Raw genomic sequence first — 121,896 nt, forward strand, 5'->3', positions numbered from 1 at the left:
ACTCACAAGCCAGGTAACTATGTCACTTCTCGTTGTCACCATCAGCTGACAGGACTGGGTTGTGGGGACTCTGCCCAGGAAGCATGAATAGTCCCTCAGGGACACAGAACTGAGATACCACACTCAGAGCTTAGAGGCCTGCATGCCGAGGGCTCAGCGGAGGCAGGATGGTGGGGAAGGGACACCAGGGACAAGGCCCCAGTTCTCGATCTGGTTCTATCACTCACTCTTGGAGAAAAGTACTTTTTGTATTACTGGGCCTCACATTCTTTCTCTTTACAACAAGAGAGTTGAAAGTTGAACAGATGCTCTATTGGGACTTTTCTAGCTGTGACATCTAAGGATACAATAAAATGAAAGATGGATACCTACACTTATGCATGGATGAATGTGATCTCCCTGAGGCAAAGTCCAGCTTGCTGTCCCCAAAGTCACCTTTATATCCCCAGACCCAGAACAGGATCTAGAACACAGCAGGAGCCCAAAGAAAGGGGAATGAATGAATAAGTAGGCGGATTCATAGATACATGTGTTTTACCCTTTCTCCTCTTTATTTTAAACATCTCCTCTTCATTTTGAACACCATCTTACTGGAACTTCCCTGGTGGTCCAGTGGTTAAGACTCCATGCTTCCACAGCAGCGGGCGTGGGTTCAATCCCTGGCTGGGGAACTAAGATCCCTCATGCCTTGGGGTGCGGCCAAAAATTGAAAACAAAAAAACCCCACCATCTTACTACTTTCTCACATTGAGTTCTTCCTTTATGATTTTTGGCATTTAAAACGCACTTCCTGGGCTTCCCTGGTGGCACAGTGGTTAAGAATCTGCCTGCCAATGCAGGGGACACGGGTTCGAGCTCTGGTCTGGGAGGATCCCACATGCTGCGGAGCAACTGGGCCCGTGAGCCACAATTACTGAGCCTGCGCTCTAGAGCCCACGAACCACAACTACTGAAGCCTGCACCTCTAGAGCCTGTGCTCTCAACAAGAGAAGCCACCGCAATAAGAAGCCCACGCACTGCAACGAAGAGCAGCCCCCACTCGCCATAGCTAGAGAAAGCCTGCACACAGCAACAAAGACCCAACACAGCCAAAAATAAGTAAATAACTAAATAAATTTATAAAAATTTAAAAAATAAAATAAAATGAAACGCACTTCCTGTCTGGTCCTTTACTCAATAATTCTGGAGTCCCAAGTTCTAGGGTGTCTGCTCACTCTCCTTCGTGACAGATGGCTTCCTCTTATGTTTTCTAAGTTGGGGCTGTGAACTCAGCTTCAACAGGGCCTTAGTGGGAATGCAGGTGACTAGTTCCAGGGTGTCTCTCTAGAGAGCGTCTGTGTTTGCTCCTGCCAAGGACGCTTCAGGGGAGTAACCAACCCTGGACCACATTATTCGTTCATTTTATTTGGGCTTCCGAGACTATGCAAATGGTGTAAATTTGAACCCCAAATTTAAATGAGGGCACACCTTTGGTTATGAATTCTCAGGGAAGACTTTCTATTGCCTCTAGATCTCAGGGTGAGACCCACGAGGTTCTTTTGTGCTTTATGGGCTGATGGAAAGACTTTTTTTTTTCCTAGTCTGCTTTTCCACTGAGGGTGTCACCCTTTAAGGGGCTGAGCTGAATATTAGGGTCTCAGTTTTCAACGCCCCAGGTAAGGCCTCCAAAATCTCGGTGGATATAAAACCCAAACCCTTCATTTTGCTAAGATCTACAACTGCCCATGAGCTCCCCTAGCTTTGGTTTTCAATTTCCTCTTTGTGTGTGGCTCCAGGGATTCCCCCTTAGTTTCTTGAAACCCAGCTGCGCTTTGTAAAGGATGTTTGCTTGATTTTATGTAGCATTTCTAGATGTTTCACAGCAGGGATGTGCTTGTCAGGTTATACCATTCAAAATATCACAAAAAACAGATGATTTCCTCTATAACCAAGTTCAAATCTTTGCAGCCAAACTTCTGGAAAGAGCTGTCTGTCCTAGCAGTCTACATTTTCTCGTCTTCCCATCACTCTGCAACCTGCCACAGGCTTCTATACACTTCCAGCAGTCTCTAGGAACTGCTTTCCCCCAAATCATGACCTACACATTTTAATCAAAGGATACCGCTCAGCCTCCTGTGGGCATTAGACGTTTTGATTCTTTTTTTTTTTTTTTTTAACTTTTTGGCCACACCACGCAGCATGTGGGATCTTAGTTCCCGACCAGGGATTGAACCCACGGCCCCTGCAGTGGAAGCACAGAGTTTTAACCACTGGGCCACCAGGGAAGTCCTGATTCCCTTTTTGACATGTTCTCTTCCCTTGGCTTCTGTGACTCCACGTACATCTGATTTCCCTTCCCTCTGTCTGCCATCTTCTCTGATTCTTTTGCTCTCTGCCTTCTTCAGCTTTTGCTTTCCCTCGACACAGTCTTCCTGGGCAATCCCACTGACACCCATAGCTTCAGCTCCTGGCCTCCCTGATGATCCCCAAGTCTCTGCCTCTGACTGTGGCAGATATGGTCCTCCTACAGACATCCTGCCATTATTCTAAAGTAATAGTACCAGTGGGAGAGAAAACAAGATGATTAACTAAAAGATTATTTCAGGGACTTCCCTGGTGGCGTAGTGGTTAAGAATCCGCCTGCCAATGCAGGCGACATGGGTTCAAGCCCTGGTCTGGGAAGATCCCACATGCCGCGGAGCATCTAAGCCTGTGTGCCACAACTACTGAGCCTGCGCTCTAGAGCCCGCGTGCTACAACTACTGAAGCCCATGCACCCGTGCTCTGCAACAAGAGAAGCCACCACAATGAGAAGCCGCTGTACCTCAATGAAGAGAAGCCCCCGCTCGTCACAACTAGAGAAAGCTCGCGCACAGCAACGAAGACCCCAACGCAGCCAAAAATAAATAAATAAATAAACTTATTTAAAAAAAGAAAAAGATTATCTCAGAACCTCTCCACAGTCATCCTTGATTAGAGTCAGTATTTACCCCAGTATTAAAACACGCCCCCCCCAAAAAAAAACAACCACAGGGGTCATGAATTCACATGCAGAAATAGGCCAAGTCAGAGATATAGGTGAAGAGTGATGTGGACCAGGGGACAGAGGTGAGAAAAGACTTCACACCTGTCTGTAAGGGCAGCTGCCCCTCGGCTCCACCAATCATGTCCATCCTTCTGATTTTCCAGCAGAAGCTAGAAATTTGGTTTTTAGGTAAAATCAACCAAAATGTTAAGACCACTTTATATATATGTATATGAATCTATCAACCTATAAAATCCAATGAAATCAGCCTGTGGGCCACATGTGGCTCAGGAAACACTGGTCGGAGATCTCTTCTAAACAAACTTGAGGGATTTTCCTGGTGATCCAATGGGTAGGATTCCGCACTCCCAATGCAGGGGGCCTGGGTTCGATCCCTGGTCGGGACACTAGATCCTGCATGCTGCAACTAAGAGTCCGCATGCTGCAACCATGAGCCCGCATACCGCAAGGAAGATCCTGTGTGCTGCAACTAAGACCTGGCGCAGCCTAAATAAATAAATATTTTAAAAACCCAAAAAACAAAAAACCAAACTTGAACAAGTGCCTGGGAAGGTCCCTGAAATGGGTGTGGAGGGTCCCTCTTTGTGTTGGCCTTTGGTGGTTGGAGATGGGATGGCCTGCTCTCAGATGATCTTAAATCAGGGTTTTCCCCACCTTCACGCTGTTGACATTTGAGCCAGATAATTCTTTGTGCTCCTGTACATTGTGGGATATTTAGCAGCATTTCCGGCCTGTAGCAACTAGGTGCCAGTTGCATCCCCCTAGTTGTGAAGGGATGTTTCCAGGCATTGCCAAATGTCACCTGGGGTGGGGGCGGGGAGGGGGACAAAACCCTCTGATGCTTCTAAGTGAAGCATTTTAATCAATTAACACACCGGCCCACAGAGCTTGCAGCCTGTCCAGGGACAGGGCTGCTGGGGACCTAGAACCACTCAGCTGCCAAGTAGAACAATGTGGGCCTCCTCTTACTAATTTTCAGTGGCACCAAAAAAGGATTAAGATGAAGAGACAAGACAACCAGCCTTGGAGGAAACAAATAAATAAGATAATACACCAGGAAACCGGCAGAGGCTTCTAGGAAGGCAGTGCATCATAATGTCTTTTGTAATTGGAAATTCTAATATAATTTGGAAATTGCAAATTTGATTGCCCAAATGAAAAAGTTCCTTCTAAATCAAAGGAAGGTGTGGGAGGAAAAAGTTTTTAAACATCTCTCAGGAGGTAGAGGAAAATGACAAAGAAATGGAAAATAGGTAAGCAACATTAAGAGATAAAGGATCAATTCATTCAATATTTACGTAATAGAAGTTCCAGAAAGAGAGAACAGAGAAAACGGAGGGGAGGAAATAACGAAAGATTCTATGCAATGGAGAGAAGTATTTCAGGCAAAAAAAAGAGGTCTGTGAGGTGGCTCTCACCTGCCTCACACCGTCACCACCTGAGGAGCATTAAGGAACAGGGACGCCACCAAGACTCCCCTTCACGCCAAGTGGAGGAACAGGGACTGGGTTTACCCTTCTGCCTGAAACAACCTCCACTGCCACCACCAAACCAGACAAAATACATGGAACAACAGTTTTCAAAACACTGAACACCAAGCAATGAAAGACAGTCGTGAAAACAACGAAGTCTCAGAGGGAAAGGAAAACAAAGGAGGGAGTTCCCTGGGGGCCTAGTGGTTGAAATCTGGCACCATCACTGCCATGGCCCGGGTCCAATCGCTGGTCAGGGAACTGAGATCCGGCAAGGTATGCAGCACAGCCAAAATATAAAAAAGAAAGAGAGAGAGAGAGAGGGAAGGAGGGAGGGAGGGAGGGAGGAAGGAAAGGGGACTTGTCCTTTTAAGATTGTCCAGCTTACTGCTTGAGAGAGTTTCCAAACTGCAGGCTCGGAGAAGAGAGAACCCCAAGATCTGCTGAGGGTCCCTCTCGCGTATTATCCAGCAAAGAACTGATCAACACACATGTGTGAGAAAACCACCTGAGGCCAAGAGAAGAGCCATGTGAAAGGACTAAGGCAGCAGTGCCCAGGGCCTCACACAAAGCCAGGGCCTCTTCCCAGCAGCCAGACTGGAAAATGTCACAAGGCCTTGGGCAGTGCACTTGGGAAGGTCTTGGCTTAGTAGTAGAAAATAATCCACTAGACTGAGCACTGCTTTGGACCTGCCTAACAAATCATACAGATTACAAAACTATCTGGTGCTGAGCAAGGTGAAATTCACCACATCCGGCAAGCAATAATTAACGAGTGAAAACACAGGAGAGGATCAATGAACTGTCAGAGAAGATGTATGGACCTTTTTTGGTTCTGTTTTAATTATCGTACCCAGAGCATCGCTGGATTGCTGCCTCAGATAGGTCACTGAAGCAGTTCTTTTGCATCTTCTATCTTTCCCCTGACGTACTTTTCATCCATTGGAATGAATTAGATTGGAATTTTAAAATGCAAGACTTAGTCTAGCCATTGAAATCTTCCATGCATTTGGGTAATTACTATACCAATAATACAAAAATACGTTAGTACAGACCTTTACCTAAAAAGCTGCCAAATCTCAATGAATTCCCCTTCTGGCTTCTAATATTCTGAGAAAACAAAGCAAATCATGCAAAAAATAAAAATAAGATATTTTTGGTTCTTGGTGAGATTACAGTTAAGGGGCCTTCATTGTTTGTTTTTTTTTTTAATGTGGGAAGCATGATTTTTATCCAGCCTTTAAGAAACCAGCATTGTTCTTTATATACTGATGTAGTATTCCAAAAGAGAATCTTTCCTTTGGTTAAAAAGCAGCCAAATATCAAGAAACAAGTGACTTATGGGATGGTTCTTTGTTGGTGCTAAGTCTTCGAAAAATTCTAGCTCAAGAGCTGGGAGAAGAAATAGGTTACCCAGTGACCCACCAAACTAGAGGTATACGTGAGGATCTCTGCCTCTGGTCATTTTCTAAGTGTGCTATACTAGGTCCAGAGATCCAAAGAGCCCTACCTACCTGAATAAAGAAAGCCCACATTATCTGGAGTAAATCTGATGTGCACAGCGAGATGTTATTCACAGCTTCACGATCAGATTCTCTTCAGATCTTTGTAGTCTGGTTTTACAAGCTGAGTTACTTAGGGCCTCAGAAAGCAGGTCTTAAAAGCAGTTACTTACTAACTGCCAAAATGTTCTGTTCCTCAGGAAGTGATTAGAGCAAAGTACGGAGGTACTGAAACATTTATGGAGTTTTACCTACTGTATTGTCTTGAAGGGCTAGCGATAAATTAGTATACATGTCAACACCGCATAATAGCACAGTGGGATTTTTCAAAGGTCCAAAGTTGAATTTTTTTCAGATGTAGTGTGGTTTGCTAATAATGTCTTGCCATTTTTAAATGCTTTCAGCTTTCACTGGCCTTGGCTCACTAAAGCTCGTGCCCATTGAGTTCACTGACTCTGCCAACCCAGTCTGACCTCTTGTCTTCCCTGACCCTCTAGACTGAGTACCCCAGTAGGTGGGTGGGTGGAGGGGTGGGAAGGGGGATGGGTGGATGCAAGGCGGGGGTGGATGGGCAGGAGGATAGGTGGAAGAGGGGTGGGCAGGTGGGTAAATGTTAGCAGGAGGGTGAGGGTGGGGGGTGGATGGGTTGGTGAGTGAATGAGTCTTGGTCATCTCCGGAGTACACAGGGCCTTGAAGTCACTGAGGTACCCTGGGCGGTTGGATGGGGATCTGATGAGGAGATGAAGCTGGAAAAGTGGGTGGAAGATGAGACTGCTGCCCACCCCTCCTCAGCTTTCCTTCTTGAGCAGATGCTATACAGTATTCATAGCCTCCTTGGCTAATATCTTTGGAACCTGGAAGGAAGATGGAATCAGAGGAGATTGGAAGGTGGTGTGACTGAAGTGTCCTCTGGTGGTCATAGGGGGTTTCACGGTATTCTTAGGTATTTTTTTCATTGTCTGTTCTCCCCTCCCCACTCCACACCCCCAGGCTCCCACAGAGCCCCACTAGAATATAAACTCCATGAGGACAGGGCTTTTTCACTGTTTACTCATTGTTGTATATCCAGTGTCTAGAATAGTGCCTGGCACATAGTAGGCATTCAACAAATACTTATTTTTGAATCCTGCTCCACCATTTTATTGATCTATGACGCTGAGCAGCATTCTTAACTTCATAAAGCTTCAGTTTCCTCATGAGTAAAATGGAGACGCTAACATCCCTGCCCCCACCAGCATTAACTGAGAAAGAGACCTACACGTGCTGAGCAAGAGCCCTCGGTCAAATGTGTGTTCCCTTCTCACCCACCAGCTGGCGGTGATGATGTGTTACATGCTGACTTGATTTGCACCTGATTTGATGGGCACATTTGCTCTAGTGGGCATGGGCTTTATACTGCATGTGGGGCAGCCTGGGGAAATCGTCCAAGCCTAGTCCCAGGCAGGTTAGGCAAGAAGGAAGTGTAGCCAGATAGACACCAGGTGAAATGTGAGATTCCTCTTATGCCACTCACCCCGTCTCCCCACCCTCACAGCCACACCCAACTCTTCCCACTGCGCTGAACCCATCAGGCTCCATCTGCCCTCTGAGCTTTTGCAGATGCTGTTTCCCTTGCCTACCTTCCCTTCTTGCCAACCCATTGCCATGACCCACATTCAAGGCCTCTGAGTGGCTGCATTAGCCTCCTCTTGGTCTGCCTGCAGCCACCCTGGCCCCCTCAAATAGATCTCCCTGCAAATATGCTTATCTCACTTTCCAGCTTCAATCTGACTGTTCTCAGGACAGAGTCCATTTTGTGGTCTGGACCCAGCCCAGCATCTAGCCATCTCGCCTCTCCTGATCCCAGTTTCAAATCTTACACCAAACAAACCTAGCCATTTCCCACTTCTGAACCTTTGCCCACACAGTCTCCTCTGCCTGGAAATCCATCCCCTGCAAGGAGGGCATGGATTGCTTTTGCCTGCCCAGGATCCATTTTCTTTTCCACTGGTGAGGGAATCCCCACCCAGGGCTCAAATCTGGGATCTTCCTGTAGGGCTGGTTCATTTCTGTGATCAAGGGTGAGCTGGAGCTTGCTTTTTCATTTTTTAATTGGGATGCTGTGGGTGCAGCCTGCATTCTCCAGTTGGCTACCTGGGCCCCTATGTCTTATTCCAGCCTCCCCCATCTGTCACATCTGCTTGGGTCCTAGAGGCATTTGAGTTTGAGATTCCTGGTACACATCTCCCTTCTGCCTCTACTAGGCTCTGATTCCCTCCTGGATCCCAAGGGTTTTGCCTTTCAGTTCCCTGCTCTTCCTGGGTGCCCACTTCCCTGTCCTGTCCTGACACCCAGAAGTGCCCCTAGTTCTCTGAAGGTTCAGTTAATTCCCCTTCAGATCTGAGGAGCTGAGACTCAGAGATCTAAATTCCCTGGAGAAGGGAAAGCTGCCTAGCTGAGCGTGTCCATGTCTTCCCTGCAGAAAGGACAGGAGGGCTCCGGGGTGGAGGTGTGTATTACAGAGCACAGGTACTGCCCCAGGTGGTATCTCGGGGCTGTGTCCTGTGAGAATGGCCCCTTCAGTTCAGGACATCACCAAACATAGTGTCCACTTCTGCCCAACGTTGTTGTGGGTTTTTTGTTTGTTTGTTTTGTTTTTGGCTGCACCCAGGGATTGAACCCAGGCCCTCAGCAGTGAAAGCACAGAGTCCAGGGAACTCCTCAGCATATGTTTGGTGCTTGAAGGGTGAAGGTCTTTGTCGGTCTGGAGCTTTCACATCTGAGGTAGCTCATCTGCCCCTGGCCCATCGCTGGTCTCCAAGGTTGAGAAAGGAGCAAAGGGGTAGAATAGCTCCCTCAAGGCAGACTGGCACCCCCAGACTTCCCCTGAAGAAGGAACCTCTGTGGATGAGACCCATTTTTCTCTCCTCCTGGCAAAGGGCGGAGGAGAGAGTAGGTTCTGGGAGGGGAGAGGCAGCTCCAGACTGGAGCCTTTCCAGGAGGAGTCACCTTGGGGACCACCTTCACCCTTGGGAGCCCTCATACTCTGGTTCCTCCCAGATCCACCCAGAAGGGTTGGAGAGAGGCGAACCCTAGGCTTGAGGTGAGGGTAGGAGGGGCCACACAGGTGGGCAAGACCTCAGGGGGGTGGGGGTGTGTATGCATATTTGGGGGACTGGATTTAGACCCACTGCTTAGACTTCTGAGTCCTGACTCAACATGGAAGGAAGTTTGACGTCTGAACACGGACCCCCACCACCCTCCCTTACCCCCTAACTGACCTTGGCTCTGGCCCCAGCTGCTCTGTACCTCTCCCAACTAATGATATCCCCATGGAACCAAATCCTAAAGGGCCTTCAGCACCCAATGGGGGTTTCATTTTGGGAGGGATGCGTGGTGGAGTCTGCTTGGGACCCCAGGAGTGAGGAATAAGCAGGTTTCTCACCTCCAACCAAAAAGGTGGTAACAGCAGCCACAGGCAAGAGGTGAAATACTTAGTAACCAGTACAACATGGGCATCAACCAAGTGTAATGCTCCAGCTGAACGTCAAACCTGGTATCACATATCCTCAAATATAAGATGCCATTGATTGTAAAACACACATACTATTACTCAAAAAGAAAATTGTCAAACCAGTGCTTTCTTATCACTTACAATTTCTATTTTATACTTGTTGAAATAGTTCTTTTGGACTTATTTCCACATAGATCGTTATCATGTTGGATCTACAAGCCACAGGCACAGGCCACAATGGCTACGTGACAACCGATGCCTGGCTGACAGTGACCATTAGACACCCTTGATTACACCATTTTTTCCCACACACCAAATATGACTTCAGTGTGTGGGGGAAAAAAAGTGCTTCTTAGAACAGAAGAATGATGGTAATTTCTTTTTTTTTAAATAACTTTATTTATTTTATTTATTTATTTTTGGCTACTTTGGTTCTTTGTTGCTGTGCGCAGCTTTCTCTAGTTGCGGCGAGCGGGGGCTACTCTTCGTTGCGGTGCACAGGCTTCTAATTGCGGTGGCTTCTATTGCTGTGGAGCACGGGCTCTAGGCATGCGGGCTTCAGTAGTTGTGGCATGTGGGCTCAGTAGTTGTGCCTCGCAGACTCTAGAGCACAGGCTCAGTAGTTGTGGCGCACGGGTTTAGTTGCCCCGCGGGATGTGGGACCAGGACTCAAACCTGTGTCCCCTGCATTGGCAGGTGGATTCTTAACCACTGTGCCACCAGGGGAGCTCAATAATGGTAATTTCCAACATTTACTAAGCACTCACTCTGCGTTAATTATCATCCAAAGAAATCCATAAGGTTGGCTAGACCCATTTTACAGATTAGGAAACTGAGGTGAGCAGAGGTGAAGTCAGTCCTTCGAGGTCCCACAAGCAGTACGTGACAGAGTGGGACTTTAGCCCAGGCTAACTCGAGAGTGTTCTGTTGGCCACTGGACTTAAAGAAGTGAAATCGTGAGTGTCGCATGAAACCGTGTTATCCCACTGCCAGTGTAGCTTCCTTGGCTTTAGGAGCGGCGGGCGTAGGGCACTGGAGTGGCCCCTTCGGCAAACAGCTTGAGGGAGAAATCGAGGGCCGGGGCAGCCTGGGTCAGCATCCCCAAAGAGATGACATCGATATGGGGCCCACAGAACTGAGGGAGGCTGTCCAGCGTGATGCCCCCGCTCGCCTCCACGCCCACGTTCGGGAACCGGGCCTTCAGCGCCGCGGCCGTGGGGTGCAGTTCCTGCGGGACACAAGCCAGCGAGAGGTGAAAGCCCCCACCCCAGCCCCTTCCCCTTCCCCTTCGCAGGAAGCAGACGCCGCCTCACCTCAGGCCTGAAGTTGTCCAGCAAGACGAGGTCTGCTCCTGCCTCGGCCGCCTCCACAGCCTCCTGCAGGCTGCTGCACTCGACCTCCACCTTCAGGGAGAAGTCGGCCGCCTGCCGGGCCCCCCTCACCGCCTGTCAGGTGGCAAGGGTGAGAGTGAGAACGGGTGGCACCCGGCCCTGGGCAAGTGAGCTGGGACTGGCATTCGAAAGGCTCCAGCTGGATAATGAGCTTGGGGTTAATGAGGAAACCAGGCATCGAAATGGCTTCTCGCATATTAGGTGAGACCACGTGAAATTACCACTTTTGTGGGTTAAGAAAATGGCCGAATTCAGCACTATTTGGCATTTGCACCTGAGTTCAATTGACTCAGAATATTAAGACTGGAAAGGATCTTCAAGAACATTTTCACAGACGGGGAGCAGGTCCAGGGAGTTAGAGTGACCTGCCCAACACTGGGTTCCCAATAGTTCGTCCTTTTCCCTTGAATATCATACCGACCAGCAGAAGAACGCTGGTGAAGAAGCAAGTCCAACCCTTCATTTTACAGATGGAACCACTGAGGGGTCAAGGAGTCCTGCATGCCCCAACTCCCAGGCCGTCACTATTTGCCAGGGAGTGGTTGGGGGTCCCTGGTAGAAGGGAAGGGCAATGCTGGCGGGGTGGCTGGAGCAGGGCCAGGGCAGGGGCTCAGCTGGACAGACAGACACCTTTTCCACACCACCAGCTGCCATGACGTGGTTGTCCTTCACCATCACCAGCCCTCCCAAGTCGTAGCGGTGGGAGGCGGCCCCGCCCACTAGGAGCCCATACTTCTCCACCAGCCGGAAGCCTGGCGTCGTCTTCCTCGTGCCTGCCACGTGCCCGGCCCAGCCTGTCCCCCTGGCGGTCTCCACAGCAGCAGCGGCAGCGCTGGCAACTCCACTGCAGCGGGCCAGCATATTAAGGGCCACCCGCTCCCCCAGCAGCAGGCAGTGGGCAGGGCCCCGGACCTCGGCCACCTTGGCCACAGGCACCAGCTTTGATCCCTCGGGGAGGAACCAGGAGACCTGGCAGTTGACTTGGGCAAAGATGGCATCAAAGAAGGGCCTCCCAGCCAGCACCCCAGGGGACTTGGCCCACAGCACTGCCTGTGAGGGGGCTGCCCCCGTGACCAAGGCCATGTGGTTGAGGCCTGGGCAGTCCTCTCGGAGCCAGCTTTCTGCCAAGGCGGCCAGAGTGGCAGGGGGCAGCAGGAGCGCCAGGCCTGGGAGGGAAAGAAAGAGAGCAGTGTTACATTTTGGCTGCCTTTCTGGTAGTCAGGGGTGATTGTCAAAATACCTAACAACAGGCTGAATTGGGCACTAGCCAATCAGGGTGAAGACCTGGGGGTTCCAGGAGAGGGGCTGAGGCACTGGGTGGGCCTTGTGAGCTGAACAAGGTTGTCAGATTGACCAAATAAAAATACAGGACACCTAGTTAAATTTAAATTTCTGACAAACATCAAAGATTTTTAGTATAAATATATTCTAGGCTATATTTAGAACATACTTATTAAAAATTATCTGTCAGTTATCAGAAATTCAAATTTAACCGAGTGCCTTGTATTTTATCTGCTAAACCTAGTGCTAGACCAACAGCTATTCACCAGTGGAAGAGAAATGCAGCCACCTAAAAGCCACTCTGGGCTTCCCTGATGTCGCAGTGGTTAAGAATCCGCCTGCCAATGCAGGGGACACGGGTTCGAGCCCTGGTCCGGGAAGATCCCACATGCCACAGAGCAACTAAGCCCGCGCGCCACAACTACTGAGCCTGCGCTCTAGAGCCCACGAGCCACAACTACTGAGCCCGCGCACCACAACTACTGAAGCCTGCGCGCCTAGAGAGCATGCTCTGCAACAAAAGAAGCCACCGCAATGAGAAGCCTGCGCACCACAACGAAGAGTAGCCCCTGCTCACCACAACTAGAGAAAGCCTGCACGCAGCAAGGAAGACCCGATGCAGCCGATACATACATACATACATAAAATTTATTTTTAAAAAATTAAAAATAAATTAAAAAAAAAAGCCACTCTGTTGCCTTTCCGTCTGCCTTGCATAGAAGGATCGGTTATTTACTAGCTGAAGCCCCCAGGAGACTGTGAGCTGTGTGTCTTTCCCACCCCTGCCTTCTCTATAGCACCAAGAATTTTAAAGCTGGAAGTTCAGCTTTTTACAGATGTGGAGACTGAGGACCAGAGAAGAAAGGCAAGTCAGCTGAGGTCGCACAGCATATTGACAGCAGAGCGAGACTGGCCAGGCCTTGTGGCCATGGCCATCTGTTCCTCCACCTTTGCCCTCTAGCTTGAAAACCTCTCCTTCACCTGATGTTTCAAAAAACTGTCATCTCTCTAGAGATGGGGTTGTATAAGGAGGAAAGAGCGCAGGGAAATTGGGTTTGAGCCCCTGCTCTGCGAGACAGAGCTTCAGGAGTGTGGGTGAGCCCTTTGCCTGTAAAATAAGTGTTAAGGACAAGGTGGTCTCTGAGGTCCTTCCCGCAGGCGTGCCACGTTGATGGGCCGCTGCCTCTGTTGAAATGAATGGGGTGACCGCATAGGCCGAGTTCAGGCGCAGTGCAACATCGCCATCTGTCGGCCAAGAGAAGACCTGCAGTCTCGTGGGCGGCGCCATAGGTGGCCTTCGCTGCCCGGGGGAGGGGGAGACAATTCGATAACATGTGAAGGGGGATTATTTAGTTTTGTTTTGTTTCCCCCACTTTTGCTCCAAGCTGAAGTTGAGGCCAGACATTCTGGCTTGCTCTACTCTCAGAAGGAGGGGCCCGTCTTGTCCAGCCCTTCTTCCCCAAAGACAAGCACCTGTCCCCCACCAGCAGCCACAGACCTCAGTTATCGCACCTGACCCTCCTTCCCCAAGTTCTCGCCCACAGCTGCCCCACGTGGTTTTCATTCGCACTCAGAGCCAGCTGTGGGTCAAATGCTGGGAACAAAGTCGGTGATAGGGAGAAAAATATAGTCCCTGCCTCCACCGTTCGCGGTCCCGCCGGGCAAAAAACCAGTGAACAGCAGAGATGGATGCAAAGGCCCCCACTCCATTCAGACCAGGTGCCGTGATGTTTGCTTTTTTTTTTTTTTAATTTTTATTGGAGTATAGTTGATTCACACGTTGTGTGAGTTTCAGGTGTACAGCAAAGTGAATCAGTTATACATATACATATATCCACTCTTTTTTTTTTTTTAGATTCACTGTTTGCTTTTAAAGTGAATTTGAATCCTTGGACTGGTGAGTATTGGATAAACAAACTGTGATGCATGTATACAATGGAATTCTACTCGGCAATAAAAAAAAAAGGAACCAACTACTGGTATACCCAATAGGCACACATCTCAAATGTATTATTCTAAGAAGCCAGATTCAAAAGGTGACATGCTATTTGTGTCCATCTATATGACTATATTCTGGGAAAGGAAAAAAAAAAAAAAAGATAGCAACAGAGAACAGACCAGTGGCTGCCTGAGGGTGGGGGAGGGGCTGGCCACAAAGGGGGCAGCACCAAGTTTTGGGATGTGATTGAACAAGTCTAGATCTTGTCTGTGATGGTGGCTATAACACTGATGCATTTGTCAAGACTCATAGAGCTTTACACAGAAAAGGGTGAATTTTACTGTCTGTGGTTATACCTCATTAAACCTGACTTTAAAATCAAACCATAAAAAAGGAAATTTAAGCGGATCACTCTCCTGCTTAAAGCCTCACTTTCATTGTATTAGCGCCAGCTCTCTTGACTTCTTTCCATTTTTCATTGATTCTTTGGACAAATCCTTGTTGAGCCCCTGCTCTGTGCCAGGTCTTCATTTCTAGGTGACAGAGAGAGCAGCTCTTTCTTTTAGCTTTCAGGCCTTCGCTTATGCTGTTCCAAGGCTGAGCCTTCTCCTAGAAGTCCCTTTCCTCACCTTCACCCCAAACTGCCCCTTCACCTCTCACTCAACTTCAGACCTTCTCTTAGATATCACTTCCTCAGCCGGGGGCTCTCACAGACCCCCTAAATCAGGTCACATGCTCACGCAGCTCCTTGTTCATCCCCCAATGTCATCCTCTGCTGGTGTTTTCTGTCTGGGGCCAAAATGTCCACTGAGTTTTCTGCTGTATCCCAAGTGCCTAGTACGCTGACCCAGGCAAACGTGCTGCTTGTATGGGTCAACGGTCAGATATTGGCAATTTCATATTGTTTAGTTTAATACTAAGTGTTTGATGATAGTTCTCTGAGCAGAGAGGCCGCACTGTGGAATCACAGCCCAGACTCTGGGGCCACTCGGCCTGGGTTCCAATACTGCCTCTGTCACTTTTAGCTAAGTGATCTTGGACAAGAGACTCAACCTTTCGGGGGCCTTCGTTGTCCCAACTGTAACGGGGATAATAACACTGATCACCTCATAGGCTTGTTATGAAAATTAAGGGAGTTAATATTTGCAAAGCCTTCAGGAACATTGTAGGTGTGTTTGCTGGCGAGATGACTGAAGCATTTACCAAGAGTCGTGGGAGCAAAGAGGAAGAAATGACTAAATGTCCCTGGGGAAGGGGGACGTTTTAGTGGCCTTGAAGGATGAGTAATGTTTGCCAGGCAGGGGTAGGGGGCTGGGGAGGAGGGAGGGCAAGGCGTTTCGGACTGAAAGAGCAAGAGTTCAAGGTTCAAAAGCAAGAAAATAGAGCGAGGAGGTGACGGGGTGCTGAGTAGGATTCATGGGAGGAATGTCTTGGGCCTGAGGCCAGAGTGAAAAAGGGACTAAACCAATTACCTGAGGAATTTGGACGGAGCCTGGGAGCCATCACAGAATTTTAAATGAGGGAATGATATGATTATGATTTTGTTCTAGAAAGGTCACTTCAGCCACCAAATGGAGATGGGCTGGGAGGCAAAAGGAGGCTGGGGCGATTGGCCAGACAGAAACTGATGAAGCCCCGAATTGGGGCAGTAACCAAAGGAAGAGCAAGCAGGGGCAAATGGGAGAGTTGTTTCCAAGGTAGAATCTACTGGAATTGGCAGCTAATAAGATGTAGAACCCTGGGGTTTCCGTCCTGGGTAGCTGAAAACTGACATAAGGAATTGTTCAGGGTAGGCTGGGGTGGAGGAGGGGTTCGGCAGCAATCAGCAACCCGCACGGGCTGTGCCCCTATGATGGCCAGTCAAAGGCACCTCAGCTCCCTGACGCTCTCTCATTTGGAACTCACCACAGAGGCTCATTCCCATTTTACAGGTACAGAAACTGGATCTCCAGGAGGGTCAGAGCGTATGACAGAGTGGCAGAGCTGGGGAAAAAGAACGACTTTGGGGGAATTTCCCGGAGGTCCAGTGGTTAGGACTCTGCGCTTCCACTGCCAGGGGCGCAGGTTCGATCCCTAGTCGGGGAACTAAGATCCTGCAAGCCACGCAGTGTGGCCAATAAATAAACAAATAAACAGAATGCCTTTGGTCTTACAGATGTTAAGGTCGAGATGCCATCAGGAAACGTGGGTGGCTGTGCACAGAGGACAGGTAGAAGAATGTTCTGGAGTTCAGAGGAGATTTGGGGGTGAGGAATGGGGAATTTGGAGCCACCAGGGTGTGCAGATGGTCACTGAGTGGGTAAGATCACCAGGGCAGGGTGAAAGAGGAGGGCTGTGGGAAACGCCAGGATTTGAAGGACACACAGAGGCGTGGCTGTCAAAAACAGAAGTCCCAACAGGAGGAAGTGGATGTCTGGAAGGAGAAGAGGGTTGCAAGTAGGGTGTGAGCAGAAGCAAAGCAGAAGAAAGGCTGAGAGAAAAAAAAGGAGAAGAAGAAGAAAGAAGGCTGAGAGTGAGCATTGCACTTAGCCCCTGGGAGGGCTTTGCCAGGGCAGTCTTAAGGCCTTGTGGTAGGGGCAGAAGTCACATTGTCATGGTCAAGGAACAGACAGGAGGTGAGGAAGTAGGAGAGGGGTATGGACAACTCCTTTCAGCAGAAGTTGAGAAAGCAGGGCCCCCCTGGCCTGGGCTGCACATTGGAATCACCTGGGGAGCTTTTTGAACTCTGCTGCTCGGGTCCATTCCAGATCAACTGAATCAGAATCTTTCTGGGGTGGTTCCCATGCATCCAGGTTTTGGAAATGCTCCACCTGGGATTCAGATGCACAGAAAGGTTAACAACCAATGCTCATACAAGACCATATGTTGTATCCCTCCCTTTATATGAAACATCCAGAAAAGGCAAATTAAGAGAGACAGACATCAGAATAGTGGCGGTCTGGGGCTGGAAATTAAATGACGTGGGATCTTATTGGGGTGATGGAAATGGTCTATGATGATGGTGGCATAACTCAGTAAATTTACTAAAGAGCTTTGAATTGTCCACTTGAACAAATGAACAAGAACCAATGCTCTGCCAAAAGGCAGGAAACTATTTTGCAACCCTAATAACCCAATGAATCCAGGTATTGGATCAAAAGCCAACATCAGAAGAAAGACAACCAGATACTGGGCGCTCCTGATAGAACGTCCCCCGACCTATGCAATACTCTTGCCAAAACAGCTGAACCGGAGTCAGATCAGACTTCTAGATGCAACCACCAATTACAAGAAAACCAGAAGACAGAGGAACATGTTAAACTATACCACGGGGATACAACCATAGGAAACTCTCCAGAAGATAACCTAATTTCTTCAACACATACATTGCAAGGAAAACAAAAGATTAAAAGAGTCGAAAACGCATACTAACCAGTCACAGTGTATGGATCTTATTTGGATACTACTTCAAACAAACAAATTGAAACCAAATTAGAACTTCTATGAAACAATTGAAAATCTGAATGCTGACTGGGTATTTGGTAACATTAAGGAAATTTTTTTTGAAGTGGGTTATGGTTGTGATTAAAAGAAAAGTCCTGGGCCTTCCCTGGTGGCACAGTGGTTAAGAATCCGCCTGCCAATGCAGGGGACACGGGTTCGAGCCCTGGTCTGGGAAGATCCCACATGCCGCGGAGCAACTAAGCCCGTGCGCCACAACTACTGAGCCTGTGCTCTAGAGCCCACGAGCCACAACTACTGAAGCCCAAGCGCCTAGAGCCCGTGCTACACAACAAAGAGAAGCCACCACAATGAGAAGCCCGCGCACCGCAACGAAGAGTAGCCCCAGCTCGCCGCAACTAGAGAAAGCCCATGCACAGCGATGAAGACCCAACGCAGCCAAAAATTAATTAATTAATTAATTAATTAATTATTTAAAAGGCCTTATCTTTTAAAAATAATAAAATACTGAGGTTTATGTATGAAAGACTCGACAGCTGGTTTTACTTTAAGGTAATCTTGGAAGGTAGAAATTAGAAAGGGTATGGGGACATCCCTGACAGTCCAGTGGTTAAGAATCCATGCTTCCACTTCAGGGGGCACAGGTTCGATCCCTGGTTGAGGAACTAAGATCCCGCATGCCGTGTGGCGCAGCCAAAAAAAAAAAGAAAAGAAAAAAAAGGGTATGGATGGGACTGGCTTGGCCAGAAGTTGGTGGTTGTTGAAGCTGGACGATGGGTACATGAGGATTCATCATACTTTTCTGTCTATTTTTGTGTGTGTTTGAAATTCTCTATAATAAAACAGTAAAATAAATAGATAAATAAGAAAAGGAGAGAGAGGGCCCTCACTTAAGATGGGGTCAAGGAAAGTTGTTTTGTTTTGTTTTGTTTTTTTCGGCCGCACTGCGTGCCATTCGGGATCTTAGTTCCCTGAAGAGGGATCGAACCCACGCCCCCTGCATTGGAAACACGGAGTCTTAACCACTGGACCACCAGGGAAGTCCCAAGGAAAGTTTTTTTAGGATGAATAGAGCAGTGATTCTCAACCTTGACTACACATGGAATTATCTGGAGAGCCTTGCCAAATGCAATGTCTGGGTCCCACCCACAGAGATTCTGATATAACTGGTCTGGAATGTGGTAATTTAATTCTAATTTGTAGCAGAGTTGAGAGCTTCTGAACCGCAGGAAGAGAATAATAGCTACCATACACTGGTGCCTACCAGATGCCGGGCACTTGCGATATATGCAATGTCACAAATCCTACCTGCCCTTCTTCATGGTAAAGGCCATTTGTAGGCAGAGAACCTAAGCTCAGAAATGCAAAGGGAAATTACCTAAACAGCAGAGCTAGAAAATGGGACTTCCCTGGCGGTCCAGTGGTTAGGACTTTGTGCTTTCCCTGCAGGGGGGCACGGGTTCGATCCCTGGTCGGGAAACTGAGATCCCACAGGCCATGCAGCGAGGCAAACAAACAAACAAACAAACAAGCAAAAAAACCCATTCAAAACATTAAAGAAAAAGAAAAGAAAATGATCGAAGTGGACCCTGGTCTTCCCTGTCCACACACAGAGGTGGTTTTAGAACCACACAGCCTTCACCCAGGGGTTACTCTCTTGCCCACTTATGCAAGATCAGCTGTTCTGATCGCCTAGTGTAAATGCAGAATGTTCGTGAAAAATAAATACATCTGGTTTTCTTTAGGCCCCAACTCTCTTGTGCATTTCCAACAAAAGGGATTCCTGTGGGTAGCTTTGAAAATAAGGGCTCTCCTAATTAGCTGCTGTGGCGAAAGGAACTGCAGAGAGGAGTGGGGCTGCTTTTGCAGCTGCCTGAGGAGAAGCGGCTGCCTGTCCCCTTTTTATTCTTGCCGTTGTTATACGTAAATATTCTCTCAAGATGCCTGGACTTCAGAGATTATAGTGTTACCCTGTGGGGTGTAACCTTGATCTCTCAAGGCAATCCTTTCTTAATTGGTTATTCCAGAATTTTATTAAAATTGGTGCCTCTGTTTTTGAAGGGATCCAAAGCATCTGGGGAAATTTCCTGCATTTGTCTCTTTACAAATAATGTAAAAAGATATAGACAAACTGACTCTGGCAGAATATTTGAAGAATTTTTCCCCCACTGGCACTTGTGCCGTTCTTGTCTGGATTGTTGACTGACTTTTACTGTGTTTCTATATTGCCCTAACCGGCCAGTGGCTCTGTACCGGGAGAGACTGGGCCAGAATCAGAACTTCCATCCCTGCATCTTTCCTTCAGTCATTTAATAAACACTTATTCATGCCTTTGATGGACGGGCACAAAGTCAGGGTCTGCAAATGCACCTAAAACAAATATCACAAGTTTTTTTTCTTAGTTTGATGTGTAACCACGTGTAACCATGTGGCCTGTGCTTGCAGCAACAGTGATGTTGTATGAGGCTGACAAAGTGTTCCAGCTAAAACCAAGTAATGATTGTTTTCCCCAATTTACAGGAAAAAAAATTAAATAGATAGACATCAGTTTTAAAGGTTTTGCCTTTATAAGTTTTTCTTAAAACTCTGGTGCCTGCTACCACTTGTCTATAGTAGAATCTGGAGTGACATCATGTGTAATAATAATAACAGCTAACACTTTTATGGTCCTTCCCAAGCACTGTTCCAAACATATTCTATATAGTAACACATTTAATCCTCACAACCACCCTCATAAGGTAGGTACCATTATTATCTCCATTTTACAGATAAGGAAACTGAGGCACTGAAGAAGCAAGTAATTTGCCCAAAGTTCACACAGCTGGGAAGTGTGGAGGCAGGATCATAAGCCTAGGCGGGCTGGCCCCAGAGTCCCCTCATGTACCCAACCTCACCACGCTGAGCGCAAAATTATACTTAAAATTATTATATATTTATTATATCACTATTCACAGAGTTCTACAAGCCACACCCAAGAATCCAGGGCTCTGTCCCTGGTGTAGTAGTAACAGCCTGGGTTGGGGGTTCAGAAATGCCTGGTTTGAATCCCGGCTCCATCACCTACATGCTGGGTGACCTTAGGCAATTTCCTAACCTCTCTGAGAGTCAGTTTCATGAGGAGGTCACAGGGCTACAACGAGGAGGGAATGGGCGATTCACATCAAGTGCCTGAGCCAATGCCCAGCCAGATGCCTTTGAACCCAGGTGTCTGACTCCCGGCAATTTTGTTCTCCCATCTATTTATTTGTTGATCCATTTGGCAAACACCAGAGGGAGACAGAGGCTGGTTAGCACCCCAGCTTCCAGATAAATGTTCTTTCCTTTTCCCCTTCTCTCCCTAGAGAGGAGAAATGACCTCCAAATAGAGCCAGATGTGATTGCCCGTCACACAAGTGGTAAAATGATCTACAGGGTTTCAGAGCAAGGAGAGATGACCTGTCCTTAAGACACAAGAGCAGTAAGAGAAGGCTGAGGAAGGTTGGCTCTGAGAATAGGCTGGCATTGGCCAGGTGAGAGGAAGGCCCCCCCAAGCAGAGAGAATGGGAGAGAGCAAAGGCCCAGCAGTGGGAGGCCTGGGGTATATGTAGGTGAAGTTGCACGTGGAGGGTAGTGAGAGAGAGGGCTGAGTGGTAGGACGGGGCCAGACTGAGCAGGCCTTGAATGATAGGAAACCGTTAGGGTCTCGTTCAATAAACCATGGAAAATCCGCAAGACTTTTGATCAGAAGTCACTTGATCAAAAATGCACTTGTGAGTTTAAATACTTAAGTTGTGCCTAGGGTTTTTGAAAGATGTAAGTTGCAAGGCTGTTGCAACAGCCTGGACTAGGAAGCAGTGAGTCAGGGTAAAATGTAAGGGAAGGGTATCTGTAAGGGGACGGCTCCGTGCACACCATGCCCCCAGACCTGGCCCCGCCCCCTCACACCTTGGCCACCAGCCTGCCATCTGCTTCTGCCCCAACTCTGTCCTCGTCCCTCCTTTGCCCCATGTCCCCAGCCTTTGCCTCACCCCCTGACTCGACTACTCCCCCCTGGTTTAATTCCCGCAGGTCAGTGATCCCAGAGCCAACACTTCTGGCTTGGCCCAGAGTTAAACATCAGTGTCATCACGTGTGTGAAGGCCGCCAGGCAGAGGAAGGCTCCCTCAGAGGGAGGTGGGAACAGAAAGACGTGGAGGTAAATCCATAGGATGCAGCAACTGTCTGGATATTGGGGTTCAAGGGAGAGTGAGCTGTCAAAGGTGACCCTGAGGTTTCCAGTCTGAGTAGGAGGCTGGTGAGGCACGAACGGAAACGGAACTGGTGTAGGGGAGGACTTTGATTTTGACACGCCAGGGACATGTCCCCAAAATGGAACTGGAACCTGGGGCAGGCTCAGAACTGGAGAGACGGACTGGAGAGATGGATGTGACTCCAGCGTAACTACTGAGTGATTTCTGTGCCAGGCGCTTGACGTGTATGATCTCATTTCATCCTCACCACAACCCAAGGGAAGACACTGCTTTCACTTGATCAATGAGGAAACCGAGGCACAGCGAGGCTAAGCATCTTGTCTGAGGTCACACAACTAGCAGGTGGCAGGGATGGGACTTGAACCCAGGCTCTGACTCTGAGATCATTTCTAAACCAAAAAGTAGTCTGGACCCCCAAAAGCTGGTTCCACGGCCAAGCCAGAGGGGCCGGGTATGGGGCCAGCAGAAGCCCTAGACCAGGGGAGGAAGGTCAGAGCTGGGGAAGGAGAAGCCCGGGGAGGGGAATGTGAAACTGCAGGGAGCCCTCCATGCTCATGTCATTTCCCGCCCGCATCCCCAACCTGGTGAGCAGGGAACTATTATTGTCATTTTGCAGATATAGCAGTACAAGGAAATGAGGCTCTGAGACATCAGGTGACTTGCTCAAGGACACACAGTCTGTTCCTGGTGGAGCCGAGATTCAAACAGGAGGCTTTTGACTCCAGAGCCTGGCCGTATCATCCTGCATCCAGCCTCCTTCACAGTGTCACTCCCCACAGGCACAGGAATCACAGGAATCACAGGACTCAGGCTCCCTTCCCCCACCCCACGGCGGATGGGACAGGACTTTGCCTCACTCCTCCAGAGTTGCTAGTGAGGGGCAAAGTCCAGAGCTGCTCCAGGTCCAGCCTCCCACTGCCCGGCCCCTTCAGCCCCCAGGAGACGTGGCCTACTCCAGGCCACCCCTGAATTTCCTGGGGCTCAAGCCCCTTTCTTCCCCAGAGCTCACTTGGAGACCTGTCATAGAAGGATAAAGAAGAGTGAGAAGAGGTCTTTGCAGGGCAGAAAGGAGTGCTTGGGTTCAGAGAGGTTGGAGGGAGATGGGGGAGGGGTGAGAGAGTAGTTAGAGACCAGTGAAGACTTGGTCTTGGGGAAGGCGGGGGATGGGGACGGAGATAAGATGGGATGGGTGATGGGCAGGAGAGGGGCAGATGGTGACGTAGGGATACAGGGGAGAGAGGGCTGGGAGGCTTCTTTACCTTCGGGGTCCATGACAGCCTGGAGCTGGCCGACTGGTGTGTCCACTGCTCGATCTAGTGTTTGGAGAGGCCGGAGACTGGGAGAGGGAGTGGGGCGGGAGGGGGAGGGGGAGGGGCCGGTCTGACCAGCCCTGACCGGCCCTGCCCTGGTTCTCTGGGGCTCCCTCTGGCCTCCAGGACACTCAGTCACATAACTCAGAAGTCCTCTCCTCTCTGAGCCACGGCCCTGTTCTCTCCACTCACCCAGCCTCCTTGACCCTGCCCCAGGGTGTGCTCCCTGTGATGGCTGGAGAGCGTTTTTGATGGTGCACTGGGGAAATCCTACTTCCATTCTTTTTTATCTCAAATACCTCTTTACCTTTTTCTGCACCTCCATTTCCTTAGCTGTAAAATGGGATAATACCAATCTCATGGCTTCAACTGAGAATCAAGTGAAAAAACTCTGCGGGTGACACAGAGTAGAAACTCAACAAATAGCCACTTTCCTTCTCTTCCTTCTTCCCAAGGTACTTTAAGGGCCCTGAGCAGATCAGAGCCGGGCTTCTGAACAAGAAAACCAGGAAACTGCCAATTATTGTACTGGGACTTCAGGCAAGTTCCTGTCCCAGAAGTGCTGGGAACTCCATTTCTTCATCAGAACCACTTGCTAAAGTCTCTGGGACCACTGATTGCCAAACACTGGCCTCTTCCCAGCCTTCTCCCATTTCTGCCTCTGCAGCATGTGACCCTGCCAGGACTTGGACTTGGGTGAGGCAAGCAAGGGTCCTGGGGCACAAAACTGAAGAAGGCCTCACTCTCAAGCTCCATTTTGCACCTCACTGCCTTGCTTGCCTCACTCTAGTCCAGGTCAGCTCCTGACAGCCCTTCTCCAAACTGTTTCTCCCTTTTTCCCCCCAGACGTCATTTTCTCCTGGTTTCTCTCCTAAAGGCTCTTTTCTGTTTCCTGCAGGTCCTTCTTCCTACAGGCAGCCCTCAAACTGTGGTGTCCCCTCAGTGTGGCGGGACTGTTCCTCTTTTCCTCTTGGGCACAAGCTAAACTACATTTCCCAGCCTCCTGTGCATGGAGGCCACCATATGACTGAATTCTGTCCAATGGAATGTGAGCAAAAGTGATGCGTGTCACTCTAGTCTTCCCATGATCCTCCCTGGGAATGACAGAGCCACAAGATGGAAGGCGTCTGGGTCCCTGAATGACCTCATGGAAAGTCACCCTCCAAATGCCAACATTAAATTGTTACATAAGCAAGGAAAAAGCTTCTCTTGAGTTCTACCCCTGAGAATTGGGGGTTGTTTGTTACAGCAGTTAGCCTGCCCTGACTAACACATGAAGATTCTCTCCACAGCTCTCTCCTTTTCTCATTCTGCACAGTTTATGCATTTATCCACCAATGCCGTTATTTAAATTGCTATCTAACATCAGATGAGTCCTTAATCTATATCTCCAGCTCTGACTTCCCTTGCAACTTCCAGGCCTCTACTTCTAACACCCCTCATGGGGAGTTCCCTGGTTGTCGAGCGGCTGGGATTCAGCGTTTTCACTGCTGTGGCCCGGATTCAATCCCTGGTCGGGGAACTAAGATCCTGCAAAGCGCGCGGTACGGCCAAAATATAAATAAATAAATAAATAAATACTCATGTTTTCCCCCCAAACTGCTCATCTCTTTGCATTTCCACATAGTGATGTCAGCATCTCCTCCCTTTTCCAAGATAGAAACTTTAAGAGTCTAACCTCATTCTTCCCCCATCACCTCAACAGTCAATTAGTTCTAAAAATCTTATTCTCTGAATAAATATATTTCAAACCTGACCTCTTCTTTCACCTTAGGCCAGACTCCCACTCTATCTAACTTGAACTAGACTAATGCTCCCACCTCAGGTCCCACTGCCTTCAGGCCATGCTCCTGGATGCCAGTTTCATTCAAAGGACAGATCTGACCTTGCCATGGTTTACTTGAAAACCATTGTTTGCTCATTCATTAATCCATATACCCCTCCATTCAGTAAACACATATTAGGTAGACATGCCAGGCTCTGGCCTCTGGAGCCACAAAGATGACAAGTGGACTTGAAGGGGCTACACTCTAATGAATGGGGCACACCTTCACATGATTACAGTCTAGTTGTTCGTACTGTCACGCGAGGTGCTGTAAGAGTGGAGGAGAAATACTCTATCTGTTTGGGATGGAGGCAGCAAGGGCGGCTTCGCAAAGGCAGTGACATTTGAGCTACATCTTGATGGTTGAGAGGAGTTTGGTGGGAAGTCAAGATGTGTGTGTGGTTGGACAGGACGGGGGTGGGCAGGCTTCTGGCAGAGCATGCGCAAACGCAGGAGTGAGTATGTGGCCCTTTCCATGGCCGGCAGCTTTGGGGATCTGGGGCATGGTCCGGCTAGGCTGTCCTGAAGCCACTAGCTGGGCAGGCAGATGCTAAGCACCCCAGGGGGCTAAGGCACACAGGCACCCATTGGCAACTCATTGCTGGGGGCATGTAGATGGTCTCCAAATTACCCCGGGTTTTCTGATGGCTAATGGCTCGACCCCCAACCTCCCCAGAACAGGAGCAGAAATACGAATGCAGAGGAAAATGAGGCGTAAATGTCTATTTTCAGAAATGAAATGTCCTCAGAACCATGCTTTGAGGCCCTTTTCCTGTCTGCAAAAGTGAATTACATTAATAGACTTCTCAAGACCATCCCCATCCAAATCCTTCTTCCATCTGGAGTTTGCACTGAATGACAAAGCTGTATTTGTAACCGTGATCATAATGTGCACTCTTGAAAATAAAATAGAAACATGCATTTTAAAATATAAGATGAAGAATAATACACTGTATATGGTTGTGTGTGAGAGAAAATCCTGTTATTTAAGAAACTAGAATGTGCTGGTAGTTTTGCAAAAGAAGAAAAATGTTATTTTACTGTCAGGACAAAATTAGTATTTTCAATATTTTATTATTTATTTATTTTGGCAGGGGGGTGCAGGTTCGATCCCTGGTCGGGGAACTAAGACCCCTTGTGCCTGTGTGGCACATCCAAGAAAGAAAAAGAAAAGGCGCCCAGGCTTGTGTGGTGAAGGCTGGATTTCCACCCCAGCTCGCCCAGGCATGGGTGGCAGAACTCCGGGCGGATCCGTGGCCACTTTCCGCCCCTTCTCTCCTCATCCCTCCTCCACACGCCCATGAACTGACCCACATGGGGGCCCTTTCCCAGCCTCTGGTGTCCCCTCCAATCCAAACCACCTGGCAGTGACACTCTCATGGAGTCCCGTGGCCTCTCCTTTTGTAGGTGAATGCGTCTGCTCTTATCCACTGCTCCTCTGACTCAACAACTTCCTCTTTGCAAATTTCCTCTTTGCCCTGGGGAAATACCAACGACCTCTGGTCCATGCGGCGCCCTGGGCTCTGGCCTGGGCTGGTCTCAGAGACAGCACAGTTGGGTCTTGTCCCCTCCTCTCCATCCCAGAGCCACAGGGATGCCCCTGGTTCTGGAGGCCTGTCACAGCTCACTCTCTCACTGACCCTCCTTGGAGAATGGAAGAGGGGATACAGACAAACACATTAAACTTGTAACAGCATCAGCAAGACCTGGGACTCTCGTGTGTGTGCTGGGGAGCGGGGGTTGGAGGGGGTGGGGGAGTGGGGAGGGCTTTGAGGAAGGGACATAGCGGCTGAGCTGAAGAACCACACTTGGTCACACATGCAGTCTTTCTGTCAAGCCCTGCTGCAGACGGAATTAAATCTTCCACCTCCACCCCATCGGAGCAAAGACGAGGGCGCCTATGTTCTCAGCACCTCCTGAGGGCGGCAATTCCTCAGCCTCTGCAGCCCTTCCTGCCCCCTCCCTCACGCCATCTGTACTTGCCACTGCCCTTCACAAGCATCACCAAGTCCTCGCCTCTTGCACACAAACTGCATGCATGAGTGGACCCACGCAGATGCTGAGACTTCTAAGAACTACATCTGCCCAGAAACTCTTCTCACCTCTGCTCTTGGAAGGAGAAACAGCTGAAGCCTCTGGCTGCCTCGGTCCAGAGTTGGGGGAGAATGTGGTGGCTGGGACCGTGGGCCAGCCTAGGGTCCAGGGACCGTCTCAGACGCACCTGAGAGCACAGCTGGGTGACACCACCCAGCCCATGCTCCAGGCTAGCCCAGCACAGAGCACTGGGGCCTGGAGTTAAAGGCAGTTCATGGGCTGAGCCGGTAGGACTGTCCTAATCCATGGGGCCAAATGTACTTTCCAGAGTAATCCTAAAGTGGGAGTTTGCTGGGTTGCTATTTCCTTCTTCTTCCCAGACTCTGGTATTCCTGGGGAATCCTCTGAGAAATCATAAGTCAAGGAAGTTTGGCCTTTACGGAGACTCAGCAGCTGGTTTCAAGGACAGAAATGTGGAGAAAATGTGATGGGGAGAAGTAGGGGTTGATGAGGAAAGTTCGTTCATTCTATGTACAAGGGTTCAGTGGGTGTCAGCCCTGATCTACGCGCGGGGTGTGGGTACTGCGTGGGCTGCTGGCTGGAAGAGCTGCATGAGGATTCAGGGTGAAGATGCTGGGTGAAAATCCAAAGGGTGCCGGGTGAAAATGCTGGGTGATGATGAGGCTGGACGTGATGACAGGAGGGAAGGTGATGAAAGCAGGAACGATTCTGAACTCCAGTCTTATTATTCTCAAACGTTAAGGGGCCTCCACATCTCTCTCTTCTGGTCCATCAGAAGCAGAGGTCTCCACTGCCTCATCCTTGCTGCCCACCAGTGGCTCTTCCTCGCCCTTTAGGCTGGGGGCTGGCCCAGGCTTTAGCTCCTCCAGCGCCACGGAGCCCTGGCGAGACTTCCGTCTACCAAAGAAAGTGGTAAGTGTGGGCCGCTGGCCAGACCCCTCCCCCTGGGGGACCCCAGAGTCATTGTTACCCCCAGACGCTCCCTCTGTTATTGTCGTGGCCTCCTCATGAGACACCTGGGCTACCCCAGCCCAGGCATTTGCCACCCCGTTGTGTTTTCCACTCCTGCTTAGTGTCAGTACTCCTGTCTTCCGCTTCTGCCGCTGGCGCCACAGCAGGAGTAGTGCCACGAGGGCAGTGACCACCAGCAGGGCCACAAGCACAGCTACCAGCAAGGTGCCATTTGTCCCCCAACCTGAATTTGGGGAGGACCTACTGCTTATGTTTGTGGAGGACGTTGGGCTGGATATTTTTACACCAAAGATGGGGGAGCCACTGGTCCCCCTGGGGGTCTTCAGAGAGGTAGTTGCCATGGTGACAGGAAGTCCACTGGTCTCCTTGGAGGTCTTTAGAGAGCTAGTTTCCATGATGACAGGGGGTCTGCTGGTCACATTGGAGGTCTTCAGAGAGCTAATTGCAATGGTGACAGGGGGTCCACTGGTCCCATCAGAGGTCTCCAGAGAGCTAGTTGCTGTGGTGACAGGGGGTCCACTGCTCCCACTGGAGGTCTCCAGAGGGCTAGTTGCCATGGTTTCACCAGTCGTAGTGTGGAATCCTGTAGATTTCATTACTGGGACAGCAGGTATACTGGTTGCATTAGAGATTTCCAGGGGCATTGATAATTTTTTGGCCGAATCTTTCTGGGAGATTATTGACTCATTTACAGGAGGGCCCCTGCTGGCAGCAATGGAAGTCCCAGGAGAGGAAGCCTCATTGGCTGTATAGGGAGTTGAGGAAGGCGGGAAGATCTTGTGCTCAGTGCTGTCATCTGTCTTAGGGACCTCGGTTGTTGCAAAATTAGATGTCATTGAGTTGAATTTTGTGGTCTCATAGATATTTGAGACCAAAGAAACAGAGGACGCTGTGGGTTCCAACCTCTGCAAAGTAACTGGGCCATCCAGAGACTCTGAGCTCATGTTTTGGGCCCAGACGCTCCCACAGAGGAGGAGAAGCAGGATCATTTCCAAAGCAACAGGCATGAGCAGGAGTTGGGACCTGAGGGTGGGGAAGTGGAAGAAATAGAATACATAAGGAGCTGGGGGCAGTGGGGAGGACCTAGCCAGGCCCTCCCCTCCTGCCCACTTCCCTGACAACTGCCGGGCCGAACTCTGCGGTTCAACGGCTTTTTCCACCCTTGCTTTTACTAGTATCAGAAATAACAACACGCTGGCAGCTCCCCCATTGAATCTATCCCATAGGCCCCCTCGGGCGTTGGCAGCCCCCGCTCCAGCAATAGCCACCCCCTCCTGGCCCGCGCTGACCCTATTCAGCCCCAATGGTTCCTCATCCTCTTTTCCCATTATCTATCAAGGTCTTCTCAAGCCAGAGGCACATTCCCAGGTCCACTGAAGCCGCTGCCCCACCAAGCCACACCACTTACCAGCTCAGTGGATAAGGGCACAGGGCTGGGACCAGGCTGCTCCAACTCCTGAAGCTGAGGCAAGACTGGTGGAGGGGCCCCAAGGGGAAAGGAAGTGGCCCTGGCTCCACCCACCCCAGCATCCTGCCCCACCCGCCCTGCTCCTACATTGCCGTGTGATGAGAGAGGCATCACTCACTCTTTCAGGGTCTGAGATGATGACCGGGGCTCTGGGGTCTCAGCTGAAGCAGGTGGGGATGGTGGGCGGGGTCTGGAATGGGGATTCCCAGGTCTCCTCTGGAAAATGGGATGGCAAGCCGTGAAGCTGGGATAGGGATATGTGTCAGAGCAGGGGTGGTGGAAATGCATGCTTGAGAACCAGGGGGTGCGGAGGAGGAGATGGGAGGGGAAGGTGGTTTCCTTTGCCTTTGTGGTCCCCAAGCTGTTAGGCCAGCACCCAAGGCTAACACTTCTTCTGCCCCAAGAGCTCCCAGGAAGTACCAGGGCAAGAGGAAGCCCTCGACTCTGGCTGGGGCAGTGGAAGCCTTTGCAGGCTGCGTGAAATCCCTGGTGGGCTCTTGACTTCTCAAGAAGCTTGCAGGGGGAGGTCACTACAATGGCCCCCAGTCATGGACTGCCCCACTAAATCAAGGTTGTTATTAAGCACCGTATATGCTATGATCCTATTTTTGCAGAAGACTTACAAAAATGTGGGAATCTACATGGAAGGCAGTCTGAAAAGGTATTCATTGAGGTATTAACAAGTTTCACTGGGTTGGTATGAGTAGAGAGTTCTTTACTTTCTTCTTTGGGTGGTTGATGTTTTCTTACTTTCCTTTAATTTGTAAGCTTTGACTCTCAGTATGTGTACGGTTTTTTGCCTTTCTTTTTTTAAAAAAAAAAATCAAAACTGATTTTTATGTTGTAAAAGTAATAATGCGTGTACATGATAGATGATTGAAACAGGCCAATGTCAGGGCCTGGGATTGTACCCCACTCACAAGCTAACGAGTTAGTCTGACAAAGACGTGAGACTCCTGGGTCACAGACATAGGAATCCACTACTCATTGCTCAGCAAACAGCAGGAGCACCGTCTGCTTCAGTTCCACTTGCCCCCCTGAGTCCCACAGGGGTGACAACAGAGAGGCTTGCCGCGCAGCTGAGGAACACTGAGCTTGGAGAATTTCCTTCTTTTCGAGTAGGTGGTAAGCAAGCTTGCTCTTTATCCTGAAGGGAGACATTACTTCATCCCTCAGCGTTACTCACTGCAGACAACCTTGAGAAACGGCCTGGATGTAGAGCGGCCAGGACCTTGTATTGCTGGCATATCAGCAAGACTGTGCAGGGAAGCTCGGGGCTGGGGTGGATTGCCTCTCCCACCAGGCAGCAGTGTATAAAGTGAAAAAGCTCCGTACCGACACCACCAGATAGACCCTGGTAACAGGGTATATATGCATATACACATGTATTTTTTATAGTATTATTATACATAATGTTCCTTGCTTTTCTTTTTTTTACTGAACAGAAGGAAGGAAGGAAGGAAAACATTTCATTGTCAGACATTAGGTTGTCTCAACATTTTGCTGTTGCAAACAGAAAAGTAGGAATAATTGGCTGCAAAGTAATTGGAGGTTAAAATTTTTTTTTTAATTAAAAAGAAGATCAACAAAAATGTTTGTAAGACTGCATATAGGACTTCCCTGGTGGCGCAGTGGTTACGAATCCACCTGTCAATGCAGGGGACATGGGTTCGAGCCCTGGTCCGGGAAGATCCCACATGCTGCAGAGCAATAAAGCCCGTGTGCCACAACTACTGAAGCCGGCACACCTAGAGCCCATGCTCCGCAACAAGAGAAGCCACCGCAATGAGAAGCCCATGCACCACAACGAAGAGTAGGCCCCACTCGCCACAACTAGAGAAAGCCCGCGTGCAACAATGAAGACCCAACACAGCCAAAGATAAATAAATTAAATAAATAAATAAATAAAGAGACTGTATATAGATTCCCAATTTCTCAACCTTTAAAAAAAAAATCACTGAAGCAAAACACATTGTTGACAAAATTGTCATTTCAACCAAATTGCTGCTGACAAAGTTGTACATTCCCTGGGCTCAATGTTGGGCTCCAGTTCTGGGGAGAGTGGAGAGGATGTGGACGGGTCCAGGCTCTAGCCCAGAGTGCTCAAGAAACAGTCTAACCAGCACAGAATGTAGACCCTGGGGTAGAGGGAGAGATGATGAAAACGTGAACAAGGGGTGGTCACTGTCCTCAAGACATCCCAGAAGAACAATACTTAGAAAACTCTATAGTAGCAGTTGGCCAAGTACAGAAAAAAAGATTCTCTGTGCATGATTCCAGCCATTCCTCACGGCAAGCCCATTTTACAGGTGAGGAAGTCAAGGTACAGAGAGGTTAAGTAATGTGCCCTAGGCATTTAGAATGGGCCAGGCTGGAGTGCCCAGCACATTGCATTCACATAGCACTCACTCTTCACAACAACCCTGTGAGATTCATATCATTACCCTACCTATACAGGAGAAGAAACTGAGAAAAAACAGTTAAGAGACTTGCTGAGGCTCATACAACCAGCAATTGCTAGAGATGAGCTTCAAAACCATGTTGGTCTAAGGGATCGAGGCCAAGGATAAGGATCTCCCAGGTAGTACCACAAGCTGATACTTAATAACTATGATGTATTTAGAGACATGCTTGTGTATAAATAATGCAAATAATAGAATACTTGCTACAATAGGGGCAAGATTCAGCCTGAGGGAGTGTCTAAGAAGACTTCAGAGAAGCAATGTCTTAAAAAGCTAAAGGGTATCTGGTCGCTTCTCTTTCTCTTATAGCCTACATCTCATCTGTAAATTCTGCTGTTTCTACCTTCAAAATGGGGCCATGCTTGACAGCCAAATCTTGGTTTCTAAAAACCACTCTCCTTGGAAAGGAACCAAGGCTCTTTGGAAAATGGCTGATTCCAGGGCTGGAGCAGGGAAAGAACAAGATAAACCTGAAGAGGTATCATGTTCCCTGATTTCACACTATACTACAAAGCTACAGTAATCAAAACAGTATGGTACTGGCATAAAAACAGACACATAGATCAATGGAACAGAATAGAGAGCCCAGAAACAAACGCACACTTATATGGTAAATTAATCTATGACAAACGAGTCAAGAATATACAGTAGGGAAAAGACAGCCTCTTCAATAAATGGTGTTGGGAAAACTGTACAACTACATACAAAAGAAACAAACTGGACTACTTTCTCGCACCATATACAAAAGTAAACTCAAAATTGATTAAAGACTTGAATGTAAGACCTGAAACCATAAAGCTCCTGGAATAAAACATAGGTGATAAGCTCCTTGACATTGGTCTTGACAATAACTTTTTAGATTTGACACCAAAAGCAAAAATAATAAGTGGGACTACATCAAACTAGAAAGCTTCTTTTTTTTTTTTTTTTGTTAAACAAATTTATTTATTTTATTGATTTATTTTTGTCTGTGTTGGGTCTTCGTTGCTGCGCCCAGGCTTTCTCTAGTTGTGGCGAGCGGGGGCTACTCTTCATTGCAGTGCAAAGGCTTCTCATCACGCTGGCTTCCCTCATTGTGGAGCACGGGCTCTAGGCACACAGGCTTCAGTAGTTGCGGCATGCAGGCTCAGTAGTTGCAGCTCACGGGCTCTAGAGCTCAGGCTCAGTAGTTGTGGTGCATGGGCTTAGTTGCTCCGCGGCAAGTGGGATCTTCCCGGACCAGGGATCGAACCCATATTCCCTGCATTGGCAGGTGGATTCTCAACCACTGTGCCACCAGGGAAGCCCCCAAACTAGAAAGCTTCTGCACAAAGGAAACCATCAACAAAATGAAAAGGCAACCTGCAGAATGGGAGAAAATATTTGCAAATCATATCTGATAAGGAATTAACATCCAAAATATGTAAAGAGTTCATACAACTCAATAACAACAAAAAAAAATCTGATTTAAAATAGGCAGAGGACCCAAATATACATTTTTTTCAAAGAAGACATACAGATGGTCAACAGACACATGAAAAGATGTTTAACATCACTAATCAAATCAAAACTGCAATGAGGGGACTTCCCTGGTGGCTCAGTGGTTAAGAATCCGCCTGCCAATGCAGGGGACACGGGTTTGATCCCTGGTCTGGGAAGATCCCACATGCCGCAGAGCAACTAAGCCCATCCACCACAACTACTGAGCCTGTGCTCAAGAACCCATGAGCCACAACTACTGAGCCCACGTGCTACAACTACTGAAGCCCATGTGCCTAGAGCCGGTGCTCTGCAACAAGAGAATCCACTGCAATGAGAAGACTGCGCACCACAATGAAGAGTAGCCCCCACTTGCTGCAGCTAGAGAAAGCCTGTGTGCAGCAACGAAGACCTAACACAGCCAAAAAAAAAAAGAAAAGAAAGAAAAGATATGTGCACCCCTATATTCATTGCAGCATTATTTACAATAACCAAGATATGTAAGCAACCTAAGTGTCATACAATGGAATATTACTCAGCCATAAGAAAAGAATGAAATCTTGCCATTGTGGCAACATGGATGGACCTAGTGGGTATTACATTTAGTGAAATAAGTCAGACAGAGAAAGACAAATAACACATTATTTCACTTATATGTGGAATCTAAAAAACAAAACAAATGAACAAACATAACAAAACAGAAACAGACTCATAGATACAGAGAACAAATTGGTAGTTGCCAGAGGGGTGGGGGGTGCATGAAATAGGTGAGGGAGATTAAGAGGTACAAACTTCCAGTTACAAAAATCAAAGAGTCATGGGGAATATAGTCAATAACATTGTAATAACTTTGTATGGTAACAGATGGTAACTAGACTTATCATGTTGATAAATTTTGTATTGTATAGAAATATAAAATCACTATGTTGTGCATCTGGGACTAACAGTGTTGTAGGTCAATTATACTTCAATAAATAAATAAGCAGGGGGAAGAAAAGAAGAGCCTGGAACATCTCGTTGCATCAGAAAAGTAAGGCAGTGCTCAAAGAATGATGGAAATATGTCAAAGGACAAAGAACCAGCTTGAAGGAGTTCCTGATGGCCAAGGCAGGGACACTTTGAGCATCAGAATGAATAACGGCTGTGATCAACTAAAGCATTGAATAAAAAAAGAACCCATGAGTTCGTACTGATTCTGAAAATGTTAGAGAGAGACACAGAGTGAAGGAGGAAGGGAGGGGGTGGAAGGGAGGAAGGAGTGTAGGGAAAGTTCTTCTACAATTGGAAACCTAACATATAATTGTAGAGGAATGTAGAGTTTAAAAATGAACAATTTACAATCACCATAATAATAATGGATTCAGGTAAGAATGGATGTTTAAAACCATTGGGTAGGACTTCGCGCTCCCAATGCAGGAGGCCTGGGTTTGATCCCTGGTCAGGGAACGAGATCCCGCGTGCTGCAACTAAGACCTGGCGCAGCCAAATTAAAAAAAACAACAACAACATTGGGTGAAATTGGGGCAGAGAGGTGTGGGGTGCATATAGGATATTTTAATAGTCTTAAAGTCTTTCCCCACACGCTGTGTATTCATCACCAAGGAAAAGTAGCAACTTTATGGTGGAGAAAACTAACAGACACCATCTTAAATCAAGTGATGAAAGTTCATATCACCAGTGATGGGGCAACCCAACAACAGGAGGCTTCAGATATGATATGCACTGAGAAGGAGCCAACATCACTTCTGTCCTAGCAAAAAATGCAAAACAGTCTAATAGTTAAGAAATATTAGGCAGATCCAAATAGAAGGACATTTTACAAAACAACTGGCCCATACTCTTCAAAAATGTCAGTGTCAGGAAGAACAAAGAAAGCCTGGGACATTCTTCCACATCTTAAAAGAGTAAAGAGACATGATAATTAAATGCAATATGGGGGACTTCCCTGGTGGCGCAGTGGTTAAGAATCCGCCTGACAATGCAGGGGAGCAGGGTTCAAGCCCTGGTCCGGGAAGATACCACATGCCGAGGAGCAACTAAACCCGTTCGCCACAACTACTGAGCCTGCGCTCTAGAGCCCCTGCACCACAACTACTGAAGCCCACGTGCCTAGAGCCTGTGCTCTGCAAAAAGAGAAGCCACCGCAATGAGAAGCCTGCACACTGCAAGGAAGAGTAGCCCCGCTCGCCGCAACTAGAGAAAGCCTGGGCGCAGCAACGAAGACCCAACGCAGCCAAATAAATAAATAAATAAAAGACTTGACCTTTAAAAAATAAATAAATAAATAATAAATAAATAAATAAATGCAATATGGGATCCTGGATTGCATCCTGGATTGGAAAAAAAGATGCTATAAAGGACACCATAGGGATAACTGGCAAAATTCGAATAGACTGTAGAGTAGATAACAGTGTTGAATTAACATTAACTTTCCTGATTTTGATAAGTATGTTATGATTATATTCCTAGTTTGCAGGAAATACATGTTTGAAGAATGTAGGAGTGATGGTGCATAATGCAGCAAGTTCCTCTTAAATGTTTCACACACACAATAATAACAATAAAAAATTTAAAAATTGGAAGAGAAAACGCATATGTGGCAAAATAATATGAAGTGAGGGGGCTTCCAGGTTGATGAACACACAGATGCAGGAGAGATGGGGGGGCGGGGAGCGTGGAAGCTCCGCCCCTTTTCCCCAGACCTTGCCTTATACATCTCTTCCATCTCACTGTTCCTGCGTTATATACTTTTATAACAAACCGGTAATCTAATATATCTTAACATTTTCCTGAGCCACCATTTCCCTCTATTTATTTAGCACCTGACCTGATATTTGAGAAGCACTCAACTTTGAAATGAAAAAGCAAGAATGCATATCTTGCAGATCTCAGATCTCTCCTCAGGTGCTCATAAAAGAAGAGAAAAAAAGGTTTCTAGTTAGTGGTCTTTAACAAAAACGCTGAATGGGGTCATATATTTCCCCAAAGTCAGGAACAAAGAGGACCCAGGCAAAGCTTCTGAGAACTACAGAGTTTTAAAGATGTATCCAGATGCCGTACTGAAAATGTAATTCCATCACCCGTCTATTATGTGCTCGGGCATCTAACTAAAGGGCATGTTTAAAAAAAAAAAATGGTGAAGCCATGTGAAGGGTCTATGGGTATTAACTGTATTGTTCTTGTGACTTTTCTGTGTTTGAAATTTCTCAAAATAAAGGAACATACTGGGAATTCCCTGGCGGTCCAGTGGTTAGGACTCTGCACTTTCACTGCCAAGGGCGCGGGTTCCATCCCTGGTCAGGGAACTGAGATCCCACAAGCTGTGAGGCGGGGCGAAAAAAAACCCAAAAACATATTAAAAAATAAAAAGATCCAGAATCTGACTACTCTTCCCCACCTTCACTGCTGTCCCCCTGCCCTAAGCCTCGTCTTTCCTCAGCTGCTTCGGGCTCTTAGCCACAAAGCAGCCAGTGGGACCCAGATCAAACATCTGATCCCATCTGTCCCGTGCTCTGAACCCTGAGACAGCTCCCACCCCACTCAGAACCTCAAAATGGACCACAAGACCACACCCAGTCTGACCCACCCTCCCCTCCTGTCCTCATTCCCTCTGCTCCTGCCACCCAGGCCTCCATCTCATCCCTGGAGAATCCGAGCCCTGGGGGCTTTGTGCCGTCTGTGGCCGTGCCTGGAAGGCTCTTCACCCAGATAGCTAAATGGCTCAAATGTCACCTTCTTAGTATGGCTTTGCCTGGCTACTTAAAATTGTACCCCTTCCCCCTGGCCTGCACTACCCAGCTCCCACCTCTGCTTTCTCTCTATGGCACTTGTCATTTACTTTCTTATTTTGTTTTGTCTTTCTACCCCCACTGGAGTGTAAGCCCCGCGAGAGCATGGGTGTGTGTCTGTCGGCTGCTGTACCACTGAAAGTGCTTGGTAAACAGTCGGCGCTCAGTGATGTTTATTGGCTGACGTGGAGTTCTCTGGCTGAGCGAAGGAAGAGGGTGTCGGGTGACGAGCTGTGCCCTTGAAGGCAAGGACCAGAAAGAGACCAGGCAGGGGTGGGGCACTGCGAGCACTGGGTGTGCCTGAAACTGTGAAGGCTCCACCCAGCCCACAGACCTCCAGGAAGGAGGTCATCAGAGGTCTGCAGGTGCAACAGTGGGGCAACGAACTCATGTTCCATGAAGATATTTCTTCCCTCCCGAGGGTCTGGACTTTCAGCTCTGACCTCCTGCAGGTCTCTCCTGCTCCTCCCTGCCCCTGTGTGGCCTTGGGTCAGTCATGTCATCTCTTTGCCTTAGTTTCTTCATCTGTAAATAAGGATGATAATACTATTTTTCAAAGTTCTTGGGAGGATTAAGTTAGATAGTGTGTGGGGAGGTGGAATCCCTTAGTAAGAGCCTAATAAACAATAGCTGATGTTAAAAGAGGTGCGTTGTGTTGTGCCATCTGATCCTCCAAGGCCTGGGGCCTTTTCCTCCCATCCACAACCCTCTCTAGGAACAGGATTGACAAGTCAGGCAGCCATTGGCCACCCCCCAACCCCAGGGAATTTCATTCTGGTCAGGGAAGTGTTTATGTACTAATCTATCGTTGAACATAATGGTTTCTTAATTTTTATCAAAGTATCGCATATTATAAGCACAGAGTGTTTATCATGTGTGGTAATACTCCTCCCCTTTCCCTCCCAAGTCATGGTCCTTAATCCCTTTGATTTGTTTTAGTCTCAGCTCTTCTGGTGGGTTCATATCCCTCAACGAGATGCTAATTCTGCTATTTTTTTATGTATCCATCCTGCCTGCCATTAATCTACTGGTTTCTAGCTCCAATAGGAGAGCATTTGACCCACTGGCTCTGTCCCATTTCCCGGGTCAGCTACATCCCTCCTTTTAGGCCCTTTGTAACCGTAACTAAAGTTGTTTTTGTTGCTGTAAGTATAATAGCTCTCCATGGTCATTTTCAGTATCAGCTGTCATGTGTGGCGACACAGTGGTTAAGGGAGGGAACTCTGGGGCCAGACTTCCTGGGGCCAGACCCAGGCTCAGCCACTGACTGAGTGTGTGACCCTGGGCAACAAATGTCACCTTCCTGTGCCTCAGGTTGCGGATCTGTGAGAAGGGTTAGCCTCCTCCTGAGGATTCAGTGAGCTAGGACACCGGGTGCACTGGGAACAGTGCCAGCGACCTGTTAAACAACACAGTTCAACTGAGGATCTAATTGGCTTTATTAAACGACTCATTAATTGGGCAGCATCCCACCTAGCAAGTAGAAAGGCTCTCTGAGGGGCTGTACAAATGGAAGGCTTTTATAGGCAGAAGTGGGGTGGGATGAGGAGGTGATCAGCAAAAGAAAAAAAGGATTATTTTAGGCGAGGACATCTTCCCTTAGAGGCAGGGGTCAGGAAAGGTAAGGAAGGGTCTTTTCAAGGAAATTACCTCACTAGTGTTGATCAAGAAGTTCCAGACTGGGCTTCCCTGGTGGTGCAGTGGTTAAGAATCCGCCTGCCAATGCAGGGCACATGGGTTCGAGACCTGGTCCGGGAAGATCCCACATGCCACAGAGCAACTAAGCCCGCAAGCCACAACTACTGAAGCCCACACACCTAGAGCCCGTGCTCCTCAACAAGAGAAGCCACCGCAATGAGAAGCCTGCGCATCGCAACAAAGAGTAGTCCCCGCTCACCACAACTAGAGAAAGCCCGCGTGCAGCAACGAAGACCCAACACAGCCAAAAATAAATAAATAAAATAAATTGAAAAAAAAAAGAAGCTCCAGACTGATTATTTTAAAATTCCATGCCTGGGAGCAGCTGAAACTGCAGTTAGGTTAGGTATTAAGTTTTGGTTTTGGTGACTCAGCTTAACACAAGTGACTCCATTTGGGCCTGTTGCCTCATTTTTTTTTTTTAAGTACTCAAATGGTTTTTTTTTGGCTGCGTTGGGTCTTCGTTGCTGTGTGTGGGCTCTCTCTAGTTGAGGCGAGCAGGGGCTACTCTTCATCGCGGTGCGCGGGCTTCTCATTGCGGTGGCCTCTCTTGCTGTGGAGCCTGGACTGTAGGCGCGTGGGCTTCAGTAGTTGTGGTGCAAGGGCTCAGTAGTTGTGGCGCACGGGCTCAGTTGCTCCGCGGCATGTGAGATCTTCCCGGACCAGGGCTCAAACCCGTGTCCCCTGCACTGGCAGGCGGACCCTCAACTACTGCGCCACCAGGGAAGTCCCTACATTTACTTTTATAATGCTTGAAGTAGCTAATACTTGCATTCTCTTCTTTGCATTGTCTAGAGCTTCACTGTCCAATACAGCAGCCACTAATTATGTGGAACTATTTTAATTTAAATTCATTAAAATTCATGGATAAAATTCAATGGATAAAAAAGATGTGGTATATGTATACAATGGAATCTTACTCAGCCCTAAGAAAAATGAAATAATACCATTTGCAGCAACATGGATAGACCTAGAGATTATCATCCTAAGTGAAATAAGTCAGACAGAAAAAGACAAATATCATATGATATCACTTTTATGTGGAATCTAAAAAAATGATACAAATGAACTTATTTACAAAACAGAAATAGACTCACAGACATAGAAAACAAACTTATGGTTACCAAAAGGGAAAGGGATGGGGGAGGGATAAATTAGGAGTTTGGGATTAACAGATACACACTGATACATGTAAAATAGATAAACAACAAGGACCTACTGTATAGCACAGGGAACAATATTCAATATCTTGTAATAACCTATAATGGAAACGAATTTTTAAAAGAATATATATATCTGAATCACTTTGCTGTACACCTGAAGCTAACACAACACTGTAAATCAACTATACTTCAAATTAAAAGAAAAAAAAAGATTTAGGGAATTCCCTGGTGGTCCAGTAGTTAGGACTCCATGCTTCCTCTAGAGGGGCACTGGTTCAATCCCTGGTCAGGGAACTAAGATCCCTCAAGCTGCATGGCACGGCAAAAAAAAAAAAAAAAAAAAAATTTAAAATTCAGCTCCTTGGTAGCAACTAGCCAGCCACGTTTCAAGTGCTCAAAAACCACATGTGGCTAATGGCTACCACACTAGATAACACAGAGGTAGAATATTTCCATCATCTCAGAAATTCAGGATCAGCACTTTCTGGTCCAGAGTTTGAGTCTAAAAATGGAAAACTATTAATTTTATTTCCTTTTAAAGATTATATAAATGTTGTTCAGTGCACAACCAATAGTTTACTATGATTACCCACCCTTAATTATATATCTTTTAATTTTTCCTAGAATTTCTAATTGTTTTTCCTACTTGCTTGCTCTGAGTGGCCTATCTGTCCCCCTGCCTCTCCCTATGGCTGTACAGCTTCATGCTGGGACTGGTGGTTATTTCTCTCCCAAGTGAGATCCCCTGTTTCCTATACCTCTCATCCTCCTCTTTCCTGGCTTATCTCCTCATTTTTGCTGGAGCACATCCTCAAGTCACTTCCTAAGACAGTGACCTTCCTAAGAAGAAGTTAAACTTTCTAAATAATCTTGCACCCTAATATGTCTTTATTTTATTCTCACATTTGCTTGATATAGAATTATAGGTAGGCTAAAAAATATTTTCTTTAGAACCTAGAAGTCATTGACTCATTTTCTTTTAGGATCTGAATACTTGATTTTGCTGATGAAAAGTCTGATGCTAATCCAAGAGTTTTTTCTCAAAAAAAAAAAAAAAAAAGGAAAAATTTGAAAGTTCAGTCTTCAAACTGGGAAGCCCTATTCCAGTAGCTAAAACCCCAGTTAGCTTTTTATTAGCTCACTCCAAAGTATGAACGGACATTAAAGAAATACCAGACATCCGGGGCTTCCCTGGTGGCGCAGTGGTTGAGAATCTGCCTGCCGATGCAGGAGACACGGGTTCGAGCCCTGGTCTGGGAAGATCCCACATGCCGCGGAGCAACTAGGCCCGTGAGCCACAACTACTGAGCCTGCGCGTCTGGAGCCCATGCTCCGCAAAAGAGAGGCCACGACAGTGAGAGGCCCGCGCACCGCGATGAAGAGTGGCCCCCGCTTGCCGCAACTAGAGAGAGCCCTCGCACAGAAACGAAGACCCAATACAGCCATAAATAAATAAATAAATAAATAAAATTAAAAAAAAAAAAAGAAATACCAGACATCCAAAAAAGCACTGAAACATGAAAAGAAAGCACCCAGATAAACCAACCCTGTCATCCATCCTGCCTCCCTCCTTTCTAACAGAACCCCAGTTTGTTCATCAGGGACACTGCACATCAGGGACCCTGACCCCCTCCTTCAGCTCCAGGAGAAAGTCTAATTAATCTAAAGTAACCACCACCACCTCCATCCATGATTAGATCAGGAAAGAGAATGTGACCCCATTCTAGCCACTGAGATGCAAGCTTCGTAAGGTTCAAAAGTTCTTCCTTAAAACAAAAACAAACACATAAACAAAAAATAGGGGAAATGACTTCTCTTTCCCACCAGCCATGATTAAAGACACATCCTACAACTCTGAGAAGAACCAGCCCTAGGATGCTGACAACGTTGTGGGTGCAGAGAATGGAGTCAAACAGCAAAGGATCCTGGAGGCGTTATGAAAGCTGGATCAATGGGCCCTGAATCCCACCTGTCCCCTTCTGTGGGCCTCTTATTAGCTCATAAAAGTGCAGAATACAAAATCAATGTACAAAAATCAGTTGTGGGGACTTCCCTGGTGGCGCAGTGGTTTAGAATCCACCTGCCAATGCAGGGGACACGGGTTCGAGCCCTGGTCTGGGAAGATCCCACAGGCCGCGGAGCAACTAAGCCCATGTGCCATAACTACTGAGCCTGTGCTCTAGAGCCCGCGAGCCACAGCTACTGAGCCCGCGTGCCACAACTACTGAAGTCCGGGCGCCTAGAGCCCGTGCTCCGCAACAAGAGAAGCCACCGCGATGAGAAGCTCACACACCACAAAGAAGAGTAGCCCCCGCTCGCTGCAACTAGAGAAAACCCGCACGCAGCAATGAAGACCCAACGCAGCCAAAAATAAATTAATTAATTAATTAATTTAAAAAAAAACAGGTGGGGAATTCCCTGGCAGTCCAGTGGTTAGGGCTCCACGCTCCCACTGCAGGGGGCATTGGTTCAATCCATGGTTGGGGAACTAAGATCCTGAAAGCCATGGAGTGTGGCCAAAAAAATTTTTAAATAAGGACTTCCCTGGTGGTCCAGTGGCTAAGACTTCACGCTCCCAATGCAGTGGGGCCCGGGTTCGATCCCTTGTCAGGGAACTAGATCCCATATGCTGCAACTAAGCATTCACACGCCTCAACTAAAGATCCCGCATGCTGCAACTAAGACCCAGCACAGGCAAATAAATAAATAAATAAATAAATTTTGAAATTAAAAAATAATAAATAATAAAATAAAAATGGGCGGAGGATCTGAATATACTTTTTCCCAAAGAAGACATACAGATGGTCAACAGACACGTGAGAAGATGCTCAACGGCACTAATCATGAGGGAAACGCAAATCGAAACACAATGAGATATCACCTCACACCTGTTAGAATAGCTATTATCATAAAACAAGAACTAAGAGTTGACAAAGATGTGGAGAAAATGGAACCCTTGTGCACCATTGATGGAAATATAAACTGTTGCAGCTAGTATAGAAAACAGTATGGAGGTTCCTCAAACAATTAAAAATAGAACTACCATATGATCCAGCAATTCCACTTCTGGGTATTTACCCAAAGGAAATGAAAACACTAACTCAAAAAGATACATTGTACCCTCATGTTCATTGCAATATTATTTATAATAGCCAAGACACCGAAGCAACCTAAGTGTCATATATATATATATATATAGAGAGAGAGAGAGAGAGAGAGAGGGAGAGGGAGATGTATATACTTATATACAGGAACATTATTAAGCCATAAAAAAAGAAGGAGATCTTGCCATTTGTGACAACATAGATGGACCTTGAGGGCATTATGCTAAGTGAAACATAGAGAAACACAATTACTGGATGATCTCACTTATATGTGGAATCTTAAAAATAAAAAACAAACAAAAAACCTCATAGATACAGAGAACAGATTGGTGGTTGCCAGAGGCGGGGGTGTCAGGGGTGGGTGAAATGGGTGAAGGGGGTCAAAGGTACAAACTTCCAGTTATAAAATAAATAAGTCCTGGGAATGTAATATACAGCATGATGACTACAGTTCATAATATTGTATTGCCTTTTTAAAAGTTGCTGAGTAAATCTTAAAATTTCTTATCACAAGAGACAAAACTACGTGTGGTGATGGATGTTAACTAGACTTAGGGTGGTGATGATTTTGCAATATATACAAATATCAAATCATTATGTTGTACACCTCAAACTAATATCATGTTATATGACAATATATCTCAATTAAAATTAAAAAAAACTGGTGAAGTTAACAAAAATGAGAGGAAAAAATCCAAGCCTAAGAAAGAGCAAATAGAGTAACCCACTTCACATTTGACTATGAGCTTCCTGGGGCTGGCCCTTAAAGGGACAATTTACATGATGAGTTTTCCTAGTCAAAGAGGAAGAAACACAGTAGTTCCTCAGAGGAGTCAGTGCTTTCCTGGCACTCACTTATAAAATTAATTTTCATGTGAGAACATCCCTCATGTAAGTTGATGTCCATGACATCAACCGACAATGCATCAGTCATGAGTAAGGACCTGGGCCTTGAAGGCAGACATTCTAGCCTGACTCCATGTTATTAACTGTGTGCACTTGGGCACCTTTCTTTTTTCTTTTTTTTTTCTTTTTTTTTGGTTACACCACTCAGCTTGCGGGATTAGTTCCTCAGCCAGGGATCAAACCCGGGCCCCCTGCAGTGGAAGCACGGAGTCTTAACCACTGGTCCACCAGGGAAGTCCCTTAGGCACATTTCTGAGTCTCAGTTTTCCTGACCTTTAAAATGGGAATAAGGGATCCACCTCACAAGGTTATTTAATTCGTTCATTTATTCCACAAATACTTGTTGAACCCTAACCATGTGTCAGGCATAGTTTATAATTATGAACCTGTCACCTGTCCCCCTGGAGGTGACAGTCTCCTGAGGTGAGACAGAATCTAGACAAATCTATAGTGTTTGCTCTTATGGAGGACAAAGCCAAGTCAAAGGCCCTATAACCAGATCATGCTTGGCTGTTCTGGGAACCACAAGGAAGCCAGTGTGTCTGCAATGGAGAGCCGTTGGGGGGCTTTGTCTTTGAAAAGGGCTTTTGGCTGCTGCCTAGAAGACAGACTATGGGGGGTGGCAGGGGGTGTGGTGGGGGTGGCAGGGGGTGTGGCGAGGGTGGGAGCTCCCGCACCCACATGAGAGATTAGGGTTAGGTTTAGGGTTAGGGAACCAGGATGATGGGCGATCAGCTGCTGACTATCTTCTGAGGTAGAACCAATGGGATTTCTTAACATATTGGATATGTGGGTGTGAGAGAGGGGATCTGACAGCACCAAGGTTTCTGGCCTAACTGTAAGAACCAAATTGTCGTTTTCTGATATGGAAATGCTGGGGATGGAGCAGGTTTGGGGGAGAAGATATAGCATTGATCTGGGAACATGCTAAGTTTGATATGCCTATTAGACACCCAAGTGGAGGTTTCAAGTAAGCAATTCTCTGTGAGTGTCTATGAGCAAGTAAGGAACTCCCAGAAGAGACCCACATTGAAGGTGTAAATTTGGGACCATCAGTATTTGGTTGGTGTTTAAAGCTGTGAGTCTGGATGAGCTCACCTCAAGAGTGAGTGTTGATTAACAGAAGAGGACCAGAACTGACATGTGAGATCGGTGTTACTCCAGTTACAGAGAGGGCCATGGTGGCTCAGAGAGTTTAAGTGACTTGCCTAAGATCACACGTTTACTAAGGGGGTAGAATCTGCATTCAAAACCAGGTCCTAGTTCGAATCTTTCAATACTCCTTTAGAGTCGTCTATATAAGCTTCTTTTGATCTAATTTGAGCCAGGGCTATAATTTAGAATATTTAGAGGATTTAACTGGTGTTCATTCAAGTTCCGAAGCCCTCGGTTGTTTCTCAGCTGAGCTTTGAGAACAGCTAGAGAATCAGGAGTCCAGGGTTGGGCCTGGAGGTCTGATGGGATTCCCACACACGGAGACAGGGCAGATCTGTGTGCTTTGCAAAGCCAGAGGTGGTAGGAATCAAAATACTAGATTATGAAAGTTGGAGGTATTGAACATTAAGACATGATTTTGGATCCAGCCCAGCCCCAGAACAATTAGTGGAGTACTCAGTATTACACCCCTGCAGCCTTCCTCCAGTCTGGAAAAATGTCACCAATAGTTGTCACCAACTACTTGCCCTCATCCCAATCCTAAATTAAAGGTAATGGTGCTCGTCTCTCCAGGACTGTTATAAGGTTAAACAAGAAAATATCAATGAGGTCACTCAGCTTATGACAAGCCCTGGCACAGAGTTTAATTTATTTTTCATCTCCTGCCTCAGCCGTTAAGAATATGGAAGTCATATGGAAGCCATATGACTTCCAAGGATTCCCTCCTGCCCCTACCCCAGGAATTTATTCAGTTTGACTTGTCCCACCTAGGACAGAGTTCCACCCTGGGGTTCAGAGGTGGTGCTTTGGGCTTGTCACCCTGGGCTGGTTGACATCTGCCCTCCCCAGATCCCTTCTCTGCCCTGCTCTCCGCCCTGGAGGCTCCCTTGCCCTCTGGCTCCCACTTGGGTTCAGCTGAAGGTAGGACAGCCTGGAGATCACAGGGAGAGTGAAGAGAGTCAGGACATTTCTTCCCTGCTCTGGATCACGCCTCTGGCAGTGGCTTTATCTCCCTACCCATGTCTATAGCATCTGTGAGTTGGTCTCCTGTGAGATTGTGATTTGCAATAAGAAATATACATTTGACCTTTGTCCCCGTTTCTGGCATGGAGCTCCCCAAACCACAAACACACACACACACACACACACACACACACACACACACACAGGAATTGATGATCAGAATTTTACCTCCTCCTCTATGTCTCCAGCTTTCACTGGAGTTCAGCGACACTATTTCTTCCTCTTCTCCTTTAGTCCTTGGGGGCAACATTCTTTGTAGTTTCCTTTTTTTTTTTTTTCTTTTCTTTTGGCTGCGTTGGGTCTTTGTTGCTGCGCGCGGGCTTTCTCTGGTTGTGGCGAGTGGGGGCTACTCCTCATTTTGGTGCTCAGGCTTCTCATTGCGGTGGCTTCTCTTGTGGAGCACGGGCTCTAGGCACGCGGGCTTCAGTAGTTGCAGCACGCGGGCTCAGTAGTTGTGGCTCGCGGGCTCTAGAGCGCAGGCTCAGTATTTGTGGCTCATGGGCTTAGTTGCTCCACAGCATGTGGGATCTTCCCGGACCAGGGCTCGAACCCATGTCCCCTGCATTGGCAGGTGGATTCTTAATCACTGTACCACCAGGGAAGTCCCCTTTGTAGCTTCCTTTAACCATACACGTATCTCTACCAGGAGTCCCTATATTAAAGCCTCTGGAATTGTGCTGTCCAATATAATAACCACTGGCTACATGTAGGTATTTGAATTTAAATTACAATAATTAAATTAAATACAATTTAAAATGCAGTTCCTCCATTGCACTAGCCACATTTCAAGTGTTCAGTAGCCAATGTGGATAGTGGCTACCATTTTGAACAGTGCAGATATAGAAACCTGATCATGACAGATGGTTCTATTGGACAGCACTGCTCTAGAACCAGCTGAGTTAGACTCTGTTTCCTGCTGGGCTGGACTGGTACCTACCTTCCCCCACATCCGTCAGAACCAAGGCACTTTTATCTGGTTTATATATTTGGGAATCCAGTTTAAACTGTCATTTATTCTCAACTATTCTAACAGGTATTCAAGATATAATGTTTAGGGACTTCCGTGGTGGTTCAGTGGTTTAGACTCCACACTTCCACTGCAGGGGGCATGGGTTCGATCCCTGGTCAGGGAACTAAGGTCCCACATGCTGCATGGCATGACCAAATAAATAAATAAATTCTTTTTTTTTTTTGGCATATGTACTTTCTTTTCAAATTTAATTTATTAATTTATTTATTTTTGGCTGCTTTGGGTCTTCGTTGCTGCACACGGGCTTTCTCTAGTTGTGGTGAGCAGGGGCTACTCTTTGTTGCGGTGCGCGGCCTTCTCATTGTGGTGGCTTCTCTTACTGCAGAGCATGGGCTCTAGGCGTGCGGGCTTCAGTAGTGTGGCACGTGGGCTCAGTAGTTGTGGCTCGTGGCTCTAGAGCGCAGGCTCAGTAGTTGTGGCGCACGGGCTCAGTTGCTCCGTGGCATGTGGGATCCTCCCAGACCAGGGCTTGAACCCATGTCCCCTACATTGGCAGGTGGATTCTTAACCACTGCACCACCTGGGAAGTCCAATAAATGAATTCTTAAAAAAAAAGAAGACAAAATGTTTAACCCTCATACATTGAGGGCGGGAACATGCAACAGTGCAGCCACCTTGGAAAAGTTTGGCAGTTCCTTTACATACTAAATGTTTATAACCATATCACCCAACAATCCCACTTTTGGGTATATACCCAAGAGAACTGAAAACATAAAAACTTATACTTATGCAAAAACTTGTTCACAATATGCATTATTTCTAATTGCGAAAAAGTGGAAACAACCTACATGTCCATCAACTAATGCATGGATAAACAAAATCCCAATTCTCAATTTTTCATGGTCCCTTGGACCCCAGGTCTCAGTTTCCTCCCTTGGGCTGTTATCTATCTGCTGAGACTGTTGGGTTATAAGCTGGCCTGGCCTCCATCTCAGACCACTCTTCAAAAACCTTTTCAATGAATATTTATTGAGCACCTACTGTGTGCCAGGCATGGCACTCAGTGCTGGAGGTACACGGGTTCTGCAGGGTTTCTGGCTCTCATGGAACTTACTGCAGCCATTGACAAGAGTTATGAAGGGGAAACACAGACCTATGAGACCACATAACAGAAGTCCCTACTCAAACCTGAGGATCAAGGAAGGCTTCCTGGAGGAAGTGATACATTCACTGTACCTGAAGGATGAATAGTAGAAGTGAACCAGGCAGAGAGAAGAGGGTGGAGAACTCCAGGAAGAGGTAAGAGCTTTAGCAAAGGCCTGGAGGCAATAAGGAGCCTGTGGTGTAGAAGCTGCTGGAAGCAACTCACTGTGACTGGCATGTGGGGAGGGGGATGTGCTGTGAGCAGTAAACACAGGGCTGAGGGCCTTGTTAGGGCAGGCGATAACAAACCTGTCAAGCTTCCTATTCTGTTGCAGGCCTGGGATCCATAGGCAGCCTTGACAATAATGGCACCCCAGGCAGTGTCATGCTGGTGCCCTGCCATTTACTGCTCACGTTAGAATTTGCAAAGACCAGTGTCTTCCTGAGATTCCCCACAAAAGTCAAGTCGGCACACACTGCTGTGGCTCTCCAATTGTTAAGATACTGGAATAGTTCTGTACCTCTACGTAAAGAGCCACTGGCCCAGGACTTCCCTGGCGGTCCAGTGGTTGAGACTCCACGCTTCCACTGCAGGGGGGCACGGGTTCAATCCCTGGTTGGGGAAATGAGATCCTGCATGCTGCACAGCGGGGCCAAAAAAAAAAAATTTTAAAAGAGCCACTGGCCCAAGAAATCCCTCCAGTAACCCCCATATCAGGCACTCTGGCTACTCCTTCAGGAAACTCCAGAAGGCCCCACATTCCTGCTACTGATGCATTTACACACCTGAAGAGCAATAGTACACCTGCCCCTGTGTTATCAATAGGACTAATGTATATAAAATTAAGCCTAGTGCCTAAATGCACATTATTAGTACTTAATGAATGTAGGCTATTATTATTATCACCAAGGCAACTTCAGAGCAAAGTCTGTTCCCCAGAAGACAAACCTCCTGTGGGTTTCAGGTAGATGTTACACGTCCTGCCTCCTCGTGAATCCCAGAATAGTTGGTGGCAGAAGGACCGCAGGGAACCTGTAACTGAGCAGGACCCTATGGGGCCTTCCCAGGATAGCTCCCTGCCCCTTGCCCATCCTGTGCCTGCCTCTTTCCTATAGAAAAACTTTAGCCTCCTGGCCTTCCCCAAGTTCCAAAGAATAAATTTAGTCAGAGAAATGAGAAAATGCAGAAACAAAGGAAAATAGTCAAGCAAGACAAAATAATAATAGTTTAGGCATTAAACAAAGTCAAGGACCTTTAGTTCCTCCTCAAGGGCTATAGATAATATTCTGAGCTCTTTTGCAAATACCAGGTGGAAGAAGTTAACTGTATGTTGCCCCCAAGAACTTTGACCCCGGACCGGTTGGAAGCAGAAGGTTGATGATGTTGACTCTCGGTTACCTCACCACCAACCAATCAGAAAAATGTCCACGAGTTGATCGTGCACCCTGCAACCCTCTCCTCAGCATGTAGCCCCTTCCTCATTTCCCTATATAATCTCCAAGCAAAACTTGGGGAATGGGGAGTTAGTTCTTTGGGACATGAGTCCACCTTCTCCCCAGGATTGTTGGCTTCCTCAGTAAAGCTATCTTTCCTTTTATGCAACACTTGTCTCTAAGTATCGGACTCTTGAGCAATGAGCAGCCTTACCTGAATTCAGTAAAAAGCCCATGGCCATGACATTCAACGCCCGGGTCCTTCCACCACCCTGCTCCCCCATGCCTGCCTCTCACCCACGTTGCATGGGTGCTCATGAACACAGAGAATGGGCCCTTCTGCTGACTTCCATGGAGAACTTTGGAGACATTTGTAGAAAACCAGAAGCTGCCGTTTACTGCCTCTTCTGCCACTGATACTGGGGTGCAGCATAGTGTAATCAGTGGCCAAGTAACATAACTGTTTACCAGAACAAAGTTCAAAATATTTAAAGGAGGAGATTTCCGGGAATTACCGGTGGTCCAGTGGTTAGGACTCCGTGCTTCTACTGCATGGGGCACGGGTTTGTTCAGGGAACTAAGATCCCGCATGCTGTGTGGCACAGCGCCCCCTGCCCCAAAAAAAGGAGGAGGAGATTTCCACCTCTGGTTGAGTGAGGTGGTCAGCAAATCCTCTCTCCAAAAATAACTATAAATCTGGGCAAACTAGACAAAACAGCCACTTCAGGGCTCTGAAATCGACCAAAGGCATACCCCAATCCAAGAAGCAAATTGGGTTGAAAACTGCTCAACTCTGAGTTAGAACAGTGAGAGTCTGTGGTGTTCTTGCTTGGGGTTGCTCCATCTTGCCCCCTTCCCAGCTTGATAGGTTCTGCCAAGGTGGGGCAGGTCTTGAGGACCAGCAGCTTCACTGCTGAAGGGGACTCATTGGATTTAGAGACCCAGACAATGCCCATGCCAAGTGACGTTGCCGATATAAGTAGCTAAATGTGTGGCATGCAAGTGAAGAGCCTGACGCTGTGGCTGTGGATGAGGCAAGCATACTCCTAGCTGAGGCTGTGTGCATTTGCCGCAGAGGGAAAAGGCCCGCTCCACCCTTACATGCTTGGCTAACCCTGGGGCTACATGTACAGAGAAGACTCAGAAGGGCTCAGTGGAAAGTAAGGCTGGGCCCAACTTGAAAACAGCTGGAACTTTGTGCTCTCCTACCCACACATAGATCCATTGGCAGAGGACAGAATTCTCACTGACGCAAAGTAACTGAGTACAACCTCCATCCAATAATTGGCTGACCATTAAGCTACACTGACACAGAGGTCTACCTAGGAACCCAAACTTAAAAATTTTTAAAAAAGGATTTTTTAAAACAGGGTAGGGACTTCCCTGGTAGTGCAGTGGCTAAGAATCTGCCTGCCAATGCAGGGGACACAGGTTCGAGCCCTGGTCCAGGAAGATCCCACATGCTCTGGAGCAACTAAGCCCGTGCGCCACAACTACTGAAGCCCACGCATCTAGAGCCTATGCTCCGCAACAAGAGAAGCCACTGCAATGAAAAGCCCGCGTGCCACAACGAAGACCCAATGCAGCCAAAAATAAATTAAATTAATTAGTTAATTAAAAAAAAACAAAACAGGGTAGAAAGGTCAGTGGCCACACACCATGAAGGAGGCAGATTTCACAGATTTTGCCTAAGCAAATTATTAAACAAACAAACACACCATGACAACAATAACCTTTAGGGGACATCAGAATCCAGTCCAAACTCAGGGGAAAAAAGTAATCAGTAGAAGTTGTCTCTGAATGCCCCCAGATGTTGCATTTAATAGACCAAGGCTTTGAAGTAGCTATTATAAATATGTTCAAAGAACTAAACAAAGAAGTGTGACAGCAAAACAAAGATTCAAAGAAAAGTGTGACAACGATGAATCAAAAATAGATCATCTTGATAAGGGGGTAGAAATCATGTATTTTTTTTTAAAAAAAAGTTCTGATACATGCTACAACATGGATGAACCTTCAGAATAGTATGTTAAGTGAAATAAGCTGGACACAAAAGGACAAATATTGTATGATTCCACTTATATGAGGTACCTAGAATAGGCAAATTCACAGAAACAGAAAAAATAGAGATTATCAGAGACTGGAGGGAGAGAGGAATGGGGAGTTTTGTAATTAGGGTACAGAGTGTCTGTTGGAATGATGAAAAACTTCTGGAAATGGACATCAAGGTGCTGAAGAAACTCAACAAGAATAAGAAACTGGTCAAGAAGCTGGCCAAAAAGTATGATGCGTTTTTGGCTTCAGAGTCTCTGATCAAGCAGATCCCATGAATCCTGGGCCCAGGCCTGAATAAGTCTGGCAAGTTCTCTTCCTAACTACCCACAATGAGAACATGGTGGCCAAAGTTGATGAAGTGAAGTCCATGATCAAGTTCCAGATGAAGAAGGTACTGTGTCTGGCAGTGGCTGTTGGCCACAGGAAGGTGACAGATGATGAGCTTGTGTACAACATACAGTTAGCTGTCAACTTCCTGGTGTCATTGCTCAAGAAAAATTGGCAGAACATCCAGGCTTTGTACATTAAGAGCACCAAGGGCAAGCCCCAGCGCCTGTACTAAGGTGCAGCTTAATAAACCATACTCCCATCATTTAAAAAAAAAAAAAAAAGGAATTCTGGAGTTGAAAGTAACAATAATAACTGAAGTGAAATATTCACTAAAGGGACTCAACAACAGATTTAAGATGACAGATGACAGAATCAGTGAACTTGAAGATGGGTCAGTAGAAACTATCCAATCTGTAGAACATAGAGGGAAAAGGCAACTAAAAATGAGTCGTGGGACTTCCCTGGTGGTCCACTGCGTACGACTCTGTGTTCCCAATGCAGGGGGCCCTGGTTTTATCCCTGGTCGGGGAACTAGATCCCACCTGCATGCCACAACTAAGAAGTCCGCATGCCGCAACTAAAGATCCTGCGCACTGCAATGAAGATCTGGAGCAGACAAAATAAATAAATTAAATAAATAAATAAACAAATAAATATATTTTTTTAAAAAATAAGTCTTTGCTCAGTTATCTATGGAACAACAGGTGTCCCAACATAAGCATAGTAGGATTCCCAACAGAAAAGGAAAAAGAGAAAAGGGCAGAAAAAATTATTTGAAGAAACAATGGCAGAGATTCCCAGTTGGTGAACATATCTACATACTGGGAGGGTGGCACATCCAGTTTCATGGGGACAGAATCTCCTGTGCTCAGGACCCTTCCAGACCCTGCCCTGTGTACTTCTTCATCTGGGTGTTCATCTATATCCTTTATAGTATTCTGTATAATAAACCAGTAAACAAAAATCTAGACACAAAGCAATGAAGTGACTTGTCTGCCACTAATAAGTAGCAAAGCTGGAATTCAAACCCAGGACTATCTGACAAAGAAACCAAAATCTTAATCATTTTGCTCATGGAATATATCTTCGTAGAAACTAGTAACATAAAGTACTTTATCAGGGAAAAGGAAAAAAAAAGACACGATAGCCAAAAACTTCCCAAATTTGATGAAAAAATAATCTACACATCTGAGAAACTCAATGAATACCATGTAGGATACATACAAAAAGATCCATGGTCAGACACATTATAGCCAAACTGTTGAAAGACAACAAGAAAAATCATAAAAGCAGCAAATACAAAAGACTCATCATGTGTAGGGAAGCATCAATATTGATATATGCCGACTTTGCATCTGAAACAATGGAGATCAGAAGGTAGTAGAATGACTTATGCAAAGTGCAACAAACAATTCAAAAATGAAATTAAGAAAGCAATTCCAGAGAATTCCCTGGTGGTCCAGTGGTTAGGACTCCACACTCTCACTGCCGAGGGCCTGGGTTCAATCCCTGGTCAGGGAACTAAGATCCCGCAAGCTGCACAGCAAAAAAAGAAAAAAGAAAAAGAAAGAAAGAAAGCAATTCTATAAATGACTTTGTGCCAGTAAATTCAACCACATAGATGAAATGGAAACATTCCTTAAAAATAATAAACTACCAAAGCTCACTCAAGAATAGAAAACTTGGGGACTTCCCTGGTGATCCAGTGGGTAAGACTCCGTGCTCCCATTGCAGGGGGCCCGGGTTCAATCCCTCGTCAGGGAACTAGATCCCACATGCATGCCGCAACTAAGAGTTTGCATGCCGCAACTAAGGCCCGGCGCAGCCTAAATAAATAAATACATATTTTAAAAAAAAAGAAAACTTGAATTAGCCTTACATAATTAATGAAACAATTTGTAGTTAAACCTTCCTATGAAATCAATTTGAGCACTGTGCCTAAAATAAAAGCTTTATCTTCAAAACTAGCACAGACCTCTAGGCATTGAGAGGCAAAGTTTTTTCTTTTTCATTCCCAGAAATACTCTTTCATCATACAAAATTTCTTGGTTTGGAGGGTTTTGGGGTGTGGTTTTTTCCGTTGTTGTTTTTGTTTTTGTCTTTACATGAGCCAACTTTCAAAATATTTGGAAGCATAAAGGATTCACCCTCAGGTTTCCAGCATTTCTTTCCTGGTGACATTGCAAAGTCAGTTGAACTCCTTCACATTCCCCATAAACTGGAGGTAATAAATGGAAATATTCAGGAAAGGAAAAAAAGTTTCCTACAAAGAAAACTCCAGGCACAGATGGCTCCATTGGTAAATTCTACCAAATATTTAAGGAAGAACTCAATAATATCAATAAATATTATTAGGAAGAAATAGATATCAATTCTACATGACTTAACATTATCCCAATCAAATCCCAACATGGTTTTTGAGAAACTGACAAGCTGATTCTAAAATTTATATAGAAAGCCAAAGACATAGACTAGCCAAAACAATTTTTAAAAAGAAAAAAGAGGAAGTTCATTACATGATGTCAAGACTCACTATACAGCTACAGTTATCAAGACATGGTTTTGGTGTAGAGATAAACATACAAATTAATGAAATAAAATAAATAATTCAGAAAAAGATGAACATATATGTGGTCAATTGATGTTTAGCAAAGGTGGCAGGGCAATATGATGGGGGAAAGGAGAATATTCTCAACAAATGGTGCTGAAACAATTGGATAGCCATATGCAAAAAAAAAAAAGAATCATATACAAAAGCTAAGTCGAATGTATCATAAACCCAAATGTTAAAGCTAAAACTATAAAGCTTCTAGAAGAAAACAGAAAATCTTAGTTACCCCGGGTTTGATGAAGATTTCTTAAATAGGACACAAAAAGCACAAACTATAAAAGAAAAAAAAAATACCAAATTGAACTCATGGAAATTAAAAATTTTTGTTCTTCAAAAGATACTGATTTTTAAAAATGAAATGGGGCTTCCCTGGTGGCGCAGTGGTTGAGGGTCTGCCTGCCAATGCAGGGGACACGGGTTCAAGCCCTGGTCTGGGAAGATCCCACATGCCACAGAGCAACTAGGCCTGTGAGCCACAGCTACTGAGCCTGCGCGTCTGGAGCCTGTGCTCCGCAACAAGAGAGGCCGCGACAGTGAGAGGCCCGCGCACCGCGATGAAGAGTGGCCCCCACTTGCCGCAACTAGAGAAAGCCCTCGCACAGAAACGAAGACCCAACACAGCCAAAAATAAATAAATAATTAATTAATTTTTTTAAAAAATGAAATGAAAAGCTATGGACTGAGAGAAAATATTTGCAAAATATGTATCTGACAAAGCCCTTGTATCTGAGATATATTAAGGTCTCACAACTCAATAAGAAGACCCAATTTAAAAATAGGCCATAAATTGGAACAGAAAGCTCACCAAAAATTCTGGCTGGACTTTAGGATCACACAGGCCTGGGTTCAAATCCTGGCTCTACCATTTTCAGACTTTGCCATATTGGGCAGGTCAGTTTACCTCATCTCTCTAAGCCTCATTTTTCGCATCAGCAAGATGGGGAAAATATGAAACTAAATAGTAGGTAGTCGGGAAGATTAAACATAATATTCCTAACTTATTTAGATATTTAAGGAATGTCAGGAGTTCCCTGGCGGTGCAGTGGTTAGGACTCCACACTCTCACTGCCGAGGGCCTGGATTCAATCCCTGGTTGGGGAACTAAGATCCTGCAAGCCTCGCAGCACAGCCAAAAAAAAAAAAAAAAAAAAAATAGAATAAGAGGATCTGAGTACCAGCCTGTCACTTTATTTTTTTAATTGGGGTATAGTTGATTTACAATATGATATTAGTTTCAGGTGTACCTCATAGTGATTCAAAACTTTTACAGATTTACTCCATTTAAAGTTATTATAAAATATTGGCTATATTTCTTGTGCTGTACAATACATCCTGTAGCTTACTTATTTTTTTAATGAATTAATTAATTAATTTATTTATTTGTTTGTTTGTTTTTGACTGCTTTGGGTCTTCGTTGCTGCACGCGGGCTTTCTCTAGTTGCGGTGAGCGGGGCTACTCTGCGTTGTGGTGCGCGGGCTTCTCATTGCACTGGCTTCTCTTGTTGCAGAGCACAGGCTGTAGGCGCGTGGGCTTCAGGACTTGTGGCACGCGGGCTTCAGTAGTTGTGGCGCACGGGCTTAGTTGCTCCGCGGCATGTGGGATCTTCCCGGATCCGGGCTCGAACTTGTGTCGCCTGCATTGGCAGGCAGATTCTTAACCACTAGCTTGCTTATTTTATACATAGTAGTTTGTACCTCTTAATCCTCTACCCCTATCTCGCCCCACACAACCGAAAAAAAAAAAGAAATGTCAAGCACCCTCCTCTTCTCTTATCAAGTAGAGATGGGTTTAGCCTCAGAAGTCTGGGTCAGATAAGAGGCAGCAGCGCCCTTAGCCCAGAGGGCAAAAGCCCACATTGTGTCCAAGTGAGTGTGAAGAGGCTGAGACAGAGAAATGTGTCCAAAATAGGGCATGGGAGCCGCAGGGCCTGATGCCACTGAGAGCTGCAGAGGTACTCCGGGTAGAGATACGTGGGGTAGTGGGTGGAGAACAGGAAAGTGAGAACAAGGATGATAGCATCAGAACAGGAAAACCAGAGGCTGCCCAAGCAAATCTCAGCATCAGCATCTGCAGCTAGGTTTTACACACTTGTCACATGCAGTATTTACACAGGGAGGTGGGGTCTTACCTACAGGGCAGGCTGAGCCAGACAAGCCTCCTAGAGAACAGGGCCACAGCAGCCCCCAGCCAGCCAGCTGGAGATGTGTGCTGGGAAGCTCCCCCGGGAGGAGGTTGAAGCTGGTCTGGGACATGGTGAACCCACCACAATGAAAGTGTATCATTGAACTTGGGGAATGGCCAAAAAGGACCAGGGGCAGCCCAGCCTCCACAGGGAGCTCAGAAATGGCTACTGACTTGAAGGAACATTATCCACCCTGGAATCCTGTGCAAAACATCTGCTACTAAATCCACCCTTGAGGGAATTCCCTGGCGGTCCAGTGGTTAGGACTCCACGTTTTCACTGCTGAGGACATGGGTTCAGTTCCTCATCGGGGAACTAAGATCCTGAAAGCCACAGGGTGGGCTAATAAATAAATAAATAAAAAATAAATCCACCCTTGAGAGGAATTCCTCTCGGGTCTCAGCATCAGAAAGAGCTTGGCATCTCCAGGGCTCCAGCTTGGTTCTGGCTAGGAGCAGAGTGGAAGGCAAGCTGCCATGTTCAGGTCTCCCCACTGCCTGGGAGCTTGGGGTTCAGTGACTGTGTAATGGGACTTCCAACCAGCCAGGCGGGTCTGGAAGGGGTGGCAGGTGTGTCAAAGGTGTGAAGGTGCCCAAACTCCTCAGGCTTTGTGGATCCTGATTCTTCATTAATCTTAACCCCTTTTGGGCTCTTTCCCAGTCCTTGTCTCCCCCAGGGCCCCACCAGATGCCCAGGGCAGAGTGATACCCCAGCCCTCCACCAGGAGTGTCTAGACTCACCCTCCCCCACTCTCGCTACTCTTCTGCAAAATGGCCTGCCAAAGGCAAGAGGCTGCATTTCAGAGGGTCTGGTGTCCCAGATGCAGTGATGACACCTGCAGCTTTGACCTTGAACCCTTCCTGTAAATTTGCCCATGGCTCAGTGACACCCCCGGGAGTTAGAATGACCCTAAAGACCCCTCCATCCTGCCCCTCTGGGGGACGCTTGGGTCTAGACACCTGTACACTGCCCATCCAGGTCACACCTCACCCCCTCTGGGGCAACAAAGACAAACAGCCCCACAGGTTCCCACTTCCCAGTCTGGCTCAGGAAGGCACTGTCCCCCTGACACACAGGAGGGGGAAAGAAATGGCTCATTTCCTATTCATTCATGAGTACTGATTCCCTGTCTCAGGCTAACTGGTGAAGACAGGCCAGGAAAAGCCGCTCTGGGTGCTGCATCAGACGTCTGTGCTACTGGGTGCTGTGGAAGAAATGCTGACCAACCTGGGAAGTGGGAGTGGGAGTCAGGAAGCCTTTAGGAAAAGGAGGTCTAGAGCTAAGTTGCGACAGACATAGTCACTGGTCTCCCTGGAGAGTCTGAAAAGAGAGAAGGGCATCACTGGCCAGGCCTGGAGAAGTGAATTATTTGTCCTGTTCTGGGAGCAGGCTGGAGCCTAGAGCCTGGCGTCGGGGGAGGCCGGAAGGAAGGAAAGCAAAGGCAGTTGTGGAGCTGGAGGGGCTGGCTCAGGCCAGGCCATGGAAAACCTTCTATCAGCTTCAAGCTTTTTAACTTTGAGGGCAATGTGGAGCCTTTAAAAGTTTCAGTGAGGGGCTTCCCTGGTGGCACAGTGGTTAAGAACCCACCTGCCAATGCAGGGGACACGGGTTCGAGCCCTGGTCCGGGAAGATCCCACATGCCGCGGAGCAACTAAGCCCGTGCGCCACAACTACTGAGCCTGCACACCACAACTACTGAAGCCCACGTGCCTAGAGCCCGTGCTCAGCCACAGGAGAAGCCACTGCAATGAGAAGCCCGTGCACCGCAATGAAGAGGAGCCCCCGCTCGCCGCAACTATAGAAAGCCTGCACGCAGCAACGAAGACCCAACACAGCCAAAGATAAATTTTTTTTTAAAAAGTGATGCCTATTTAAAAAAAAAAAAGTTTCAGTGAAAGGCAAGGGACTTCACTTCTGTGGTCTTCCTCCCCCAAACCCATAACCCAAATCTAATCATGGGGGTAATACCAGACAAGCCCAAACTTTAGGAATTTGACAAAATACCTAACCAGCACTCCTCAAACTGGTCAAGGTCAGTGAAAACAAGTCTGAGGACCAGACGGAACAGAGGAAGCTAAGGAGACATGACAGCTAAATGTCTTGCAGTGTCCCAGACCGGGACACTGAAACAGAAGAGAGGCATTAGGGAAAAGCTAGTAAAATATAAAGTGTGAGGTTTAGTGAACGGTAATCCATCCATAAAATGGAAAGTTAGCCAACAATAAAAAAGAATAAAGTACTGTTACACATTACATGGATGAATCTTGAAAACATGCTAAGTAGAAGAAGCAGACACAGAAAACACAGAAGACCACGTATGGTATGATTCCATTGTAGGAAATGTCCAGAATAGGCAAATCTACAGGGACAGGAAGTAGATTAGAGGTTGGCAGGGCCTGGAGGGTGAGGGGGGGTGGAGAGGAATAGGGAGGAACTGCTGACGGGTGGGGTTTCTTTTAGAGAAAAATGTTCTAAAATGAGATTGTAGCAATGGTTGCACAACCCTGTGAATGTAAAAACAATGGTACTTTAAATGGGTGGATTCTATCTCAATAAAGCTGTTTAAAAATAGCAAGGTCATTGGTTCATTGGTTGTAACAAATGTACTACTGAAAGATGTTAACAATAGGGGAAGCTGGGTGAACTCTCTGTACTATATTTGTAAATTTTCTGTTCATCTACAAAATTATTCTAAGATATACAAAGCTTATATAAAAATTATATATGTACACACACATAAATATATACACAGTTTGCTTTTTTTAAAGGCAAGGGAGTTAAGTGTTGACAGGGGCTTGAAATAGGGACATGGCAAAGGGAGAATTTACTGATGCTCATGAAGGAGAGGCATTCAGCTGGATGGAGTGTTAGTTTCCTATTGAGGCTATAACAAATGACCCCAAACTTAACAACTTAAAACAACACGATTTTATTAGTTCTAGAAGAGGTCAAAAGTCCAAAATGGTTTTCACTGGGCTAAAACCCACAGTGGGGCTGCATTTCTTTGTGGAGACTCTGGGAAGAACCCGTTTTCTTGCCTTTTCCAGCTTCTACAGGCTGCTGCATTCCTCGGTACATGGCCCCTTCTTCCATCTTCAAACCCAGCCGTGGGTATAACATCTTCATCCCCCTCTCACTTTGACCCGCCTCAGTCCCTTTCATGTAATAGGACCCTTGTGGTTACACTGGGCCCACCTCAATAATCCAGAATAATCCCCCCATCTCGGTCATTAACATAATCACATTTCAAGGTCCCTTTTGCCATATAGTCATATATTCACAAGTGGCCATCTCTGGGGGCCCTCATTCTGCCTACACATGGTGTCTTCAGGGAGGTAAACACAGGAGGCTGTACGGGTGGGGAAGGTGAGGTCAGCTTTGGATTGTGGACCCCGGGGTGCCTGTGGGACATCCAGGGGAACTGCCCCCCACAGCTTCCATCTATTCACCAAACACTAAGTACTTCCCATGAGTCGGTCATTGGGGATATAAACGTGAACACTGTATTTCACTGGTCCTAAGACATCTGTTTTTCACTTTGGAACATTTCTGAAATCAGGAGGCAGCTCTGAATCAATGACATCTTACAACTGCAATGCGCAGGTTTTTCTAACTGACACATAAAGTAAGACATCTTACAACTGAAGGCGTCTTGAAGTCAATGAAATCCAGGTCTGGGCTGGCACTAGAATGGGCCTAATTATGGTAGTAGTTAATTATTATACAAGTTGGGTGCCTCACTAGAGCATCAAGTATCCCCACGTCGCCCCTGCAGCCTTCCCTGGTTCCAAGCCTGACTCCTTCCACCCTCCCATCTGCCCCCATGGCTCTGGTGCTTGACTCTCCCATAGCTAACGGACTCCACCAGAGCCCCGGCCACACCCACGCTCAGCTCCACCACAGCAGGGTCCACGAAACGGCCCCTTTCCCCAGGTGTAACCTCAGTCCTGGAGTCAGGCCCAGTGGTTTTCCACCTGGCTGCACATGGGAAACACCTGGGAGCTTTTTAAAGCCCCCAAACACCAGGCCAGTACCTAGATCAATTCATTCAGAAACTCTGCGGAGTGATGTTACAGCTCCCCATAAAACTCCAACAGAGAGCCAAGGTGGAGAGCTAACCGGTGTGAGTGAGGAGAGGGATGAGGCAGCACCGGTGGGAGCTGGGAGGTGTTTGGTTCAGACTATACAGTTATGCGTATAAGTCTTCCTCCCAATCCCTCCCCCTGACTCTGAGTTCCTGGGAGGGGACCAGTCCAGTTCTCTCAGTTCCCTCAAGGCACTAACCAGTGTCAGACACATTGTTGGGGCCCAGGAAATGTAAGCTACAGGGCTTCCAAGGCCAGACAGAAAAGGCCTGGTGCCAAGAAAGGTCTTCGAAGGGAGCCCACTGGGTCTGGGCCCGCCCTCTGACGCGCTGTGTAACCTCCAGTGAGACACTGCCCATCTCTGTGCCTGTACAAAGCATGACTGGCCCAGGTGGCCTTGAAAGGTCCTTCAAGTGCCAACATTGAGTCTAGACTTTACCTAAGAGGCCGTTTCTATCCACTTCTAAGAAGTCTGAGACAGTGGGGAGCCAGTGAGTATCAGCTTTCCTGCTCACTCCCAACAGATGTCCCAGCCTTTCCAGGCCTAAAGTCTCCACTTCTGGGGCTCTGTCCTGCACTGGCTGAAAGGCAGAGCATCTTAGGTCCTAAAAGCCAAAGACCTAAGAACAGCAAAACAAGAACCGCCAGAGGATTCTGGAGAACGGCATGTGAGTGGAGAAATTTTTAGATGGTGAACAAAATCCAGGTTGGGAGACCACAGGACACCTGACAGGCCCAGCTCTGCCCCGAGGACTGGTAAACAAAGGTGAGGTGGTTCAAGGGACCAGAGACAAACTCCCAAGGAGGAACTTCAGGAGAGGAAACACTCAAGGGCCAAAGCAAGTCCAAAGGGGTCTGGAAAAGGTCCCCGGCTTCTGGCCATCAGCCCAGCCAAGGTCCTAATATACAACTAAAGGCTTTTATTGGGAAAAGGAAGTTGACTGAAAAGTGGCCCCCAATATCCTCACTGCCTAAGGCAGCCGGGGCCTCCTCCACAGAATCCAGGAAAGAAGAGGCCACCAAACTCGGCCCTCAGTAGGCTCAGGTGTAGAGGTCAAAATCAATCCGTTTGGAGTTGTAGAACTGTCCGCCGGGGGCGTCCAGCTTCCGGCAATAAACACCGTCCGGGAAATAGCCTTCATTCACCCAGGTCTGCAAGAAGAGAGGGCAGAGCTCGGGGAGGACTAATGGGGTGGGGGGAGGGAAAGAAGAGGCAAAGTGAAGAAGAAAGGAGCTTACCTGCATCTGGGTGCTGGAGAAGGGCCCATACAGCTCAGCATCCCCTGTGTTCTCCCACTTATATTCCCACATCACATCGGCCAGACCATCTCCAGGCAACTCTGTTTCTAAAATAACAGGCAGAGCCATCTGGGCCTCAAGGGGCCTGCCCCTGCCCACAATACCCCTCCTCTGCCCTTCAATCTTACCTCCTCTCTGGGCAGGGGTTGGGGTCTCCAGCTCCCCCTCCGCCACTTCCTCAGCAAACATGTCCAGGGAGGGTGGGGCTGTGGGGTCACGGGGTCCCTGGGTCTGGCACCCCAACCCCTTCAGCCGCATGGCCAATCGTTCCCTTGTCTCCTGATACACTCCGAGGTTGCCCCGAGCCACCATCTGGTCAGCCAACCCGGAGAGCCGGTCCAGGCGCTGGGGGGAACTGGGCCGCGCAGGCCCCTTGCTGCCCCCTTTGCCTCCTCCTCGGGCTCCCAGACGCCTCAGTGCCCCAGCCACTGTCTCTCTTGGCAACATCAGCTCCAGAAGGCCCTCCAGGAGGGCTTGGGCGCTCATTGGTGTCTGGCCCAAGCTGTCCTCCTCCTCTGAGTCTGACGGCGGCCGCTGATTAGGCGGCCGCTCCCTGATCTTTACCTGCAACGTGAAAATGGGAGGGTTTTATTTCTGACAAACTGCCAGCAAGGCCCAGGCCCAGCCATGCCAGCCTCTGGACCTCACCCAGTCAATGTTGTCCAGCCAGCTGTCTCGGATCTGAGCTTCCCGGTTCAGGAAATAGTTGCCATCAGCATCAAAGTGGCCTTCCTCCATCTCTTCCTGCAGGTTGAAGGGTGTGATCCGCACACCTCCCTCACTGGGGAGTGTGGCTGCTTCCTGACCTGCACCAAAGACAGAGGCGTCCCATGCTAGGAATGCAAAAAAGAGACAGGAGCCTCCTGTGCTCTGTGACCTCAGAAGCCCCTATTTGTTCCTCCAGCAGAAAGTCAACTCTTGGCTATAGCTCACCTTCTACATCCTCTGAGGCCAAGATGTCATATTTGCTGGACCCTTCATCATCATCCTCCTCATCGCTGTCCAAAGAGTGTTTGCCTTTGAAGCGGCTCCCAGGACCTCCTGCCCCAGCCACAGGGTCCACCAACTGTGGGCAGGAGTCAGAAATCGAGAGAGATGCAGGTTACCGGCTATTACTCAAAATACTCTAGGATCTAGACTCAAACTGAAAATCCTGCAAATCCATTTCTCAGAGCACATAGAAAAGCTAGCCCTTTCCACCTTTTCTTTGTCCCTCCAGATTTCTCCTGGCTTCTAGCTTTTTTTCCTCCCCTCACTCCTCCCCAGAACGCAGGAATCTGGCCCCCTCACCTTTTTCTTGGGGACACTGATTTCATCCTCATCATCCTCATCTCCCACGCCTTGGAAGGTCACTTTCCTCTTTGGCATGACTGGACAGAGGGGCCTTTCTCAAGCTGAGCCGAGGAAAAGGGTGCAGATTAAAGGAACTGGATGAGGAGAATACTCACCACGAGAGAGTCTCCCGCACAACAAATCTTTCCCTTGGTCGGTACTGGATCCAGTTTGCGAGGGGAGGGAGCACAGAATCAGGGGCCAAAAGGGCAGATGGCACCCAAGAGGCCCCAGGACTTGGTCTGGCATCCGAAAGAGCTGCTGAAGCGGGGATGGAGAGGTGGACGCGCGGAGGAGCTCCCCACGGGCACCCCCACCCTTGAGACGGGCTCCCCCGCGTGACCACCACCATTCCCGGCCCCCGCAGTCCTGGGCGCGACGTTGCTCCGCGAGCAGATACCCGCTCAACCACCTCCAGCTTCCTCGTAGCCCGCGGGGCCCCGGCGAACCCAGGACCTGGCACCCTGGAAGCCCCGCTCCTCCCGGCGCCGAACTCCCAACTCCGTGGGGTGACCCCCAACTGTCCTGGGCTGTGTACAAATCAGAGAGGCGGCAGAGCCACGAGGACTCCAGCAATCCCGCCGGCGCGCGCTCACCTAAAGACCCAGGAAAGGCGGGGGAATACAGGGAGACAGGTTTTCGCCAGGTCTACATCCGGGGCACCCGCCCGCCACCACCCGGAAGAGAACTGAGGAAGGCGCCAGGGAAGGCCGGAAGTGGCTTCACTCGTCTTAGACGACTAACTGAAGGAGCGGGCGGAAGTACGCGCTGAGCAGGGAAAGACACCCCCTCCCAGAAGTGACGTGAGCCGTGTGGGGCGACGATGGCGAGCAGAGGGGACGTATGAACGCCTAGACCCTGATCGGACGAGAGGGATGGCCGGAAGTGGTCTCGATTCCCTCCTACAGCAGTAGAGGCTCTGGGGAGAAAGCGGAGCGCGCTTTACCTAAAGGGGCGCCCAGAGTCACGTTGGCGGGGCAAAGTCCCAGCAGGGCCGCTGGGTCCTTGCCCTTGTTTCCCTTTCCCCGGTTGAGTCTCCTTTTCTCCAGGGCTGGCTCTGCGCCTTTCATCATCTCATTAGAGATCCTGCCTTCCTACTCTCAGCGTCCCGTTGTCCGCCCTCTCCTAGTTCGAGGTGCGGCCTTGCTCTTGTCCCAGAAGGGATGCTCGGTTCTCCTGGGGCACTTTCCCAACCCAGCTCCTTTTAGGACCCAGGGGAAGTCATTTACCCCACGCCTACCCCCTGGGCAATTTCCTGGTTTCTGAGGTGGGAAGAGCCATAATAGGAGAGGTGGCAGTGGCACCTGTGCCCAGTACCGAGGCCGTAAGTTCCTTGTGCCCTCATCTCAGGTAGGCCTGGAAAAGGGCAGTAGTGGATACCCGTGCCCCCCCCCCTTCAAACAGGACCCCAGCCCAGCAGCCCCTGCCCAGGTTTTGTAATCTGTCCCAAGGGGCAGAGCTGGGGTTGGGAAGTGGGAGTAGGTCCCAGTGCTCAGGGTACAAGACCTCTACCTCTTGAGGATACTCAGTCTGAATCCCAGTAGGCCAAGGCTGTGCCCAGAAAGAGCCTACTGGAGCCAGAGGAGGGCACTGGGGGCAGCTGGGGTCCCTAGGATAACCAGATGGACCACCCCTCCTTTCTCCTGCCCCTAGGGTTTCCTCCCAGATTGGACTACCGTGAAACTGCACCAGAAGTCCGTGCTCAGTTTCTTCCGTGGGTACAGAACACAGGCTCCGGACTGGGAAGGCATCCTGCTGAAGAAGGGGGCCAGAAATACCAGCTACCAGCACCGCTGGTTCATCCTCCGGGGAAACCTCCTCTTCTACCTGGAACACCAGGCTGACCCACACACCCCTGAGCCTCATCCTGTTAGAGAACTGCCAGGTGGAGCCACACCTTGGGGCCACAGAACCCTACGCCTTTACCATCCTGACCCCAGGGGTAGAAGGGGGGCAGGCCTACAAGCTGGCAGCAGAAAACCAGAAGCTGGGAGCCTGGCTGTGCTGCTACGCCCCCTGGAGGCCCAGCACCAGGAGCTGTGCCAGGCAGCTGGACAAGAGACCAGCTCACCCCCAGAGGACTGGGGCTCCCCACAGTACAGAGAGGGCAGTACCCTCTCCAGCTTGCAGGAGTTGCACGAGCACTTTGGGAAGGAGATCCGGGTGCTGCAGGCGGCGGGCACACAGAGGGCTCCAGGAGGCCAGTGCAACGGGGGCAGCGGATCCCAGGCAGAGGTGGAGCGGGAGCTCAACCACTGTGTTGATGAGTGACTAATAGACCAAAGGCCAAAAGGTACCTACCTGCCGAGACCAGAAGACCAGCCGATTGCTTCAAGAGACACCCAGATCCTGACTAGCTCCATCACTCCCTCCCTCCTTCCTTGTCCTTATTCTAACCCCCTTCATCAAATAACAATGCAGGAGACAGGCCCAGGTACAACAGCGGGTTCTTTTCCGGTTCCTCAAAGCGCCGCACAGGGTGGGGGCAGAGACAGAAGAAAATGTAAACATTGGGTTCCACCCCCTGGAGCTCAAGGGAAGACCCCTTACCCAGGTAGGGGCTGGAGGGTTGGAAGGGAACAAGGTGAAAGGTGGGAGCCCTGGTGAGACAAAGCAGGGGAGGCCTGAGAATACAGAGAAAGGTAGGTGAAGAGGAAGGAGAGCAAGGAGGGTGGTGGTGGGGAAGTGGGGGACACTTCCTGCTCCAGTGCATGTCCCCTTAAATAAACCAGCGTGCAAGAACACGGTGGAGGAAAACCAAAGGACAGAAGAGAGTGAACACCCCCACCCTGGGCCAACCAGGTCCTCCGTACATAATTACAACACGGAGATGTCCAGAAGGAGAACACGAAGAGCCTGGGCCCCCCGCCAGGAAGTGGGGGGAGACAGGCAGGACTGAAGAAGGGAAAAGGAACCCAGCTCCACTTCATGGGTAAGGGGAGTGACTGGAGTGTAAGAATCTGAAAACCGCTGACTCCCATCGCCAAAAGTCACCCCTGTGGTGACAAAAGGCCAATCAGGACAGCACCTGGGAAGGGATCCCAGAGGGAATCAGGGCAGGAGAGACAGAGACCCCAGCTGGGCCTAACTGGAAGCGAGGGCTCCAGACTTGTTCACTGCTGCCCCAGAGAAATGCAGCTGCCCCACGTACTCTGGCTGTCCTGGCCATGTAGGAATCAGCAGCTGGCAAGGAGATGGGGAATCAAGCCACTTTCCTCAGAAGAGGGACAGCCTGCCAAGGGGGCTGGGAGCAGCACCCCAGGCCAAGGCCTGCTCTCGGCTGAGGGAAAAAGAGGGGCCCTGCAGTCTAGCCCCAGGGCAGAGGTCAGAAGTAAGCATCCTGCCGGGCCTCTGATGCTGAGGGCCTGTCCCCGCCATCCTGGGGGGCGGGGGGTCCATCTGCCTTCCGACGCAGCGAGAGCTTCCTGCCCTGAGCCTTCTTCTCCTGCTTCTGCCGCTCCTTCTCCTGCTTCTGCCGCTCCTTCTCCTGCTTCTGCCGCTCCTTCTCCTGCTTCTCCCGCTCCTTCTCCTGCTTCTGCCGCTCCTTCTCCTGCCTCCGGGCCTCCTTGCTGGGAGCCAGTGGGGTGCTGTTGCCAGTAGGCGAAGGAAGGGATGGACGCAGTCCCTCAGCGGTGACCAGAGGCCCTGGGGCAGGCCCAGCACTGGCCCTGCGGACAGGAGGGGGTGGAGAGGGGGCCCCTCCAGCTGCCCGGGAGCCTCGGCTCTTGAGGCCAGGGAGGCTGAGGAGGCTGGAGGAGGGGCCCAGGGGTGGCTGCTGCCGCCGACGCTCCTCATGGATCGCCCGGGAACCGTGTAGTCTCCGTGAGGGCCGATACTGCAGCTCGCCCCGGGTTTCCCGCCACTTCTTGAGCTGGGCTGAGTTCTCTCGCTCAATCAGTGCTTCTGTCACTGGGAGGTTGGTCACCTAGATGGAGAAGAAATGGGTACCGGAATAAGGTTGGGGGTGGGGATGGGCCAAAGCAGGTGTGAGTTATGCTAAGGCTAGGACCTACCTCATGCACCAGGAAGTCCTCCTGCATGCACTGCTGGGGCAGATTGCGCAGCTGCTCCATAGTTTCATACATGCCTTGGCAGGAGCGCAGCTTCTCCACAGAGCCCAGCGTGTGCCGCAGCAGCACCAGGGCCACCCGGAAGATGATCTTGACGCCTGCAGGGTCCAAGGAAGAGAGGCTGGATGATCAGCCCGGGATCTCAGCCTGTCCCATTTAGGAGGAACTCACAGCCCCCATCCCTGTCTACTGCCAACCTTACAGATGAGGAAACTGAGGCCCCAAGAAGGGAAACAAGCTGCCATGGGTTTTAGGTTCCTGGGAGGTAAAGCAAGCTGTGGGCTGGTGGCAGAGCCAACAAGATCAGGCCTCAGTTTCTCCAGCCCCCAAGACAGCTTCCAGTGAAGCCTCTGTCAGCAGGCCACCCTCTGGCAGCCACCATGGAAACCGCAGCCCCGTCATGGCCTGAATGGCTACAGAAGTACCTTCACAGAAGAACATATCCCAGACACGTAGCACTGAAGCCCAGGGAAGGGTGCGGGCAAAGATGCACATGAACCATTCTGTCATGTACAGCACGGGGTCAATGCGCTGCCGTCGCAGGTGCCGATGTGCCAGTGGGGAGGCCCGGCGCAACAGCGCAAAAAAGATTTCTCCATCCAGTTGAATGGCCTCCTGGAAGTGGGACAAACCATGAGAAGAGGCCTGCTGTGGACCCTTGGGGTAGAACCGGCCCTGGTAGTCAGTACCCATCCACAAAGTGGGATCCTCACCTCAGTGGGAGAGGCCCAGAACAGAGGGACAGAATGGTACAGCGTGGGGCAGCACAAGGACCACCCTGCAGTCTTGGGGAAAAGTCACAGCCCCAGTTGCACCCAGCCTCCAGACACTCACCAGCCCTGCACTATAGTAACCGGGGAGGTACTTGTCGCAGATCTGCACCAGGCACCAAAAGGCTTGCTGAGAAGGGCAAGAACAAGGAGGGAGTGATGGGGCCTGAGAAACAGGGAGGAGGGAGCTCCCCCATCACCACTGCAGGCCAAGATCCTCCCAGCCCCTCCCCAACCAGGCCCAGCGTCTGCTGACCTCAGCAGGCATGTGCATGAGCAGCACTGCGGCCACGGGGGCCTGAGCCTGGCAGTAGCCCTCGTCAGGCCGGTAGATAGTGTAGGCCTTCAGGATTCGATACAGGTCCTGTTGCCTGTGGGTATGGGGAAAGACCATGAGGAAAGTCACAGGAGTTGGGAGCTCTCGCCCCCAAACTAACCCGCACCCCCCCCAGAGCCCCCCTATATCCTGTGGCAGATCAACCCCAGAGCTTTACCACCACACACCTCTATCCACCTTCCTAATCCTGCCTATCAAGCTTAAGCCAAAGACTCAGACTGTAACCTAAGCTTTGTTCCAGGCTCTAGGCTTCCGCCCTTGCCTGCACACCCACGTGCTCCCCACCCATGTCCCCACACGGGCTGTGCTCTGTCTGCCCCCATCCCGTAAACCTTCAAGGTCATCTTCTTCAGGAAGCTTTTCAATAGCATCAGCCCTCCTCTGGCACTGTCTGAATGCTTTTACTGCCCCAGAGCAGGCGCTCTCCCAGGGCAGGCCCTGCCTTATCTGTCTGACTGGATTTCATCAGTTCCCCCGGGGCAGAGCCCTGGTTCTCGGTGTAGGCTTGGGAAGCCAGCTGTGCCTCAGACCTTTCTCTTGTCTCTGCATCCAAAGAATAAACTCTCTGCCCTAGATCTGTTCCTCTCCCCTGAGGGTGCCCCATCGCTGTGTGTGGGAATCCCATCCCCTCAGCCCCACATCAGAAAACAGCGAGCCTTCCATCACTCCCCACAGCTAATCATCAAGTCGTATCAACACTACCTTCTGAATTTCATTCACGTCTATTCCCTCTCTCCACCGCCACAGCCACTGAGCAGCTCAGACCTTCATCTCTTAACCAGGACGATGTAATAACCTCCCAGGATCCTCTCCCTGCCTCCAGTCACACACTCTTGACCACTGCTTACAGTAGTGTTTCTCAAAATTCAGTCACTGAAGTGTGACCTTCATTTGTGCTTTATCTGCACACCACCCCACTATTATTTTTTCTCCACTTTGTAATAACGTCCATGAAATGACAGGTTTGATATACTAGTTATTTCATCTAATATGTATTAAAATAAACATGTAACTTCCCTAAGCTCCCATGCTACATTCACCCACCTGCCTGCTTCTGTGCCCCTGCCTTCTCCCCCGTTGCTATGGGTGAACTATCTGTGATCCTGGCCAACCACAGCCTTTCCACTTGGGCACTGGGTCCCATCCCCTCTCGCCTACACAGGCCATCCCTCCAGCAACCTTCCCATTGTTTGTGCGTCATCCATTTTTCTCTAACTACAGAGGCTGGCATACCAACATGTCATTTCTTCTAGCTTAAAAAAAAAAAACACCTCTTGTGACTTCCCTGGCGGCCCAATGGTTAAGACTCCATGCTTCCACTGCAGGGGGTGCGGGTTCGAGCCCTAGTCAGGGAAATAAGACCCCACATGCCACAGGGCATGGCCAAAAAACAAACAAACAAACACCTCTCTCTACCCAACCTTCCCCTCTGAATACCACACCATTTCTTTCCTACCTATTCAGCCAAACCCACCTAGAGTACGGACTTGCTATCTTCAATTTCTTTCCTCCCATCCTCCAGTCAGGCTTTAGCCCACTGCTCCACACAAAACTGCTTTTATCAAGGTCACCAATGACCTCCACATTGCTAAATCCAGAGGTCGATTTGCAGACTTCACTTTACTTGACCCGTCAGCAGCATTTCATACAGCTGATCCCGAAACCCCTCTTCACTTTGCTTCCAGGAATCACACTCTCCTGGTTTTCCTTATACCTCACCAGCTTCTTCCAGGCTCCTTTACAGGTTCTTTCTCATCTTCCCATTCTTGAAATGTTGGAGCTGCAGGGCTCAATCTTTGAACAGCTTCCTTTCGTATCTACACTTGCTGCCTTGATGACCTCATCTAGTCCTATGGGTGAGATCTGGTCCCATCTAGAGCCTGACAACTCTCAATTTCCAATCTGTCTCCAGTTTAAACCTCTCCCTGGATGTTGTGTCCATTGTACATCCAGCTTACTTGGCATCTCCATCTGGATATCCAGTGAGTATTTCAAACTTCACATTCCAAAAATGAGCTCCTGATATACCCTTCAAGCCTATTTTCCCCCCAGTTTTCCCCATCCATATCAGTATATTGCAACTCCATTCATTCTAGTTTCTTTCTAAGACCAAAAACCTTAAGAGTCTTCCTTAATTACTCTCTCTCTCTCTCACACACACACACACACACACACACACACACACTCTCTCCACATCTAATCCACTGGCAAATTCTTTTGGCTTTACCTTCAAAATATATCCAGTTTCACAGCTACCATCCTGGTCTATCTATCATCATCTCTTTCCTGGATTATGGAAATAGTCTACCTGGTCTCTCTGCTTCTGGCCTTGTCTCCTATAGTCTATTGTCAGCACAGCAGCCAGAAATGATCCTTTTTTTTTTTTTTCCAGCCGCACTGCACAGCATGTGGGATCTTAGTTCCCCGACCAGGGATCAAACCCATGCCCCCTGCAGTGGAAGCACAGTCTTAACCACTGGTCAGCCAGGGAAGTCCCAGAATGATCTTTTTAAAACACAAGTCAGATCAGGTCACTTGTAACCCCATCTCGGCTCACATTCTCTTTTCCCCTTTCTTGCTTTAAACTCTTCTATTTACCACCATTGTACATACAACATACTTTCATTCTTTATTTTATTTATTATCTACCCTTACTAAAATATAAGCCCTGAGGGGGCAGCTGTCATCTGTAGCTAAAACAGTACCTGGCAGATAGCAGGCGCTTGACAAATATTTGCTGAAAGGATGAACTTACTGTTAAAAAAAATGTCCATCAACATGCTCCCACAAGGAGCTGAGAACCACCTAAAAACATCGCACACCACTAGGAAGCGATATATAGCCTTCGTGAGGAAGCCGGGCAAACAGAACAAAGATCGAAAGGCCTGGGCACAGCATTTAAGGGCCCTTAATTGCTTTTCCAGCCTCAGCTCTACCCAACCCCACTGCCCAGACACAGCTTACATAACCCCCAAGCCAGGAAAAACCTGCCCCTTGCTCTGCTCCCATCTATCCTTTAAAATCTAGTTCAAATGCAACCTCTTCAATGAGCCCTTGATGTGCCTCCCCTTCCCCTCACCAGCACCCCACCCCACCCCACCCCCATCACCCTGAGTCACAGTCTCCCTCCCAGGAGACTTCCTTCAACATGGCTAGACACTCAATCCATTAAGGACCACTGCTGTAGAAGTTCTGGAAGGCAAGAACTGCTTTCAACCCAGCCCTGTATCCACCACTGACTCACGTAGTCAGGTCGCCTTACCCATGCCCGCCTCGAGCAGCAAACATCTCATGGAAAGGGAACTGACGGTGCAGGTCCTTCTCAATCACATCCAGCCACTTAGGGTCCCCAGGAGCCCGTTCCAGCTCCTGCAGTGGGACAGCTGAGATTATCTCAGGATCTGGGGGAACTGATGATACCCTTCACACAGACTGTCACACGTCCCCACACCCTGGAGCTGTGCGCACCTCAAACTTGCCCGGGTTCTGCTCCAGGAGTTCCTTGCTATTGGACAAGTACTGCCAGGCCTTGGCTCTGAGGGAGGATGGGATCCCCTTCCGGCAGCGCAGTTTCACCTAAGGCAGAGTGGCAGGCAGGGGAACAGCTTCAGTGGCAGGCACAGCCTCCAAGCTTTCCCCAGCAGTCCTCGGGCTCCCTGGGACACTTGCCCCACATCCCATAGGCTTCACTCCACTGGACCCCGCCTGGCCTTCTATCTTTAAAGCTACTCCTCCCCCCAGGCCCAAGTACCACCTACCCCCAACATGGTCCGGAGAGCAGATACTATCAGGTTCCTGGGCCTCCCCAGAGCACAGGGGCCCACCCTGTCCTCCCCACCCCCACCATGTCCATTGCCCTGCCCACCACAGCCTTCTCAAACCTTCTGGAAACGCCGTGACAGCCACTTATCCCAGTGACTGAACATCTCCAACCATTTGAGCTCCCGCTGCCGAGCCACATCCACAGGAATGGAGCTCTCTCTGAGGATATGGGGAGTATGGAAGAGGTCAGTAGCAGTAGTATAAAATCTAGATTACTGGGGGAACTGAGGCAAGCCACCTCCCCAAGCTCAAAAATGAGAGATCAGACCATAAAAGCATTTTGTGAGCTACCAATACCAAACATTAGGATGTCTGGTCATTCTGGCCATCCAAGGTCCTAGTTCACTACACTAAATGGAATTTCCTTGGAATCTCTGAACAGAGATCACATTCTCATGTTGGATCGCTACACAGAGGCTGTGTTCAAATCCCATTTCAGACACATACAAGTTTGGGGAGAGAGCACGGAATATTGAAAAGCTACACTTTGCATTAGACCTGGATCCAAGTTCTAGGTTTGCCACCTATTCACTGTGTGGCCTTGGGCAAGTCACTCTCTAAGCCTCAATCTCCTCATGTGTAAGATGGAGAGAAAAACAGTATCTACCTAAGAGGTTATATGAGATAACACATAGCAGCGACTCAGTAAGTAACAGCAATTATTATCCATAAAATAAAATACATAACAAACATACTTCCCTGTCCCCTTAGAAGCAACTGTCTGAGTTTCCTTCTACCAGACTCAAGATCCCTTGCACCATCTGCAATTTCCGCTACCTCCTCCTCCCTGAAATCACCCCACGTTCCCAAGCAAATGAAGCTCTCCTTGCACTGTTTGCTCACTGTTCTGTCAGAGCTTCGCACTCACGATACCCCATCAGTCTTGAAACAGTTAGTTGTAGGAGCCAGTACCAGGTGAGTGGAATGGAAGAAAGAGCTTGGGTTTCCAGATAGACCTGAGCTCAAAGCCCAGTTGTCCCTTAGAAGTTGGGGAGTCTTGGCAAGTGATAACCTAAGTTTCTTCCTTATAAATGTAAAAAGGAATGCCACCACCTACATCACAAAGTTATGAGAGGACTACTGAGAAACTGTATATAAAGAACTGTTAAATGGGAGGTTTAATGTTAGTTTCTTTTGTCCCAGAAGCTCCTTACACTAAAAGGTGATTTCTCATTAATCTCTATCATAAGGCAATTCCAAACTCTACTAAAGGCCAGGAAGAGTAAGATAACTTTCCTGCCCTCAAAAGGTCACAAGCTAGCAGGGGAGATAACTGCAATATGTGAGGGAAATGCAATGACAAAGATGCACAGAAGAGGCACCTAATTGGAGGAGGGTTAATGGATATCAAGGAAGGTTTCCTGGAGGAAGGGACATCTGAGGTAATCCATGAAGGACTGAGTAGAACATGGCAGGGAAAGACCGGGAGAAGGGCATTCCTGGCTGATAGTACAGCCTGAGTATGAAGGGAGAAAGGCTACAATCACTTCAACAGGACCACAGCACGCAGTGCATGGTGAGAAGGCAGTGGAAAAGAAGACCAGAGAGGCTGGCAGAGCCAGATCATAAGGAGCCTGTGTGCAGGCTAAAGCGCTTGGACTTTATCCTGTGGACAGTGCAGAGCTGCTAACAGCTTTTAAGGTAACGTGTGCCACAGTCAGCCTTGCCTCAGAAGTAGATTCTGCCAGCATGGAAGATGGATTTTAGAGGGACAAAATTAAAAGCAGAGAATTAGCACCCAGCACGGTGCCTGGTACACAAGAGGGGCTCACTAAAATCCAATTCAATCCAAGTTCCTCAGGGCAGCAGAGTATTGAGGAGAGTGCCATTGGTCACACAGATCCAAATTATTTGAGTGGGGCAATTCACTCAACTGCTCTAATCCTGTTTCTTCATCTATAAATTAGGTACAGCAATGCATCCCTCATGCATGGGAAAGCACCAGGGTCAAACTTCAGTTGCCCTCCCCACACAGGACCGAGAATGTTGGTACTCAAAGGTTTTCTGATTTTTTTGTTGGATTATAATCCCTCCCACAGGGCTTCCCCCAACACCAGGCAGGTCCCCCTCACCCCAACACGCACAGCCATGACTAAATCCTACTCATTCTTCACGATTCAGATCAGTCCAGCTGAATTCCCAGACTGGGAAAAAGATCCCTTCCCTAGCTGCTCACAAAACCTTGTGATGATCTCCAGGCTAAACCTAACATATTGTATTGAAACCAACTGTTTAAGTATTTGTCTCTCCCTCTAGATGATGAGCACCTTGAAATGATTATTTTATCCTTAGTACCCAGCACAGGGCCTGGCACTAGGGGTTCTCAGGCAATGCTGTAAACTGAACTGACCAGCAGGTTAAAGGGGTACAAGAACAATGATCCAAAGAGAGGGAAGGAAGAAGTCAGAAGCAATCACATCCTCACCTCAGAAGTGACTCAGGCCCCTGGAGGGAACTAGGAAAGAGTAAGCCCGGCTGGGGAGATGAGGAAATGGGGAAGAGGCCTCCTCCACCCCCTTTCCTTCAGTGAAAACACAAGACTGCTCTTCTGTTTCACACAGGGGCCCTACCTTCAGAGTCTCTCCTCCATCAAACAGACTTCCCCACCTCACCACCCCATCAGACCTAGGGCTATGGGGGAAGGGAGGTGCCTGCATCCCTCCAGACTTTCTCTCTAAGGAACCAAAGATCTCTACTAGAACCCCTGTCCAGCCAACCCTCCAGAATACCTGACCTGTAGCTGGAGTTTCCCATCAAGGAGCTGGGACAACCTGAGGTATCATCTCATTCAACCTTTCACTTCACAGAGGAGGAAAGTGAGGCACTAACTCAAATGTGGAAGGCACTAACTCAAGGGCACACACACACCAAAGGCAAGGCTTAGGCTCAAGCCCAGAACTCCCGACACCTGGTCTCAAACCCTAACACGCTGGTGCCACAGAAACCTCAGGAAGCTCTAGGCATGATAAGGATTGTTAAGCATGCCATTCCCACTAATCACCCCGTGGATCCTCAGAGGAGGATGGGCAGCGAGAGTGTGGGCAAGGTGTATCATCCCCCCCACCCTGCAACCTCTACTTCCCTGAAGCAGGCCCGCTGGGTGTCCACTGGGTACTCACAGGCTGCCCGAATACTGGCTGCCCCCAAGGAAGCCGTACTTGTCCGTCTTGCGCAGGGCCAGCCCATTTATCTCCGAGTCTGAGCCCATGGAGCTCACATCATCCGCCAAGGACTCTAAGGTCCCAGACATGAGGCTCACGGAGTCCAAGTAGCTCAGAGTGTCTGGGGCCTGCCCTCGAGGCCCAGAGATGCCAGGTCCCAGGCTGGACGTGGAGCCTAGGTCCTGAGAGTTTTCAGCAGGCTCCGGAGCTGGGGTCACCGTCACGACAGCTGCCAGAGCCTCACACGTCCCTGAAGGGCCTGTGCCAGGCCCTGAGGGGTCCTCTGGAGCCTGTCCTGTTGATGCTGATGCTGCAGCTCCATGTCCACTTGTCACCTGTCCTGCTGTCACTGCTGCAACCCGTGCAGTCACTCCTGAGGCCACTGTGGTTCCCGGCTTGGGGGCAAGCGGGGGTTTGGCGGTCAGGGCCCCAGGAGCCGTTCTTGAAGGGGTCCTGGTGCGGGTCCCGGTGAGGGTACCTGGCCCAGGATCGGGTGAGGTTCTGGCCTCCTCCGTCTTCGGAGAGTCTGCCCCTGGGGCCAGAGCCATGGACCTCTCGGCTCCTGCCACAGCCTCGGGCACCAAGGGCTCTGGGTCGGAGACTTGCGCCCTCAGGGCTTCGGGTGAGGCCTCCAGGGTCAGCCCCACCTCCGTGCTGCCGGTGACTGTTGGGGCGGGGGCCAGGGCCGAGTCCGAGGTCTGGGTTGGACCCGGTACCCATGCGGGCCGCGCCTCCCCGGGGGCCACCAGGGTGACCGGGGCCGAAGTGGCCGTGGTCACTGGCGGCCCCGGAGCTACCACCACGACGGGCCCGGCCCGGGAGCCGCGGGGCGGCGGCGACGGGGCCGCGGGGGCGCCATGACGGCGCGGCGGGGCCACCAGGGGCGCCGGGCCCGTCTCCATGACCGCGGGCCGCCCCTCACATCCCCCCGCCGCGGCGGCCGCAAAAGGCGCCGCCCCTCAGGCCGCTCCCCACCGCCCGCCGAGGAAGGGGAAAGGGCGAAGGGCGCGGCCCGGCGCGCGCCGGGGTCGTTGCTGGCGCGCGGGCGGCCACCCGGCGCGCGGAGCCAGGGCACGGGTCCCGGGGCGCCAGGCGCCGGGGGTCTCGCTCGCTCCCTCTCCCCCCCTTTCGCACTCTCGCCGCCACCCCCTCCCTCCCGCTTCGGGCGAGCGGCCCACCTCGCGCCTGCGCACAAGCCCCGGTGCTGGCCAAGCGGCCAACGTTTCGGCGCTTCACGCCTGCGCGCGGGCGGCCCCATCGCGCTCCTTTTTTCCCCCGCCTCGTCAGAGGGCTTGGACGAATAATAGGAGAGAGAGAACTGGGTTTCTGCCAATCGTTGGAAGTGTGGGTGGGGCTGGAGGTGGGAAGGGGGTGGGTAATTTGGGAAGAAGAAACAGAGAAGGCGGAGATTATAAAACCAATGAGAGGGCGAGTGAAGGCAGGAGGAGGCGGGACGAAGGGAGTAACTAATAGAAAAGCGGGAAGATGAACGTCCTGGCCAATAAAGATGGCTGAAGAGTGAAAAACTGTGGAAGGAGGCGGGTGCTGTGCGAGAAGAGGCGGGCCTGCCTAATAGGAATAGTTAAAAGGGAGCCAATGAAAAGGGGAGTAGGCGGAGGTCAAATTGACAGACAGTGATGTCTATTTGGGCGGTGACAGACAGCATCCGCAGTCAATAGGAGCTGAGGGATTCTTTGGGTCTCCCAAGAAGGTCAGGAAGAAATGACAGCTGGGAGGGGAGGGTCAAATTAGCGATTAATCTGCCTCGTCAGCCAATGAATGCGTTCTCTCACTTTAGCAACAGGAGGAAGATAGACAGCTGTCTCAGCCAATGGCAGCATCCAAAGGGAAGGGGTGCTGCCAGCAGGCAGTGCCAAGCCAGGGATGTCGGTGACAACCGGAGACAAGCGCGGGAGGAGGGGGTGACAGTTGGGGACAGCGCGGAGAGGGGGCGGGGACCGGGGGCATGGGTGCAACCGTTAGCCAATAAGAGCGCCACGCTGCCCTGCCTGAGTCCTCTCGTGGGCCCCATTCTCTATTCAGCTCGCAAGCCCACCACAGGGCACTTGATCCAGTGCTCTGATCGGGTACTCTTGCCTTTCACTCAGTCTCTAATTCTCATCCCAGCCCGCAACAAATCCCAGGCGACTATAACCAGAGCCCCAAAATCCTATAAGTGACTCATCTCTCTGGATCCACCATTTCCTGTGGGTATCCCAACCGCCAAGTCCCTCTCCTCAGCCCCTTCTATCTGAGCTCTTCCCCAGGATCTGGGCTCCGGTTCCTCGGAACTCATCCTCTGAGTGCCCCCTCCATTCTAGTGGGGATCCCAGACCCCAAATCATGAATTCCCAATACCATGAATTCCCACATCTGTGTTCTTATTCTTTTGGGGATCCAGGACCCATTCCATCAACTCCTCTCTCCTCATTGATACACCCCTCTGTGCTCCTCATTCTCTGCTAAGAAATCAGACCCCAATCTCATGAGCCCTCCAGGCTACCCTAGACCACAAACACAAAGCCCTGACTTTACCAGCCCCTCCTCTCTCTGGCCCTCATTCCCCTGAGGTCTAGGATTCAGGATTCAGCACCAGGAGGGCTCCAATTTCCATACAAAGTCCACCATCCTGAAATTTCAGTCAGGCCGAGCTCCCAGCTTCCCAGTTACTTGGTTGCTGAGTTCACTGAGGCTCCTTACTCCCAGCTCAGACTCAGATCCTGTGAACTCCAGTGTCTGAGATATGCCGCTCCCGATCTCCTCCTCCTCAACTTCTCCACTTTCCATTTGGCCCAAGCTTCCTAAGCACTTCCCCCATCCCCCTCTTTGGAGTTCTCCTCCCCTCCCAGAACCCAGTAATAAGTGGGCTTCTCCCTGGGCCTGGACCCCCATGGTAACCGTATAAGGTTAGGCAGCTGTCGACTGAGGCAGGGAGGGGCCAGTGCAGGAGGCCAAGGGCAGCTGCTAAGTTTAGGGTGGCTCTGTCTCTCTTCTTAGAGACAACAGGTGCCTGGACCCCAGTGACCAGAAAAGCAAATGTCTTAGAGGCATTGGTATGAGGCTGGAGGAGGGGGAGGGGAGGAGGAGACTTCCTCAGGACATCAGGTCCTAGAGGGAACAGGAGGAGGAGGAGACACGGGTGTCCTTGCCAACCTTGGGCCTCCTGGGGCTTCCTCACCCACAATTTCCGCAGACCTCCACTGTACAGAATGGACTGGGGCACTGAGGCCCAGAGGGGTGGGAGAGCGTACCTCAGAGTCACACAGTCAGCCTAGGTGGTTCTTGCCCACATTGGAGAGAGAAGCCATTGGCCATCCCAGCCACCAAAGAGGAGGTGACCAATTAGCTTCCCTCTTGGTGTCTTTGACTCCCCTCCTCTGAGTTCCAACTTTCACACCAGTATCCAAAAAAGTGATTATAGACTCACACTAGACCATGTCCTTCTCCTGTTTCAAACCTTTCCAAGGCTCCCAAGGTCTCAGCCCTCAGCATGGCGTTTGAAGACCCTCCGGTGTCTGATGTCCAGCCCCTTGTATCCTCTGCTCGAGCCCCATCCCAATTCTGGCGAACTGAACACTTCTGATCTTTCACTTCTCCAGGCCTTTGCCCATCTGTGCCCTCCACTTAGCATGGCTGTTCCTCCACTTTCACCTGACTCACTTCTACCAGCCTTCATAATGTCATTCCCATACTCCTAGATAGGGCTGCTATGCCCTCTACTTCTGTACTCCTGACCAGCTGGTTTGTCATTTTCTGCATTTACCCTGTCTCCACAGCTAGACTGTAAGTTCTACCAGGGCAGGGCCTGAATATTAATTATAATGATTATGGGAATTCCCTGGCAGTCCAGTGGTTAGCACTCCAGGTTTTCACTGCCGAGGGCCTGGATTCGATCCTTGGTCAGGGAACTAAGATCCCACAAGCCATGTGGCGCAGCCAAAAAATAAAAATAAAAATAAAAATAATGATTATACTTCACTAACTGTTTCCAAATAGTGTTCACATCCAGAAGTTCTGTGGGATGGGAATTACGTCCCCATTTTATAGAGGGGGAAACCAAGGCCCAGGGAGTTGGAGCACAAAGCCCAAGGTCACAGAGCAGCCTCTCTGCTCCAGGCTGTCTAGTCTCTTCATACCTAGTGATTCCATGCCCCACATCTTTCCTCACAAAATCCCCCCTCTTCTTGAAGGGGATGTAGCAGACTTCCTGATCCTTCAACTTCCCCAGGCAGCTCTCTCCCACCTGTAACCTCTGTCACTACCCCCACATATACATACCCTTGACTGTGAACTCCACAGTGGGGGGACTGTGTTTGTCAAAGTGCACCTGCAAAGCATGCACCAGTGCCTGGCACACTGTAGGTACTCAATAAATTTACTGTGTTTAAATCTGGGCCCACCCCACACAGGGGTACCGGAGGCTGGTGCATCTCTTTCCTAGTCCTGTGTCTCAGCCTGGGCCCTCTCTGAACTCTGGCACATTCCAGCCTCCTTTGGGGAAAAAGAACATCCCTTCCTGCCCAGGTCCTAGTGAGACCTGCATCCCAAGACTCACTCCCTCCTCCCTCCCTCCTTGGGCTCCAGCTGCTGCCAGCCCAAGAAAGGAGAGGCCCTGAGCTGGGCTATTTTGGTATCTGGGGTGGGCACCCACAGGGCTAAGGTTACCCTGGTATGTTAATGACTCCCTGGGGCAGGACTATATAACTCCAGAGGGACCGCCCCAGGCTGACTCTCTGCTCCTTTCCAGCCAGAGCCACTGCCTGGCCCCCGGGAGACCTAAGACATGGTGAGTGAGAATCCCCCAGCCCCTGCCCAGATCCCTCAGACCTCAGGGCAGCCTCATCCTTTGAAAGAAAGTAGCTGGTTCCCAGTCTGGCAAGAGGAAAAAAGATGAATCTTCCCTTTCTTGATATCACTAATGGGGAATGTACAGAATGATGCCCTAAAGGATCCAACCAAGGATAATCTGCCTAGACACTCCACTCGCAGGAGCCCTGTCCCTCCCAAAGCATGCTCCATGCCGTCCTGCACTCCATCTTCCTAAAACCCCCAGGATCAGCCAGACAAGTGTTCCCACTCCCATTTTATAAATGAGAAAGTAGAGGTTCAGGTGAGTGAGTGATCAGGGTCACACAGCAAGTCTGGGACTCAGAGGAGGCAGGGTCAGGGCACTAAGAAGGGGAGATACACTCCACTTGTTGGGTAGGATGGAAGGATGGGGACTTGAGGGCTACACAGAGGAATTTGGGGGTACAACTGCAGCAGGTCTCCTCAGCAAAGAGGTCATAAGGAAGGGGAAGCCTAGAGCCAGAAGAGTTGCTTTAGAAGAATGGACTCAAAGAAGCCTGAATCTAATCCATCGCCTCTAGAGAGGAGTAGGGATTGGTCCTTGAACCCCTCTGCCCAACCCTCATCCCTCAGGCACCCAAGAAGGCCAGGAGAAGGGCAGTGGCAGAGGGCGGAAGCTCCAATGTCTTCTCCATGTTCGATCAGACCCAGATCCAGGAGTTCAAGGAGGTAAGTGCGGGGAGAAGGGAGACTGAAGACTGACCAAAGGCTCCCCTTGCTGCCCCTCCCCCCACCCCTCCCTGGAATGTGCACCTGTTGGGGGGAGGGGAAGGGTTTAGAATTCCTTGTTCTCCTCCCTGCTTGGAGTGTAAGAGGACAGCTGGCTGGGGGCCAGAATCTCAGAATCTGATCTGCCTGGAGTAAGGATGCTGAAGCCTGGCCATGGGGGACCTAACCTCTCCCTACGTTGGCCCTCCACAGGCCTTCACAGTAATTGACCAGAATCGTGATGGCATTATTGACAAGGACGACCTGCGGGAAACCTTCGCAGCCATGGGTGAGCCTACTCCACCTGTAAAGATTCAAGGCTGCAGAGTCCTAGGAATTCAGCAGCCTTAGGTTCCAGCCCTGCCAGGTCCACCCTGGGCCTCAGTCTACCCAGATAAAAAATGGATGGGATGATGTGAACTTATGGGAAGCGTTATTCCCTGGCCCCTAGACCCCACTCCACTCCATGCTTCCCCCACCCTGTTCCAGGGCGTCTCAATGTGAAGAATGAGGAGCTAGATGACATGATGAAGGAAGCCAGCGGGCCCATCAACTTCACTGTCTTCCTGACCATGTTTGGGGAGAAGCTCAAAGGTGAATGAAGTGTCCTGGGTCCAAACCCCCAGATGCCTCTCCCCAGACCGTTCAGGGACTGACCCTTTAGCAACCCTTCAGCTTCATGTGCCCTCTGACCACCCCCAGGTGCCGACCCTGAGGATGTGATCACTGGAGCCTTCAAGGTCCTGGACCCTGAGGGGAAGGGCACCATCAAGAAGCAGTTGTAAGTGACACCCTCCAGCTGCTCCCACACAGAAAGCCTCCTTAAATTCCTACCAAGAGTTAGGCACTGCCAGAGATAAGGGAAAAATTAGGACTGTGGTGATGGGATTAAATTTTCACAGCACACAGGGGGAAGGGCAAAAGGGGGGAGGCCAGAGTGTTTGGGAGACCAATGAGGAATCCAGAGTAACCCCGGTTTTCAAGGCGAGACTGGGAATGGCAACGGGGATGAGGTGGAAGGGACTGGAAAGGAATCACGAAGCCCAATCTCTGTCACCTCTCTCCAGCCTGGAGGAGCTGCTTACCACGCAGTGTGACCGCTTCTCCCGGGAAGAGGTGAGTGGGGAAAGGGCCTAGGGGAAGCGGAGGGATGGGGGAAGGGGAACGTAAGGAACCGGTTGGAGATACCCCTGCGTTTTTTCCCCAGATCACAAATATGTGGGCGGCCTTCCCCCCCGACGTGGGCGGCAACGTAGACTACAAGAACATAAGCTACATCATCACGCATGGCGACGCCAAGGACCAGGAGTAGCGGACCCTCTTAGGCCTCTGCTGGGCAACGCCTTCCTGCCAGTGCGACCACCCCACCTCGACTCCTAATAAATTGAACTGGTCTCGTTTCTTATCCGCGACGGCTTCAGTGCGTTTGTGTGAACAGGGCTCAGGTGGGAGGCTGCGCTGAAACACCGGCTGGCACGAAACGAGTGCCCAGCAAATGAATGAATAAATAGTGGCCCGGAGGCCTGGGTGGAACGGTTCCACCCGCTACGCCCGCCGCTTATTCCCGCTGGGAAAGAGAAGACTTGCGTGGCCTCAGGGAAACTCAGTTTTTATTGAAGTCGCAGTTTGGGTGAAGTGGGGCGGGGCTGGGAGAGTTAGGGGATGGGAGGGAAGCTCTGCCTCGCTATGTGGGCCGAGGCGGATTGGGGCGGAGCCAATGCGGGGTCGGGGCGGAGCCAAAGGCGGGGCTACACACTCCAGGATTGGGAGAACCTGCTAGCCCGCTAACCCCTTGCAAGGGCGGGCCTTACAGGTTTGGGCTCCGGGATTAAGCGCCGGGCAACCTGGGGCTCGAGGATTGGACAAGATACGAACTGAAGGCGGAGACGTGGTAAAGTAGGGTCCGGGCGGGGGTCTCAGAGAGCGTCCGACTGCTCGCCCTGAGCCTGGCTCTGCTGCATCTGGGCCTGCATCTTCTCCAGCATCTCTTGCATGCGGCGCAGCTGTGCGGGGCAAGATTGCAGGCGGTGGGACTGGGCAAGGCCAGAAAGGGACTTCGAAGAGGATTTGGGGCCTTGATCTGGGGGAAAGCGAGGTGCTTGCTCACCTCTTCGTCTTTCTCGCGGATCAGCTTCTCCGTGTCGGCCAGAGGCAGCATGGGCAGCGGGATCTCTGTGGCGCTCTGGCGGGAGAGTTTACTAGGGGGTGGGGGAAAGGGACAGGAATCAAAGTCGAGAACCGTGGTTGTGGGTCACTGCCGCGAGGCAGGGCCTGGGGTTTGGCGGGACCATGTCCTTCAGGTTAGGGCCATAAGCAAAGTGGGTGGGGAAAGAAAGGCTCCGGGAGAGGAGTCTAGAAGGTGAAGGCGGGGGTCATGGATGGTGAGCGCGGAGCCTTGGAAGCACCTAGGAGTCAGCTCTGGCTCTCACCTACGGCTGGCTCGATCACGCGCCCCAGGCCGGGCCAGGCTCTGTAGGCAGCGCGCCCGGTAGCCCTCGTAGAGCAGATCATGTGTCACCTCCTTCAGGTCCTGCAGGTGTGTCTGCACTAGCATCCGTCGCAGGTTCAGGAAATCGCAGTGATGTGGGTTCTCCACTGGGGGGCGGACCGGCGAGAGTCGGGGAGCTTGGGTCGGGTCTGCTGCCCAAGGACCCCTCTTTTGACTTTTAGGACCCCCGGGACCAGAACTCTCCCCAACTTCACCTGTTGGGTGCGGTTGACTCGGAGGCGTCCTGGGCTCCCTGCTGGCCTCAGAATGCGTTCCTGGCCTTACTCACCCTCCACGGTGCCCCAGGAGTAGCGGCGTCCCCTCACCGGTCGGGTCCCGCCGTCCCTCACTACTTCGCAGGAACCGACGACGGCGAAAGGGATGCTTTCCTAGAGGGCAGGAGTCAGCGATCACCGTTGGCCCCCTTTGGGTAGAAACCTCTTTCTCAGCTCCCACCTCCACATCCGCCTCCCCTGGCTTCTCTGCCCCTTCCTCCTTTGCCTCTGCACCTTCATCTCCGCATCCTGCCTCTTGAAGTCTTCATCCTCATCAGAGTCACAATCGGGGAACTGGTAGATATTGATCTCCTCCTCCTGCAACTGTTCCCGGATCTTGGAGGAGACAGATGCAGAGACGGTGAGAAACACAGAGACTGTGAACCACAGACATTGCATGACCAGAGACAGTGAGATATAGATACAGACACGGGGTGGAAGAGACAGAGAGGAAGACGTGAAAGACAGAGATGGTGAAAGATGGACATACGGGATGACTGAAAACGAAATCTCAAACGAGAGACAGAGACGTAGATGGTGAAAAACTGAGACAGTTACCCTAATGGGAAGTTTTGAAGATGAGCAGACACCAAAAGACCAGGAGAGAGAGGCATAAGCGGAAACAGTGGGAAAGCGCTCTGAAGACACAGGGGGGTGGGAAGGTGGGGGGTGGGGGCAGTCAGCATCCTGGGGCCAGAAGGATAACATTGGTCATTATGTCTACACCCCTGGCCTCAGACAGGCCTTAGCCAAGCATCCAGCCCAGGGATTCTATTCCGAACCTCCAGAGACATGGCTTCCTTAGGCAGCTTATGACCCACCTTCCTCAGAAACTTTCTTCCACAGTCTAGCCTGACACATCACGCTCCAAAAGGGCTACCCCAAGATCAAAGAAGTCAAAGCTGAGTTCGATTTTGATCATGACTTTTGGCTTCATGTGAGGTCAAATGTCAGAGGCCACCACACACCTTCTGCTTGAGGGCCTGTGTTTCCTTAGGCATCAGGGCATCTGCTTTGCCAATGACTGGGATAATGTTGACCTTCTCATGCACCGCCCGGAGGAAGGCCACATCTAGGGGCCGGAGCCTGCACCCAGGGATTGGTCAGGGCTCAGTTTCAGGGCACAGAGACACTCCCCCTCCGGCCCTCCCCAAATGTCCCAACTCCCCAGGGTGCCCCTCGGACCCCCGGCCAAAGGGTGAGATGAAGTAGAGGCAGCAGTGGACACGGGAATCCTGGATGTTCTTCCTGTTCAGGCCACTCTCATCCCGAAGATACTGCTCAAATTGCTCCTCAATGAAGCGCACCACGGGCAGCCAGCTGGGGTGTGGGGAGAGAGCGGAAAGTCAGAGAACAGGGACCACAGCACAGGGAAGGGGACAAGGCTAGCCAGCACTGTGGGTGTGGGAAGTAGTTTCTTTGGCTCCAACCAAAGACGTCAGAGGAAACTGGCAGGTGAGATGTTGGGAAGCACAGGGCACTTTGGGCCACAAGGCCACCAGAAACAGGCCCCACCTTTGGCGGGGGGTGGGGGGTAGGGCAGGGCAGACCAGCCCTGAATCTGACCCCTCAGTCTCCACAGAGTAGCCACATTGGGAAGCTGAGCCCCGGGTCCTCCCCCATTCCTCACCAGTCTGAACAGTCCACTGAGTCCCCAAAGCCAGGTGTGTCCACCAGGGTCAGCTTCACCTTAATACCCCCCTCCTCGATCTCCACGCCCCGGCGCTCGATGGTCAGTGTTTGTGTCAAGCGAGCTATGAGGATGGGGAGAGGTCAGGGAGCTGGGTAGGGGCCTGAGGCAGGACTAATTTCCTTTCTCAGACTCACAGTTGCCTCCACCCATTTTTCAGGGGAGGAGAGTGAGTCTCGGAGAAAAGCAGTGAGCCGCCTGAGTCCCCCAGAACGTCATGGGAAACCCAGAGGGAAAGGAAGAGAGTGCAGTCTAGGGACATGGGAGGAGGGGGTCAGAGTGCCTGGAGAGCACGGTGGGGAGGGGGTCTTACCCCTGGCCTCTGGGACTTGCCGATCCTCATAGAGGTTGGTGAGAAATAGGCTGTTGATGAGGGTAGATTTTCCCAGGCCTGACTCCCCTGTGGACAAGACAGGCCCAACTGGTCAGGTGAGGGAACAGCCAAGGTCTCTTGAGGACCCCTTGCCAGGCCCCTCTCCAAAACCCCCAGACCTGCCACCATGAGTGTGAAGTCAAACCCCTTCTTGACGGACTTGCGATGCAGCTGGTTGGGGAGGGCGGCGAAACCCACATACTCCTTGTCCTGTTGGCAGGGGAAGGACAATACGAGGCTGCTGGGGGCAGCAGGCAGGGCCCCCAGGATAACCTGATCTCAGAGGCTAGGAGAAGTCAACCTATTGTGGGTTGACCTGGCTAGCCTGGGGGTTGGGGACTGGGGGCAGAGATACCTGGATTCCTGGGCATAAAGACTCACCATGGCCCCGATAGCTGTCGCTGCACCTGCTGTCTCTCCCCACTTCCTCTGGTGGGGCAGGAAGTTGAGGGTGGCAAACAAGGGGGCGGGCAATGTAGGAAGCTGAGATGCTCAAATTGGCCCAGAGAGGTGGGAAAAGCCGAGACCAAGAACAGCGGTGGTCCTGAATTCATGGATACCTTTGCCCATAACCCCAATAGGAAGCTTCAACCCCTCTGTTCTCTGTACACCTTTATTCCAAGCCCCATTGTAACCCCATCACCCTGGTGGGAGGTAGGGTGTAAGCAGAGAGGAAGGAAGTGGGTTGGTCTCTCTAGCAAGTGAGATGAAGGCTTTGACAGAGGTGGTTAAAAAAAAAAGTTCCAAGGAGTGGACCAAAAGCCATAACAAAGACTGAGGGTGGGAGGGGCCATCAATTTTCCTCGCCAGCTCATACACTGGATTCTTAAAAGGACTTCAGGTCTTTGGACACCACAGCCAGAGAGACTGTCCTTCAGAATCCTGGCCAAGGCACTCCCCTGCTTGAAACCCTTCATGGGCTTCCCAGTGATCTCAGAATCAAGTCTGAGTCCTGACTTGGCAGCCAAAGCCTCCCCCATCTGACCTCATCACCCCATCTTTCACTCACCCTTACTGAGTGCCCATATCCTAGCCTCTGTGTATATTGAACTTTACCTTCTTCTGCACCAGGTGAACTCCTCTTTACCCTTCTAGGGTTTGATTCAAAGGGCTCTTCCTCCTCTATGAAACCTTCCCCAACCACCCCAGGCAGAGTCATTTTCCATCCTCTGGACTCCCCAGCACCTTTCACAGGCCCCTCCAATGCCCACCTTTGCTTATCTGGCTGTCTCTTCTACTCCCGGCTGAGTTTTCTGAGGACAGGGACCATGTCTTCCTAATTTCTATATCCCTGGCGTCTTGCACAGGGCCTGGAACAAAGAAGGTGCCAATAAATAATATACTAGATAAATGAATGCATGAAAGAGTGAGTGATTGAAGTTAGTCTGGGACAAAGGCTGGCAGGCTGCAGAACTTGTAAAAGGAGCTTGGCTTTGGAGTCAGAAAGAACTTCCCAAACCTCAGCTCTCCCACTTACTGTGTGACCTTGGACAAGTCATTTGCCCTCTCTGAACTCCATTTTTTTCATAGTAAGATGAAATACACACATTTATATTTTGTTATCAGGACTCAGAGTGGTTTCGGATGACATGGGCTTTGGAGTTAATCAGTTATGTATACAATATACTATATATATATATATATATATACACACACACACACACACACACATACCCTAGCTTTAGCATTTATGAACTGAGTGACCTCTCTGAACCTTTAAAGCGAGTCCGCTTAGTATGACCTATAAGGCCTTGCTCAATCTGGATCCTGCCTATTGCTCCAACCCCATTTTCTTTCTCTATTCTTCATGGTTCTATTTATTATTTCCCATTTAGCCCCTGTTATGGACTGAATTGTGTCCCCCTACTCCCCACTTCATGTGTTGGAGCCCTAACCCCCAACGTGACTATATTTGGAGGTAAGACCTTTAAGGAGGAAATTAAGGTTAAATGAGGTCAGAAGGGTGGGGCCCTGATTCTCTAGGTCTGGTGTCCTTATAAGAAGGGACACCAGCAATCTCTCTCTGCGCATGCACAAAGGAAAGGCCATGTGAGGACAGAGTGAGAAGGTGGCTGTCTGCAACCCAAGAAAAGAGGCCACACCAGAAACCAACCCTGCTGGCATTTTGATCTCGGACTTCCAGTCTCCAGAACTATGAGAAAATAAACATCTGTTGATTAAGACTCCTAGTCTGCGGTGCTCTGTTATACCACCTCATAGCTCACTCATTTCCTCTCCTCAGCCTAAGGCAACCACTCTAATGTGCTTAATGTGTAATTTTTTAGTTTGTACACATTTTGAAAAATGTGCAGTGCATAGTACATGTTTACACAAATAGCTATATATGTATATATTAATATGTATTTCTGTTTGTTAATTTTTTTCAATCAGCACTATCTTTTAAGATCCATCCATGCTACCACCTTTTCCTTACTTCAACCTCATTTCTAGTACTGCTCCCTTCATGTAACCTTGGAAAAATCACCTCTCTGGGCCTTACTTTCCTCATCTACCATATGGGATTGGATGCTCCCACCACACTGAATTCACAGAAGTTGTTCAAGTTTCATGATTATAAAGACATATAATAATTAAGAGCCGTGTGACCTTGGGCATCTTTAACCTTTCAGTGACTTCGTTTCTGTATCTGTTAAATAATGCCATTAATAATTTCACTTCATAGGGACATGATGAGGATTACATATCTAACACATATAAAGTTCTTAGCAGTGCCTGGCATAAAAGATGCGCTCACACATAACGCTAGTTATTGCTATTACATGAGCTGATGGGTGCAACAGTGCCACTAGCTCCAATCTAGCGACTGCTCTTCTGGATTAGTTGCTGAGAATCCAGACAGCGTGAATCAGCCAGGGTTGCCGCCCTCTGGGGAGACGGAGACAGCCACAAGCAAGTGTGACACACAGCACTGGTGCTAAAAATGTAGTGTAATAAGGAGATAAACAGAGTACTTTGAGAAGCCAAGGGAAGGGATAATTATACCCTTCCCCCTGCACCACAACCCTTCCCCCTGCATTTCTCACCAGGCTGAGCAGCCCTACCATCCTAGTTAAAACTCTGAACTCCTTCCTTTGCTCTCCACAAGTATATCCAATTGGTTTCCAAGTCCTTTCTATCGATGAGAAAAATTGGCCCCTCCTCTCTACACCCTTCACTGTCTTGCCCCTGCCCTGGGTTCAGACTCTAATCAGCTCTTCCCTGAATTATTCAATAATATTTAAGAAAATAACATGCACACACCTGTCAGAATGGCTATCATCAAAAGACCACAAATAACAAATATTGGCAAGATGTGGAGAAAAGGGAACCCCTGTACACTGTTGGTGGGAATGTAAATTGGTGTAGCCAATGTGGAAAACAGTATGGAGGTTCTGCAAACAACTAAAAATAGAACTACCATATGATCCAGCAATAGCACTCCTGGGTATATATCCGAAGAAAACGAAAACACTAATTCAAAAAGATACGTGCACCCCAATGTTCATAGCAGCAGTGTTTACAATAGCCAAGATATGGAAGCAACCTAAGTGTCCATCAACAGATGAATGGATAAAGAAGATGTGGTACTATATATACATATATAAAATATATATACATATATATATACATACACCAACACACACACACGCAATGGAATACTACCTACTCAGCCATAAAAATGAATGAAATTTTGCCATTTGCAACAATATGGATGAACTTGGAGGGTATTATGTTTAGTGAAATAAGTCAGACAAAGACAAATACTATATATTATCGCTTATATATGGAATATAAAAAATAAAAAATAACTATCAAATACAACAAAACAGAAACAGACTCACATCTAGAGAATAAACTAGTGGGGAGAGAGAAAGGAGAAGGGCAAGATAGGGCTGAGAGATTAAGAGGTACAAACTAAAATAAGTTACAAGGATATATTGTACAGCACAGGAAATACAGCCAATTTATAATAACTATAAATGCAGTATAATCTTTAAAAATGGTGAATCACTGGGACTTGCCTGGTGGTCCAGTGGTAAAGAATCCGCCTTCCAATGCAGGGGACGTGGGTTTGATCCCTGTTTGGGAAGCTAAGATCCCACATACCTCGGGGGAACTAAGCCCACGCGCCACAACTATTGAGCCCTCGTGCCTCAACGAGAGAGCCCACGTGCCGCAAACTACAGAGCCCACATACTCTGGAGCCTGCGCGCCATAACTAGAGAGAGAAAACCTGCACGCCACAACTAGAGAGAAGCCTAAGCGCCACAAAGAAGAGACCGCACGCCGCAATGAAAGATCCCACATGTCTCAACAAAGATCCCATGTGCCGCAACTAAGACCCAACGCAGCCAAAAAGATAAGGAAAATAAATAAAATAAATATTTACAAAAAAAATTGTGAATCACTATGTTGTACACCTGAAATTTACATAATATTGTAAATCAACTATACCTCAATAAAAAAAAGAAAAAAAGAAAAAATGGCATTTATATTCATTTATTTACTGTATAACCAATACATATTCTCATGGAAAAATTAGCAAATGCAAATGGTTAGAAAAATTTACATCTAATATCATTCCATGATATATCCTCATTTTGATTTTCATCCTTCTAGATTTTCTCATATGCCTATACATATGAATAAATATATATTCACAAAACTAGGATAACATAACTTTGGAAACCTGTCTTTGTCACTTTATATGTTATGTCTATGATCATAAATACACATCTACATTATCATTTTTCTAGATGCTTAGTATTCAGGCTGATTCCCATTCTTCCCTGTGATAAACAACGCTGAGCTGGGATGACTGTGTTTATGGTGCTATCATTGTGCACTTGTCCAACCATTTCCTCGGGCCTCATTTCTATAAGGGGAATTACTGAGTCAAAGGAAGTCACATATTTAAGGCATTTGTGCATACTAATAAATGCCCTCAGAAAAGGCTCTTGGCTTGGTTAAGTGCAGAGATGATATGAATTAGCAGTGACACAATATTCTATTTACATGCTTATTAACTCCAACAAATTATGCCCAATCATTCCTGTGATAAGGTTTGGGGCCTGTTTGTAGAAAGGAAGATCCCACCTTGAGTTTCCTATGGGGCAGTGAATGGTAGACAGCAGTCTTTCCATTTAATAATCATCTGGATTAGTTCTTTTTCATCTCTCCATCATATCTTCATAGCTACCTATGGCCCTACCAGACGTCCCTGGAAGGGTTTCTGTGTCTTTAGACCTGAGTTCAGGTTCAGACCCAATAACTCCAGGCTTTGTCTTCTCAAAGTCAGAGCTAGCTCTCCAAGTGAGTATGGCATGCAGGCTGGCCAGCCTTTGGGGGTTTCCTCCAAGAGGGGCTGGCTCTTTGCCAGTTTGGTACCCTCTTACCTCTGTTTCCCAGCACATGTGCCTGGCACATATTGGACCCCCGGGAAATGTTCATGGAACAGATGATTAACTTACCATCTCATCTGCAGCTTCCACTACTTTCCTATTATGTAAACTTTTGACACATTAAAACAGAACTATTATCTATCTTCCTCTTTGAGGATAGATATTAATTATCTTTGGATCCCAAGCTTCTAGCACATAGTAGGTTTTCAATTAGTATGTGGGCCATTGTTCATTTCATTCCCTCTGCCTGGAGTTCTTCATTTTAGGCCCACTTCAGCCAGGCTCTGGACTTGGCTGAAATCTTACCTGTCCTGAAAGGATCAGCTCAAAAATGCCACCTTCTTCCTTGGTTACTTCAGCCCAAAGAGTAATAACTGATATTTTTTACTAAGTACTTTACACCTCAACCATTCAAATTAAGTATTATCCCCATTTTACAGTTCAGGAAACAGAAGTAACTTCCCCACCCAAGGTTAAATGGGAGCAAATGACAAGGTCAGGAATCAAACTCTGCATGAATGAACTTAAAGTCAGTGTCTACAGCCACTAAACTCTACAGGTCTCTCTCTCTCTGTACTACATTCCTATCACATCTTTATTAGGTCGGTGTACAATCTGTCACATCATCTGTATGTCTCCATGTTCTACTGAGTAGAGAGAGCTCCCTGAGGGATTTCTTTGTATTTCCAGGGTCTAGACTTATGGTTGATGATCCGTAAGTATGTGTTGATTGATTTGTGCTCCATCTTTATCCGTGTCTAACATTCATGCATACCAGGTACACAAAACCACACAGATTCATTCCCACAAATGAGAACTCTTCCTACTATCTTGAATCGGTGAACGTAACTCTCTCACGCCCTTAGAGTTCTTATTTATCATGATTTGTGTGCTTGCCCCTTTAAACTGGTAGCACCCCAAGGACAACTCTTAACACATGTTTCATCTCTTTGTCAAACTCTTGACATAGCACTGATGTGCTAATAAATGTTAATTAATATACAAACCTTGGTTACCCCTCTCCATCATTAGATGGGCTGCAGACACTTACAGGCACCCCACCCCCTCCCCAAAGGCAACCTTGCCCAGAGTACAGATACTGGGGATCACACCCCTGGGACCACTGGAACACAGCCCCAGCCAGGGCCCCACCAAGCTGGGAAACAGGGTTTAATGTTTTAGCCTCTCCCTGGGCTCCCTTGGTAGGGCTGTAGACCTGTCCCTAGTCTCCCCATGGCCTCTTTCTTCGTGTCCCTGTTTCTCTTTGTCTCTGCCTGTTTCACTCTTCGTTCCTCTGCCTCTGTTTCTCTCCAGGTTCCCTGCCTTTTCTTGTAGTTCTTCCGACTCTGCTTCAATGACTTTATGTCTCTCTTATCTGTTTCTACGTGTGTTTGTTTCTGGCGGCCAATCTTTTGCTCCTGTGTTTTTGGTCTGCTGCAGTCTCTGTCTCTCTGCCTTTCCATCCTCTCTGATTCAGGGCTCTTAGGTTACGACTCCGGATCCAGGTCTGTGTCCATCGGCCTGCTTCTCCTCAGCATTTATCTGGCGTCTGCCACTAGCTCCCGCTACTGCCTCGGTCTCCCCCAGCCCAGCCCCCACGCGCGGCCCTCGGCCTAGCCGATCGGCCCCGCTTTGTTTCCCGTGTCTCGGCGCCCCGCCCCCGCCCCATCTGGGGTCTCCGCCGCCCTCTGCCGCCCTTTGTCTGCCTTGGTCTTTCCACCACCCCTTTCCCTGGGTCTGCCTTGGGATCTCTCTTTGTCTCTCCGGGCCGGGGTGGCTGGCGCTGTCGGCCAGCTCCGGAGGTCGGCGCGGGTGGCCCGACACAGCGACAATTAGGAAGTCTTCGGCCCACCACATCCAGCTCCAGCCCAGGAGGCACACGGTTAATACCACCGAGTTCGGGCAACTGTCCTCGGCTCAGAGTAGCCCTCTCCGCGGCACGCGGCTGCCCGCCGGCCACCGAGCTCTGGAGGACGCGGGCAGCCCCCACAAGCGTGCAGCTCCTCCAAGGTCCTAGAGCGGCCGGGTGCCGCCCGGCGCTTCCGCTTCCCGTCCCCGCCCCCGGCGGCCGCCCCAGGGGAACGCCTGGGACTGAGCCCCCCTCCTCGTTTGGCGCCGAGCCCGCATCCCCGAGCCGTCGGCGGCGCGGGCACCGGAGCCCCGCCGAGGAGCTCCGGAGGGTGCCGGGGTGGCGGAGGCGGCTGCTGCAGCGGCGGCGGCGGGAGGAGAAGGGGAGCGGCTGCGCGCCGGAAGGAGCAGCAGGTGCAGGGGCGGCTGGCGGCGCGGGCGGGGATCACCGGGAGCCGCGCCCCGCACCTCGGACCCGAACGCTGCCCGGTGCCCGTGCCGGCCAGCAGAGGGCAGGGCGCCGCCGTCCGCACATGGCTGTGTGACTGTGAAATTGTGTCTGTCCCCTTGCTCAGGGCGGCGTGCCAGCGATGGAGCGCTCGGTGGGGCCCTGGGGCGCGGATCTCCGTGGCTCAGAGGACAGGGAGCAGCTGAGAGGCACCCGCACAGGTGAGGGCCAAAGCGGTGCACCGCCGTGGGTAGGTAATGGCTGGGTGGGGACCCCGGTGCTGGGCTCTGCCTGGCCCAGACCCAGAAAAATCGGACATGAACTGTGCTTCCTGGGGTGGGGGTGGGGGTGGGGGGGCGGGCGGGGAGGAGGGGAGCAAAAGCCGAGGGACGGAGCCAGTGTTTCTGAGCACCTACTATGCGCCAGGCCTTGAGGGGCATCATTTCAAGGACTCCCTCCCCGTCCCCGACAGTGATCAGCAGGCTTGCTGCCTCTGCCCTACTTCAGGCCTCATTCTGTCTCATCCTGGCAATTGCAGCAGCCTCCCCTCAGCCCTTTTCTCTCCAGTGATGCACTGTGCAGCCACATTGATCTAAGTCCAGATCTAATCCTGTCTCCCTTAACAAAAACCTTCCCTAGCTCCCTTCTGCTACTAATTAAAAGCCTTAGTCTAGTGTTCAATCTAGATCTTACATGCTTAATCTAGTCTCAGCATCCCTTTCCATGGTTTACTCTTTTCTCTGCTGTTAAAGCCCAGCCCTGTCTCTTTATTTCCTCTCTCTCGTGACAGCACAGTTATTCTGAGCCTGCAATTATAATTTTTTGTGCCTTATCTCTCCTACCCATCCTGAGGGACAGGTGTGTGTCTGGATCCTCTCAGGTACACACAAGATGATTGAAGTAATAAGTTACAGACTGGGCTAATATAAAAAAGATATAATGTAATTAGCAAATACCAGGCTTTCCAAATAGAGGCAGTATAATGTAGGGCTTAACACAGGCTTGAGAATCAGACAGACCTGAGTTAGAAACCTGGTTTTGCTACTTTATAACTTTGAGCAAGTGACTTAAATTCTCGGAGTCTCCATGTTGGTAAAATGGGGGTAGTTAACAGTATTACCTCATAGGATTGTTTGCAAGGATTCAGTAATGCTTGGTTAAGTTATTGGCACATGTGAAGGGCACGGTAAAAGGAAGTTACTGTTACTGAGAGGCACAGACAATAATAAGTGCTTCAGAAATTCAGAGGAGAGAGAGCAAGAGAGATCCTTGCAACCACAGATGGTCAAGGACGCCTTTCTGGGGAGGTTGCTATCAAAGATAGGGGCTGAGCCAAAGGGCAGGGTCTACAACTCCTTTTTCTTTCCCCAGGTCTAGGGAGTGAGAACGTGGAGATTTCTCAGCCAGATGAGTTTGAACATGCCCCACAGGAGGATGACTTGGGGTTCAAGGAAGAGGAAGATTTGGCCCCAGGTCATGAAGTAGGAAATGCCTCTCTCAAACCCGAAGGCATTCAGACCTGGGATGACTTGTGGGTCCAGAGAGTGGGACCTGGGAAACCACAGGCCCGGGACAGAGGCCCTCGGCTCCTGGGAGAACCACGCTGGGGCCAGGCTAGTGATCGGGCTGCCGTGTGCGGCGAGTGTGGCAAGAGCTTTCGGCAGATGTCAGATCTGGTGAAACACCAGCGAACCCACACAGGGGAGAAGCCCTACAAGTGCGGGGTCTGTGGCAAGGGCTTTGGCGATAGCTCTGCCCGCATCAAACACCAGCGAACTCATAGTGGTGAAAAGCCCTACAGAGCCCGGCCACCAGCCCAGGGCCCCCCAAAGATTCCTCGGTCCAGGATCCCTGCTGGTGAGCGCCCCACCATCTGCGGTGAGTGCGGCAAGAGCTTCCGGCAGAGCTCTGACCTGGTGAAACACCAGCGGACACACACGGGCGAGAAGCCCTACAAGTGCGGGGTCTGTGGCAAGGGCTTTGGCGACAGTTCTGCCCGCATAAAGCACCAGCGGACACACCGGGGGGAGCAGCCCCCCCGGCCCGTGGTGCCCCGACGGCAGCCATCTCGAGCAGCCACGGCAGCCGCACAGGGACCTAAGGCCCAGGACAAGCCATACATCTGCACCGACTGTGGCAAAAGATTTGTGCTCAGCTGCAGCCTCCTGAGCCACCAGCGCAGTCACCTGGGGCCCAAGCCTTTCGGCTGTGATGTGTGTGGAAAGGAGTTTGCCAGGGGCTCAGATCTGGTGAAGCACCTGCGGGTGCACACAGGAGAGAAGCCTTACCTCTGCCCCGAGTGTGGCAAGGGCTTCGCTGACAGCTCTGCCCGGGTCAAGCACCTCCGCACGCACAGTGGCGAGAGGCCTCATGCCTGTCCGGAGTGTGCCCGCACCTTCAGCCTCAGCTCCACCCTTTTCCGCCACCGCCTCACTCACGCGGAGCCCCAGGACTTCAGCTTCCCAGGCTACCCCCTCGCCCCCCTGATCCCCAGCCCACCCCCCAGCTCAAGCCCACCCCCACCTCCCCTCGGCACCAGCCCCCCGCTGACGCCTCGAAGCCCTTCGCACTCGGGTGATGGCCCTTTCGGCCTGCCTGGCTTGGAGCCGGAGCCTGGGGGCCCACAGGCTGGGGAGCCGCCTCCACCGCTGGCAGGTGATAAGCCCCACAAGTGCCCTGAGTGTGGCAAGGGTTTCCGCCGAAGCTCGGACCTGGTGAAACACCATCGTGTACACACGGGGGAAAAACCCTACCTCTGCCCTGAATGCGGCAAGGGTTTTGCCGACAGCTCCGCCCGAGTCAAGCACCTCCGCACCCACCGTGGTGAACGGGCTCAGCCACCGCCACCATCCACTCTCCTGAGGCCACACAACCCCCCTGGCCCAGCACCCACGGCCCCTCGATCCCGAGTCCGGGCTCAGCCCTCTGGGCCCAGCCAGCCCCACGTGTGTGGCTTCTGTGGGAAGGAGTTTCCCCGGAGCTCAGATCTAGTCAAACATAGGCGCACACACACCGGGGAGAAGCCATACAAGTGTGCAGAGTGTGGCAAGGGTTTTGGTGACAGTTCTGCCCGCATCAAGCACCAGCGTGGGCACCTGGTCTTGAGGCCCTTTGGGATAGGGGATGGTCAGGCAAGGCCCCTCAAAGAGGAGCCACCAACGGGACTGGAATGATGGGGTCCAGGGAGGGTGGAGGCCCAGGAGACCAAAGGGGGGGGTATCTGCCGCTTAAGCAGAGAAGAAAGGGCCTGGGAGGCGGTGGGAGGGAGAAGGAGGGGAAGAAACAAATGGGAGAAAGGAGTGGATAGATAGCAATAGAGATTTGGAGACAATGACCTTGAAGCTCAGGAAACTCCTGGCTGGGCTCAGTCAGGACCTTGCCAGTGTGGTTTATACCCCCAGCTTCTAGAACACTGCCTAGTATACAGTAGGCAATAAATATTTGTTGATGAATAAACTGACCTTAGCCTGAGGGCCCTTAAAGAACTCTAAATTCCTGCTGCCTCTTAACCTGTAAATTGACCCCTCCCAACCTTGCCCCTGAGAGACCAGCACCCTGAACCAGGGTTTGTTAGACCTATGAGCTGCAACAATGAGACTTCTGAGGTTTAGGGTGACAGAGTGAGGCAGGGCCATCTTGACCACCCTACTGATGGTGAGAGTATTGTTGTGAGGCAGGCAGTACCCAGCCTCAGGCCGCTGGACGTGGTCTTAGCCAGGAAGAGGACACTTGGAGAGGCCAGACCTATCTGCCCTGGAGAAGCCCAAACTGCCCTGACACCTGGACATGGCAGAATAGGTCAGAGACAGCAGTAAGAGCAGTCATCTGCCCTGGATGCTAAGCCCAGGTCCCGGTGGACAGCAGCAGAGATACACTGGGAGAAGGGCAGTACAGGGTTGGGGAGAAGCCAGGGAAGCACCAAGGCCTGACAGCCACATCTCCATGTGTCTCGCCAATAAACTGCTTCTTGTCTGAGGCGTGGACTCGTGTGTGCGTGTGTGCGTGGTGAGGGGTGAAAAAGGTGCCGAAGGGTCACCACAGGCAAAACCCACAAGCCATGTTGTAAACTTGCTCTCTTTGAGCCCTGTCAAAGAAGTTGGGTTGTCATAGCTGCTTTTTAGCTCTGACAACGGGTTAAGAAAACGGCCACAAGGCCTGTCAGCTGATGCCTCAGACCTGAGTTCTGGCTGCCCACGGCAGCCACCTACGCCACAGGCTCGAGCGCGACCCTTAAAAGGAAAAACACTCGGTGGGAGTGTGGGGGGTGGGGGGGGGCGGGTGTTCTGCGAGCGCTGTTGCTATGGCGACAGGTACTGGGAGAAAAGTGGCCGGCAGGAATTGGTACCAGCTCAGAAGACCCCGACACTGATGTTCTGCCTTCTGGGAAACCCCACCTCCCTGCGACCCTTTTTTTATTTGTCGAGAAACAGGTCATTTGGCTGCATAGCCCAAAGGCAGGGCAAAGGGGATGTCTCTATCCCCCAGAAAAGGCAACCGTATTTCCCAGCCACCCATGCGTCATTAGGTGCAGGACTCCAACTCCTAGCTTTTTCCGAGGAGGGCGCCAATAGGGAGGAAGGGGAAAAAGGAACTGACCTGATTGGCCAGGGACAAAAAAGACTAGGGCGGTTCACCCATCTAAGAAATGAAGTACAAGACTCCCTACAACTTCGCTGGCTTGGCGTCTCAGCTAATTTACGTGCGGGAACGGTCCCCGGGTAGAAGCTCTCGCGACATCTTAACCGTCGGCCGGGCTTCCTTAGAAACCAATGAAAGCTTGCTGCAGCGCGGCTCCTCCCAGTCCTCGCACCCCTGCCAAGTTGTTAAACAGATTCGAAATCCCAGAATTTTGAGTTCAGGCCTGGAGTTCTCAGCGGCTTCTGTCCTTAAGTGCACACAAACACCCATAGACCTGAATGGAGGCCTTTGGGGCTTTGGGAAGATCCTCCCTGCTGGTTGCCGTGTCTCACCTCCCTACCAGGTCGGCCTCCAAGCTAGTCTGCAGTGAACTTTGTAAAATCTGACCACTTCACTCCCCTATTAAAAACCCTGCCGGGAGCTTCCCTGGTGGCGCAGTGGTTAGGAATCCGCCTGCCAATGCAAGGGACACGGGTTCGTGCCCCGGTCCGGGAGGATCCCACATGCCGCGGAGCGGCTAGGCCCGTGAGCCACAACTACTGAGCCTGCGCGTCTGGAGCCTGTGCTCCGCAACGGGAGAGGCTGCGACAGTGAGGCCCGCGCATCGCGATGAAGAGTGGCCCCCGCTCTCCGCAACTGGAGAAAGCCCTTGCACAGAAACGAAGACCCAACACAGCCAAAAGTAAATAAATAGATAAATAAATTTAAAACAAAACAAAACAAAAATAAAACCCTGCCGTATATGCGCATGTCCTCTCTATAAAACTTAACTCCTTAGATGGCATTCAAGGCCTTCCACTTGTGTGGTTTCAGACCCGTGCCTCTTAAATATTCTGTTTTTGTAACTTGGAATGCCCCCCTTCCCAACGTGTTAACCTATCCAAACACCTCAAGTGTTACTTCCTCCCAGAAGCCTTCCCTAAACCTCCAGCCTGGGTTAGAACCCCCTTCATCTGATGTGTTAAGCTCCCTTAACACATCTAGAGCTTCTTTAGGATAAAGAGACACTCAACAGCATTACCTACTGTGTGCTGGGTACTGGGCATAGAAAGATGAATAAGACAAAGTTTCTGCCCTCAGTTTCTACGCAGAAGCTAGACATTGAACAAATATTTTCAAGCGTGGTAAAGACTATGCAGGAAGCAGGCATGCAGGAGAGACTCCCACATGATTCAATGCCTCTCCAGAGAAGTGGCAATTATGTTAAGACGTAAAGAATGATTTGGAACAAGCCAAGAAAGGAGGAGGTGGGAGATGGGATGGCGGATGGCGTGTTCTATGCACCAGTCCTTGGGATTCAAGAACTCAAGTAAACTTCTAGTGAGGCTGAAGGCAAATAGTGAAATGCAGAATAGTGAGAAGTAAGATAAAGACTTCCAAATTCAACTTTCTACCTCCCAGTCCTAAAAGAGGCCTGGCACACAATAAGGCTCACTCAATACTTTGGTGAACGATGTCCTTGGAACATGATGTGCTCTTCACGAGAGCTTACAGTCCCACAAACTGCTACCTCTTTGTCCATCTGGCAAACTCCCACTCATCTCTGAAGGTCCTTTACGTTTATCTCTTTGGTGAGGCCTGCACCCAATATCCACTCCCTTCCAGGGAGTTGCCAGAACACCTATTGTTTCCTTTTCATATGTATATAATATATATATCATATACATATATATTTTAAAATCACCTTCTTTACTAGACTGTGAGATTCTCAAGAACAAGAACTAGCTCTGATTCCAGACAGATACTTGTACATGTTCCTCCTTTTGCAAGCATCTGTTCCAAAGTCCTCCCACAGTAGGAGGACCTTCCAGTAGGGACTTTCGCTGCTCCCAGCTGAGTCTCCTCACTGATTCTCTGAATTAGGGGAAGCACGCCTTGCCTTTTGCTAGAGTTCCAGCCATAATCTGGCCCTGCCTGCCTCTTCTCCAACTCCCACACTACATTTCCATTAACTCACTTGGCTCCAGCCACACAAGCCTTCTTTCTTTTCCTCAAACATGCCAAGCTTAATCTCACCTTAAAGTCTCTGTAGTTCTGTCTGGAACATTCTTCGTCTAGATTTTCAAATGGCTAACTTTTTCTCATCATTCAAGTTTCATCTCATATATTATATCCTAAGAGATGCCTTCCCTGCCCACATTAAAGAAGCTCCCAACCATAGCCACTCCCTGTTGCATCATCTGGCCCTATTTCCTTCTTACACCTATCCTTATCTGAAATTATCTTATTTACTTGTTGACATTTTTTACACCTTGAGAAGTGCCATGGTAGCTAAGATTTTTGTCTGTTTTGTTCACTACTGCATCTCCAATATCTAGAATGGTGCCAGGTACATAGTAGGGTTCAATAAATATTTGATGAGAGAATTAACACAATCAAAGTGGCTTTCGGGATCCTGAGGGTGAGTATCACACTCATTTACCCCCTTTTCCCAGCTCTGAGGAAGAGCAAAACTTTGACCAGATGTAATCCCAACATCCAAATTATGTTCTGGGCTCTGCAGACTGAGGATCAGGCTTGAGTCCTGTCTCTGCTACCTATTTCCTCATGTAACCTCATTTCTGAGAGAGAATTTGGTGCAACAGGAAGAGCATGACGTTTGGAATTGGCTACTTACCAGCTATGTGACTTTGAGCAAATTACTTAAGCTTTTAGTTCCCTCGTTTGTCAAAGGAAGGTAATATGATTGATCCCCACAGGGTTGTTGTAAAGAGACAACTAGGGATTGTAAGCACTTACTGAATGTAATTTCTCTTTCATCATTTCTGAATCTTCGTTGCCCCATTCATAAATTGGGAGAATTGGGTATCTTTTTCAAGAGAAGTGGGAAAATACAGATCTTTACATGAAATATCTCAATTTTTAAATGTTGGAAATTAAATTTTGTAAAAGACCTCTCGTGCTTCTTTTGAAGTTAACTTTTAAACTTGAGAGCCAAACAAGATACTTCTGTGGACTCTGGTCCGTGTGCTATAATTTTCCACCTAGGCTACTGGGTTGCTGGGGATGCTGTGACAACACTTACTGTGTAACTCAGGCAAGTCAGTTAGCTTCAATTAGCTCATCTGTGAATTTCAATTAGCTCATCTGTGAAATGGACCCACCTTTGTGCGGATCGAGATCAGATGTGCAAAAGGCTTAGCATAACGATGGCGCGTAAGAGGCACAAGGCACACCACGTAACAAACAGCAGCGGTTGCTTGGGTGGCTGTTGGTAAGTATGTATTCAAGAAGCAAGATATCCCAGAGACCAGGAGACAGTGAAGGCGACGCTGCGAAAGGAGAAAAGATGGGAGAAGAGGCAAAAAGAGGGAAGGGAAGAGGTGAGGAGGCAACAGGGTCCGCCCTCCAGGCGGGGCGCCAGCGAGAGGCCCAGGCAGGGGCGGGAGCGCACGTGGCCTATTTCGGGCGGAGCAGACGCGCTTGGCCGCAGCGGAGACCTCCGAGCCGGCCGCAGGAGACGAGCCTTTAAGGTAGGTCACTACCGGACTGTGAGGACGTTGAACACCGAGTAGGGCGGCCCGGGGTCTTTGGGAGTCGGGGTTGAGCGGAAGGCACTGGGTGTGGGCTCGCCACCCTCCCGGGGCAGTTTGGGCCGGACGCCTGGGTCCTCTGGCCCCTCCCCCTCGGGGGCGGGGTTAGGCATTCTGACCAATGGCCAGTCGTCACCGAGGCCCCGCCTACGCCCCGCCCCCGAGTCGCGGCGTCGCAGAGTGCCCAACCGCCCGGCGCCCTGGCCTGGGGCAGCGCGAGCGCCCGAACCTGCGGCTGGTGAGTGCTCACCCCCTCAGGGTCTCCGCCCCGATCCCGCCTCCAGCCCGTGCCCTAGAACTCCGGGCCGCGGACCCAGGCACCGGGGAGTGACTCAGCGCGGGGAGGGTGGCGACTCACTGGGGCTAGAGATTCGAAGTGTTCAGGGCCTTGAATGCCGGGATGAGTGGGGTGAACGAGAGTCTTCCGAGCTGGTCCCGGGATAGGGCTGGGGCCTAGGGCTGGGCTGGGATAGAGGGAAGAAAATCAGACACAAAGATCACAGGAGAAGCCACGGCTGCACCGCCTTGTGTGGGCCAGAGCCATGGTGGGGGGGCGGGTCCTGAGCTTCTGACTCAGCTCCCTGCCCCAGGACACCAAGATGCCCGGTGAACAGCAGACAGAGGAGGAGGAGGAGGAAGAGATGCAAGAAGAGATGGTGCTGCTGGTGAAGGGTGAGGAGGATGAGGGTGAAGAGAAGTATGAAGTGGTGAAACTCAAGATCCCCATGGACAACAAGGAGGTACGTGTCCCACACCCTGGGGTCCCTTCGTCCCTAAACCTGGTGCAGGTCCAGCCTCCCTCAGACAGAATCCAGGGATCCTGTCCCTACTTTCCCTTGACTCTCAGGGTTGGCCACCCGTCTTTCTGTCCCACAGTCCATGCTGCCATCATACAGATGTCACGCCTACTGTGCCAGGCTCTGTGCTGGGTGCTGGAGAGTAAACGCTCTCCTTGGTTCCTCGTGGAGCTTGATGTCTATCAGGGTTAGACTGATAAGGGTGTTGAAGGTTTAAAGAGAGGAGTTTTAAGGAGATCAAAATATGAGTTAGATTTACCCATTAGAGACCCTAACTGCCACTAGGTATAGTTCTACTTCCCAAAACCCTACAGGACTCCCACCCACAGCCAGAGCAGCCCTGAGTCCAGCTGGAGGACTCCTGGGCCAGATTTGTGGGCCCAGCCAGGCTCCCTCTGATTTCTTCCTGCACAGGCGCCAGTTCCCAGAAAAAGAAAGTTCTGCTGCCCCCTAGTGGGTGTGGTGGGCCCTAGGGGGAGGGGGCTGGCTGCTGTGGCCTCCTCTTCCAGTCAAAATAACTATTTAGGGAATTCCCAGGCGGTCCAGTGGTTAGGACTCCGCGCTTTCACTGCCGTGGCCCGTTTAGTTCTGTTTTCTCAGGCCTCCTTGGCCCATCCTCCTAGCTCAGCCTGCCTCTTCCGGCCCTGTGAATCCCCTGGTCTCCACCTTTGGCCTATAAGTTAAGAACTCAGACTCCAGAGTTTAGGGTGGTCTTCCAACTCTATCACTTACCAGCTGTGTGACCTTAGGCAAGTTTAACCTCTTTGTGCCTCAGTTTCCTCACTGGTAAAAGGGAAATCATAATAGCACCGACTTCTTGGGGTTGGGAGGATTAAATGAGTTAATACGTGTAAAGAGTTAGAACTGTGTTTGGCACATAATAAACACTATGTATGTATTTGCTGCTATTATTCATTCTTCTCCCTAAAGTTCAGGACCTTGGGCTAGGTCATCCTTCTGGAGATTTTTCTACTCATTTTTATCAAGGCCTTTCTGGGCTGAATCCTGAGGCTGAGAGTGAACAGGGAAACCCAGAACATGGAGGCCTAGAGAGAGAATTGAGGGCAAATAACTCAAGGCAGTGGGGAAGGCTTCATGGAAATGACTTTGACGTGGGCCTTGAAAACTTAGTGGGAATTTGGCAAATGGAGGAGGAGGAAGGGCATTCCAGGATGAGGAAACAGCAAAAGCAAATGCTCAGAGAAGATAAGGCCAGAGAAGTAGGCGGGGCCAGAGAGTAAAAGGTGTTGAAAACCAGCTTAGGAATTTGGACATACTCTGTTAGGTTATGCAGTGCCATCAGAAGCCTCAAATCGGAGGAGAGACATGATCAGATTTTCTATTTAGAAGAATCGTTGGCTGATGTGGGGAGACCAGGTCAGGTATGGCTGGTAGCCTGCTCTAAGGTAGTGGCAGCAGGGGAGAGAAGATGGAAATAAGGGGGTTTTGGGGAACATTGATTGGACTGCATGGAGCTAAGGATGGGAAGGGTGGGTGTAGGCATGGCTAGTCATGAAAAGGCTGTAGAGCTAGACTCTAAATGGTATCATGTAGCGGTTAAAGGCATTGGCTCAAATCCTAACCACTATTTACCAGTTTTGCCTCGACAGCTTTTTCATCTGTAAAATGAGATAATGAAAGTAAGATCCTTGAAATCCAGTCTAAGTATCACGTGGGTGACTGGATTTGGAGGAGGGTGGAAATGAGAGTTACACACACACATCCCACAAAGATTTAGCACCGTGCCCACAAGATAGCTCATCAACTTGCTGTGTGGTCTCCCTGAGTCTTGGTTTCTATGAAATAGTGGTCTCCAAAGCTCCTTCTAGTGTCAACATTCTGTGACTCTTAGCTCTCACCCAGTCCCATGGCCGGTCATTGTCCAGAACAGGCCTTAATTATGCTGCACTCAGTAGCTGGAGTATTCTCTCACTGCCTATTAAAATCCAAACTATCTTTAATGAATAGAAGGGTTTTCTCAGAGGGCTCTATGTACATCCAGTCCTGTCTCTCCCTGCTTAAAATTGAACCCTTGAGTGGTATTCTGTTTCCCTCGGCTCCTGCGCCTGGCATTCAAAGGTCTTCATCGTCTGACCTCATGGCTTCATCTCTAGTCACTCAGCACCCATCCCATGCCCCAGCTTCAAACACACCTGACCCTTCTCACTTCGAAGACTTTGCCCATGTTGTCTTTCAGCCTGGAAAACCTTCTTCACCTTTCCCACCTGCTTTCCCTGGGAGTAGTGCATCTTCTAGATCAGGTTTCTTCATTTTTAACATGCGTACATATCACCTGGGGATCTTGTTAAACTGAAGATTTTGGTCCAGTAGGTATGGGGGCGACTTGAGATTCTGTATTTCTAACAAGTTTCCAGTGATGCTGCTGCTGCTGGTCTGTGGACCACACTTCCTTTAGCAATGAGCGAGAGGATAGGGACTGTATTTTATACTCTGTACTCAAAAGAAGGGAGATTCTGACAGCTAAAAAAGTCCAGGTGAGGGAGACAAACTGTGTAGGTAACCTTAAACTTGTCAGTGAGATAGAATTGCATCATTCTATGAGAGAAGAGGTGTTTTAGACAATGACAGACTTCCAGTGTAAATCCTGACCCTGCCGATGGATTAGCTGTAGGACCTTGGTAGTCACTTACTTCTGAGTCTTATATCCTTATTTTAAAATGGTGCTAATACAGCCTAACCCAAAGGGTTGTGAGAATTTAAAATAAGAACATGGGTGAAAAGCACTTACCGCACTTCCTGGCACATAGTGAGTTCTCAGTAAATGGCAGTTATTGTTATTAATTAGAAAAGTAATGGCTGAGGAAAAAACTGGAATGTTTGCTCTGGTTTAAAACAAAAACAAAAACACCTTAAGCAGGAAGACAAAATCACTAACTTTATTTTTTATTTTTATTTATTTTTTTAAATAAATTTATTTATTTATTTAATTTATTTTTTGGCTGCATTGGGTCTTTGTTGCTGCACTCAGGCTTTCTCTAGTTGTGGTGAGCGGGGCTACTCTTCGTTGCAGTGCACGGGCTTCTCATTGCGGTGGCTTCCTTGTTGCAGAGCACGGGCTCTAGGCACGCGGGCTTCAATAGTTGTGGCATGTGGGCTCAGTAGTTGTGGCTTCTGGGCTCTAGAGCGCTGGCTCAGTAGTTGTGGCGCACGGGCTTAGTTGCTCTGTGGCATGTGGGATCTTCCCGGACCAGGGCTGAAACCCGTGTCCCCTGCATTGGCAGGCAGATTCTTAACCACTGCGCCACCAGGGAAGTCCCAAAATCACTAACTTTAAATACTTGGATTATCATATTCTTATACTACATGTATCCCCCTAGTACCCTCATGTTATAGTGCAGATACCCTGTATTCTAATTTTTAAATCTAACAGCTGTAGAACTTAAAAGGCATGTAAGTCTGGTATTTGCCAAGCTTCAGTCACATGTATACTGCTCACCTGTTTGCTCATTTATTTAATGCTCTTCTTCAGATAGATTCACATTGCTTTGTTAAATAAATTTACCTTCATCTGAGCAATAATACTGATGAAATTGTGGGTTTCATGTGATCTGTTGTTTTTCTAATATCCATGAAAATACATAATGATCATAGTAAGATAAGAGTTAGCCTACCTAACACTTAGAATCCTCTTGCATTCTGTGATGTGCATACCTCAAGTCGGGAAATATTGATCTCACGTAGCCTACCTTGCCTTCCTTGGTTCACTGAGGCAGGGGAAGGGAGGGACTTGCCTGGGGTCTTAATGAGCTAGACTCAGCCCCTCTTACCAAGATTCTTCCTAGGGCACCCAAGGCCCCTCCTCCTGGAGCTGGAGATACCAAGGGTACTTGTGTGAAGAATTTCTTTTTCACAAGATAGTGAATACAGCATAAGGAAGTCCTCAGGCTGGTCAAAGTCACCTTAAAGAAGGGTGCCAAAGAAAAACAGGCCAGAAAAATATAATGAGAAAAATTCTCTCCGCGATGGCTGACGTGATGAAATAAACCCAATAGATGTCAAAACCAGGGCAAGACTGGAAAGTGTGACCTTGAATTCAGACTGTGCCGAATTTGCTGTGGGGAGTTTCTCGATTTAAAGTATCAAGTTGTATTTTAACCTTGAATCCCTCTTGGAGAGTGCCAGGCACTTGGAGTCCAGCCGCTGTCACATCTTCGTGCTTTGTGTGCAGGGAAGCAGTGTTAGCCTACTGGTTAAGGGTTAGAACTCTAAGGTCAGTCCTGACTCCCACTGGCTATGTGAATTTAATCTCTCTGAGCTCAGTTTTCTCAAAAGATAACGCCTGACTCAAGGGGGAGTGACAGGAAGATTTAATACAATAATGTACATAACATAGCACTGTCACATCTTTACGCTGTAATGTTGTTATCACTATTATCATTATCGTGATAATAGTATTTAATATTATCGTAATAATAGTATTTAAACCAGAGTTCCCTTGGCTGGTGACCAGTTTCCCAAACTGCCTTGTTTTCAAATTTCTGAGGTGGTTACCAAAAAGCTACTGTCTTTTTAACAAAGAATCTTGAAGGCCCTGAAGGTGCCCTCCTTACAACTTCAGAAAGAAGAGGCCTCGCTACTCCCTAGTTGTCACTTACCCTCTCTTAACCTGTTTCCTTATCTATAAAAGAAGAATAGTGATAATCACTTGGTGGAGATGGAATATGGGGAGAAAGAAGCTAACACTGTCTTATCCTTAATATGTGCCTGGTTTTTCATTTGGTCATGAATTAATATCCTATTTGCTTAGTCCATAGTAGAGATTCAACACCACTTTTGCTAGGATGAGCCTTCTCTTTTCTAAGAAGGAAGCAATGTTTCCTCAGTATTCCTCTTTACTGTTAGTACAAACTGTTTTCCCTTCATCTGCTTTTTTTTTTTTTTAATCTGCTTCTTATAAAGCATTTCTTTTTCTGATTTTATCTCCAGAGGCCCAGACCTCATGAAACTGGCTTATTTTTGAATTTTTTTCATTTCAGGCCTCAGAATAGTATTTGGGTTTCACCCTGGCTGCCTTTTTTGCAGCTTAAAAAATGATAGGTGCTTGCTCTTGAAAGTTTATTAGAGAGCCTGGACTTGATGGTGGCCTGGCTTCTAAGACACTGTGCTCTCCTGGGTCTCTTGCCTCACCGGCTGCCTCTGCTCAGTCTCCTTTGCTGGCTGCTTTTCGTCTTGCCACCCCCATTTCTCTCTGCCTATTCCTTGGGCGAACTCATCCAGTCTCAATGCTTTAAAAACCACCTCCACGCTGATGCCTTCCCAATTAACATCTCCAGCCTGGGCCTCTCTCCTGAGCTCCAGATGTGTCAAGGAGAACTGCAGATAAGATCAGAAACGGATAGTAGGTACCAACTTGCTCCTCCCTCCACCCTCAGCTCTGTAGATGGCAACTCCGCCTTTGCAGCTGCTAAGCTCAAAATCCTTGGAGTCATTTTTACTCCTCTCTTTCTTTACACCTCATGTCTAATCTACTGTCAAATTTGCTGTCTCAAACTGCAGAATATATCCAGAAGCAGACCACTTCTCACCACCTTCACTTCCCACCTCTGTCACCTGGGTCCAAGCCACTGTCTTCTCTGGCTTGCAGTACAGTAGCCTCCTCACTGGGTTCCTGCCCCCTGCCCTCCTTCATTCTTTTTTGTTTTTTTAAATTAATTAATTAATTTTTTGGGGCTGCGTTGGGTCTTTGTTGCTGCGCACGGACTTTCTCTAGTTGCGGCGAGCGGGGGCTACTCTTTGTTGTGGTGCGTGGGCTTCTCATTGCGGTGGCTTCTCTTGTTGCGGAGCACGGGCTCAGTAGTTGTGGCTCACAGGCTTAATTGCTCTGCAGCATGTGGAATCTTCCCGGACCAGGGCTTGAACCCGTGTTCCCTGCATTGGCAGGCGGATTCTTAACCACTGCGCCACCAGGGAAGCCCTTGAAACCTTTTAAAATATGAGTCTAATCTGTTCCCCTCCTTGCTCAAAACCGTCTAACATCTCTATTGAGTCCTCACCTCATTCACATGCAAGGCCCTATGCTAAGATATCCCCTTCAGGACCACTCCATGGATTACTCTTCCCCTCCTGCCGTCCGCCCTAGGCACTGTTTCTGGCCATTCCTAGAACAGGAAAACTCCTGCCTCAGGGCCTTGCTTTTCCCTCTGGAACCTGCTCTCTCACCTCCTGAGGTCTTCGCTCATGTGACATCAGCGAGGCTTCTCAACCCTATTTAAACTTGCAGCACCCCCTCCAATACCAGCACTCCGTATCCATTCTTCCTGAAACTAGGAATTTTTTAAAAATTTTAATGTTGAATCCCCAGTTCCTAAAACAGAGTCTGGCACATTGTACGCGTTCAATAAATACTGGATGAATTAATAAAGAATAGCTAGAATGACACTAGGCATTGTGATATGTGCGTTTATGTTAATCTCATTTAACGCGCACAACCGTCCTGAGAGGCGCACCCCGTGCCTTTTCCTACTGTACAAACGGGGGACGGAGAGGCTGCAGCCGGCAGAGCCCCAGGTCTCTGGCTCCCGAGCCTCTCGGTCAGGGCTGACCTGTCCCCCCCTCTCCCCGCAGGTCCCGAGCGAGGCGCCAGCGCCGTCGGCGGACCCGGCGCGCCCACACGCGTGCCGGGACTGCGGCCGTGCCTTTGCGCGCCGCTCCACATTGGCCAAGCACGTCCGCATACACACGGGCGAGCGGCCCTTTGCGTGCACCGAGTGCGGCCGGCGCTTCTCGCAGAAGTCGGCGCTGACCAAACACAGCCGCACGCATACGGGCGAGCGGCCTTACGAATGCCCAGAATGCGACAAGCGCTTCTCGGCCGCCTCGAACCTGCGGCAGCACCGGCGGCGCCACACGGGCGAGAAGCCGTACGCATGCGCACAATGCGGCCGCCGTTTCGCGCAGAGCTCCAACTACGCACAGCACCTGCGCGTGCACACGGGCGAGAAGCCGTACTCGTGCCCGGACTGCGGACGCGCCTTCGGCGGCAGTTCGTGTCTGGCGCGCCACCGACGCACGCACACGGGCGAGCGGCCGTACGCATGCGCCGACTGCGGCACGCGCTTCGCTCAGAGCTCGGCGCTGGCCAAGCACCGGCGCGTGCACACGGGCGAGAAGCCGCACCGCTGCGCCGTGTGCGGCCGCGGCTTCGGCCACCGCTCCAACCTGGCGGAGCATGCGCGCACGCACACAGGCGAGCGGCCCTACCCATGTGCCGAGTGCGGCCGGCGCTTCCGCCTCAGCTCGCACTTCATCCGCCACCGTCGCGCCCATATGCGGCGCCGTCTCTATATCTGCGCGGGCTGCGGCCGGGACTTCAAGCTACCCGCCGGAGCCACTGCCACTGAGCGCTGCCCAGATTGTGAGGGCAGTTGAATCGCCATTCTTATCTCCGCGGGGTGCGAGCTGGGGAGGGGCACGCTAGTATCCCGACCTGGGGCTACGTTAACCCGGACAACTCCCCGCCCCGCCACCTGCGTCTCAGATAGGGTGAGACGGCGGGCCTGGCTGCCCTGGAACTGGGAGACAGGGAGGATCCCCTACCGGGGTCCCTGGAAACGCGCCCACCTCCCCCTCATTACATCCCCTCGGCCCGTGTGAATAAAGTATTATACTCTCACCCCACCCGTGCCTGTGAATGAGGTGGGTGGGGTGTGAATTAGGAGGAAAGTTGGGGGTCTCCCCAGGCTTAGCTGATTTAGGTGAATTGTCATGGAGTCAAGTGGGGCTATAAGCCCAAAAGTGTTACAGGAACTGGTTTTGTGTGTGTGTGGAGTCATTCCACGCTTGGTCCTTGGTTATGTCTTCATGACCTCAGACCTAGAAGGGTCCATAAATTTAGCGCATTCGTGATTAACAGGCACTGCATTCTGCAGAGCTTTGAGTGAGCCGGCATGAACCTCATGGAACTCGGTCTAGTAAAGAGAAGCAATAGTGGAAACTTTAGCACTAGGTTAAAGAACTTCAGTGCTACATTATTATCAGCTCATTTTCATCCTCAAAGCATCCCAAAGTGAGGTAACTCTTTTACCTCCATTTCTGCAGATGAGTAAATAGGTACTGACAGCCAGTGAATGGCACAGTGGGGACAAGTACACAGGCAAGTGCAGTCCCTTGTCATTGGAACTCTGATGGGGGCGTTGCTGGATAGGAGAGGTCTTCAGTGCAATCTTGGAGTTTAGAGAGGCTCTTCTCAGAGGTGGCATTTAAGCTGGTCTTAAGGTCAAGAGAGTTGGGGTTGGGGACGTATGGAGAGAACCCCTGAACCTGCATGCCAGACTTGTTAGAGCTTGCAGATGTCCTCTGGGGTGGAAGGCAGGGACAACAAGCAAGGACGTTGGCAGGAGACAGACCACTAAGGACCCTGGAAGCCAGGTTAAAGGTTCCAAGGCCACAAAGAAGCCTTGAGGGATTAGAGGGGAGGGAGGGATATGGCATATTATTGAGCTAGAATTAATAGGAGGTAAAGTGGACGTGGAGAAAGGAGAGATGGGGCTGATTTCATTTCTTAGCTTGGGTGACTGCAGGCAGTGTCATTGAGATGGGGACACGGGATGAGGAGCAGGACCAGAGTTGAAGTGGCAGCAATTGTTACACCCCAATCTGGACACATTGAGTGTGAAGTAAATGTGGACGGGTCAGGGAGGTGATTGGAAGTAACACCTTGGGGATATCAGGTCTAGAGGGCATGGCACCACATCCAGAAGAGGGTAGTAGAGAACTTGAGTCTGTGACAGAATAGCCAGAGGTAGAAAAGCAGAAGTGTCTTGTCTGGGAAATCTAGAGGAAAGTGTTTTATGGAGGAAACTTAGCTCAGTCAGATGCTGCTGTGGTGTCCACTGTGTATGAATTCGGGGAAAGTGATGAGAACAGTTTCAGTGGAGGGGTGGGGGGTGAAAGCCAGCGTTGAGTGGGTTAGGGTAGAAATGAGAGAATGAAGAAGCAGAGTGGATCGGTGTAGATCCATTTCAAGAGGTTTGGCTGTGAAAAGCATGAGGGAAGTAGCTGGAGTTTTGCTGGTTTTGTCTTGTCAATAGGAAAGAGACTCAAGTATGCTTTATGTGCTAATGGGAAGGGCTAATGGAAAGGAAAAGACTTTGATTATATGGAGGAGAGAGGAGATAATTGATCAAGGAGACAGGATGAAATAAGAGATCAATAAGATAAGGCTCCTGCTATCACTGGTGGGCAGACGAAAGGAGGGTTTGGGAAGATAAAGCTAAAGCAGTTCCAATCTGATGGATTCTCTTTTACCTAGGAAGTAAGAGAGGTCACTGGTTAAGAGGAAGTGAGGTCATTAATAAGAATGAGGCCAGTAAAGGGAAATGCTTTATTGTACTGATGTGGAATCAGGTTTCACCCTGTGAAGGAGGCAGGCTGCTAGTTCCCTGGGTAGCTCTGAAAGGAAAGTGATGTGCCTGGGGTCACACAACGGGTGAATCATACATACCCAACACTATCTTTAGGTGTAGAAGTGGAACAAGCAAATTGGCCTTGGGAGAGAAGGAGGGGGCTAAGGGGTCCAAGCCCCAAAAGAGAGGAAGTCCTGTTCTGCTTCATATCAGACAGACCTGACCCTGATTTGTGCTGGGGGCCAAGGGAGAGGGGCAGAGGGCTCTCACAGGGCTGGGGTCCTGATGGACAAGGCCCACGCCTGCCTTAACTGCTGAAATTTCTTGCTCTGGGCCCCTGAAAGTTTTGAGTTGAAAAAGCAAACAGATAATGACAACTGCAAACTTACACTGTCCTAAGCACTCTACTTAGAATAACTTACTTAAACCTTACAACCCTATTAAGTAGATAACATTATTTTCATTTCATTTTATTTTATTTATTTATTTATTTTTGGCTGCACGGCATGTGGGATCTTAGTTCCCCGACCAGGGATGGAACCCATGCCCCCTGCAGTGGAAGCGCAGAGTCTTAACCACTGGACCGCCAGGGAAGTCCCTTATTTTCATTTTAGATGAGGAGATGGAGGCACAGAAAGATGACAATATAATCCAGAACATCATCCAGAATCAAAGATGGCGTTTGAACCCAGACAGCCTGGCTCCAGAATCTGGGCTCCTATCCAACACTACATAAAGCCTCCAGTCTTGTTTAGAGAAGGGGAAGGGACTTACTTGCATGAGGTCAGACAGAGAACTTACTAGAAATCAGATCTCTCTGCTCTGCAGGTGGGAGGTATAATAGAGAAACATGGGCTTTGGGCTCACAGGTATCCCTGGTACCCCTCTCCAGCATGTGCTGAGACAGAGAGCCTCCCCAGCTGCCCCAGGAAGAATCCAGAAGTTGCTAACCAAAACTTTTATTGAGAGAGAAAAAACCAGGAGGCTATCTACTGGAGGTTCTTGGGCCTCAGACCTCAAGAAGGGTAGCCCCCAGGCCCATGATCTGTTAGGAAAGGACTAGAATGAGGTAGCATGGCTGGAGCATCCTCTGCTCCTCAGATGCCGTACTGAGTTGCAGGTTCTGTGCCCATGTTTCTAGGTTGAGGCCTGACCTGTGGACTCACAGGCAAGGTCTGCAGGTCCCACAGCCTGGTTTTCAGAGGTGGCCCCGTGGGGCAAGTCTGTGTACTTGCGGGCAGAGCCGCGGGACAGATGCGCTGGGTAGCGTCGCCGGTTGGTGTCCATCTTGGAGAGCACTGCTCGGGGCAGATCTACACGGCAGCGGGCTGCCAATGCTACCAGGTAGATGAGGACGTCACTGAGCTCCTCTTGAAGGGCTGCTCGTTCCCTGGGAGGCCAGGCTTGGGGCCCAGGCTCCTCATCCGGCTTCCACTGACTGAGGACAGGACACAAAGACAGGCACACACACATAGATGCTAGCTAGGACAATGGGTTCCACCTGTCTTAGGGGCACACCCCAGACCTTGCAGCAATGAACTCCCACCTCCTAGGAAGTTCCTCCAAAGACAAGTCAACCCAGCTGGGCCCTGGAATCTTCATGGTGGGGAAGAAACCCCATCAGGTGATTCACCCAGACCTCTGTGTCCCTACCTGAGCCAAGGAGTAGCCAAAAGGACATTTCACTTATCGAGACACAATTCTACTCCTCCCCTGCCGGCCTTAGCCACTGCCACCCCAGACTAAACCTTAGACCTGGACCACTGCAGAAGCCTCTAACTCATCTTCTACTCTTACCCTGCACCATCTTTTAAAAGCACAAATTACATTTTGTCCCTCCCCTGCTTAAAACTGCCCCAAGTGTGCTTGGAATAACATCCAAACTCCTACCATGCCCTCCAGGTCCTGCATGAACTGACTCCTGCTTCTTCCAGTGTCATTATCCACCATGCTCCCTCTCACTCCCCACCTAAAGCCACTCTGGCCTTTTCTGCCTTGCAAACAGGCCAAACTGTCACAGGACCTTTGCACTTACTGCTCCCTCTGCCTTGAATGCTCTTCCCCCCATCCCTCCCATGGCTGGCTGTTACTGAGGTCTCAGCTCAGATGTCACCTCCTCAGAAAAGCCTTCTCCCTCTGTTACCTTCTTTCTCATCACCTTGTGTTACTTTCCTCATAGAACTTGTGACAATTCCACATCTTTTAAAATTAGTTCACTTATTTATTGTCAGTCTCCTTGCACTGTGATGGTAGGAACTGTGTCTATCTTGTTCAAGGCCATATCTTGATTCTAGAGGACATGGCACACAGATGGTGGTCATAAATCTGTAATGAACGAATGGCTTGCCCTCACACACATCAGTGCCCTCATTTGTCCATCCCACAGTGACTGCCCTGACTTAGGTCTCACCACCTTTTGCCTCATCTACACCAGCTTCCTCACTGGTCTCCCCTGACCCAGTTCTCTTGGGGATCCAATCCACCCTGCAGACACAGTGACCTTTCTACCATTCAAATCTGGTCTGTCCAAACTCCATTACTTCCCAGCCCTGATTCTATCATTCTGTGTTCCTATCCTACCCCTGTCCTCCACAGCCACAGTATATTGAGTGCCTATTGTATCCCAGCCACTTGGGACACACCAGAGACCAAAACAGACAAAATCCTTGCTCTTCCTCAAGAAGCTTACACTGAAGGAATCTTATATTCTCCCTGAATTTAACTTGCCCTTTCCCACCTCACTACCTTTGCAAATGTAAACTCCCCCTGTCTGGAATGCCATAGGCAGGTCTTCTATAGAATACCTGCCTTTCCACCCCAGAGGCAGAGGTAAAGGACAGTTGCCACTGTCCCCTCTTAGACCTGGACCTGCCTTGCTGTTTTCACACCTTTCTCTCCCAGGAGACTGGGCACCCCTAGAGGGCAGGGACCCATAAGTCATCTTTGTATGCCCAGCAACCATGTACAGAGCTTGGTAGTGAGGAGGGGAAATTGGATCCAGGAATATCTAATGGTCAAATAAATCCTCCCCTCCCCTCCCCAACACACAGACTCTTCCAGAAGCCTGTCATCTACTCACAAGAGCTCTGCCAGCTCCCCTACTTCCCCCACCAAGGCCAGGAGGAGGTTCCGAGGTTGGTGGAACTGGTCCCAGTCTCGTTCAGCAGCAAACTCAGCATGGAGGCGGCGGCTGGAATAGGAGAAAGGGGTGGAAGTCCAGGTCCCAAGGTTAGGGGATGGGGGAGGAGATGCAGGGCCCTGGCAGGTACCTCAGTGATATGTAATGGGGGCATGGATATCAGGGGGGATTCTGCAACTAATTCCTTGGGTGGCCTAAGCAAGTCGTTTCCTCTTTAGGGGACTTGGTTTCCTCATCTATAAAATGGGTGGGACCTTACACAGACCCTAAATTATCGAAATCTAATAATACTTTCTTTTTCATTTTTCCACCTCCTGCTGCTGCTTCTGCAGTTTTCCTCCATCTGGAATAGCCCTATCTCTGTATATCTAAATCCTATTGATTTTACAGAATACAGCTCCAGGACACTTCCCCTAAGAAGCCCTCCTTGATTTCCTCCAGCAAGAAATGTCTCCCACCTCTCAACACTACATTTATCCCCCGTCCTACCTCCCGCTCCTGGAGGGCAGAGACAAGGCAGAAGCAGCATCGTACTCCGGTATGTCCCCTGCCTCAGGTGTGCATTGTTAAGCCCATTTTACAGAGGAGGAGGTTAGAAGGCTCGCCTGCGGGGGTCAGCCAGCAGAGCTAGGACCTGAGCACAGCTGCCAGCCTTCTTCCCGACCACGTGGAGGGACCCTCCCCAAATGGAGGGAGAAAGGGGGGCGATCTCCCCAGCCCAGCCTGGGCAAGGACGGCTTACATGTCCTCGAGCGTTGGTTCCGAGCTGAAGCTGAAGGGGGTGGCAGCAGCAGTGCCCTCTCCTCCTGCATCCCCACGCGTCTCCCCACGCGCCGACATACCGCCCACCGCGCCGCAGCCCTGACTTGCTGAAGAACCTGGAGCCAAGCTCGGAGCCCCCGCCTCCAGAGCGCCTGACCAATCACAGGCGTTCATGATTGCTTCACGGGGGCGGAGCCGAAAGAAGGACCAATTTCTAACGTGGAGTTTGCTACAGCCCGCCCCTTACCCGGACGGGACCAACCTAAGAGGACTTCATGCTTGCGTTCCTTGGCCCCGGCCCCCGAATTCTTCAGTCTTGACCAAGCATCTTAAAGGTATAGGTACCGGATTCGACCAAGGGAAGAGACAAAAGGCAGACAGTGGAGAACGCAGGCGCATCACTTCTCTTTTGGGCGCCAGATGGCGCCAAAGCAAAATGATGGCGGGGAACCCCGTGGAGAACCCCAGCAATGAAGGGTTTAAACGAGAAAGGGGAATTTATTAAAAGGATACAGGAATGTCTCCAGGATACAGCTGAGCCTGAGGAATGAACTAGAAGTAGGGTAGCTGTTTCAAGCATTTTACATATTTATTTATTTTTTGGAGACCCTGCTAAATCTATAGCAAAAAATCAAAAAAATCTATATTTTTTAATTTTTATTTATTTTTTTTATACAGCAAGTTCTTATTACTTATTTTTTACATATTAGTGTATATGCGTCAATTCCAATCTCCCAATTCATACCCCACCCCCGCGCCGCTTTCCCCCCTTGGTGTCCATACGTTTGTTCTCTACATCTGTGTCTCTATTTCTGCCTTGCAAACCAGTTCGTCTGTACCATTTTTCTAGATTGCACATATATGCATTAACATACGATATTTGTTTTTCTCTTTCTGACTTACTTCGCTCTGTATGACAGTCTCTAGGTCCATCCAGGTCTCTACAAATGACCCAATTTCGTTCCTTTTTATGGCTGAGTAATATTCCATTGTGTATATGTACCACATCTTCCTTATCCATTTGTCTTGTCAATGGGCATTTAGGTTGCTTAAGCATTTTACATATTTAATCCTCACAGCAACTCATTCAATCCTCAAGTCAACCCTCTGAGGTAGGTAATACTATAATAATCATCCGCATTTTAGAGATACGGAAACTGAGAGATTGAGTAGTTTAACTCAACACCTAGTAAAATGGTAGCCAGGTTTCAAATTCAGGCAGTTTGGCTTCAGAGTCTGTGTTAACCCCTACGTCATATCGTCTCAAATGGTGATAAGTATGATGAAAAAAGAATCTGGGACTGGTAGGTAGCAAGACAGAAAGGACCTGGATCCTTGATAACATTGCTGAACCACTTACTTTTACAAGTTACAGAGATGCCCTGATTTAGGACTCTGGTTATATAAGATAATAAATCCCTTTATAGGGGGACTTCCCTGGTGGTCCAGTGGTTAAGACTCCATGCTCCCAGTGCAGGGGACCCGGCTTCAATCCCTGGTCAGGGAACTAGATCCCGCATGCTGCAACTGAAGATCCTGCACGCCACAACTAAGACCCGGCACAACCAAATAAATAAATAAATAAAATATTTTTTTTTAATTGCTTTATTGGTCAAGCCACTTTTAGGGTTTTTTGTTGTTTGTTTTGGGTTTTTTTGTTGTTGTTACCCGTCTTTGAGAAAGTGATATTTAAGCTGAGTAAAAGTCAAGGGGAAAAATCAAGAGTACTAGGTAGAGAGAACACCAGTGCTTAAAGCAGGAAAGGCTTGGCATGTTCTAAAGGCAAAAAAAATTCCAGCGTGGCAGGAATGCAGTGAGCAAGGGGGAGAATGGTGGGATATGGTGTTGGAGAAGTAAAAAGAGGCTAGATCAGATCAATCAACCATGGATTTTATTTCATATTTTATTTTATTTTGGATTTTAACTATTACGGGACCCCTTTGGAGGATTTTAGGCAGGGGAGCCGTATGATCATGTGTTGTATTTCTGAGCCCTCTGACTGCTGTGTTAAGAATGAACTGAAGGGGGGACTTCCCTGGTGGCGTAGTGGATAAGACTCCACGCTCCCAATGCAGGGGGCCCGGGTTCCATCCCACGTGCTGCAACTAAGGAACCCGCCTGCCACAACTAAGACCCGGTGCAACCAAATAAATAAATAAATATTTTTTAAAAAAAGAGTAGCATTCTATGTAATTTGACCTTATATTTAAAAAAAGAAAAAAGAATGAACTGAAGAGGGCAAGAGTAGAAGCAGAGAGATGAGTTACTGCAGTTTTCCAGCAACAGATGTTGGTGCCTTGGGCTGCTAATAGCCGGTGAAGATGAAGAGAGGTGGATGCATATTTTGGAGAGAGATCTATAGGCTTTGGTGGTTTTGAACTAGTGAGATGGGAGAAAGGGTAGAATCAAGCATGGCTTACAGGTTTTGAGTGTTGAGCAACTTGGTGGATGGATGGTGACTTATACTGGGATGTGGAAGATGAGGTTCAGGATTGAACACACGAGGCATCAGAAGAGTGTTTTAGGACAAAGCAAGTTGAAGGTGCATATCGAATTGGCAGGTGGATTTATGAGCCTAAGGTTTAGAGGAGAGATCAGGGCTAGAGATTCAGATTTGGTAGTCTCAGTCATTTAAACAGTACCTAAAGTCAGGGAATTGGAGAAGAATAACTAGTACAAGAATCTAGGTAGACGAGACCAAGATTTGGGGTACTCCAACATTTGGCAGTTGAGCAGAAGAGAAAGGTGAGGTAGGAGAAAAATTGACAGAGTGTGAAGTTACGGAGCCTAAGAGAGGAAAGTGTTCCAGAACGAGTGGACATCTGATGCGGCTGAGCTGCTGGGTAAAATGAGAGCACAGAATTTGCTAGATTAGGCAACATGGAAATTGGATATAGGGTGTGGGAGATAAGAGGGAGTCCTGGGTAACTCCTTGGTTTCTGGCTTGAGTAAATGGATGGATAGTTTTGTCATTTGCTGAAATGAGGACACAGAAGACCTGGGAGCTGGGGTAGGAGGGAAGATAACGAATTTTAGTTTGGAACACGTTGAGTCCGAGATGACTCTAGAACATCCAGATGATGTCCAGCAGGCAGGTGGACAGACAGGTCTGAAGTTCCGAGCATTGAACTGCCTTATGGATCTGGGTACTGAAAGTTTCAGGAGCCAAGTACCACCCCTAGCACCTTCCCTGGTGTTTGCTAAGCTTCTCCAGACCAGAACCCAAACTCTTACTGGAATATAAAACACCACTTGGAGAGCAGTTTTCTCAGGAGTCCTCTGCATCTCAGATTTTTGAAGAGTCAGGTTTCCAGGACTTCTAGAGTTCCCAGGTCAGATGGTCCTTTGAGACTGACCTGAAGGAGGAAGCGCTCTCTCTGAGACTGCCTCTGCCCATCTCCCCTAGGAGATTCCCTGGCTGAGCTGTAAAGCTCTTGCAAAGCATCCTGCAGGGATATCCAAGTTCTTTGCTCCAACGGCATCATCCTCTAAAGACCAACCAAACTCAGCATCAGCATGGCACAGAGTTGGGGGTGGGGGCGGGGGAGACCCTCACGAGGGAGAAGGAACAGTCATGAACATATGATTGGCCCCATCATCTAGACTTCTCATCCCAGGCTCTTCCTGAACCTTCACCCCACATCCTGTTAGTTTTCTCCATTCTCCTCAGTCATATCTAGGCAACAAGACTTCTCTGCTTTAGTCAGGGCCTCAGTGTACTTGGTCTTGCTTTTTGGTCCACATTTGTGATTAGCCCTTTAGAAGCCTAACCAACCCCCAGAGACTAGGTGCCCTAGTCTTTTCAAACCAGAGGTGTTTCCCCAGTGCAGGCTAATAAATGTTTAATGACAGGGTGGACGGGCTGGAACAGGCAAATGTGTAAATGCACACATATGCCCTTCTGGTACTCAAGAGTTTGGCCACCTTCCCCACTACAGCCAAACAGATGCAACTGGTTCCAGTAAGGCTCTTTGGGAAACCCTGGAGTAGAAGTGTCAACAGCAGCTGGAGAACAAAATAACAGAAGCCCATAAGCTGGGTAAATGGTATTAGGGTGGGGGAACCTGGGCCAGTTGGAGGTCCCAGAGACAACAGAATGTGATGGGAAACTAGGAGTCAGGTGATTGGGAACCTATCTACCAATGCTCTTGGGAAGATTGTTTCTCTTCTCTGAGCCTCAATTTCTCTATATAATGGGGGTCTGTCCTAGGTGACCTCCAAGGACCCTCCACATGTGTGCTAGGAGGACCAGGACAATATGTATTTTGTTCATGGCTGGATCCCGAGAATCTGCTGCAGTGCTGTTCTTATTCGAGGTAGATCCATAGGCCTTGTTGGTTTTGAACTGAGGGACAGGAGAAAGGGTGCTGCTATAATTAAAAATATTTCTTCTTAAATTTTTCAGGAGGAGTCATGACAGAGGCTTTTAGGAACCTCTAGCCTAGCTCAGTCAGGCCAGGGAGTCCCCAGCACCCTTAGAAGTCCTTCCCCAACCTACTTATCCAGCTGTATCCCACTACACACATGCTGAGCAGGTGTTCCCCACTCTCCCTGCCTTTGCTCACATGGTTCCCTCCATCTGCAATGCCCATCCCCCTTCTCTGCATAGCCAAATCCAAATTCCACCCATCCTGTAGAGCCTTGCTTCAAAGCCACCTCCTCTGGGAAGCCTTCCTAAACTTCCTCCAAAAGGACATAATTTGGTTTTATTTTATTTTATTATTTATTTATTTTTGGCCATGTTAGTTCCCGACCAGGGATTGACCCCGCGCCCTCGTCAGTGAAAGCACGGAGTCCTAACCACTGGACCGCCAGGGAATTCCCAGGACATAATTTGGTTTTATAAAGCACTTCATCCACTCTCATTCTCGTGGCACTTACCACTTCTTGCCTTAATTTGGGGCCGATTGGTGTTCCTGTTCTAGATCTCCCCCTAGACCGGGTCTCCTGGAGAACAAAAGCAGTGTCCGGCTTTTGTTTCCCTGGGACCTGGTATTTGAGTCGATCTAATAAATATTTAGAGGAGCAGGTCTCATGGGATCCTCTCCATGACTTGCCTGCCATAGGTGGGTATGGCTGCACCTATTTTACAGATGAGGAAACTGAGACCCAGAGAGGTCAGGAGACTTGTCTGAGATCACCCAGAAAGGCGAAGGCTGAAGCTCACCAGCACTCCCCAGTGCTCTTCAGCAACTGAAAGACGTCTCCCCACAAAGGAGTAAAGGAGGCAGCTCACATGTGCTTGAGTATCTGCTGAGGTCACCTTGCCACTGCCTTTCCTTCTGCCCTTCTGTCCTTTCTTTTCATCTTCCTCTCTCTCTTTCTCTACCTTCAATTTCCTCTCCTTTCTCTTTTCTTCCTTTGGCTCCCTTTTCCTTTTCTTCCTCTTTCTTTTCCTCCATCACCTTTCTTACCTCTGTTTATACCTGTGATTCTGTTCTGATTTCCACCCGAGGCCTGTCACCTCCACTACCTGCTACCTCCGTTTTGCTGCCCAGCCCCTCCCCAAGGAATAGTTGGATGCCTACCTTGCTTCCAACCCCTAACCCTTTCTAGGTTAACTAAGAGGACCCAGGCCAGGGAAGCATCATTTTCCTGCCCTTTTCTACTGCCCACCCCAAGCAAGAAAATAAACCAGTTAGAGAGCTGTGTAAACTGATAAGCAGAACCAAGGCCCAAATTTCTTCTCCAAAGCCTTGTCTTAAGAGATTGGTGGTACCAACTTCCACCACTAGGAGACACCAAGAGCAAGGAAAGTGTGAAAACAGAGGGTGCTGGGGTCCCCAGTGTATACCTCACTCAATCATTGATTCAGTATA

General features: G+C 49.4%; 10 protein-coding genes and 1 pseudogene across 15 annotated transcripts; 5 read left to right on the forward strand and 6 right to left on the reverse strand.

Moving 5' to 3' along the window:
• Positions 1 to 9,835: 9,835 nt before the first annotated feature.
• Positions 9,836 to 23,102, reverse strand: QPRT (quinolinate phosphoribosyltransferase). Of its 2 annotated transcripts, XM_059896724.1 has the most exons (5): positions 23,034 to 23,079; positions 16,811 to 16,914; positions 11,515 to 12,050; positions 10,807 to 10,938; positions 9,836 to 10,721 (listed from the first exon to the last, which is right to left on the reverse strand). In XM_059896724.1, exons 2-5 carry the CDS (start codon positions 16,890 to 16,892, stop codon positions 10,503 to 10,505), a joined length of 969 nt encoding a protein of 322 aa, XP_059752707.1. In that variant the 5' UTR covers positions 16,893 to 16,914; positions 23,034 to 23,079; the 3' UTR covers positions 9,836 to 10,502. The 2 variants fall into 2 exon arrangements, with proteins under 2 accessions (XP_059752707.1, XP_059752708.1); XM_059896725.1 differs by lacking the exon at positions 16,811 to 16,914 and having other exon boundaries at positions 9,838 to 10,721; positions 23,034 to 23,102.
• A 4,599-nt stretch (positions 23,103 to 27,701) lies between these two features.
• SPN (sialophorin) lies at positions 27,702 to 29,466 on the reverse strand. Its single transcript, XM_059898272.1, has 2 exons — positions 29,345 to 29,466; positions 27,702 to 28,959 (listed from the first exon to the last, which is right to left on the reverse strand). The coding sequence occupies exons 1-2, from the start codon at positions 29,464 to 29,466 to the stop codon at positions 27,702 to 27,704; spliced, it is 1,380 nt and encodes a 459-aa protein (XP_059754255.1).
• A 22,458-nt stretch (positions 29,467 to 51,924) lies between these two features.
• On the forward strand, positions 51,925 to 52,325 carry LOC132349083 (large ribosomal subunit protein uL1-like; annotated as a pseudogene).
• Positions 52,326 to 59,800: 7,475 nt separating this feature from the next.
• CD2BP2 (CD2 cytoplasmic tail binding protein 2) lies at positions 59,801 to 64,291 on the reverse strand. 4 transcript variants are annotated; one of them, XM_059898793.1, is made up of 7 exons: positions 64,200 to 64,291; positions 63,562 to 63,665; positions 63,205 to 63,337; positions 62,920 to 63,077; positions 62,400 to 62,835; positions 62,212 to 62,318; positions 59,801 to 62,124 (listed from the first exon to the last, which is right to left on the reverse strand). In XM_059898793.1, exons 2-7 carry the CDS (start codon positions 63,637 to 63,639, stop codon positions 62,014 to 62,016), a joined length of 1,023 nt encoding a protein of 340 aa, XP_059754776.1. In that variant the 5' UTR covers positions 63,640 to 63,665; positions 64,200 to 64,291; the 3' UTR covers positions 59,801 to 62,013. The 4 variants fall into 4 exon arrangements, with proteins under 4 accessions (XP_059754776.1, XP_059754778.1, XP_059754777.1 ...); XM_059898795.1 differs by lacking the exon at positions 64,200 to 64,291 and adding an exon at positions 64,060 to 64,191; XM_059898794.1 differs by lacking the exon at positions 64,200 to 64,291 and adding an exon at positions 64,016 to 64,191.
• Positions 63,817 to 66,043, forward strand: LOC132349894 (uncharacterized). Its single transcript, XM_059898709.1, has 4 exons — positions 63,817 to 63,843; positions 63,971 to 64,364; positions 64,871 to 64,953; positions 65,257 to 66,043. Exons 1-4 carry the CDS (start codon positions 63,817 to 63,819, stop codon positions 65,872 to 65,874), a joined length of 1,122 nt encoding a protein of 373 aa, XP_059754692.1. The 3' UTR covers positions 65,875 to 66,043.
• Positions 66,034 to 76,747, reverse strand: TBC1D10B (TBC1 domain family member 10B). The gene is made up of 9 exons (XM_059898790.1): positions 75,722 to 76,747; positions 72,662 to 72,761; positions 72,249 to 72,356; positions 72,043 to 72,149; positions 68,700 to 68,814; positions 68,508 to 68,573; positions 68,099 to 68,288; positions 67,617 to 67,771; positions 66,034 to 67,528 (listed from the first exon to the last, which is right to left on the reverse strand). The coding sequence occupies exons 1-9, from the start codon at positions 76,663 to 76,665 to the stop codon at positions 66,929 to 66,931; spliced, it is 2,385 nt and encodes a 794-aa protein (XP_059754773.1). The 5' UTR covers positions 76,666 to 76,747; the 3' UTR covers positions 66,034 to 66,928.
• A 3,693-nt stretch (positions 76,748 to 80,440) lies between these two features.
• Positions 80,441 to 82,724, forward strand: MYL11 (myosin light chain 11). Its single transcript, XM_059896141.1, has 7 exons — positions 80,441 to 80,549; positions 81,185 to 81,280; positions 81,533 to 81,608; positions 81,809 to 81,913; positions 82,022 to 82,100; positions 82,387 to 82,435; positions 82,527 to 82,724. The coding sequence occupies exons 1-7, from the start codon at positions 80,547 to 80,549 to the stop codon at positions 82,629 to 82,631; spliced, it is 513 nt and encodes a 170-aa protein (XP_059752124.1). The 5' UTR covers positions 80,441 to 80,546; the 3' UTR covers positions 82,632 to 82,724.
• A 218-nt stretch (positions 82,725 to 82,942) lies between these two features.
• SEPTIN1 (septin 1) lies at positions 82,943 to 93,930 on the reverse strand. Its single transcript, XM_059898711.1, has 13 exons — positions 93,864 to 93,930; positions 93,438 to 93,786; positions 86,501 to 86,636; positions 86,265 to 86,355; positions 86,086 to 86,172; positions 85,713 to 85,836; positions 85,268 to 85,402; positions 85,051 to 85,168; positions 84,317 to 84,418; positions 84,097 to 84,196; positions 83,749 to 83,914; positions 83,427 to 83,517; positions 82,943 to 83,322 (listed from the first exon to the last, which is right to left on the reverse strand). Exons 1-13 carry the CDS (start codon positions 93,928 to 93,930, stop codon positions 83,236 to 83,238), a joined length of 1,653 nt encoding a protein of 550 aa, XP_059754694.1. The 3' UTR covers positions 82,943 to 83,235.
• ZNF48 (zinc finger protein 48) lies at positions 93,626 to 97,818 on the forward strand. The gene is made up of 3 exons (XM_059896433.1): positions 93,626 to 93,809; positions 93,971 to 94,064; positions 95,215 to 97,818. The coding sequence occupies exons 2-3, from the start codon at positions 93,986 to 93,988 to the stop codon at positions 97,014 to 97,016; spliced, it is 1,881 nt and encodes a 626-aa protein (XP_059752416.1). The 5' UTR covers positions 93,626 to 93,809; positions 93,971 to 93,985; the 3' UTR covers positions 97,017 to 97,818.
• Positions 97,819 to 101,897: 4,079 nt separating this feature from the next.
• Positions 101,898 to 110,449, forward strand: ZNF771 (zinc finger protein 771). Of its 2 annotated transcripts, none has more exons than XM_059896814.1 (3): positions 101,898 to 101,954; positions 102,605 to 102,754; positions 109,397 to 110,449. In XM_059896814.1, exons 2-3 carry the CDS (start codon positions 102,614 to 102,616, stop codon positions 110,198 to 110,200), a joined length of 945 nt encoding a protein of 314 aa, XP_059752797.1. In that variant the 5' UTR covers positions 101,898 to 101,954; positions 102,605 to 102,613; the 3' UTR covers positions 110,201 to 110,449. The 2 variants fall into 2 exon arrangements, with proteins under 2 accessions (XP_059752797.1, XP_059752796.1); XM_059896813.1 differs by lacking the exon at positions 101,898 to 101,954 and adding an exon at positions 102,179 to 102,252.
• A 2,670-nt stretch (positions 110,450 to 113,119) lies between these two features.
• Positions 113,120 to 116,208, reverse strand: DCTPP1 (dCTP pyrophosphatase 1). The gene is made up of 3 exons (XM_059896765.1): positions 116,058 to 116,208; positions 115,256 to 115,366; positions 113,120 to 113,614 (listed from the first exon to the last, which is right to left on the reverse strand). The coding sequence occupies exons 1-3, from the start codon at positions 116,153 to 116,155 to the stop codon at positions 113,314 to 113,316; spliced, it is 510 nt and encodes a 169-aa protein (XP_059752748.1). The 5' UTR covers positions 116,156 to 116,208; the 3' UTR covers positions 113,120 to 113,313.
• Between the last annotated feature and the right edge of the window lie 5,688 nt (positions 116,209 to 121,896).

This window comes from Balaenoptera ricei, chromosome 15 (assembly GCF_028023285.1).
Source record: "Balaenoptera ricei isolate mBalRic1 chromosome 15, mBalRic1.hap2, whole genome shotgun sequence".
In the NCBI taxonomy this organism is placed as follows: Eukaryota; Metazoa; Chordata; class Mammalia; order Artiodactyla; family Balaenopteridae; genus Balaenoptera; species Balaenoptera ricei.

Bases quoted from the DNA above. Each gene is read 5' to 3' on its own strand.
- QPRT (XM_059896724.1), bottom strand. From the start codon at position 16,892: ATGCATGGGAACCACCCCAGAAAGATTCTGATTCAGTTGATCTGGAAT. The intron at 10,939-11,514 runs GTGTCTGTCTGT...GCCACCTGACAG, and splicing joins CAGCTGGTGGTGTGGAAAAG to GCGGTGAGGGGGGCCCGGCA. The intron at 10,722-10,806 runs GTGAGGCGGCGT...TGTGTCCCGCAG, and splicing joins TGGACAACTTCAGGCCTGAG to GAACTGCACCCCACGGCCGC.
- SPN (XM_059898272.1), bottom strand. From the start codon at position 29,466: ATGCTGGGGTGGGTGGAGCCAGGGCCACTTCCTTTCCCCTTGGGGCCC. The intron at 28,960-29,344 runs GTAAGTGGTGTG...CCCCACCCTCAG, and splicing joins TGCCCTTATCCACTGAGCTG to GTCCCAACTCCTGCTCATGC.
- CD2BP2 (XM_059898793.1), bottom strand. From the start codon at position 63,639: ATGCCAAAGAGGAAAGTGACCTTCCAAGGCGTGGGAGATGAGGATGAT. The intron at 63,078-63,204 runs GTGAGCTATAGC...TCTTTGGTGCAG, and splicing joins GGCCTCAGAGGATGTAGAAG to GTCAGGAAGCAGCCACACTC. The intron at 62,836-62,919 runs GTGAGGTCCAGA...TTCACGTTGCAG, and splicing joins GGCTGGACAACATTGACTGG to GTAAAGATCAGGGAGCGGCC.
- LOC132349894 (XM_059898709.1), top strand. From the start codon at position 63,817: ATGGCACCCAAGAGGCCCCAGGACTTG. The intron at 63,844-63,970 runs GTCTGGCATCCG...CGGCCCCCGCAG, and splicing joins CCAAGAGGCCCCAGGACTTG to TCCTGGGCGCGACGTTGCTC. The intron at 64,365-64,870 runs GTACGCGCTGAG...CTGGTTTCTGAG, and splicing joins AACTGAAGGAGCGGGCGGAA to GTGGGAAGAGCCATAATAGG.
- TBC1D10B (XM_059898790.1), bottom strand. From the start codon at position 76,665: ATGGAGACGGGCCCGGCGCCCCTGGTGGCCCCGCCGCGCCGTCATGGC. The intron at 72,357-72,661 runs GTTTGAGAAGGC...ACTCTGCCTTAG, and splicing joins TGTCACGGCGTTTCCAGAAG to GTGAAACTGCGCTGCCGGAA. The intron at 68,289-68,507 runs GTGAGTGTCTGG...TCCCACTTCCAG, and splicing joins GTTACTATAGTGCAGGGCTG to GAGGCCATTCAACTGGATGG.
- MYL11 (XM_059896141.1), top strand. The intron at 81,281-81,532 runs GTAAGTGCGGGG...GGCCCTCCACAG, and splicing joins AGATCCAGGAGTTCAAGGAG to GCCTTCACAGTAATTGACCA. The intron at 82,436-82,526 runs GTGAGTGGGGAA...TTTTTTCCCCAG, and splicing joins ACCGCTTCTCCCGGGAAGAG to ATCACAAATATGTGGGCGGC.
- SEPTIN1 (XM_059898711.1), bottom strand. From the start codon at position 93,930: ATGTGCGGACGGCGGCGCCCTGCCCTCTGCTGGCCGGCACGGGCACCG. The intron at 86,173-86,264 runs GTCTGGGGGTTT...TCTTGTCCACAG, and splicing joins CTTCACACTCATGGTGGCAG to GGGAGTCAGGCCTGGGAAAA. The intron at 83,915-84,096 runs GTGAGTAAGGCC...TCCGCCCCCCAG, and splicing joins CTCCTGGGGCACCGTGGAGG to TGGAGAACCCACATCACTGC.
- ZNF48 (XM_059896433.1), top strand. From the start codon at position 93,986: ATGGAGCGCTCGGTGGGGCCCTGGGGCGCGGATCTCCGTGGCTCAGAG. The intron at 94,065-95,214 runs GTGAGGGCCAAA...TTCTTTCCCCAG, and splicing joins GCTGAGAGGCACCCGCACAG to GTCTAGGGAGTGAGAACGTG.
- ZNF771 (XM_059896814.1), top strand. From the start codon at position 102,614: ATGCCCGGTGAACAGCAGACAGAGGAGGAGGAGGAGGAAGAGATGCAA. The intron at 102,755-109,396 runs GTACGTGTCCCA...CTCTCCCCGCAG, and splicing joins TCCCCATGGACAACAAGGAG to GTCCCGAGCGAGGCGCCAGC.
- DCTPP1 (XM_059896765.1), bottom strand. From the start codon at position 116,155: ATGTCGGCGCGTGGGGAGACGCGTGGGGATGCAGGAGGAGAGGGCACT. The intron at 115,367-116,057 runs GTAAGCCGTCCT...CTCCTATTCCAG, and splicing joins GAACCAACGCTCGAGGACAT to CCGCCGCCTCCATGCTGAGT. The intron at 113,615-115,255 runs GTGAGTAGATGA...TCCTGTCCTCAG, and splicing joins GGGGAGCTGGCAGAGCTCTT to TCAGTGGAAGCCGGATGAGG.